Raw genomic sequence first — 144,179 nt, 5'->3', positions numbered from 1 at the left:
TTGATCAGTGATCATAGGAAGCCACTAGGCTTACTGCAAATGCTTTCTTTCTATGAAATCCTGCTTCAGAAAGACAAAAAGAAAGGCTTGGTTGCGGGAACCGAAGGCGACGAAGGTTACTGGGCCGATGCGCCGGTTACAGGGAACCGAATCATTTGATTTTGTTTCTTGCACTCCCTTAGAAGTGGGAAAGGAGTCTATCTATCTGCCTAGCTTTGGTAGATTTCCTCCAACAGTCACTACTGTGGGTACCGCTCCCTTAGCCATGTGATGATAGGGTCACCTGGGCCTTCTGGCTCTGGCTCTGAGTAACTAGTTATAAAACTAGGCAAGCCACCAATGTAAACCAAGGGAGTGACCATAGAGTCACAACTGTGGGTACCGCTCCCTTATCCATGTGACGATAAGGTCACATGGGCCTTCTGGTCCTGGCACTGAGTAACTAGTTATAGAACTAGACAAGCGCTTTTAGTTTTCATCGAACTTAGGGTCGGTCCGGCATTAATGCTCATAATGAGTCATTCAATGCAGATGTCGATTAGATCTAATCTTTTATCATCTCTACGTTCATGACATTTATGCCGCTCCTAACTCTTAGGTCAGTAACACACGACCAGTGCTCAAAACTACTGTCGAACTTGACTAGTAAGTCACAGCTTCACAGCTAGTTCTGACACCATTGTCGATTTTGACTAGTAAGTCAGTGCCACGCAAAAGTAAACAATGCTACCAGGCATATATCATATGTCAAATATCTGAATACAGGGCATTCAGCATGCTTACTTAACAATTGCTAGCATAATTAGGATCATGCACAAACACAGAGACTCAAGCTCTGATCAATCTCATATTTAACATTAATGGCATGCCCTAACCACATGTTTCTCGTGCATCACATGCATCACATTTAAACACTCGACGTGCCTCAATAATAACCATGCATGTCATATATATAGGGTGCAGCTTTTTTACCTTTGGTCCAAGCACAGGTTACCAATAAACAAGCCACAAGCACGATCCTAATTCTAAGCCCCTAGTGATAACCTAGTCACAACCATAATATAAAACCTCATCAAAATGAGTAAACAAATACTTCCAGACCAAGTCCTAGCCTCCGAGACGTTGAATCCTACCAAACCGAGTAGTAAGATCGATCCTAAGCCCTTAGATTTAAGTTCCCATGACTAAAAACCCATTTTGGCCATTTTTCCACTTTTGAGCTGTGGCCCCAAACATTAGAGCCGCAGCCCCACTTAAGTCAGGCCCAAAATCTTCTCTGACAGCATTAGAGCCGCAGCTCTCCCCAATGGAGCCGCAGCTCAAATAGCCCAGTAGCCCCAAACCACCAGCTTCTTCAAGCTTGAGCCGCAGCGCCCAAGAACAGAGCCACGGCTCAACCTCAAACCCAGCCAGAAAACCTCCATTTCTTCATTAAAACCTTCCAAAAACCTCCCCAAACATATCAAAATCCCAAAATCAAAGTTCCCAAACATCCCCATGATCCAAAACCAACAAAATACAAGCCTTTAATCAAATCAAAAACTCATCAAAACACAAAATCCAATTCAAGCTTAAAAACTTCGAATTTAAAACTTGAATTACCTCCAATTGAGTTGTTCCCAACTAAATCCTCTGGCTAATAAGCTTCTAATCTTCCCTAGGATCGTTATGCCTCAATCTTCGCTTGAATCTGAGTCCTAGAACTCAAGTTTCCTTTGAAAATGTGATCTGGAGACGAAAATGGAACTTTGAGGGAGAGAGAATGTTCTGAACGTTCTTTTTATTTCTTAACAGGTTACTTCAAGCTTAACGGATGGAAAGTAAAGTACATTCCCTCGGTTTTTTTTTTAATAAGCGTGAATATATGCTGGAAAAAAGGGTTAAGAACCCCTCCATTCCCTCTTCTTGATTTGGTTGATAGGGATAGGGGTCGGAGGGCCCGGCGCCCGGGGAACCCGCTGGATTCGCTGGCGCACAGCTCCTCAATAACCGACAGGATTATTTTAGGGATGAGGATTTGTCTGGGCTGGAGCGGCACCCATCCTGGGTTGCTCACCCAGGGACACTCGGGGTTTCGAAAATGTCCCTGGGGGCAAAATAGTCAACACCTCCATAATTTCCCCCTGGTCTTATTAACTCCCAATTTAACATCAAATACTTATTCCCATTACCCAATAACCCGGTAATGCTAAATACCCCTTGACTCACTCCGAGTCAAGTATAAATCCTGTTGTGACTTTCCCACTAGATTACCTCCTAGGATCGTCTTGTGTTGAGTAACCCTAGCATAACATAATAATAATGAAGCACCACACACATATCACATATACGCCAAATATGCCCGAAATGGCCAAAATATGAAAATCACCCAATTAATCATGAATGGGTTCACATGCATATTTAATACACCTAAACATGCATATAATCATTTAATAACATAATAAATCAATTATGGCCCTCCCGGCCTCCTAATCAAGGTCCTAAATCTTATTAGAAAATTTGGGGCATTACAATTATCCCCTCCTTACAGAAATTTTGTCCTCGAAATTTATCTGAACTGCCCAGAATATAAATTTCGCACAACTGATTCCAGTTTCCCAGGTCGTTCCCTCGACCTCACTATCTCTGTAGCATACTTTAATTCAAGGTATAGCTTTGTTCCTCATAACCTTATTCCTTCTATTAAAATCTGAACTAGTTACTCCTTACAGGATAACTTAGCCTCAAACCCCAGATTCTCATAACTCAACTCATGAGTTTCTTTTAACCCATGTCCTCAACATGAAGATATAGAATACACTGTATACAATTAACGGAGCCAATGATAAGGCCAATCCAAAGTCAACCTGACCAGTCCTATCTAGGACTCAAACAAACATATCAATCTAGGGCTTAACTTGCTCTTACCTCTTCACCCCTTTCCATGGTGATACTTTAAGGAAGATACAATCTTCTACCTGGAATTCCATGTTCCTGCATCCCAAATCACTATGACTTTTCCATTTACTCTGAGAAGCAAGCTTCCAAGCTCCAACCTTTTCAAAAACCTCAATGATCCCCTAAACTACCTCAGGATCCAAATATAATATCTCATTCATCTTATAAGATGCCCTTCCAATAATAATTGGATAACTTTATCTCTCTCTCTGATCTACCATCAGTCTGAGAGTAATAAACTATGTTAAATTCCAACTATATACTCATCGCCTTCCCTACTCCTTCCAAAACCTAGAAGTAAAAATAGAATCCTCATCTGATAAGATAGACCTTGAATTCCATGAAGGCGTACAATCTCTCTCACATATAGATCTATATACAGATCAGCTGTGTTATTCGTCCTTACTGATAGAAGTGAACTCACTTTAAATACTGGTCTATAATGGCCCAATCCAAATCACGCTGACCCACTATCCTGGGCAGCCCCACCGCGAAACCCATCGCGATGCTTTCTTATTTCCATTAGAAAATACTCAATGGCTATAATGGCCCCACTGATTTCTAATACTCTGTCTTGACATGCTAACAGGTTAAGAACTTTACCTTATATTCCATTATGTCCCTCTCCATTCCAGGCCACCAATATAAAATTGTCAAACTCTGGTACACTATCATAATGCATGAATGAAGAGAATAAGGGAGTAGCATGAGATTCATTCGGAATCTCCCATTTAATCTTAGTGTCCATCGGATTCCACATCTGACCTTTATACTTCAATAAATTCATACCTTACACTGCATAACTCTTAGCTAATCCAGCTAAGACTTTCCACTCAATCTTTCCTATCTGTGGTTCACTTAATCGTTTTCCTTTTGATCCTCTCTGAAATGATAATCTCAAGCATAAAACTGGCCATCTGGCCCACCAGAAACTCTACTCTAGTTCTGGTCAGATCCTTTAACCAACATGTTGCATAAGAAATACTTTTCCCTGTTACTGAGGTGTCATAACCACCTACTAACTGACTCTGATCTGCAAGAAGACTCAGAACTCATCAACCAAGTACATGTAATATCCTGCCCGTCCAAGGAAACTCCTGCCCTCAAAGGCGTTCCTTGACCTTGGCAACCTCCACAGAGAATATACCATAATACCATTGATCAAGACTTTCACAAATCCAATTCAAATAATCCTTGAATACTCTGTTCATCTGATTCATCAAAGCAATCTTGGCATTAACCAAATCCTCAAAATATACTCAGCACTCCTAGTGCATGTATCCGATATAAAAACAGTCTTCTGTATATCCTTTTCCCTAATCTCTAGCTGGTACTAACCAGATCAAAGATCCACTTATCCAATAACTGAGCCTTAAATTCCTACGACTTTGTTGAAGCCGTTCAAAACAGTGCCTTAGACCTGATTCCTTTCCTGGCACTAATCAAATCACCATTCTATCTCTTCACATAAAGGTAACCCTGGCAAGTCCCCTGGAAGCACGTTCAGAAACTCACAGACTAATCCAGTCTGTCCTGATCCCACTGGCACAATCTAAGTGGTATCCACCACACTAGCTAAGGGTTCTATGCATCCTCCTGCAACAGAACTCTAGCTCTCAATACAATGTCGTAAGCATACGAAGTCCATGCACAGTGCCAACTACTACAAGGCTTCCCCCCTCTCAAGCCTCAGAGTTACTATCCTTTCCTTGCAATCTAGCATTGCCCCATACTACTTAACCAATCCATATCCTGAATCATACCGAAGCCAGTCATAACCAGCTTTATCAAAATCACTGATGAGTCATTTTTATCATAACCCTACTCATCTCTTAAATCACCAATACAGTATCGCATTCTCATCACAACATAACCATGCAATCTACATATCATCTCTATGCTTCTCTATATGCAACAAATAAAGAAACAGCATGACACCAAAACCAGTCAGCATAATACAAAGATCAGAACTAGAAAGCTGACCTGCCACCCCTGAGGAACTAGTCTCAGTCTCTGAATGCATCAGAATGAACACTCAAGCTGGAGTCGAGCTATCCATCCCCTTTTTCTCATCCTTTCTTAGCCTTGGGCAATCCTTCTTGAAATGCCCAACCATGTCACATAAGAAACATGCTTTTGCTCGGCATTTTCCCAGATGACGCCTCTTACACCGAGTGCATACTGGATAAATCTTCCAATTTTCAGTTTTACTTGCTCCGAAAAAATGGAGGCACCACTGCTTGAACTCCGTGCTCTCTGCCACTCTTCTTCTTATTTCTTATGCTCTCAACAGCAAGAGCCTTCCCTACCACCTAAGCATAGGTAGAGATTTCATACACTGGGGCAACTCTAATGCCCTGAGCTATTTTGGAATTCAATCCCTAAATAAACCTTTCTTTCCAAGCTACATCTATGGGTACCATATCAAAAACAAACTCGGCCAACCCACCAAATCTGCCAACATACTCGGTTATTGTTGTATTACCCTGAACTAGGTTCATAAACTCATTCATTTTTGTCGTCTTGGCTACATCACAATAATATCTTTCATTAAACAGCTGCCTAAATTCTTTCCAATCCATCATAGTTGTGTCTCGTGTCTGGGATACTACTTCCCACCACGTCTGAGCATCATCCCGCAATACATATGTAGCACAGATCACCATATCGTGACCCATCAGCCCCATACTATCAAGAATGGAACTGATCATGCCCATCCATTTCTCAGCTCTGAATGGATCTAGCTCCCTCAAAGACTAAAGGGTAAAACTACTGGAATCTTCCACAGAGAAATTCCCACCTGCTCTCAACCCTAAGCTGAGCCAAAGCTGGTGCCACTCCTGGCCTAGCAAAGGAAGAGGTGCTCCCCAACAGATTATGTTGTTGCTTCAAACACCTAATCTCTTCCTCCTGTCTCTGCAATCTTAATTGCACATCTGTAAGCATCTGCTGGAAATTCATAAGAGCAAATGAAGAACTAAAACCCTAGTTGTAACTCCCAGCCTCTGTATAATCACCATCAGGCCTCATAATCTGCCTTGGATACATACCAGCTGATTGAATCTACAGTCAATAACTTAACCCATTAATCATGATGAGCATATTAAGAACTTTCCCCCACGGAAACAATCTTACCATACCACATTCACAAATAACTGCAGTGCTAAAAACATGCCCATTGCATTCATACATCAATCATAATCCCTGCTCTTCCAACATTCACACCATGCCTCCAACTCCAGCATGCAAATATCACAATTATATATGTTCATGGAGCAGGTAATCATATGATCACATTCATATATGTTCACGGAGCATGTAATCATATAGTCAAGAGTCAGGCTCTATCAGAATCTCATTCTCCCTAATACAAGGTGTAGGTCAACCATTTACATTCTATTTAAGCAGTTAAGCACATAACTACAGAAATAGTTACCATTCCCTGAGTGAAGCTATCTTCAGTGATGAGTGTACATGCTCAGCTTGTCTTTAGGAACCATTAACCTTGGCTCGCTCTGATACCAAGTTGTAACGCCCTAAACTCCAGGGACCGTTATGGTGTGCAATTTGAACAGTGCTAAACTCGCTAATTGAGTTATTTGGCCATAATCGTGCAACTAAGTATGATTAGTGATTTAGGATTAAAAATTTTGTTTAAGATATAATGTTTCACTAAAATGTATACTGTATACATTGGGATCCCAAAAATATAATTTAAAGGTTCATTACAAGAAAATGTTTACAACCACCGATCTAAGCTGCAAAATAGGGTTTAACCCTAGTTCCTCTTTCAACCCTCGGTTGTGGCCGCCGAGCAGCCGCATATGTACACATCGTCACCTAACCTCTCCAACTCAAGGATGGTCTAGCTTTTTTTTGCCTTCACCGGCACCACATAGCACCCATGAGCCTAAGCCTTGCAAGAAAACTCAATATGCTCATGATCAGCAATATCATGCCATCAAATCATAAAGTGCATGCCTACCAATAATAGCCTTAATCACGCATGCAAATAAGCTCTGATAATGATGGGTATCCAGGATAAGGAATCATGCCCTCCTGAATTGATGACTATCAAGTCAATCCTAATCAAATAAGTGATTTAAAACTGGTGGTTCCGGTAACCATGCTGGGCTTATAGCCCTAAATAGAAGAGTGACAGTTGTAAAAGTCACTAAGGTGGGTTCCATTCCCACTAACCCCGTGGTGATACAGTCACCTGGGCTTTACAAATAAGTGATCATGTCACTAGCTTCAGCAGAATAAGTGATTGATAAGCAAATCATCAATGCAAACCAACCGAGTAACCATAGAGTCACGACTGTGGGTACCGCTCCCTTAGCATGTGACGATAGGTTCACCTGGGCCTTCTGGCTCTAGCTCTGAGTAACTATTTATAGAACTAGGCAAGCCACCAATGTAAACCAAGGGAGTGACCATAGGGTCACAACTGTGGGTATCGCTCCCTTAGCCATGTGACGATAGGGTCACCTGGGCCTTCTAGCCCTGGCTCTGAGTAACTAGTTATAGAACTAGGCAAGCCACCAATGTAAACCAAGGGAGTGACCATAGAGTCACAACTGTGGGTTCCACTCCCTTAGCCATGTGACGATAGGGTCACCTGCGTGACAGTAAGAATCTCGTTATCCGTAAGGGGAAAGACCGAGTAAGTTGTGCAATCCCACACCGCCTGGGGAAGGTCAAGTGTGATGATTCTAAGACTATGTAGGTATGGGACTACACAGTTGAAGAGGGCTTAAATGGATTGATGGGTACTACCTATATCAGGAAGGTGCATCTTCTTTTCGGTAGCCCATCACTTGAGAACTCCATGGTTAAGCGTGTTTGGCCTGGAGTAATCTAGGGATGGGTGACCTCCTAGGAAGTTTTCCCAGGAAGTGTGCGAGTGAGGACAAAGCACGCTGGAAAGACTTGTCTTGGTTTGTAGGGCCAGTCATCATTCCAGAAAGTAGCCATAGTGATGTGGGGCGTCACAACCTGGGCCTTCTGGTCCCGGCTATGAGTAACTAGTTATAGAACTAGACAAGCGCTTTTAGTTTTCATCGAACTTAGGTTCGGTCCGGCATTAATGCTCATAATGAGTCATTCAATGCATATATCAATTAGATCTAATCTTTTATCGGCTCTACGTTCATGACGTTTATGTCGCTCCTAACTCTTAGGTCAGTAACACACGACCAGTGCTTAAAACTACTATTGAACTTGATTAGTAAGTCCCAACTAGTTCTGACACCATTGTCGATTCTGACTAGTAAGTCTGTGCCACGCACAAGTAAGCAATGCTACCAGGCATATATCATATGTCAAATATCCGAATACAGGGCATTCAGCATGCTTACTTAACAATTGCTAGCATAATTAAGATCATGGCAAACACAGAGACTCAAGCTCTGATCAATCTCATATTTAACATTCATGGCATGCCCTAACCACATGTTCCTCGTGCATCACATTTAAACACTCGACATGCCTCAATAATAACCGTGCATGTCATATATATAGGGTGCAGTTTTCTTACCTTTGGCCCAAGCACAGGTTACCAATAAACAAGCCACAAGCACGATCCTGATTCCAAGCCCCTAGTGATAACCTAGTCACAACCATAATATAAAACCTCATCAAAATGACTAAACAAATACTTCCGGACCAAGTCCTAGCCTCTAAGACGTCGAATCCTACCAAACTGGGTAGTAAGATTGATCCCGAGCCCTTAGGTTTAAGTTCCCATTACTAAAAACCCATTTTGGCCATTTTCCCATGTTAAGCCGCGGCCCCAAACATTAGAGCCGCAGCCCCACTCAAGTCAGGCCCAAAAATCTTCTCTGACAGCATTAGAGCTGTAACTCTCCCCAATGGAGTCGCAGCTCAAATAGCCCAGCAACCCCAAACCACCAGCTTCTTCAAGCTTGAGCCGCAATGCCCAAGAACAAAGCCGCGACTCAACCTCGAACCCAGCCAGAAAACCTCCATTTCTCCATTTAAAAACCTTCCAAAAACCTACCCAAACATATCCAAATCCCAAAATCAAAGTTCCCAAACATCCCCATGATCCAAAACCAACAAAACCCAAGCCTTAATCAAATCAAAAACTCATCAAAACACAAAATCCAATTCAAGCTTAAAAACTTTAAAAACTTCGAATTTAAAACTTGAATTACCTCCAATTGAGTTATTCCCAACTAAATCCTCTGGCTAATAAGCTTCTAATCTTCCCTAGGATCGCTATGCCTCAATCTTCGCTTGAATCCGAGTCCTAAAACTCAAGTTTCCTTTGAAAATACAATCAGAAGACGAAAACGGAACTTTGAGGGAGAGAGAACGTTCTTATTATTTCTTAACAGGTTACTTCAAGCTTAAGTAGCCTCATACAAATCCTAACGCTCGGGGTCCCGAAAACGTCCCCAGGGGAAAAATTATCAAAACCTCCAGACTTTCCCCCTAATCTTATTAACTCCCAATTTATCATCAAATACTTATTCCCATTACTCAATAACCTGGAAATGCTAAATACCCCTTGACTCACTCTGAGTCAAGTATAATTCTCGTTGTGACTTTCCCACTAGCTTACCTCCTAGGATCATCTCGTGTTGAGTAACCCTAGCATAACCAAATAATAATGAAGCACCACACACATATCACATATATGCCAAATATGCCCGAAATGGCCAAAATATGAAAATCACCCAATTAATCAGAAATGGGTTCACAAGGATATTTAATACACCTAAACATGCATATAATCATTTAATAACATAATAAATAAATTATGGCCCTCCTGGCCTCCTAATCAAGGTCTTAAACCTTATTAGGAAATTTGGGGCATTACAATATATGTGGCACAAGCCACCGTCTCATTACCAGACACCCTCATAAAGTCCAGGATGGTGGTAATCATGCTATCCATTGCTCTGCCTTAGCTGGATCTGCACTACTCTAAAAAATCAGAGGTTGTTATTTCCTGAACCTTTCATAAAGAGGTTCCCATTTACTTCCAGGCTCTGGCAGCTGTTCAACTATTGGCACCGTTATAGGTGGTGCCTCTGGTAAAATGTTCCCTACAGGAACCTGTTGTTGTCTCAGGAGGCAGATTTCTTCTTCCTGCCTCATAACTTTGGCTTGTAAATTAACTAACAGCTGCTGCCAGTTATCAGGAGCTAGCTGAGGAATTTGACTTTGGTCATTCTCTTGACCCTATCTAACATTCTGGCCCTGATCATCCTGGCCAGCTGATGAATCAATATTCCTTGGAAGGATATTATCAACTTAAACCTTGCTACAATAGTCAATGCGGCCAATTAGGCAATAATAACTAAACCTCTTGCCACCTCACGGTCCAAGATCAAGCAGCTATTCATCCATGTTCCACAATCATATAGATAAACACATTGATTCATGATTGTAACATTTAACATTTAGCATTTAGCAATTAACAATTGACAATGCAAATAAGCATGTTCTAGCAATATCAGTACTAATAAGCACGTTCTTGCTTATCATGCAGCATTCAAGGCCTCGTCTTATTAATGTATCTCATGTAGACAGGTAAAGCATTTATATTCTATTTAAGAAGTTAAACATATAACCACATAAATAGTTACCAAACCATGAGTCGAGCTTGTCTTCAGTGGCGAGTGTACATGTCCAGCCAGTCTATAGGAACCCTAAACGTCGGCACGCTCTGATACTAAGTTGTAACGCCCTGGTTACTCCAAGACCGTTACTGTGGACTTTAAACAGTGCTTAACTCTCTAAACAAGTCATTTAGTTATAAACATGCATCTAGGTGTTATTAATAGGCTAAGGTGAAAAATATCGATCAAAAGGAATGGATATATTTTATTTAAAATATAAAACTGTACACGGGCCCGTAAAAGTGTGTACAAAGTTATTTACAATCCAAAATGGTCATTACAGTATAAAAGTTACAACCCGCCGACCTAAGCGGCAAAAATAGGGTTAACCCCTAGTTCTTCTGAGAAACACCTTGGCTGTGGTGGTCAAGCGGCCGCATATGTATACATCACCACCTATGCTCTCCACTCTAGGCTGGGTGAGCTTTTCTTTCCCTTTACCTGCACCACATAGCACCCATGAGCCAAGGCTCGGCAAGAAAACTTATTACTGCATGTATGTAATATCAATAAATGATTCTGGTAATCATTCTGGGGCTTGCAACCCTAATCAAATAGGTGACTAATGAGTCACTCTCTGAATAGATGACTAATAAGTCTATCTCTAGGGCTCTCACCCTAAGCCATGTGACATTCAGCCAACTGAGCCTTTTGGCTCTGGCTCCATGTAACTAGCCTTTATACTAGACAAGCGCTTTTAGTTTTCATAGAACTTAGGGTCGGTCAAGCATTTCATGCTCATGGTGATTAGATCTAATCATTTCGGCATGTGTTAAACACATGAATGTCGTTCTTGACTTTTAAGCCAATACCACACGACCAGTGCTCAGTACCACCGCTGAACTTGACAGATAAATCATAGCTTCACGATCAATACTAAACACCAATGTTGTTCCCTGACTAATAAGTCATTTCCATACACAGATAAGCAAAACTGCTATGCATTTACTATGCAATCAATGCCAATATATAGAGCACTCAACATGCTTCATCAATAACCATGCATGTCACATACTGGGTGCAGTTTTCTTACCTCTGGTTCGAGCGTGAAATAATAAAAGAACGACCTTTGAGAACGATCGGTCCTTAAGTCCCTTAGTGGTCACCTAGTCATACCCAAATATGAAATCCCATCAATAAAAATGAATAAATAAAAGGTTCATGGTCTAAAACCTCGCTCCCGAGACCTCGAATCCTACTAAAACGGTTAGCAGATTTGATCCCGAGCCTTAGGAAATGAAAGCCTGTGCTTAAACCTTATGAAAAACCCCTCCTGGCACAAAACGAAGGGGTGGGCCGTGACTTGGCCTAGTGGGTCGCAGCGCGCCTGCTAAATAGAGCCCAGGAAGGCTCTGGCCTGGGTCTAGGTCATGACTTGCATGAACTCGGTCGTGACTTGACCCAGCGAACCCAGATCCCCTGCCCATTTTCTCAATTCAAACTAGCCCAAACCTTCATCAATTAAATTCCAAAGTCACACCCAAGCATCACCACAACACAAGCAACATTTAAACAGAAAAACCCAAGCTTTGAACCACTCAAAGATGGTCACCTTTGAGCCTGAAGGTGAGGATCCTTTTGTGTTTGTTGGTACTATGCATGGACCTTGCATACCTATGATTTCTGTTTTGAGGGCTAGAGATCTATTGGAAGGAGGTTGCATGGGATTCTTAGCCAGTGTGGTTGACACCACTCAGGTCATGCCAGTGAGACCAGAAGAGACCAGATTAGTCTGTGAATTCCTGGATGTGTTTCTAGAAGATTTACCAGGGTTGTCACCACAGAGAGAGATTGAATTTGTGATAGAACTAGCTTCAAGGATGGAGCCAGTGTCTAGAGCACCTTACAGAATGGCCCCAGCTAAGTTAAAAGAATTGAAAGTACAGTTGCAAGAGCAGTTAGATTTGTGTTTAATCAGACCTAGTTTTTCACCTTGGGGTGCGCCAGTTCTGTTTGTGAAGAAGAAAGATGGTTCTCTGAGGATGTGCATTGATTACAGAGAACCGAATAAGTTAACAATCAAGAATAAGTATCTTTTGCCAAGGATAGATGATCTGATTGACTAGTTGCAAGGTAAAAGAGTATTCTCAAAGATAGACCTTCGTTCTGGTTATCATTAGTTAAGGGTCAAGGAGGAAGACATACCAAAGACTGCTATGGACATTATGAGTTCTTAGTCATGTCTTTTGGATTGACTAATGCCACAGCTGCTTTTATGGATCTGATGAATAGAGTGTTCAAGGATTATCTGGACCAGTTTGTGATCGTCTTCATCGATGATATCCTGGTTTATTCTCAGTCAGAGTCAAAGCATGAGCAACATCTAACATTGGTTCTACAGAGACTGAGGCAACACAGATTGTTTGCAAAGTTCAAGAAATGTGAGTTCTGGTTAACCCTAATTTTGCCGCTTAGATCGACGGGTTGTAATTTTACATTGTAATGACCATTTTGGATTGTAAATAACTTGTAAATGTTTTTATGAGCCCATGAACAATTTGATGTTTTAAATAAAATATATCCTTTCCTTTTTTATTGGTTTTTCACCTTAGCCTGTTAATAACACCTAGATGCACGTTTATAACCAAAGAACTCGATTGGCGAGTTAAGCACGGTTCAAAGTTCACAGTAACGGTCTTGGAGTAACGAGGGCGTTACAATTCTCAAATAATAATTAAATCATAACCCATTACCCGTTCATTCCCGGTAATGTGCTAAGCATCAAATTACCCCCAGACTTACCCCAAGCCTAGAAATTTACCCCGTTATGATCAAACCGCCAACTTGCGTTCTACGATCATCTCATGCTGAATAGCTCGAACATATCCACATTATAATGTGGTCTCATCCATAAATCATAGATATGCACATAAATATACAGATATGCAATTATCATCATATAATCATGCATTTAATCATGTAATTGCATAATAAATCAATTATGTCCCTCCTGGCCCTCTAATCCAAGCATTAAGCCACATTAGGGAATTTGGGACATTACAGTTGGCAAGAAGGACAGTAGCTTGGAGGTCAATAATGAGTGGAAGCTAAGCCTAGACATCAAACCCTTTAGAGGTCTCTTGAACAAATGCCCGATCAGAGTAGGGCCGTCTTTGTGCTCGTGAATGACTTTGAGAAAATGGAGTTGGGACTTACGTTTCTCATACCATATGACGTAGGAAGGCCATTGAATTTCTGATAACAAATATAATAATAACAAGTTGAGAATCAAAGAAAGTTGATAATTGAAGAGCGCATGAAAATACAAATAAAAGGGAAAAGGAATAAGAGCAACAATGAACCTGATTGGAAAACCTAGGACAGACTAAAGATACCCTTGGGCACAAAAGAAGGATACCAGTCTCCACTAACCACAAATATAATAATAACAAGTTGAGAATCAAAGAAAGTTGATAATTGAAGAGCGCATGAAAATACAAATAAAAGGGAAAAGGAATAAGAGCAACAATGAACCTGATTGGAAAACCCAGGACAGACAAAAGATACCCTTGGGCACGAAAGAAGGATACCCTTGTTGCGAATTTTATATCTACGCAAGTATACGTAGTCGTGTCAAGTAGTAAATTCCGTAAGAACGGATATCGTCCCACAGAGACTATCTCCCAAGTACCACTAATTAGTTTTTTATTCTATTTGGCTAATCAAAATTTAAATGAACAATTAACTAGGAATCAAAATTAAAGAATTAGAACCAAAGCAATAAATTACCACTTAAAATTCAATAATAAAAACAATCTAGGAATTAATTTCATCAACTGATTTTTCTATTAATTTTAACGATGAACTCTAAATCTCTTCTTTCTATTCTAATAGCAGATTAATATAATCAAATCCTATTCTTTTTCAAGATATAAGATTTCAATTTATATGCAAGTCTTCTACATTTCTGTGATAAACATGAACATATAAAAGGCATTAAACATAGAAACCTAATTACTACACAAGTCATATAGGTACTGTAACGCCCCAACTCCAGGGACCGTTACAGTGTGCCTTGTAAACAGTGCTAAACTCGTTAATCGAGTCAGTTGGCCAAAATCGTGTAACTAAATATGATTAGCGGTTTAGGGATTAAAAACTTTGGATAAGATGTAACGTTTCATTAGAACGTTTAATATATACATTGGGATCCCAAAAATATAGTTTCAGAGTCTATTACAGAAAATATTTACAACAGGCCGTTCTAAGCGGCAAAACAGGGTTTAACCCTAGTTCCACTTTAAACCTCGGCTGTGGCGGACGAGCAGCTGCATATGTACACGTCATCACCTAAGCTCTCCAACTCAAGGATGGTCCAGCTTCCTCTTGCCTTTACCTACACCACATAGCACCCGTGAGCCGAAGCCCAGCAAGAAAACACAATATAACATGATATAATATCAACAGTAATCATAACAGCCATTCAGGAACAACGGTCCAAAACAAATAGGTGACAATAGCCAAAAGTCACAGAAGTGAGTACAGCTCCCTCTAGCCGTGTGACGATAGGGTCACCAGGGCTTAATTGATAAGTGGTTCCTTCATAAATTTGATCAGGATAGGTGCATGGTGATTAGTCACCAACATAACCATCCTCCCGACTCTAGAGTCGTAACTAAGGACAGCGTCCCCCAGCCATGTAACAAACAGTCACCGGGGTCATATACCTTGGCTGAAAACATCTGGTCTTAGACCAGGTAAGCGCTTATAGTTCTCATTGACCTTCCGGTCGATCCAGCATTAATACCCTATATGAGTCATTCAACGCCAACCTCGATTAGATCTAATCTTCATTTGGCCCGGCGTTCTCAACGCACTGCCACTTCTGACTCTTTGGTCGGTGAAACACGACCAGTGCTCAGCCCATGGTGAACTTAACTAATAAGTCACAGCTTCACAGACGGATCTAGCACCATTGCCGATTCTGACTAATAAGCCAGCGCCATACACATGTAAGCCATGCCACCAAACATATATCACATGTCCAATATCCATAAACAAGGCATTCAGCATGCTTACTTAACAGGTACTAGTACAATTAGGTCCATGCACAACACAGAGGCTCAAGCTCTAAACGATATCATACCCAGTATACAAAGCATGTCCTAATCACATGTCCCTCGTGCATCACATGCATCATACTTAACAATCCAACATGCATCAATAACCGCCATGCATGTCACATTCAATAATCAACCAACATGCATCAAGGATAACCATGCATGTCATACTTAATAACCAACCAACATGCATCAAGAATAACCATGCATGTCACATATACACAGGGTGCAGTTTTCTTACCTCAGATTCGAGCTAGAATGATTTAAAGAACGACCCTTGAGAACGATCAACTTTTAGTCCTTTAGCGGTCACCTAGTCATAACCAATTATAATCCATTAATAAAATAAACTAATAAATGGTTCACAATCTAAAACCACACTCCCGGGATCAATCCCCCACTCTCGGTAATCTTAATATACTCAAACGGGGCAAAGGAACCAAACCCCGAGCCTTAAGGATCATTCCGAGCCCTAAAATATGTTTGCTGAAAAATGGACTAACGATGTAGCCCTACCAAATGGCGCTGCAGCCCTATCAAGTGGCGCTGCAGCCCTAATAAATGGCGTTGCAGCCCTATTTCCAAGTCAGAGAGCCCAGCTCTCAGCCCTGCCTAGCGCTGATGCGCCCTGAATGGCGCTGCTGCGCCAATTACAGACCAGCAACTTTCTGGTTCATCTTCTTTGCGATTTCTCTTGAAAAACAAACCTCCAAACCAATCCCAAACATCATCAAAACATCAAACTCAACCCCCAAACCTCATCTACATCACACCCTCATCAAAACCCAAGCAACCAAACTCAAGAACTTCCATTAATTCTCAACTAATACATCAAGATCATCAACTGAAGGCTTAATAGAAAAACAGGGTATAGCTTAAGTTCTTGGATGAAACCTTACCTCAAGTTGGATTTAGACCCCCTTCAATGATTGAACCAAAGTCCTAAGCCCCCACCTTTGATCTCCTAGCATGATACCTCAAGTTGGCTCTCAAAAATTGAAATTAAGATGGAGGGAAGAACATGTACGGGAGGGAGAGAAAGAGATGAGGATGATGCTCTGTTTTACACTTTTCCACAGCCTTCTAAACTAAATGAGCTGATATAAATCCTTAAGGTCAAAAGACCATAATGCCCCTAGGCCAAATAAATCCCTCTAAAGGCTTCCGAGGGTAAAACCGACATTTCCCGCCTATCTTGTTAATTATAATTAACGCTCTCCAATTCCCGCTATTCTCAATATTCTCACATACCAATAAATCATATCCCATTACCCTTTTATTCCCGGCAATGTTCTAGTCATCAAGATGACCTCGAGACTCACCCCGAGCCCCGAACTTAAACCCGTTATGACTAGACCGAACACTTACATCTCATGATCGTCTCATGCTGAATATCTCGAACCAATCCACCTTATAATGTGGCTATATTAATTAATCACAACCATGCACCCAAAATACACAATTACGCCCACAGCGGCCAAATTACCAAAATACCCTTATAATAATAAATTCTCCCATATGCATGCATTCACCATCATATAATAATATAATCCATGTAATCATGCATATAATCATTAAATACCATAATAAATCAATTATGGCCCTCCCGGCCTCCTAATCAAGGTTCTAAACCTTATTAGGAAATTTGGGGCATTACAGGTACTTTTGTCCAATATGAATCCTATGTCTATATAATGATAGCATATTTAATCCTCATCTTTCGAATTTTGAATTAAAAAACATTAAATCAAGCAAATAGTGATCAAGTATTTACTAGCATTAAACACACATCATATAGATTAGAATAGAGAAGAAGTTTCAATAGAAATTCATAATAAAATTAAATAGAATCTCAGTGACTACATTAATTCCTAGATAAAAAGAATTAGTTCATAAACACCATGATAAAATTGAACTGTGAAAATTATTCATAAAAGTAACCTCCAAATCCAACTGAATAAAAATAAGAAGATCAATCTAGTAGCCTCTTGTTAATCTAGGGTTTTTGAAAATCTGAATCCACCTTAGATTCGCAACATCATGTATCTTAAATATCCCTCCAAAGTTCCAAGTGAAAAGACCAAATTGCCCTTCAAAAAGTGGTCAGAAATGTGAAAATCGCGTCACCAGGGCTATAGCGCTGTGTTCTTGGCGCTGCAGCGCTATAGTCAGAAACAACTCGATCATAAATCTGGGCACCAGCGCTATAGCGCTCGTATCGTAGCGCTATAGCGCTACTTCCAGAACCGACCTCCTGAAAAACTTCCTCCAAGCGCTGTAGCGCTGCTGTTGTGGTGCTGTAGCGCTAAAGTCAGGAGCATCACTTCTTCAAAAATCCTTCCTAGTGCTATGGCGCTCCCTTAGTAGCGTTGTAGCGCTCGTATCGTAGTGCTATAGCGTTACTTCCAGAACCGACCTCCTGAAAAACTTCCTCCAAGCGCTGCAGCGCTGCTGTTGTGGCGCTGTAGCGCTAAAGTCAGGAGCATCACTTCTTCAAAAATCCTTCCTAGTGCTACGGCGCTCCCTTAGTAGCACTGTAGCGCTACTTACAGTACCCAAAATTCCACAAATTCATCCCGATTTTGTTCCACTTTCACTCATTTTCACTATTTGTATCACTTTAGCATTAATCACCCTGAAACATGAACAAACGAACATAATTCCGAAATAAAATAATCCTAACTAACGAAAAATACCCTAAAAACTTAGACCATAAACGAGCCTAAAACTCATTTATCAATACCCTTGGGCACGAAAGAAGGATACCAGTCTCCACTAACCACAAAAGTAAGTTCATCCCATTACTTGTTGGACGGTACTCGATCTTTGAACATGAAGATCTTCCTCCTCAGAGTAAGATAATAAGTGTTATATTGACGATCGCCTAAGCTTTGAGGGTGAACGATGCATGAGAAGCAAGAAAAAACATCATGAACATTGATAGACGTTTTGTAAATGGGGCTGATCATAGCAGCACCGTATAATGATTGAATAGGGTTCGGTACAAGTTGCATCAAGTGGATTTTTGTAATCGCCAACAAATGAATTAGAAGGGGGAAGCGGAAGTAGAATCAATTCTAAATGTTTGGAACCTATGATGATTTCATCTAGGGCACAGATATCCTCAAAACTCCATTTCTTGATTTCCTCCTTAGAAAGACAACGAATTGAGATGGTGGGAGGAATAATGTGTTTGCATTTAAGTTTGGTGCATGCCTCATCGTATTTCTCTGCAAGAGTTTTAGGGCTTTTGATAGAATTAATGGTCGGAGATAAAGATGAAACGTTAGTCGAAGACCTGCTAGAATGTTTCAAAGCCATTCTGGAACGATTGCTATGAGGGAAAGAAGATTTGGAACAGAAAAAATATGGAAGCATAAAATGTCAAATCGATTTCGGAAGAAACAAAAAGAGAGAAAATCAAGCGATAATCAGAGAATGGAAATTTGGGGGAAAAATAGGAAATTGAAGAAGAACGAAAGAATGCGAAAAGACATGGCAGTTATAAGAGAGAGGAACTTTTCCTACGTGATTGACTTGTGATTTGAAAGATAAGACTGGTAATAAATGATGGCAGGAAGTTTGCGCACGCAGTAAATAGAGATTAAGCGTAAAAAGAAAAAAAACAGTCAGGACTGAAAAATTGCCTTCATCCATTATTGAGCATCTCAAATGGAAAAAGGCAAGGGGTAATTGTATAAGAGAAATTTTTCCATAGTTGACGGGCCATGATTCTGTAACCAAGAATGAAAAGATTGGATCGATGAGCTCCGAGCTCAATATGATTGAATAGATTAATGAGCTCTGAACTCAATATGATTGAATAGATCGATGAGCTCTACACTCAGTTGATTAAATAGTTAAATGAGCTATGCGCTCAGTTGATTTAATAGTTAGATGAGTTCTGCAATCAATTGATTTAATAGTCAGATGAGCTTTGCACTCAGCTGATTGAATAGTTAGATGAGCTCTGCGCTCAGTTGATTGAATAGTTAGATGAGATATGCACTCAATTAATTGAATAGTTCTGCGCTCAGTTGATTGGATAGTTAGATGAGCACCGCGCTCTGTTGATTAAATTGATGATGAGCCCCGCTCTCAACTGATCAAGTAGATAGATGAGCTCTACGCTCAATTGATTGGATAAATGAGCCTTGAGCTCAGTTGAAAGAATAATGTGATGAGTGCGTGTAACGCCCTGGTTACCCCTGAACAGTTATGGTGAACCGGAAATTTAACTCACTACCCGAGTTCTTTGGTTAAAAACGTGCTTCTATGTATTATTAACAGGCTAAGGTGGAAAACCAAACAAAAAGAAAGGATATATTTTATTTAATACATAAAATTGTTCATGGGCCCATCAAAACCATTTACAAGTTATTTACAACTCAAAATGGTCATTACTGTTTAAATTTACAACCCGCCGACCTATGCGACAAAAATAGGGTAAACCGCCTAGTTCCTCTAAGAACTCCTGGGCCGTGGTGGTCAAGTGGCCGCATATGTACACATCATCACCTAAGCTCTCCACTCAAGGCTAGGTGAGCTTTTCTTTCCCTTTACCTGCACCACATAGCACCCATGAGCCAGAGCCTAGCAAGAAAAACACAATATAGCATGAATATAATATCAACCATGATCATAATAATCATTCAGGACTTTCAGTCCAAAACAGAAGAGTGACAATTGAAAAGTGACTAACGTGGGTTCCGTTCCCATCAGCCATGTGACGATAAGGTCACCAGGGCTTTACAAATAAGTGATCCTTCCACTAGCTTTTCAAGATAGGTGCTCGATGAACTGGTCACCAATATAACCTATCGCATGACCATAGAGTCATAACCGTGGGATTCTGCTCCCTAGCCATGTGACAAGCAGTCACCTAGGCCTTAGGCCCTGGCTCTGAGTAACTAGTCCTAGACTAGTCAAGCGCTTATAATTTTCATCGACCTTAGGGTCGGTCCAGCATTAATGCTCCTAGAGTCATTCAACGCTGATATCGATTAGATCCAATCATTTATCGGCCCTGCGTTCACAACGCTTATGCCGTTTCTGACTCTCAGGTCAGTAATACGTGACCAGTGCCGATTCCGAATAATCAGTGCCATACACAAGTAAACAAACTCTGCTGGCATTTAATATGCAATCAATGTTCACATTTAGTAACCAACAGGCCTCAACAACAACCATGCATGTCATATACACAGGGTACAATTTTCTTACCTCTGGTTCGAGCGAGAAATAGAACAAGAACGACTCGTGATAATGATCGACCTTTTGATTCCTTAGCGGTTACCTAATTATAACTAATTACAACCTCCATTAATGAAAATCAACAATGAAAGGGTCTTGATCTAACCCCACTCTCGGGACCTCGAAACGTACCCACACGGTGAGTAGATTCGATCCCGGACCTTAAGGATTGAAACCCCGAGCCAAAAACCCTTAAAAACACTCAAAACGGGATTCTGAAGGAACAGAGTAGCACTACAGCACTGCTCACTAGCGCCCCAGCACTATTCTCAGAACCCCAAACCGCCCAATACAACACTGGTTAGCGCTATAGCACCCCCTAGTGGGCGCTGTAGCGCTACACCCTGCCAGATCCTCCCCTGAACCCTCTTCCTTTGACTCCTTCAATTCCAACTCGATTCCAATGCTTCCAAACCTCATTTTTGGTGCAAATGAACCCAAAAATTATCCCCACAAAACCTAAGCATCACAACCACAAGAACCCTAGCCAAAAACTCCCAACAAAACCAATCATCCAACCTAGAAATCTCAACTAAAAACCAAAGCTAAAACAGAGCAAACCAGGAATTTTAATGGCTAGAAACTTACCTCAAGTTCAGTTTATGATGCTCTTCAATGGTGGAACACACTCCCAAGCTCTCAATACTTACTTCCCAAGCTTGAATCCTATGTTTTGCTCAAAAATCCAAAGAGAAAATGAGGAAAAACAGGTACGGGAGAAGGCTTTGTTCTATGCTCTGTTTTCTCTTCCTTCTACAGCCTTCAATGGCTTAATACTATCCTAGGGGTGAAAAGACCGAAATACCCCTAGGTAAAATAAACATTTCTAAAGGCTCCCAAGGGCAAAATTGACATTTTTCACCTATTTCGTTAATCATAATTAACGCTCTCCAATTCCGCTATTATCAACATTCTCAAACACCAATAATTCATATCCCGTTACCTTTTAATTCCCGGCAAGGCTCTAATCATTAAAATCACCCCGAGACTCACCCCGAGCTCCGAGCTTAATCCAGATATGACTAAACCGCTAATTAATATTCAAAGATCATCTCATGCTGAATAGCCCAAAAAAATCCACATTATAATGTGGTCTTAACAATATGTCACCGACATGCATACAAATATACAATTACGCTCTCAACGGGCCAATTTACCAAAACACCCCTGAAATGAAATGTGGACCCACATGCATGCATTTAACATCATATTATAATATAATTCACATAAACATGCATATAATCATTTAATGGCATAATTAAACAATTATGGCCCTCCTGGCCTACTAATCCAGCCATTAAACCGCATTGGGGATTTTGGGGCATTATAACTATCCCCTCCTTACAGAAATTTCGTCCTCGAAATTTACCTAAACATCTCGGGATACTGACTCTGCATATCTGACTCCAACTCCCAGGTCGCTTCCTCGACCTTGCTATTCCTCCACAATACCTTAACCGAAGGTATCATCTTATTCCTGAGGACCTTATCATTTCTATCAAGTATCTAAACTGGCTACTCCTCAAAGGAGTGATCTGCTTCAAGCTCCAGATCTTCATAACTCAAAATATGATTAACGTCAGATACATACCTCCGAAGAGCTGAAACATGAATCACGTTATGCACGGCTAACAACGCCGGTGGCAAGGTCAATCTGTAAGCCACTTGACCAACCCTCTCCAGGATCTCAAATGGACCTACAAATCTAAGGCTTAGCTTGCCCTTTTTCCCAAACCTTCTCACCCCTTTCCATTGCGAGACTCTAAGGAAGACATAGTCTCCCACTTGGAACTCCACGTTCCTGCGCTAAGGATCTGCATAGCTCTTCTGCTTACTCTGAGAAGCGAGCATCCAAGCTCTAATCTTTTCAATGGCCTCATAGGTCCTCTGGATGGGAGATCTGCACTTCCTACCATACAGCATCTCATAAGGTGCAACTCCAATGGTAGACTGATAATTGTAGTAGGAAAACTCTATCAAAGGTAGATACTTGCTCCAAGATCCACCAAAGTCCAGCACACATGCTCGCAGCATGTCTTCCAATATCTGGATCATCCTCTCAGATTGCCCATCTGTCTGAGGATGATAAGCAGTACTGAACTTCAATTGTGTCCTCTGGCCTTCTGTAAACTCCCCCAAAACTTGGAAGTAAAAGTGGGGTCCCGATCTGACACGATCGACCTCGGTGCTCCATGGAGGCGCACGATCTCTCTCACATAGAGATCTGCATACGAATCAACTGTATATGTAGTCCTCACTGGCAAGAAGTGAGCTGACTTGGTGTAGCAATCCACTATCACCCATATAGAATCATGCTGACCAACAGTCCTGGGTAAGCCCACCACGAAATCCATCATGATGTCTTCCCACTTCCACTCTGGGATATCCAGAGGCTGCAATAACCTAATCGGCCTCTGATGCTCAGCCTTGACCTGCTGACATGTCAAGCACTTAGCCACATACTCCACTACATCTCTCTTCATCCCCGGCCACCGATACAACGATTTCACATCCTGATACATCTTCGTGGTGCCTGGATGCAAAGAGTAAGGTGTAGTATGAGATTCATCCAGAATCTCTCGCCTCAAAGCAATGTCTAACGGAACACATATCCGCCCCTTATACTGCAGCAACCCTAAATCTGACACTGCATAATCTCTAGATGCTCCAGCCAAAACATCCTCTCTGATCTTGATCAGCTATGAATCACTCAACTGACCCTCCTTGATTCTCTCCAACAATGTAGACTGTAGCGTAATATTGGCCAACTGGCCCACCAGCAACTCTATACCAGCTCTGGTCATGTCATCAACTAACTCTCTGGCTATCAGCCTCATACCATAAATCTGTCCCGGACCCTTCCGGCTTAAAGCATCAGCTACCACGTTGGCTTTTCCTGGATGATACAGAAGCTCACAGTCATAATCTTTTACTAACTCTAGCCAACGCATTTGTCTCATATTCAGGTCTTTCTGAGTGAAGAAGTATTTCAGGTTCTTGTGGCCTATATAGATTTCACACTTCTCTCCATAAAGATAATGCCTCCATATCTTTAAAGCAAAGACCATAGCCGCCCACTCTAGATCATGAGTGGGATATCTCTTTTCATACTCCTTCAACTGACGAGAAGCATAAGCAATTACTTTCTCTTATTGCATCAGAACACAGCCCAAGCCCTGATGAGAAGCATCACAATAAATCACAAACTTCTCCTGATCTGTCGGAAGACTCAGAATCGAAGGTGTAATCAATCTCTGCTTCAGTTCCTGGAAGATGTTCTCACATTTATCTGACCACACAAATTTCTGACTCTTGCGTGTCAGCTCAGTCAATGCAGTAGCAATCTTTGAGAACCCTTCCACGAAACATCTATAATAACCTGCCAATCCAAGGAAACTTCTAACCTCAAAAGCATTCTTTGGCCTTGGCCAATCTCTGACCGCTTCAATCTTCGCTAGATCTACCTTAATCCCCTCCTTACTGACAATATGCCCAAGAAAGGATATCTAAGATAACCAGAACTCACATTTCTTGAACTTTGCAAACAATCTGTGTTCCCTCAATCTCTGTAGAACCAACCTCAGATGCTGCTCATGGTCTGACTCAAACTGAGAATATACCAGAATATCATCAATGAAGACGATCACAAACTGGTCCAGATAATCCTTGAACACTCTGTTCATCAGATCCATAAAAGTAGCAGGGGCATTAGTCAATCCAAATGACATAACTAAGAACTCATAATGCCCATACCTGGTACGAAAAGCAGTCTTCGGTATATCTCCCTCCTTGACCCTCAACTTATGATAACCAGAACGAAGGTCGATCTTTGATAATACCTTCTTACCTTGCAACTGATCAAACAAATCATATATCCTTGGTAAAGGATACTTGTTCTTAATTGTTAGCTTATTCAGTTCTCTGTAATCAATGCACATCCTCAAAGAACCATCTTTTTTCTTTACAAACAGAACTGGTGCACCCCAAGGTGAGAAACTAGGTCTGATGAAACCCAAATCTAACAGCTCTTGCAACTGTACTTTTAATTCTTTTAACTCAGCTGGGGCCATTCTGTATGGTGCTCTAGACACTGGCTCCGTCCGTGGTGCCAATTCTGTCATGAACTCAATTTCTCTGTGCGATGGCAACCCTGGCAAATCTTCTGGAAACACATCTAGAAATTCACAAACAAGTCTGGTCTCAGTGGAACGACCTGAATGGTATCAACCACACTGGCCAAGAATCCAATGCAACCTCCTTACAATAGATCCCTTGCCCTCAATACATAAATAATAGGTATACGAGGTCCATGCACAGTACCAAAAAATACAAAAGGATCCTCACCTTTAGGCTCAAAGGTGACCATCTTCCTTCTGCAATCAATGGTTGCCCCATACTTTGCCAACCAATCCATACCCCATATCATATCGAAGTCAGTCATAACCAACTCTATCAAATCTAATGACAACTCTCTGCCCTCCACTGTCACTGGCAAAGATCTGACCCACCTCCTGGATACCACTAACTCCCCAGTGGGTAACAAAGTTCAAAACCCCACAGCATAAAAATCACAGGGTCTACACAGTCTATCAATAATACTACTAGCAACAATAGAATGTGTAGCACCAGAAGCAATCAAAACATTATAAGGGGTTCCAGCACTAAGAAGCTGACCTGTAACTACTGAGGGAGAAGCCTCATCTTTTGCTTGTGTCAATGTGAACACTTGAGCTGGGGCCGAGCTGTCCGCTTTCCTGGGTTCTTCTTTTCTTGCCTTAGGGCAATCCTTTCTAAGATGACCCACTGCTCCACATGAGAAGCAGGCCCTTGCCCTACACTCTCCCAAATGACGCCTCTTGCATCTAGGGCATTCAGGATAAGACTTCCAGACTTCACTACCACCTAGACGACCCATTAATACACCACAGGGCCGCCTATCAGAACCTGGAACTGGGAAGGTGTCAGGAACCTTCCTCTTCTGCTCACTGGGGCCTACACCCCTACCAGAACCCACAAATGGAGCACCTGTCCTCCTGAACTCCTTTCTGGCCGCACTGTCTCACCAGATCTTGTTCTCTGCACTCTCAGTTGTGAGTGCCTTCTCAACCACCTGTGCAGAGGTAGTAACCCCAGCCACAGTGGTAATGCGTACATCACGGGCTAATTTGGGCTGTAGCCCCTGAAGAAATCTCTCTCTTCTGGTCCCATCAATAGGCACCAGTTCCATGGAAAATGTAACGCCCTGGCTACCCCAGAACAGTTACGGTGAACGATGGACCGGAAATTTGATTCATTGCCTGAGTCCTTTGGTCAAAAACGTGCTCTAAGTGTAATTAACGGGTTAAGGCATAAAACCAATGAAAAGGAAATGGAGATTTTATTACAAACCGCTCTGCGGAGCTAAACAAAACATTTACAAGTGGTTCTCAGTACAAAATGGTCATTACAGTTTTAAATTTACAACCCCGCCGACCTAAGCGGCAAAAATAGGGTAAACCCCCTAGTTCCTCTGAGAACACCCTGACCGTGGCAGTCAAGCGGCCGCATATGTACACACCACCACATCAGCTCTCCACTCAAGGCTAGGTGAGCTTTTCTTTCCCTTTACCTGCACCACATAGCACCCATGAGCCAAGGCCCAGCAAGAAAACATAACACTTTATATAAACATTATCAAATGATTATCGTTATAATCACACTGAGCATAAAGCTTTCAACAAGCAAATGAATCATCACATGATTTTAGCGGGAGAGTGGCTGTTGAGTAAGCCACTAGCCTCCAAGCTCTCTTTGTTCATCGACCCTCAGGGTCGGTCAGGCATTAATGCTCCTTGAGTCATTCAATGCTAATAATCGATTAGATCCAATCTTACTAACTTGCGTGACACACGCCAAAGCCGTCCTGACTAATAAGTCAGCTCATCGTGACCAATGCCCAATACCACTGCCGAACCTGACTAATAAGTCACAGCTTCACAGTGATACTAGCACTCTTGTCAAACCTGACTAATAAGTCAGGGCCATGCACAAATGAGCAACATATGCTAAGCATTCCATATATAATCCATGTCCATATTCTCACATTCAACATGCCTCAGGAATATCCACGCATGTCACACTTGGGGTGCAGTTTTCTTACCTCTGGTCCGAGCAAGAACAAATAAAAGAATGACCCTGAGAACGATCAACCTTTTGGTCCTTTAGCGGTTACCTGGTCATAACCAAATCATGGGATTCCATCAATAAAATGAATAATAAAAGGTTCCCAAACCAAAACCTAACCTCCGGGACCTCAAACACTACTCAACTGGGTAGTAGGTTCAATCCCGAGGCCTTAGGCTTGCATCCCCGAGCCAAAACACTCTCTTTGGCCAAAAATGCCTTAAGGGTCGCAGCCCTCCTTGGCCATGCCACGGCCCGCCCCTCAAACAGAGGCGGCTAAACCCAGCAGCTCCCAAGGGCCGCGGCACACCCTGGCCATGCCGCGGCGCAACGCCCATTTCAGCCAAAACCCCTATTTTTCTTCTTTTGCGTTTTCCCTTGAAACCAACCTTTCAAACCCAATTTAAACACCACCCAAACCTCTCTCAAACACTCATTAACACCCCTAAACAACACTCAAAACTCTCCCTCATCATAACCCAAGGCAACCCCTTAAAACCTCCATCAATTCCAACAATCCTCCATAAAACACAAACTGAAACTTATATTTAAAACAGGGCAAAACCAGAAAAGTTATGATCAAAGCTTACCTTAAACTTAGTATTGAACCCTCTCCAATGGTTGAACCAAAACCACAACCTTAGCCCCTTGATTTCCTAGCTTAGCTCCACACTTAAGCTCAAAACTCCAAAGAAGAGAACTATGGAGAAGATTGTACGGGAAGAAGAAGATGAAGCAAACTCTGTTTTGGGTTCTATTTCATAGCCATCCATACATCATATATATCCATAACACAAAAGACCATTATACCCCTAGGTATAATAAAGCTCCTAAAGTCAACTCAAGGGCATTTTTGACATTTTCCACCTACACCGTTAATGATAATTAACGCTTCTCAATTCCCGCTAATCTCAAAATTCTCAAACACCAATATTTCACATCCTATTACCCTTTAATGCCCGGCAACACTCTAATCATTAAAAGCACCCCGAGACTCACCCCGAGCCCCGAGCTTAAGCCCGTTATGACCAAATCGATAATTAACATTCCTTGATCGTCTCATGCAAAATAGCTCGAACAAACCCACATTATAATGTGGTCTCAAATTATATCACCAACATGTGAAGAAATAATCAATTTACCCTCAACGGGTCAAATTACCATCACACCCCTATATAAAGAAATATGGACACATATGCATGCATTTCACGTCATATCATAATATAATCAACATATGCATACATTTAATCAATTAATAACATAATTAAGCAAGTACGACCCTCCCGGCCTACTGTTCACGCCGTTAAATACATCGGAGAATTCGGGGCATTACAGAAAATTTCTCCAACGATCAAACTTTAAGGCATACTCAGTGACTGACAAACTTCCCTGAAATAGCCTAATGAATTCCTCAGCCTTTGCCGCCCTGATGGCATCATTATAATATTTCTCATTGAATAGAGTCTGAAACTCTTCCCAACTCAGGGCATTAACATTTCTGGTATGGGTAATAACCTCCCACCAAATTCGGGCATCCTCCCGAATCATATAAGTGGCACAAGCCACCCTCTCATTACCAGTCACCCTCATGAAGTCCAGGATGGTGGTAATCATACTCATCCACTGCTCTACCTTGGCAGGATCTGCACTGCCTTTAAAAACTGGAGGTTGTTACTTCCTGAACCTTTCATAGAGAGGTTCCCATTTATTACCAACCTCAGGCAGCTGCTCTGATGCTGGCACCGACACAGGAGGTGCCTCTGATACACTGGCCACTGCAGATGCTTGCTGTTGTCTCAAGAGATGAAGTTCTTCTCCCTGTCTCAACACTATAGCATGCAGATCATTAAACAACTGCTGCCAATTTGCAGGAGCTAGCTATGGAATCTGTCCTTGGTTATTCTCTTGACCCTGACTGTTATTATTCTGGCCTTGATCACTCTGGCCAGCTGACATATCTGTCTGCCCTGGATTCATTCTTATCACTGATACCTTGTTGAAACAATGATCAATACGGCCAGTCAGGTAGTAATAACTAAACCTCTTACTGCCTTACGGTCCAAGAACAAGCAGACAATTATCCTATTCCACAGTCATACAATTATACAAGCAGATACATGTTTATAGCATTTAGCAATTAGCATGTATCACATAATAGTTCACAATCAACAATACTGATAAGTATGTTCCAGAAATTTTAGTACTATTTAGCACACGGTTGCTGAGAATGTATTATTCAGGGCACAGGTTTAACATGGTGTCTCATGTATACAGGTAAATCATATATACTATATTTAAGCAGTTATACATATAACTACATAAATAGTTACCAAACCATGAGTCGAGCTTAACTTCAGTGATCTGTGTACATGCCCAACCAGTCTACAGGAACCCTAACCTTGGCACGCTCTGATACCAAGTTGTAACGCCCTGGTAAACCCAGAACAGTTACGGTGAACCGGAAATTTAACTCGCTACCCGAGTTCTTTGGTTAAAAACGTGCTTGTAGGTATTATTAACAAGCTAAGGTGGAAAACCAAACAAAAAGAAAGGATATATTTTATTTAATACATAAAACTGTTCATGGGCCCATCAAAAATATTTACAAGTTATTTACAACTCAAAATGGTCAATACTGTTTAAATTTACAACCCGCCGACCTAAGCAGCAAAAATAGGATAAACCCCCTGGTTCCTCTGAGAACTCCTTGGTCGTGATGGTCAAGCGGTCGCATATGTACACAGCATCACCTAAGCTCTCCACTCAAGGCTGGGTGAGCTTTTCTTTCCCTTTACCTGCACCACATAACACCCATGAGCCAAAGCCTAGCAAGAAAAACACAATATAGCATGAATATAATATCAACCATGATCATAATAATCATTCAGGACTTTCAGTCCAAAACAGAAGTGTGACAATTGAAAAGTCACTAAGATGGGTTCCGTTCCCATCAACCATGTGACGATAGGGTCACCAGGGCTTTACAAATAAGTGATCCTTCCACTAGCTTATCAAGAGAGGTGCTCGATGAACTGGTCACCAATATAACCTATCGCATGACCATAGAGTCATAACTGTGGGATTCCGCTCCCTAGCCATGTGACAAGCAGTCACCTAGGCCTTAGGCCCTGGCTTTGAGTAACTAGTCCTAGACTAGTCAAGCGCTTATAATTCTCATCGACCTTAGGGTCGGTCCAGCATTAATGCTCCTAGAGTCATTCAACGCTGATATCGATTAGATCCAATCTTTTATCGACCCTGCGTTCACAACGCTTATGCCGTTTCTGACTCTCAGGTCACTAATACGCGACCAGTGCCGATTCTGAATAATCAGTGCCATACACAAGTAAACAAACTCTACTGGTATTTAATATGCAATCAATGTCCACATTTAGTAACCAACAGACCTCAACAACAACCACGCATGTCATATACACAGGGTACAGTTTTCTTACCTCTAGTTCAAGCGAGAAATAGAACAAGAACGACTCTTGAGAACAATCGACCTTTTGATTCCTTAACGGTTACCTAATTATAACTAATTATAACCTCCATTAATGAAAATCAACAATGAAAGGGTCTTGACCTAACCCCACTCTCGAGACCTCGAAACGTACCCACACAGTGAGTAGATTCGATCCCGGGCCTTAAGGATTGAAACCCCGAGCCAAAAACCCTTAAAAACACTCAAAACAGGATTCTGAAGGAACAGAGTAGCGCTACAGCACTGCTCACTAGCGCCCCAGCACTATTCTCATAACCCTAAACCGCCCAACACAACACTGGGTAGCGCTATAGCGCCCCCTAATGGGCGCTGTAGCGATACACCCAGCTAGATCCTCCCCTGAAACCTCTTCCTTTGACTCCTTCATTTCCAACTCGATTCCAATGCTTCCAAACCTCATTTTTGGTTCCAAATGAACCCAAAAATCATCCCCACAAAACCTAAGCATCACAACCAAAAGAACCCTAGCCAAAAACTCCCAACAAAACCAATCGTCCAACCTATAAATCTCAACTGAAAACCAAAGCTAAAACAGAGCAAACCAGGAATTTTAATGGCTAGAAACTTACCTCAAGTTCAGTTTATGATGCTCTTCAATGGTGGAACACACTCCCAAGCTCTCGAGACTTACTTCCCAAGCTTGAATCCTATGTTTGGCTCAAAAATCCAAAGAGAAAATGAGGAAAAACAGGTACGGGAGAAGGCTTTGTTCTATGCTCTGTTTTCTCTTCCTTCTACAGCCTTCAATGGCTTAATACTATCCTAGGGGTGAAAAGACCAAAATACCCCTAGGTAAAATAAACATTTCTAAAGGCTCCCAAGGGCAAAATCGACATTTTTCACCTATTTCGTTAATCATAATTAACGCTCTCCAATTCCCGCTATTATCAACATTCTCAAACACCAATAATTCATATCCCGTTACCTTTTAATTCCCGGCAAGGCTCTAATCATTAAAATCACCCCGAGACTCACCCCGACCTTCGAGCTTAATCCAGTTATGACTAAACCGCTAATTAATATTCAAAGATCGTCTCATGCTGAATAGCCCGAACAAATCCACATTATAATGTGGTCTCAACAATATGTCACCGACATGCATACAAATATACAATTACGCTCTCAACAGGCCAATTTACCAAAACACCCCTGAAATGAAATGTGGACCCACATGCATGCATTTAACATCATATTATAATATAATTCACATAAACATGCATATAATCATTTAATGGCATAATTAAACAATTATGGCCCTCCTGGCCTACTAATCCAGCCATTAAACCGCATTAAGGATTTTGGGGCATTACAGTGCGTAGCTCAGCAAATTAAATAATTAGACGACCATTAAGATCAGATAATTAAATTACAAAAGAGCTCTGAGAGTAAATGGTAGAGCATTTAAATGAATGTTAGAACTTTCGGAGCAAAAGAAGAAAGAGGAGAATGAAGGGTAAGTAGAGTTGGACACGTGGACCAATCAGGATAAGTGTGTTTACCTTACCCTTTATTATTTTTCTATAAATAGATAATGGAGAGACCACATTTGGGACCACCGGGCTTTAATCCAGTTAAAGTTTGTGAGGATTGAGGACTGAGAGTAGGAATTTTGTGCTGGTTTAAGCATCGGAGTGTCTTTTGCAGGTACACTTCTTATGTTTTTTCTACTCATTCCATGGAAAAACGCATTTAAGTCAATGAAATGCGTAAACTAAAAGTGATCAGCATCAACGATCAGTGATCTGAAGTTCATAAATGCAGAAGATTCATGTGGAAGATTTTGACCGAAACACTTAATGGATTTATTCTTGTTTTAGATAATTTTTAATTCTAATTCATAAAATTTGAAGTTGATTATGGAATTATTTATTGTTTTCTAAACGTTAAAATAGCTATTATCAAGGCCATTTCAATATCCCATTGAGACGTATGGGACGTTTACAGAGACAATATGTTACCAAATGAGTTCATTAATTCCAGAGAGGTTTTGGGAATCAAATATTGACGAGAAAAGGCTCGACACTTGGAGCTCGAATTGAAGGGTTCTCTTCACTTGATGCAATTAGCTTCTCTAAGCTTATATCTACTGATTTGGTTGGAAGTTGGAAGATGATACGAAGTTGATAAACCAGAGTTTGAATGGTCTCACATTTACAGGCTCAGCCTCCTCGTGCGATCACATATGATATTTTTTCCAGGTTTTGGCCATATCAATAATAATTAATTATTTGCTCAACTTGTAGACGTCATGTCATGTAACTATCTAACCATTTATCAAAGTTCTTTTTCTGGTAATAATATAGGTCCACAATTATGTGGTCATCCTAATCCGCCCGTGATTGGTGTCTCGCCTGACTTTTTGGAATAAATTTTTGTATCTCTCAACTTCAATAAAATAAAGAAGAAGGCATAAAAACAAATTTAGAAAGAAGAAAAGATGCGTACGTACTTCTTGTACCTTCGTTTCTACCTTTTGGAAACTGCTCCTTTCACACAATATAAATATATATATATATTCTTTTGAGATGGTATTTTTTTTTTATATTGGAGTTAGGTAAGGGGAGATTTCCTCTAGGTTATGTCCATTGCCTGCACAATCTATTGATTCGTAACTTTTATATCTCTCTAATTCAATAAAACAAAGTAGAGGCATATAAAAACAAATTTAGAAAAAAGAAAAGATGTGTACGTACTCCTTGTAGCTTCATTTCCACATGCGGCTATGTATTATAGAATGGAACAGAATAAGATTTAAAATTAATAAAAATAAATTGTTAGAAATTTATTCTTTTTTTTTTTTTTTTGTATTGAAATAACACATTTTTTTATGAAATAGTAATTTTACTAAAATGATGGAATCATTATATTGGAATGATATTCCTCCAAACAAACAAAAAAAAATCAATGAATACAATGAATTCTTTTCCTTTTCCACTAACCAAACGGACCGGCTCTGGAGATATTTTTTTTTAATTGGGGGTGGGAAAGGAGAGATTGTGATTATTTTGTTAAGATTTATGAAATTTAGATGTGCAAAAAATTTGGAATTAAATTCTATATATATATATATATATAAAGAGAGCATCAAGTAGATGATATGACACTCTAAAAACTTTTCAAATCATTCTATTTATTTTCTTTAATCTAATTTTTTTATTCATTTTATAGATTATAATAATAATAAATGTAATTTTTTTAAATTTAAATAAGATATTATTATTTAAATATAGATAAATTATCAAACTACTCTATTTATTTTCTCATTTAATCTAATTTTTTATTCATTTTATAAATTATAATAATAATAAATATAATTTTTGAAATTTAAATAAGATATTATTATTTAAACATAGATAAATATATATTTGTAAATCTATATATATTCTAATATATATATATAGATTCTTTATTAATCTCATATATTCCTCCACTCTAATTTCTTTTTCTTTTTTTCTCTTCTTCTCTCTAAATTCTTTCAATTTTAGTTTTTAATGAATTCCAATTTATATCTCTAAATTTGATTGATTTACATGTTAATGATAACACATTCCTACAATCTTCTCGGGTCTTGGGTATTTATTAAATTATTAACGTTTGTTAATTTGTAAAGTTTAGGTATTTATTCAATTATTAATGTTTGTTAATCTTTAAAGTTTTTATTTTAAATTATTGATCTTGATATTTTAACATCTTCATCTTATTTTTCTATCATCTTTTAGATGCTATCGGATGTTTATGTTGTGTGAGTGATATTGAGATTGTTGGAGGTGGTTGGGAAAAAATAGACATCAAAGTTTCAACAAATTCGTAAGTATAAGTTAATCAATAAATCTTCAAATAGATTTTGTAGCATCATTAATCGAAAGATTTTCCACTATCTCCAATGGTGTTGAAGCTATTGCGAGTTCTCACATATTTATATTTATATTTTATTTAATTACTATTACTATTTAAAATTAATAAAAAAAAATAGTGTGATAAGCCAATTGAAGCTTTATTTAGAAAAAACATAAATAATACATATAAAGTTCGTCGTCAAATATATTTTAAATGGCAATGTCAAAATTGGAAAATGTCACATGTTTTTTTTAAATAAAAGGAGAATTCAAGTCAAAATCTCTAATCTATTTCTAATTTTTCTACATTTTTTATTTTATTTGTGATTATTAAATAATTAAAACCAAAATATCTAAAATCATTAATAATGGCAATGCCTCTTCCGAAATTTTTTTAATATTTATTAATAACTAATTTTCTAATAATTATTATAATAAATCAACCATATATAAATTCATATTTATCTTGAAGATTTTTCAATTCATGATAATTTTTTTATTGTTTCATATTTCAAATTCAAAATAAATAATCATATATAATTGACATTTATTTAAAAAAAAATCATCTTTATTTATCTTTTTATTGTTTTGACATTTCAAATTTAAAATAAAAATATTTTTATTTATATTTAAATACAATATTTAGAAATAACTAATCTTTTAATAATTATAATAATAAATTAATCGTATATAAATTGACATTTATCTTCGAGATTTATTGTTTTAATATTTCAAATTTACAACCAAAATATCTTAACAATTAAAAATATCAACATGTATACACGTGATATTAAATTTGATTAAGAACATTATTAATTAAATTAATAAAAATATTTATTTTAAAAAATGAATAATTGTGCAAAAGGTCATGTTTTATAATTTTATACCTTAAAAATATAAAAATCTTAAAAAATTTATATAATAAACAAAAAAAACAATGCAAAGCGTATAAAATAATATTAATATTAAATAAAAGCACATGTACAACAAGTAGTTTGAATTTTATTTTTGGCACTTTAATTATTTAGAACTTCTCAAAAACTTATAGGAGGCTCGCTATATAATTAATATTATCATGAAGAAAAAAATTACGGTCAAGACGTCCTTACACATCAATATAAGGAGCATGTTGTACGGGTAGAGTGAAAAAAAATCTCTTACAATCTCCTAAAAAATATTTAAAAATATATATTTTTTAATCATTACAAAAAACTGTAATTTCTAATTATTTAAATAACTAAAAGAAATTATGGCAGAAAAAGTTTGTATGTTCCAAATATTTCCCTTCTAACACTTAGGTGGCGTTTGGTTACAAAATAAAAATAGAATGGTAATGGTAATGGTAATAGGAATGAATGGAATTTTTTTTATTTTGTTTGGTAGAGATTTTGGAATGAGTGACTAAATAATGATTAATATGTTTGATATACTATGGAATGGAATGAAATTAACATTATTTTCACCAAATTACCCTTACTCTTATAATAAATAATTTTTTTATCAAATTACTATTATTTTGTAAAGTAAGTTTTTATTATATACCAAAATACTATTTTTTATTTGAATTTAACTTTTATTTGACTAAATTACCCTTATATACAAATTAAACAAATAAATAATAATAAAATTCTAATTATTAATACTCAATATACAAAAAATTTATAGAAAGAAATAATGTTATTATTACTTAAAAAAATGTGCTTAATTGAATGGATTTCTTTTATTAATATAAATATGTTATAAATTTATTGAATTTTATTATATTTTGATTATTAAAAAAATAAAATTATACTTTCTTAATATAATAAAATAGCAAATAATCATTACACAAAAAATAACAATAAAAAATGTTAGTTGTCTAGTGTTTATAATTTTTTTTGTATGTAGATAACGAAAATTCTTAGTTTTATCGGTTTTTTATTTTTTAAAGGTTAACTTTAACTTAATATTCTTATATTTAACAGAATATATTCTTATATTTAACAGTAGTTTGTAAACCATTAAACTTAAATAAAATAAAATAAAATAAATAATTAAAAAAAATTAAAGTAGGATATATTTTTAGATATTTTATAATGATAATTATTTAAAAATAATATATAATTAAACAAATTAAAATAGGATATTTTTTAGATATTTTACAATGATAATTATTTTAAAATAATAAATAATTAAATAAATTAAAATATGATATTATTTAAAAATAATAAAATCATACATTTTATAACTTCAATAAAATTTAATTAAACTTAAACTCACTTATTATAATAATATTATATTAAACATATAATATAATCTATTGTGAATTAACAACAAATTTTTTTTTTTAAAATTAGTAAGAAACTTAAATTTAAAATTCATGTATAATATTTAATATTATATTAAATATATAATATAATTTATTGTTGTCACATCCAAATTCAATAACTAAAACAAACATAAACTTAAACAAAAATAAATAAATTATTTAATTAAAATAGATATTTATTTCAAATTTATATGACATTAATATAAATTTGATAAAAATAATTAATAAATTATATAAAAAAAACTAAACAAAGTGCTTATTACACGCTATTTGTATCTATATATGGTACAAATATATATTATAATATTTTTTTTATCAAACCATATATATATATATATGTGTGTGTGTATTAATGTACGTTTTGGAGAGAGGCATGTATGGTACAACAAAAATTGTGGTGGAAAGGAAACTTTTCAAGTCATTTAATTTAGTAAACCCAAATGACTAGTTTAATGGAATTAGAATTCATACTGGAAAAGTCATTCCAATGATAAAATCCAAACCAAACATTTGAACGGGTCATCTTTAGGAATAACAATTCAATTCCTATACTCATTCATGCAAACCAAAAATTCACTTACATATATGATGGGAACGAGTTGAAGAAATTAGAGAGTAGAGCTATAGCTGGAAAACATCAATATGGAGCTTGACACCTATGACTTCTTGAGTTACTTACTGTATCTCATTCTCATCATTTGGATATCAATTCAAGTCTTCGACTTATTATTTTCATACACCAAAACTAAGAAGAAGCATCTTCCACCAGGGCCAAGACCATTTCCTATAATTGGGAACCTCTTGGAACTTGGTCACAATCCCCATAAATCTTTAGCCAAGCTTTCCCACATTCATGGCCCAATCATGTGTTTGCAACTAGGCCGAATAACGACAGTAGTAGTTTCTTCGGCAGACATGGCCAAACAAGTCCTCCAAACTCACGACCACCTCTTCTCCAACCGAACCATCCCAGACTCACTCCGAGCCTGCGACCATCAAATGCACAGCATGGCATGGCTTCCGGTCTCTCCTAGCTGGAGAAACCTTAGAAAAATATGCAACAACCACTTGTTTTCGGTTAAAGCTCTCGACGCTAACCAGAATCTAAGGCACCAGAAGGTACAAGAGCTCTTAGCTGGTGTCCGTACAATGGCGGAAGCAGGAGAGGCAGTGGCTATTGGCACAGCTGGTTTTACAACTTCTCTGAACTTGTTATCGACCACTTTTTTCTCCTTCGACTGGGAGGGTCTCGCCCCTTCCGACACGGCCATAGATCTCAAGGAGACTGTTTGGAATATCTTTGAGGCTGCAGGTAAGCCTAACTTGGCTGACTATTTTCCGGTTCTTCAGAAGATTGACCCTCTCGGCATAAGGAGAAGCATGGCTTTTCATTTCCGGAAAATGATTGATTTTTTCGACTGTGTGATCAGTCAAAGACTAAAACTCAGAGAAACGAGTGGTAGTAGTAGTCCTGCAGAAGAAGAACAAGAGAATAATATGTTGGATACTCTTCTCAATTACATGGCCAGTAAAGAGAACAGAGAAAATCAGCTTCTTGACAAAACGACCATTGAACATCTCTTACTGGTGCGTATATTAATTGCTCTCTAGCTTCCTCTCTCTTCTATATGTTGTTATTGATATTAATTTTATTTGATTTGATTTATAAATATTTTCTTTCACAAAAGCTCAAACTAGAGCTTCATCATTAACTCATAATTAATACATGTTATTTAAATTTACAAACAATAAAATTCTCATTAATTTGAAGCTTTATTAAAAATATCACGATGAGTTAATATTTTTTTTTGGCTAAGATTATTTTATTTTATTTAAAATATAACGTACCTTGAATGACCCTCCATATAGTATTAATTTCTGATTACCAGTAATTTTAGAGATTTACATAAATTATATTACTATAATGCTATGCTAGAAATAGAAAACTTACAAATAAGTCAAAGTTTGAACGACTCCTAAGTTTTTTTTTTTTTTTTTTAAAAAAAAGTGTTTGAACATTAGAATAAATTAAATAAGAAATTACACTCTGCTTAGCTTAAATTAATTTTAAAATGAAATCATAATGATCGTTTCTAAAATAAAACATCTCCTTTTCAATTTGTAATGAGAGTCATTCAATGAGAAAAGTTAGTTATATTATACTAATTAACCAGTAATTGTACAAGGAAAGTTTTGAGAGATCATCATATATTTAATCGGCTAATTAATTAGATAAATATGAAACTAACTATATATTATTACTACAGGATCTATTTGCAGCGGGCACTGATACAACTTCGTCGACATTAGAGTGGTCAATGACTGAGCTACTCAAGAACCCAGAAGCCATGTCCAAAGCCCAAGTAGAGCTCAAACAAGTCATTGGGAAGGGAAACCAAGTGAAAGAATCCGACATAACAAGACTCCCTTACTTACAAGCCATTATCAAAGAGACCTTTCGTTTGCACCCACCAGTTCCATTACTGCTGCCCCGCAGAGCTGAAATCGATGTCGAGGTCTGCGGTTATGTAGTTCCGAAAGGAGCACAAGTCCTAGTCAACGTATGGGCCGTTTCCAGAGACCCCAATATATGGGACAATCCCAATGAGTTCATTCCAGAGAGATTTTTGGAGTCAAATATTGACGTGAAAGGCCGACACTTTGAGCTCACTCCGTTCGGCGGTGGACGAAGAATATGCCCGGGTTTGCCTTTGGCCATTCGAATGGTTCACTTGATGTTAGGTTCTCTAATCCACTCTTTTGATTGGAAGTTGGAAGATGGAGTTGACCTAGAGACTTTGAACATGGATGAAAAGTTTGGTCTCACTTTACAGAAGGCTCGGCCTTTGAGAGCTCTTCCTATACCAACTGTTTCCATGTAATTTTATCATCGTGATCACGGTGGCTACATATGAATATCAAATGGTATTTTACATTTTAAAGTGCTCACATCACACTATATGATTGATTAATAATAGTCTATAATACTTACTAAATTAAAATATGTGGTACATATTTAATTACACCAAGTCACTTTAATTATTTTTATTGTGGTGTTAGATATGACAGGTGTTCTTAACAATATATATGAGTATATAGTCCAGTTTGGCCTTATCAATAAATAATTATTTACTCACACCTCATTGTTAGATAGATGCATAACAATTCTAATGGGGAATAAACAGATTGTTACATAAAATTTAGATGATCGAATATGTGTACCTCAAACTATTGTTATTGACAATCTCGATCTATGAGCTTTAGATCTACAAAAGAAAAAAGAGAAATTAGAACGAGTACACGAGCTTTATAGCTCTCACTAACTCTTTTAGATGGAGTTACTGAAAGACTAAAAATGACCAGTGAGCTTGGGGACCGGTACCCTATATTTATAAAGTGAGACATTCCATTAGAGTCTCTGCCACAGATTCAGATATTCTCTCAATCATTTGGGTATGTGATATATGGGTGAGACCACATTATTATGTGGATATATTTGAGCTATTCGGCATGAGACGATCTTAGGAAGCAAGTTAGCGGTTTTGTCATAACGGGGTTAATTGCTGGGCTCGGGGTGTGCCTAGGGGTAATTTGATGCTTAGTACATTACCGAGGATGAGCGGGTAATGGGAAATGATTTGATAATTATTTTAGGATATTGGGAGTAACAGGAATTTGAGGATGTTAATTATGATTAACGGTGTAGGTGAAAATGACGAAATCACTCTTGGTGGCTTTGAGGGATTAGGATGGCCCTAGGGGCATTTTTGTCATTTAGGCCATTAGATAGACTTGACTAAGCCAAGGGAAACTGTAGAAGGAACCAAGGCAGCAATCAGAAACAGAGCTTCTCTCTCGATCACCTTCTCTTTCTCTCACTCGGTTTGGATTTTGAAGCTAAGTTAGAGAGTTCAAGCTTGAGGATTAAGACTTGGAGTCTAAGATTGAGTTTCAGCAAGTGAAAGGATTCAATTTATAGCTGAGGTGAGTTTTCACTTTTGTTTGTGACTAGTTTTACTCTGTTTTTAAGGTTACTTTTTAAGCTTGGAAGTTTGATTATGGAGTTGAGTATTTGATGGTGTTTTAGGTGTGATGAAGCTTGGGTTTTATTGCTAGATGGGTGGTTATGTTATGTTGGGATTTGGTTTTGATATTGGGATTGTTGGGTGGTGTTTTTGGCTAAGTTTGAATTAAGGAAAATGTAGGAGAGTTGGGTTCGCGTCCCCTATTTTTGGTTGAAGTAGTTGCGACTTTGGTCATAGTCAGTTCAAACACATAAACCCAGTCCACTTGCAACCATGTTGATCAAAATGACTAAGTTTCATGACTTGACACAGTTGACACGCAAGAACTTGAAGTTTGTTTGGTCTAACAGAAGTGAGAACAGATTTTTAGGAGTTGAAGCAGCGATTAATTACTGCTCTAGTGTTGAGTCTTCCTTCAAAGCAGGAAAAATGTGTGGTCTATTGTGATGCTTCAAGAAAGGGGTTAGTGTAATGCCCCAAAGTTCCTAATAAGGCTTAGTGAATTGGTTAGGGTGCAATGGGAGCATTATTAAAATATTATATGATTTAATTGAATATATATATGTGATAATGTGAATTGCATGAATTATATTATAATATGATTGGTTATGCATGCTTAAGTGTATTAGATGTGCGTAAATACCCGCTTTTAATTAAAGGGCCATATTTGTAATTTTGGCATGCTGAGTGCATAATTGTGATATGACTGAAACCACATTATTATGTGGATATATTTGTGATATTCGGCAGGATTCAATCCTTTTGAGCGAAGTAGCGATAAAGTCACAACGGGGATTAATACTCGGCTCGGGGTGAGCCAAAGGGTATTTTGGTAATTTAGTGAGTTACCAGGACTCATTGGAGTATGAGTCGTATTTGGGTAAATTGGTGGAATTAATTGGGAATTGTAAGTGTAATTGGAGGTTTAGTGGGGAATCGATGTCAAATGACCTTTTTGCCCATGAGGACTTTGAAGAAAGGCTTATTAGGCATGAGAATTGTGGTCTTTTGGCCTTATGTAGCTAAGACTCAGATGAGTCTCAAGCTTCCTTTGAAAATTCACGTTTCAACCTTTAGTTCTCTCTCTCTCTCTCTCTCTCTCTCTCTCTATTTTGTTTCAGGAGAAGAACTTGGAAGCTTTGAGCCCAAGGTGATATAGGTGGGGAAATCCAGGCTTGTGATTGGGGAATTAGAAGCTGTTAAGAGTAATAGCAACTAGGGGATTCGAATTTGTTTCAAGGAACCAAGAGGTAATCCAATTCATTAAATTTTAACTTTCTTTTTTATGCTTTTGGAGAATTCTTTGAATTTTGGTGTTGAGTGTGTTTTAGAGGTTCGGGGTTGTAGGTTTTTGTGTATCTGTGTTGCTAGGACCATTATAATGGTCACTTCTATGTAAAAATGTGTTTTGGGATGGATTTGGGGCAGTTGTAATTTTAGAAAATCGCTAGTTTTCTGGGTTTGCAGGGTAGCACCACGGCGCTTGGTTTGAGCACCGTGGCCCGCTGGAACATCTTCAAGGTTGGGGGTTGCCTCAGATCGCCTTAGCACCGCGGCTCAAAATGGGAGAAAAATCTTGGTGGGCTCTCTGCCTACTCAGGCGCCGCGGCCCTTAGTGGTGGCCGTCGCAACGCAAATTAACTAAGAATTTATGCAGGCCCCTCGACCTAGTGTGGGGTCGCAGCGCAGTTGGGAGGCACCGCAGCTCTAAATGGGAAATTTTCAATATGAGGTTTTGGGTCATGGGAACCCAACTCTAAGGGCTCGGGAATGGTTCTACTACCCGATTTAATAGAATTCAAGGTCACAGACTTGGTCCAAAAGCTTTTATTAGTTCGATTCTTGATGAATATTTCTCGTTATGGTTGTGACTAGGGTGTACCACAAGGCTCGGGAGGAAAGGATCGCACTCAGGGTCGTTATATTCGCGTGCTCGGGACTTGAGGTGAGAAAATTGCACCTGGTCTGAGATTAGGGCTTGAGCCCTGGTTATGGAACATGGTTATAACCATGCTTGAAATGTTTGATTAAACATGATTGAATTGCATGGTGTGTATCTGTATTAAGTGATAGACACTTATTTGTTTGTATCTAATATAAAAGCTCGGCTTATAAGCCATGGTCGGCAATAGTGTGCGGAACGCAGGCCATTGTGGCTGGGCCAATATAAAAGCTCGGCTTATAAGTCACGGTCAACAATAGCGTGTGGAATGCAGGCTGTTATGGCTGGGCCAACCCGGAAGCGTGATATACTCTTGCACAACTCTATAGCCGCTTGGAACATAGAGCATGGTCCATGCTTGATCGACTCTATAGTCGTTTCCAAAGGGAATAGTGTGATGGGAACCTGTTTGGCTCCATGGCCGCTTAAATTGATTGAATGCATGCCTAAGCATTGGTTATAACTACTAAGCATGCTATTTATGATATGTAGTCTGTTGAATAACTGTTTATGAGCATGATTATGTTTTCCTGCTGAGCCTTGGCTCACGGATGCTATGTGGTGCAGGTAAGGGCAAAGAGAAGTTGGACCAGCCATGAGTTGGAGAGCTTCAAGGGCGGAGTGTACATACGTGGCCTACTCGACCACCACGACCAAGATTACTAGCTGGAACTAGGGTTGAACCCTAATTTTTCCGCCTAGGCTGACATTTTGTATTCCTTTTGTATTTGTATCAGTTTATAAACTCTTTTTGGGATCCCATGTACAAACTTAAACCTTTTTAATGAAATGGTTACTGTTTGACCAAAAATTTTAATACATAATCCATGAGTTAGTTTTAATTACACTTTTAAGTCCAAATGACTCGTTTAGCGAGTAAAACACTATTTAGATACACAGAGTGTAACGGTCTTAGATTAGTAGGATGTTACAGTTAAGTTGTGTGCTGATGCAAGCCGGTAAAGTTATTGCTTATGCCTCAAGACAGTTAAAGGAGTATGAGCAGCGATACCCTTCTCATGACTTAGAGTTGGCAGCAGTGGTGTTCGCCTTGAAGGTGTGGTGACATTATCTATATAGGAAAAAGTGTGAGATCTACACCGACCATAAAAGTTTGAAGTATTTTTTCACACAGAAGGATTTAAATATGAGATAGAGGCGTTGGCTGGAGTTGGTGAAGGATTATGACTGTGAAATTCTTTTTCATCAAGGAAAGGCTAACATAGTGGCAGATGCCTTGAGTCGGAGGGGTCCGGGACAGTTATTCAGTTCAAAGAAGATATCAAGAGAGTTAGGAAAGGCTAACATAGTAGCAGATGCCTTGGTGGGCCAGTTAGCCAACATTACTTTACAGTCTACACTCCTAGAGAGGATAAAGGAGGGCCAGATGAGTGACTCTCAATTGATGAAGCAAAGAGAGGACGTCCTAGCTGGAGTGGCTAAGGACTTTACTGTTTCCAAGATGGGCCTGTTGAGATATAAGGATCGGATTTGTGTTCCAATGGATGTTGGTATTAGATGAGAGATTTTGGACAAGTATCATAGCACTCCATACTCGCTGCATCCAGATACCATGAAGATGTATCAAGGTCTGAAATCTTTGATTGGTGGCCTGGAATGAAGAATGGTGTTATTGAGTATGTGGCTAAGTGTCTAACTTGTCAGCAAGTGAAAGTTGAACACGAGAGGCAAGCATGGCTATTACAGCCTTTGGGTGTCCCTAAGTGGCTTATGTAGGAAATACATATTGCAGGATCTTTATTTATTTTCATGTAATTTACATATTATCAAACAAACATGTAAATTCTTATAACATTCTCCTATGAAATTGATACAAAACAAAGTTAAGTACATAAACTTACATATACGCAGCGGAAATGGAACAACTCATTCATTCAATCTCTCTAACCATTGATTCCTTTCTGTAGTAGAGTATTATCAAAAGATTGAACTAGATCAATAACACAGTCTTCCTCACCAAGCCTTTGATCAACCTAGCACTAGTGTGGGCTGGTTCTCAACACATGAGATAGAGATCTAGAAGAGAAGAAGAAATAGTGGCTAAGAAATGATTAAATTGTCTAGGTTTTCACTTACCCAATGAATCAACTAAGACTTCCTTTTGAAAACCATAGATATCATATTCCCTATATATGCAACTTAATGGACTTTATTTAAATTTAAATTTAAATTCATTAAAAATAATAAACAAAAAATAAAAGTCTTGGGCTCCCACAAATGGACTTGGGCCCAATCTTTTTGTTTTGAATTTAAATCCCAATTGAGCCTAATTCAAAACATTTTATTTTTTTAATTAATTCATTCATTCATTATTCAAATTAACTAATTATAATTTGAAACTTGATTTAATATTATTTATTTATATTGACACCAATTTATCAATATTAATAAATTTACCCCAAAGATTCTCTTTTATTCTCTAAATCTCATATCTTTGTAAATTTTCCAAAATTGACCTAGTCAACTCTAAAAAATCATAATTGATTATTAAATCAATTAATTGAGACATTCTAGATAATTTACTCAAAGGTGAAGCGGGGACCATGGATCCATGAAATCAAGCTCCAATAAGTTACCGTGAATTTATTTACGAATAATTTCACTACCTTATTAATTTCTCGTGACTCCACTATAGACTCAGAATTGAACTCTTAAATTCATAGAATGTATTTTCCAAACCATAAATATGTTATCCATTGTTATAACCATTACAGTCAGTCAATCCTCTACCTATGACTTACTAACGAGCTGGGTGAAAATTACCGTTTTACCCCTCATTAGTAATTTATCCTTAATTTCCACTAAATTCCTTATAAATGATATTTCTGTGACAGAAAAAATGAGATCTCAATCATTTAACCTTTTGAACAAAGCAATAAAGAAAATCATATTTTCACTTCTCATGCAGAATTTATAGATTTCATATATATGATTAATACTCCCACTCAATTACACTATTAAATCTCCAAGATGTAAGTATGGGCTAGACCGTAGGGTAAGCTAGTAACGAACAAGTCAAAATATTTAAATAATATAATTAGCAGAATATTATCACTCATAATTAAGATCGACTTAATCTATGGTCAACATTGTGACATTGATTAGATTCGATGACAACGATACTTATTAATCAATCAATAATCAATATCGGTCCTAGTCTGATGTAACCAAATACATCCGATCTTATCTACTTGATCAATGCCTTGGACAAGACATCACACCCCGAATGTGTAAGTAGATCATATTGTAGATTGCCCAATCAATGAAAATCCAATGCATTGATCAAATCTTAGGACTCATTCTTTTGAACATATAATTACAACTATAATCCACTATGACCTAGTCACTATAATTGTAACTATCCATATATTCGGGATTTTATAAATGTTTGTATTATTTCAATAATCATGTAATAAAACAAGCAAGCAACACGATTGTCAAACTAAATGATTTCTACTACTTTTATAGACAATATAAAATCATGCTACATGTCCGACATGGTTTTATAAGGGCATAAAACCCAACAACTTAATCATATGAATTTTTAAAAATATAAATTTTTCATAGTTAATATATAAAAATATGGATTAATCATATTCCTGACTATTAGGATTAATGCCCTAAAAGCATTTAAAGACATTTTATTGGTTCTAAATAAAAGTACAATTTTATTATATTTGAATGCTATAATTATTGTTTGAATTAATTATATAATAATATCAAGAAAATTCTCTATTCATTCATGAGAATGTGATCGTGTATTAGTACGAGAGAATTAAGATCATATATAATGAATAAAATAGTCAATTTCATATTAAAGTAAGGAATCTTTAATTAATGGTTACTAGTACGGTTTGCTAAGCATATAAGATGCAAGTAATCTAGATTTGGATTACTAATGTGGATAGACATCTTAGTAAAGGTGTTGTATATAATAGAGATTATATATGACAGGACCAATGAGAATTAATTATCTTTATAAACTTGATGTTTGATGTAAAGGTTTAATTCTTGTCATAATAGATGATCATTTGTATATCAGTCTAAATCATGAGTATTCATGAACTCCTATTTATGTTTATTGGATATTTTGATTCACTCGTTAAGGTCTCTTAGAATAATGAGGCTAATAACTTTTGTTTTGGAGATTCAATATCATGGATGGCTGGGAACATGAATTACAATATTGGAATCCATGCTTTCCTAACGAGTCGAATATTGGTTCCCTTAAGAGTTGATTCTGGAACTGAATAATTATTGAGCTCAAATTTATAATTAGATTATAGCTTAATTATTCACTAGTGAATTAATGGTACTTAAGGATCAAAAGGTAATTAGAAGGGTAAAACGATAATTTTGACCAGCTCTAATTAACAAACTAATAAATGGAGGACAAAACTATTATATCAATGGACTACTAGAGAAAACTCTGTAAATATAATTCTATAAATACTTAGAGTGCAATTCCATATTTATAGTAGAGTAATCATGGAATTAATAAATAAGATAATTAGATTAAATAGTTTAATTAATAATCTGGTTTATTGGAGCTTCGTATTACAGGTTCATGATCCACAAATCACCTCTGTCCTACACTGCCAAAGGTAAGGATGTCAAAATAAAGATTTGTTAAGAGAAATGACTAAATTGCAAAGGAATTAATTTTCTAGGGCAAAGAAATAATTATTTGATAATTATGGCTAATTGATTAATTATGAATTAATTAATTATTTAACTATATAGTTTTTACTTTGAAAAAATATAGGTTAAAATTAATATTAATTTTGTTTGGATTAATATAAAAAGTGAAAATAATAAATATCTTATTTATAATATAATATTAATTTATTTAATTTAAAACTGATATTTTAAGATAAAGTTAATTTTAAATTAACTTATATTTATGTTGGAATAAATATCTTGTCTTGAAAGTTGATTAAATAAACAAATGAGAAAATTAGGGCAACTCTAATAGCTCTTGGTGACACACACTGTACAGTACAATGTGTGGCGCCTAGCATCAGGGTTTGTATCCCTGGGATTTGAATTTTGAATTTCAAATAAATTTGTTTAATCAATTATTTAATTATTCTTTTAAACATGATTTAAATAGATAATTAAATGAAAATATCTAATCAGTTTTAATTTGAATTATATTTAATTAAATAAAGATTATTTAAATTAGATTAAATATCTTTATAAATCTTATATACGTGATATTCAGATAATGATTGATAATCAGACTCTCTCTCTAAAAAGCGATAGTTTTCTTTAAACTTGAAAAACTATTCTAAACGTTCTCTCTGTCAAAACTCTCTAGATCTCATGTGTTGAGTACATCTAGGGAGTCACATAAATCAACATTTTGAATCCTACGTGTCCACACACATCCTTGTGTGTTTGAGGATTGGGCTGGAAGATGAAGGTGTGAGATATCATAACACTGGATAGAAAGAACGTTAATTTATACAAAAAGACTCAAGGACACTTGATAGGCTACAAGAGGTAATCCCTGATCTATTTGTATGTGATTTAATATTTATATATATATATATGTATATGATCCTAGATGGTATTAATAATTATTAAAAAGCGTTTATATATTCCGCTGCGTACCTTTGATTTGATCATTTAATACCAACAATTGGTACCATAGTTGTAACGCCCTGGATAGTCAAGACCGTTATACTGTGTGTTTATAAAGTGCTAGACTTGTTAATCAAGTCAACCAATTGAAAGCGTGTTATCGAAACTATAAAAGAACTAAGGTTTAAAATGTTTTGGTCTCAAAAGCCACATTTTCATTAAGAAACATTATTTATTTACACGGGATCCCAAAAATATCAGTTTAAAGGCCATTTACAAAAGTTATAAGGTTCAGATACAATGACCAGCCATACTAAGGCAAAACAAGCAGTTAGGTAACCCATGTCCTGGTCCACTCCTCGACCATGGCGGTCGAACAGCTGGCTGTGTACATTCCACCTCGGAGCTCTCCACCTCAGGCTTGGTCCAGCTTGCCCTTGCCTTTACCTGCACCACGTAGCACCCGTGAGCCAAGGCCCAGCAAGAAAATACAACAACAACAGAGCATAAACAATTAGCAGACAAGTCAACACCTCACATTGCAGCACATAAACTCAGCCTTATCATCAATCAGTATAATTAAGTATTCCACATACTAGGCATATCAATTCATAACATGTACAGTTCACAAATGATAACTAGGGCTAGCGCCCTCAAGCTGCTCCCTCCGTTATCCCGTTGTCCTTGGCTACCAGTGGCCAATCCGCGCCCTGTGCGCTAATATCATGTATGGCACTCTTAGACCACTTTTACATGTCCCATGGCGTAATACCAACATTGACACGATACAATTCTCGGGAGCACTTAGTCTCATCACAATCATACAACCGGGTGCAGTTTTCTTACCTTTCAGTTCACTAGCTTCCGGTGCCCCAAAGCCGCGAGCACGGTCCTCTACCCCGAGCCTCTTTAAAGACCTAGTCACAACACAAATGAAACATCCTTTGTCACTAACCAATCCAAAACTACCTCCCGGAACTAATCCCACACTCTCGGAATCCCCCAAATCCCTAAAACAATGCACTGAAGACATCCCCCAAACCCCCAGAGCAAAGGCTCAAAATTGCAAAATCCATGCTCTGAAAAAGGCCTAGCGTCGCGGCGCTGCCCTAGAGGGCCGCGGCGCCCAACAAGTCAGAGAGCTTGCCCTGCCCAGAATTATCCTTGCGCCACGACGCCCAAGAACAGGGCCGCGACGCTCCTTTGCGAGCCCAGAAATCTAGGTTTTTTCCTGCGTTTTTCCCGAACTCAAACCACTCCAAATCATCCCAAACAAGTTCTTAAGCCCATAAATCAATTCAAAACCCCAAATGAACCCTTTAATAACCTATAAACATCATAAACAACCCCAATCACACAAACACACCCAAGATCCTATCTTGAGTTTCAAATTCCTAAAACTTAAACCATGGCTTCCAAAACTATAAATCATGCCTCTAGAGTCTTAAACCACACAAATTACAAAAATTAAACATGATAAGCTCTTACCTCAGTCAAGAACCCAGCTTGAATTCTCCTCAACTCTAGCTTCAAGTCACCTTCCCTTTTGATTATCCCAACTCTGAATTCATGCAAAACCAGCCACTATCTTCTTTCAATTCATGCTTATTCTCTAAAAACCAGACTTGAAACTTTTAACAAATTATAGACAAATTCTTACCTCTGGGTAATCTTGGCTTATGCTCAACTTAGTTGCCTTGAACCATCAAAACTCTCCTCTTAGGTCTCCCAACTTCAGCTTTCCTCTTCTTCTCTTTTCTTCTAGATTTTCCTTAAATTTCAGCATAAATCAATCTCCAACTAAGTGTTATACGTGACCACCTTTTCTTTCAGCTGAAGCTCATCTATCCTCAACCAATTGACCACTCTACCCTTCCTTAATATCCCTTTCCTAACTAAACCTCAAAGGCCCTTTTGTCATTTCCTATCCATTACAATTCTACCATTTCTCCAACTAAACATGTTACTCTCTATGGTTACTAACAGTTACATAAGTTACCAAATTACCAGTTACCATTATCTCTCAAGAACTAAATTACAAAATCCCCAAAATACCCCTAGGCTCCTCCCGAGCCGGGTATAAAATCCCGTTGTGACTTTTGAGTAATCTAGCTCTCTAGAATCGTCTCGGCACGTGCATCACATTGATATCACCACACCCACGTGGTACAAATCACATAACATAATTATCACGTTTATGACCTCAACGGGCTAAAATTATCACATAACATAACACACATAGTCACGCATCTCAAATACTCAAATAGTCATATAACATGCTTTAAATCATAATCATGCATCTTAATCATTAAATTCACACCTACTTCCCATTATGCCCTCCAGGCACACTAATCAAGGCCCTTAAGCCTTATTAGCAAATTTGGGTCGTTACAATAGTAGTTTATACATATATATATATATTAAATACTGTGTGGGTTTCTTGCATTTGTTATATGTATGTTGATATGCATATTGAATGGATGGATATATTTTTTGAATGATAGACCGTTAATTATATGGTGCTATTAGGTTAGGAATTTTATTGTTTTTCTAGATCTTGAATAAGCCATAAAGGGCATAGGATTTTTTATAATTTTATTTCTTGATTTTTAAATTGAAAAATATGTACACAAAGAAAAACAAGAGGAACCCGAGCCATGCACCACACGGCCCGAGCCCCTGCTCACCCTCGCGCGCGGTTAGGCACGAGCCTACACCTGCTGCCACGCGCGCCAGACGCACCCCATCCCCGCGGCTCCTAGAGTGCAGCCTTGCGGCTCCCAGCATGCAACCCCGTGGCTCCCAGCGCCCATGCGCGTAGGCACCCGCCTGCCTTCGCGTGTGCCAGGACCTTAGCCGAGCCATTGCATGCCCAGTCGCCCATTCCGAGCACTTGGCTCCTTGTTGTTATAAAATATCTTTTATTTAATTAATTTTTAAATTATTTGAATTTAAAAGTTTAATTATCTTATTTTATTTTATTAGAAAATAAAATATCTTTTAGTTGGTTAATATATTTTAATGCTTAAGTTTAAATAATTCATATATTTGATTCTTTAATTATTTAAATTCAACTAAATTAAAAAGATGACAAAAATAGTTATTTAATTAAAAGTCAATTTTAATTAAATAAATTAATTAGAAAATTTGTTTCTAATTAATAAGTTGGGCAAAACAAAGTTCCTAAAGATTAGCAAGAAAGCCTAAAGGAGATGGGGAGCATTCTTGGAGAGTCTTGAAATCTATATAGGCTTAGATTGTAATTTTATTTCTAATTTTTTCAAATGGTTGTAAATCTTAGAAATATCCATTAGTACTAGGTTCATCATTTATTGTTTATTTATTTATTGTATTTATTTAAATAAATGGTCATTGATGTTTGATTGATAGCATGATCATGCATTAGTCAATTAAATGTCATTCTTGAAACCCCACACAATTTCTCATTAATCATGCATCTTTTAGAAACATGATTATCTAGGATTGTCCTATTTGTTTATATGAATTGTTTTTTGTGAAATCAATTGCATGTAAACTACTAAGTATTAAATTAGTTAAAACTTGGTAAATCACACCATAATAAAGGCAATAGTTTTTTATAGGCCTTTAAGATAACCAACTTTATGTAAAAAGTGTTTTAGTAAAGTTAGATGAATGTAATGGGTAATTATTTAGATCACATTAATTATAGAAACAGTCTCTTTGATAATTATGTATTTTGTAAGTGATTGTATTCATAGGGTTCTTAACAAACTAGTAATTAATTTAGAATTAATTGATTAGTTTTATAAAACATATTTAATCTAAAATAGTAAGTGGGAGAAGGTGAACATCTCAATGTGACCTATGGTCTCTGATTAGTGCTCAAAAATGCAAATTCATTGGTTTTAAAGTGTAAAATAAATTAAGTTTTAATTAATATTTTCATGAATTTATTGTATTATATTTTATAATTGGAAATATTAATTTTAAATTTAATTTGTGTTTAATTTTCAGGAAATAAATTGCATTTGGACATTAATAAAAAGAGGGAACAAAGAAATAGTTAAAACTGAAAAAGAAAATGAAGAAAATGGCATTTTTGGAGGAATTTAGCCCAGTCTCGAAGGCCCAGCCCCTCTCCTCCTCTCTCTGTGCACCAGGTGGTGTGCCCACAGTGTGCCACGCGGCACCCAAGCCAGCCTCCTTGCTCCTCCTTGCGCCACCTATCCAAGCCATCCTCAAATTCCCTCCAGCGTCCAAGCACTTCCACACCAATCACCTTCAGCTGCCTTTCAGCTCTCCAAAGCACATCCAGCGGCCCAAGCTTCCAACTGCCTTTCAGCTCTCCAAAGCACCTCCAAGGCCCAAGCCAGCCTCTCACTTCCAGCAGCCCGCAGCTGAACCCATTTCCAGCAAGCCCAGCCCAATCTGAATCAGCCCAGCACCCCATCTACCTTTTCCTCTCCCAGCCAGTGCCACGTGGCACCTCCCCATTGGCTGAGAGTGGGTCAAAACCCTCTTGTACTATCAGCCACCTTCAACCCATATTTTGTGGGTGTTGGGCCTTGCAAAATTGTCATTTTGAGCTTTAAAGCTCATCTTTTTTGGTGTTTTTGAAAAAGAGCATATTGACCATGCCCCAAAATAAAGAGGTTAATATTTATAATAAGAATTGATTTTTCAAAATCATATTTTATTATTAATATTTCATATTTATTTTGTAAACCCCATTTTGTTGGTTAATTTCTTTTTAGTCATTTTCTCCTTCTATAAATAGAGACTTTTTCTTCACATTTTGTATGTAATTTTTAGAGTAAAGAAACTATAGCAAAATTTCTACTCACTTTCTTCTTAGAATTTTTTTAGAATCATGAGCATAATGGTCTAATCTTCCTAGGAAGGTTAAGGATGATTCCATATGCTAGTGATGTTATTTTGCTACTTTGATTCACTATGTTCTTAATGTAAAATATTTGAGTTATTTATATTCTTTCATCTCCATCACTATTTTGTTATCTTTATTTACTTATGCTAATAGTATATAGGATTAGTCATACTCTTTCTATGTGCTTCTAATTAGTAAAAGTAATATTGATACATAATTTTATATCTAATCTTCTATTGCATTATTGCCCTTGGATATTTTGTCATTTTTAGATTTTTCATAAGATTAACATTGTGCTTTTAAAATAAAGAACTTTATAACTCAAATGGACTTTTGTTAGAAAAGAATATGGACTTTAATGTTAGATTTTCCAAGTAAATGTTGGGATGTGAACTATTTACTTGTGTAATTTTGTAAATCAAGTAACCAAGTAACTAAGCAAGCATATGGATGATTCTTGAAACCTTTCCATTTCTCAAACTCTTGATTACATCTTACCTTTATTTCACTTATCTCATTTTATCATTTCATCAAAAAGACAACATCAAAATCTCAAATCTCTTTTCATTTCCATCTTTTTATTTATTTCTTGTTACTAATTTTTGTGTTATTTTCTACTAATCTTTTGAGTTTAGGTTACCTCCTTGTGGATCGACCGCCGATTATACTACAACTATCGCTTAGTGGTTGTCACAATTTGGGCATTAAACAGTCTCCATTATTAGTACAACACTGTGAGATATGAATAGGGCATCGAGGCGGCTTTGTTTCTGTCCCCCTAAGGAAGGTTTCTAAACATATCAATACCAAGGTTGGCTTCTTACGAAGATAGGAGGAAGTGATGTATTTTAGGCTTGACCGACCCTAAGGCGGCACTCTCTAAGTCATGAAATCCAAAATAATGGGTTTTGCGGTGGATAATTACATCTTGACCAAACCAGCGATACTTTATATTTAAAAGAGAAAATAAAGAGTTATTTTAATTTTTAAATTATAAATATAAGATTGTCTTATAAGCTATGTGAATTTAACTTGACCGACCCTAAGAGGACACTTTATTTGTTGGGTAGTTTTATCGTTAAAAAGTAAATGTTAATTTATGTGTTTTAATTGTTGCATTCATGCATCATGTTTACTTTCCAAAACATTGATATTTTTCCAAATGATAATATTATTGTGTTTTATTTTCAGTCATAAAATGTTGTCACCCAATTATTTTCCTATGACGTGCCCCGTAATGCATAAAAAGAATGATGATCATATAAAGAAAGTAAAAATTACTGAAGAGGATGAAGATGGATGGGCAAATTCAACTTTGTTCGTATTTCTGGCCAAAAATCTTAAACATATCTATAATGATAAGAGGCCTCCTCCTGTACCATCATGGGATGCAAGCAAAAAGGAACATGAGAAATATGTTGATTGGATGAGATCAAATCACATGGCAAGATTTTACTGTCTTAGTACCATGGAAGGGAAGCTAAGGAAAAAGTTCGAACACATTGAATATGCTCATGATTTGTGGGATGTTTCCTTTGAGGATTTACAAACAAGACCACAATCACAAAAAATGTATATATGATTTACCTTTACCTTAGGCTTAATAGTGGATTATGATACATAAAGTTCTAAATCTTTGATTTGAAAACCACTAATCATATTTTTTTTGTTATTTGTTCTTCTTTACAGACACTTGAGCGATCAAGAGGGACTTGCAAATGGAGACAAAAAAGTTGAAGAGGAAAAGAGGAAAAGTGTCTAGTTCAAGAAAGCATTAAAGAAAGTCCATTTATTTAAAATTCTTTATTTTTATTAAAAGAAAACTTTATTGTTGTTTGAACAATGTTTAGTTCAATTTTAGTTAATTTGGAATTTTATTGCATGTAATAACTTTAGAATATTTTTTTTATAATTTGATTATTCTTAAATTTTTTCTTTAGACATGCAATTGAATATTTGGACTTTATCGCTTTCATTAAAATTAACGAACGCTCAATAATTCAGGATTATTTAAAGTAGAAAAACCGCAAGGTAACAAAAGATAAAAAGTTTCAAACTAGGATGACACGTATCTTTGGCATCTTAGACTTGGTCATATAGGTCTAGATAGGATAAATCAGTTAACAAAAGATGGACCTTTGAGAGAACTAAGAGTTGAAACTCTTTCAGTTTGTAAATCTTGTTTAGAAGGTAAAATGATCAAATGTCCTTTCTCAACGAAAGGCAATAGAGCCAAAGAACCTTTGGAACTTGTACAAAGCGATGTTTGTGGTCCAATCAATGTACAAGCAAGAGGTAGGTATGAGTATTTTATCACTTTTATTGACGATTACTCAAGATATGGTCATACTTACCAAATGCTTAGGAAATCTGAAACCTTTGGTAAGTTTCAAGAATTCAAAGATGAGGCTGAGAAGCAGTTAGGTAAGACTCTAAAGACACTTCGATCTAATCGAGGTGAAGAATATTTGGATTTAAATTCAAAGATTTTTTCCTGGAGCATGGTATTCTATCCTAACTCATAGCACCAGGAACGCCACAACAAAATTGTGTTTCTGAAAGAAGAAACATGACCTTGTTGGACATGGTCAGATCTATGTTAAGCTACTTTTCACTTCCTCTCTCATTCTAGGGATATACACTTCAAACGACAACGTAAATTTTGAATGTAGTCTTATCTAAGGCCATTAGCAAAATGCCAGTGGAATTGTGGAATGGAAACAAACCTAGTTTGCACAATTTCCGCATTTGGGGCTGTCCTGCTCATGTTCTTAGACCTAAATCAGGGAAACTTGAATCAAGGTCGGAAGTGTGCATTTTTTTTTTGCTACACTCCAGAAACAAGAGGTGGTTATTTCTATAGTCCCAAGGATCAAAAGGTATTTGTTTCAACAAATGCGACCTTCCTTGAACATGACTATATGAATAACTATAAACCTCAAAGCAAGGTAGTACTGGAGGAACTCACAACTGATAAGATTCCATCACAATCATCTTCATCATTAAATGATAAACGACAAACTGAGGAAACCATGATTCTAGGAAAAGAAACCCTGGTGCAACATCGTAGTGGGAGGATTGTGAGACAACCTATTCACTATGAACATGAGGCACATGTCCTTGTTTCTAATACAAAAAAGGATGATCCATTAAACTTTAAAGAGGCAATGGATGATCCTGAAAATGAGAAATGGCAAGATTCCATGAACCGAGAAATGGAATCGATGTATTCCAATTTTTTCTGGGAACTTGTGGATCCACCTGAAAATGCCAGGCCCATAGGGTGTAAGTGGATAAACAAGAAGAAAAGAGGTGTAGATGGGAAAGTAGAGACTTTCAAAGCGAGGCTTGTAGCCAAAGGTTACACTCAGAGAGAAGGTGTTGATTATGAAGAAACATTTTCTCCTGTGGCCATGCTCAAATCCATTTGTATCCTCTTATCCATAGCGGCTGCCAATGATTATGAGATATGGAAAATGGACGTTAAGATAGTATTTCTGAATGACTATCTTGATGAAAGTATCTATATGGTACAACCAGAAGGGTTCATAAAGAAAGGGGAAAATAAAAAGGTGTGCAAGTTGCTGAAATCCATTTATGGATTAAAGCAAGCATCCAGATCTTGGAATATCACTTTTGATGAAACAATTAAAACATATGGCTTCAAACAGAGTGTCGACGAAGCATGTGTGTATAAATACATCAAAGGAAAAGTGGTGGTTTTCTTAGTGCTTTACGTGATGACATTTTGCTCATTGGGAACAATGTAGAGACATTGTCAAACATAAAGAAATTGTTAGCTGAAAAGTTCCAAATGAAAGATTTGGGCGATGCGAGCTATGTTCTAGGAATCAAAATCCTAAGGGATAGGAAGAACAAACTCTTAGCACTTTCTCAGGCTAATTATATAGATAGGGTGCTTGAAATATTCTCTATGGAGAATTCCAAGTAAGGCCAATTACCGACCAGACATGAAATTTCTCTTTCCAAGGAACAATGTCCCAAGATACCTCAGGAGGAAGAGGATATGAGAAAGTATCCCAATGCTTCAGCAGATGGGAGTCTGATGTATGCTATGTTGTGTACTAGGCCCGACATATGTTATGCAGTTGGAATTGTAAGTTGTTATCAATCAAACCCAGGTTTGAAACACTGGATTGCAGTAAAGCACATTCTCAAGTATATTAAGAGAACGAGAGACTATATGCTAGTATATTCAAGGGGTGAGCTAAACCCTACTGGGTTCACTAATTCTAATTTCCAATCAGACAAAGACAGTCGAAAATTGACATCTGGGTCAGTGTTCACTCTTTGTGGAGGAGTTGTGGTCTAGAGAAGCATGAAGCAATCCAGCATAGCTGATTCAACCATGGAAGCCAAATACATAGCGGCTTGTGAAGCAGCTAAGGAAGCGGTTTGGTTGAGGAAGTTCTACACTGATCTGGAAGTTGTTCCGGATATGGATAAGCCACTAATCATGCACTTTAACAACAGTGGAGCAGTAGCTAATTCCAAAGAACCTAGAAGCCAAAAGAGAGTGAAGCATATAGAGTTTCACTTTCATACTTTGGATTCTTTGGAGACCACTCCTCGATTGCCATGCATTGGGAAGACTCCCCTACCTCATGTCTTAGGGTCCTTGCATATCGCTCACAAGCATTGTTAATGTTACCTGCTATGTGGGGCCCCCACATATGGTATCCAATGTGAAGTGTATGGCCGTTGGCTCCAATGGTGGACTCTTATGCCTTCGGAATTCTGGATTCTTGCTCGAGGTTTCGGTCTTGACTTAGTACCTCGAGAGTTATCCTGATCGGAGAAGAAACTCTATCTCATCCTTCAATTGTTTGCACTCGTTTGTGTCATGCCCATAATCATTATGGAAACGACAAAACTTATTCTTGTCTATCTTTCCTTCTAAGCGCAAGGGTTGTGGCTTTCGGTATGGTACCTCTTGATATGTTGCCAAGTAAATCTCAGCCCTTGATGTAGTCAAGACGGTATAATTGGTGAACCTGGGCTGGTAGGGCTAATGCTTAGGTTGTTTGCCGGCTGGTGCTGACTTAGCTTTCTTTTCTCCACCTTGCTCGGCCCCTGAGGTATTCCTCTTCTTACCGTTGCCCCCATTTCCACCCTGAGGGTTTGCGCCATTCTTATCTACCTTGACAGTGGTCAGATGGTTTATGCCTTTTTCTTCCTTCATGATAGCGCCATCTAGCTTCATGTATTTGTTTGCTCGGTCCAGGAACTCCTGCAAGGTGTTGATGGGGTTCTTGTATATGCTATCCCACAAGGGACTACGATAAATTATTCCTGCCAAGATGGCAATGAACTTCCCTTCATCTCTTACTGTGGACGCTCAGTTTTCCTCTCTCGTGAATCTCTGGATGTAGTCCTTCAGGGATTCATCCTTCCCTTGCTTGATGTCAGCTAGTTGATTGGCATAAACTGGTTGAATCCGTCCAGCACTGAAAACCTTGCAAAATTCCTTCCTGAACTGCTCCTAGGAAGTGATGGATCCAGGTTTGAATTTCCATTACAATTCCTGAGCTGGGTCAAAGAGAGTGGTAGGGAATACTCTACACCTATAATCATGCTCCACATTGAGTAACTCCATCTGATCCTCAAACTTTCCAATGTGTCATATTGGGTCCTCCTTCCCAGTGTATGTTGGGAGTTTCAGGGTCTTGTATTTCGGTGGTGGTTAAGCAGCTTGGATATTAGCACTGAAAAGACTCCCACTTCTATGAGCCAGCTCGATATCGGAAGGTTTCTTTGTCAGACCCTAGACAGCCATGACGAGTGCATCTATTTGAGTCTGCACTACCGGTGGGATCACTGCTCCAGGTGGGGTAGACGTCCCTGGTAACCCCTCTTGAGCATTGGTCCTCCTGTTGATGACCTCCCTCAGATCCTGAGGTTGTGCATCTTTCCCGAGCCTATCAAATATGATATTGGTGTTGTTCATCGGTCTTTTCCCTTGTGAGACTGAGGGTGTAGGGGTGGTAGGTCTGCCTTCCCCTTGTCGGTGTGACCCTGCCCCCGAGCCTCTCCTCCTACATGACTTTGAGACTTTGAGCGGCCATTTCCATTCCTGTCACGCCTATTGGGTGTTTGACCCTCATCTCTTGCGTTGTTTCGTCTGTCCCCCTGGGAGGGAGCCTTTGGGTTGGTAACACTTTTACTCCGAGATGAAGTGTTATTCTTCTTAGTCATGGAGGAGGCAGTCTTGGACTGTGCCTCTTCATCCTGTCTCTGGGAAAGTGGCTCTGAGAGCGTCCTTGGGGTTCAACTCCTCCCCTGGGACTCCCTGTTACTGTTGTCTCGCATTCCTGCTGCTTTGGCCTAAGCCTCCCTCACCGCCTGAGCAGCAGCTTCAGTGTTATCTCGGGCTAACATAGTAGCCACCTCTAGGGCCACAGTAGCCTCCTAGTGTCTCCGATCAGCTTCCTGCTTCCCTCTGGATCATCCTCTGGATCTGCTCATCTATCTCTCGTCGTTGTCGTTCCATAGTTGCCCTCTGGAGGAAAATTTCTACATTAAAGGCCTCCTACCTCGCCAGAAATTGCGCCATCTCCTCCTGGTGAGCACCCTGTGGATCTTCTACATCAGGTTGGTCTCCAACCTCCACCTGAGGTTCGTTAATGGGATCGATGGGATCCTTAGTGGTGGAATCCCTGGGAGTCATCTTCTTTGTTTGGTTGGGTTTTGGAGGCATCGTAAAACTGATGAAAGTGTGTTTCTTGATTTCGTACTCTCAATGAAAGCACCAAAATGTTGACCTGTGAAATTGGCCAATGGTCGTATGTACAGTATACGACACCTTTTGAATGGAATGAATATAAAATACGACAGAGTACAAATATCTTAAACAAATACACAGGAATTTATAGTGGTTCAGCCATGTTCTGATGAACATTAATAACCTAATCCACTTAGTTTTTAGTATTGAATTACTCAATAAAAAATTACACTGATGAATAAAAGTATTCACTTGTTGCTAATTTGCCCAGAGTTTCTCCCAAAATATTCTTCAGATCATCGTCCAAAGATCGATCCAAAAAAAAGTCCCCTTTATGAAGCCCTGGGTCCTTTATTTATAGTTCCCAGGGGCTATTACATATTAGTAATATTGTAGATCATGGTTTGGTACATGATTACTAGGTAGTGGAGATACATGTCCACCTCCCCATGATTATGAGATTGTGGGTCTTCTCGTTGTTTCTCTGGATCGTGGTTGACAATGCACGATTGAAACCTTCAGGAAAATGCTAAGTCTTGGTTGGTCTATGAGACTTAGTTGCTAGGCCCGACGACCATTTAGAGCTTGGGTGCTAGGCTTGATGACCCTCTAGGTGCTAGGCCCACTGACTTTCTGGGTGCTAGGCTTGATGACCTTCTGAGTGCTAGGCTTGATGACCCTCTAGGTGCTAGGCCCACTGACTTTCTGGGTGCTAGGCTTGATGACCTTCTGGGTGCTAGGCCTGCTTATCTTTTGGGTGCTAGGCCTAATGATTTCAGCTTGAACGAGCGTGAACTTTATCCAGCAAAGTGTACTTGGGAATTTAGGTCGACCACCCTATGAAGAATAGGGTGGGCCAACCACCTATGTGGCTCTTGAGCATGTCAAGCCGACCACCCTTAAGGGTTAGGGTCGGTCGACCACCCTTAGGGGCTAGGGCCAAGCCGACCACCCCTCGGGGGTTTAGACCTAGTCAACTTCCCTATAGGTCCTGGACCTATCTTTTTTGCCCATCGGTATTTTTTCAGTACTTCGTCGTTTTTCCCTAATTTGTGATGCCACATGCTGCTTTCTCATTCGCCATATCATCCCTGGATTTTTGAGGGATAACAATACCCAAGGGCAATAATGCAATAGAAGATTAGACATAAAATTATGTATAAATATTACTTTTACTAATTAGAAACACATAGAAAAAGCATGACTAATCCTATATATTATTAGCACAAGTAAATGAAGATAACAAAATAAAGATGAGATTGAAAGAACATAAACAACACAAATGCATTATATTAAGAACATAGTAAATCAAAGTAGCAAAATAACATCACTAGCATATGGAATCATCCCTAACCTTCCTAGGAAGATTAGGCCATTATGCTCATCCTTCTCACAAAATTATAAGAAAACATGAGAAAAAAATGAGTAGAAATTTTGCTATAGTTTCTTTACTCTAAAAATTTACATACCAAGTGAAAAAATAATCTTTATTTATAGAAGAAGGAAATCATAGACATAAGTTTAAACTAAAGTTGCATTATTTGGTGCTTAGACCATAGTTTAAATTTAATTATTTTAAGCTATGGTTTTAATGCATTATTTTGGATAAAATGCAAAGAGGGTTTCGGCTGGGCATAGAGTCAAGATTAGTAAGAAGTTGAGTCCTTAAAAGGATGGGGATGGGGTACCCTTACATGTGACTTTTCAACACATATTTTTGAGTTTCTCATGTAAGTGTGCGGACACGCACTCACTTGGTGGGAAACATATTTTGAAATGGTCATGGGAAGTTATTAGGCGTTGGATGAGAGGAAGTTAGAGTCATTTCTCTCATTTACATCAGACCATATTCAAAATTTGAGAGAGAGACCGAGAGAGAGAATAAGAACACTTGGTGTTCTTGAAGTGCTCGTACAATACAGGTCCAAGGAAAAAGGAGCAAGGTGAGTGATTTCTTTGGGTTTCCATTGAGTTACAGACCTTGAACAATTTCTTAGATTCTCTCAATCTCTTGTAGAAGGAAGCAAAGGAAAGGGGAGTTGTTCTTGGAGGTTTCGGCAAGAGTAGTCCAAAAAAAAAAATGTGTCTAAGTGTCTACTTTGCCATTGTTTTTCTCTTAAATTTTGAGTAGGATACTCATGTGGAACATTTTAGTCGTGTTCATGGCATTGGGGACTAAAGGAAAGAGAAGAAGAAACCACAAGGAACCAGCCATAGTAAGAGGTACAAGCCCGTAGTTTTCCTTAGTAGTTTTTACGGTTTCGATTTTTGTTTTTGTCTCTTAAGAATGGTTATGAATTTTGGGATGTTATGCATGGTTTTAATCAGCATTTTGGGACTAGAAATACTCATTAAGGTGTCAGGGATGGTTTAATATGATAGATCTTGAGGTTTGGGATGTTTTTGTGGTGGTTAATGATTGATAGAGGCGGTTATGTAATGCAACACCATGGCTGGCGTTGGGTGGTGGAGGCCGGTGGTTGTAGTGGTGGTCGAAGTGGTGGTCATGGTGGTGTTGGGGTGACATCGTGGCTGCCATGGTGAGGAACCATAGGACCGAGCAAAGCTTGGGGGAGCCTAGGGAGGTCGAACGTGTGCTTAAGGGAGATCACCTTTGGTGGTCACGTGCATGTGTGTGCATACATCCAGTTTTTTACCAATGGTTACTGATTGGTAACCAAAGGGGGCGAAATGGTAGTTGGTCCTGAAACTTTAGAAATTTGTCACGAGGCTCGGGATTAGGAACCCCCAAAGCCTAAGATATGATCTTTGAGAGTCAGGGTCAGAAAAATCTCTAAGTAATATTTAAGTTTAATAATTTACGAGCTAGGCTCGGGAATTACTACTTAAGCTTTAAGAAAAGTTCTAGGTTCGGGAATTAGTTCAAAAGTTAGATTGGATGATTTGAAACCTATAAAATATTTTCAAGGACTAAGAAAATAATATATGAAGTACAATTTTACCCTCTAAGCCTTAAAAGTGGGCTCGGGGCTCAGGAATTGGACTCAAGTATCAGAAGATTGAATTTTAAGAAATAATTAAAGATTTGACTTGAAATTTCAGACATAGTTGTAGTGGCCAAAAATTGCACCAGGCCCAAATCAATTATGCCATCGGCCCAATCAGAAACTATAGCCCATTAAACACTAAAGAGACCATCAAGTTAAGTCTGTAAGAAATTACTCTGAACAACCAGGCCCAGTCTTTGCCCCAAACAAACCTTAGCCCACTCATCAAGAGTAGTGTTGGACTTTGACTACTCTGTAAGCCCAAAAAGCTTTATAGCAACAAAACAAGTCAAAAACATGGGCAAGGGAGTTGGGTCAATCTATAACTCACTCAAGAGAATAGGTCTTCCTCCTTTTCAGGAGGAAGATCGCTTCTCACGCTCACTCCTCAGTGGCTAAGCAACAGACTATTGAAAACTCTATAAAAGCAAGTTTTTGGACCTGAAAGTGGGGGAAGGCATTTTGATTCAAAAACACAATCTCTCTCAAATACTGTCAGACCGATCACTTAGATCATCCCTCACCACCACTTTACGGTGAATGTATTCACTTGTTGTTTACTTTCTTTACATTTTCTTTATTCTATACTTGAATTGCTTACTGACTTAACCGTCGGAGTCCCTTCGGCTGGCACCACCCCGGTGTCCCAAGGCTTTTGCGGTCTTTCTTCCTTTGTTTTACAGGTTGTCAGTGCCTGCGATCCATCATTTCCGATCATTATAGATTTCAGCCTCTACAATTTGGCGCCCACCGTGGGGCCCTGACAGACTGAATCAAGAGCAAGGGACACACATCCATCGCCATGGAAAACTTGGAAGAAGGAGAGATCAACGTCCAAGCTCAGCTAGCTGCCCTGATGGCCCAGATGAGGGATACTAACGAAAGCCTCAGAATGGTGCAGTAAGAGAACATAGCATTCAGGGGGGAGAACGCCTTATTGAAGTCAAAAATGGAGATGTTGGAATCTGCTCAACGCAGCGCAGCTGAATCCCAGATAAGGTTCTGCACTCCAATTCCACCCATGCAACCGTTCGATACTACCCCAGGAGCGGCGTCCATCCAAGCCTCAGGCCAACAATCGACGGTCACAGAAAGACCACAAGATCAGATAGCAGGCCAAAAGTCGACCCCAACAACTAATGGAACTAGTGGATCAATCCCAGGGGGATCAACCCAAACCCATGGACCCTCACCGATAGTCGACAATCCTATGGCAAACGAACAAGTTCCACCTGCTCCAATAGGAGACAACCCAGTGTCAAGTACTCCAGGGGGGCCACCCAGGACCTTTGATCCAACCCTTCCAACTACTCTACCATCTGACATTTATATTGTTCCATCTGCAGGACGAAGCACTACGCTAACACCCGAAGAGATGATTGAGCAGCTGGTGGCAAAGAAGCTTGAAGGCATGGAAGTCATGATCCATAGGATCCCAGGGGTCCCAGTGCCAATCTAGAAGAGCTTACCCAGTAGCTTTGCAGACTCTCCATTCGTGGATGCCATAGCACTCGTGGAGATGCCAAAAAGTTCGTCTTCCCACTAATGAAGATGTACGATGGAACGACATATCTGAATGATCACATAGCAAGCTACAAGCAATGAATGTTCATAGCTGCCATCCCTCGCGAACTACGCGAGGCTTGTATGTGTAAGGGGTTCGGATCCAGTTTGGTAGGGCCAACCCTCCAATGGTATACAAACCTACCTAATAACTCTATCTCTTCATTTGCTCAATTAACTGACATATTTGTAGAGCAATTTGCTAGTAGCAGGAAGCTGGAGAAGTTATCTGATGATCTTTATAGGATCAAACAAATGAGGGGCGAGTCACTTAAAAACTACGTTGCTAGGTTCAATATGGAGAAAGTATCCATCACGTCATGCAACGTTGATACAGCGATTACAGCATTTCGGAAAGGACTAATGGTAGATTCAGACCTTTATAAAGAACTAACCAAGTATCCATGCAGGAGAATGGAAGGCATGCTAGCCAAAGCTTGGGCTCAAATCAAATGGGAAGAAGATGAATCAAACAGACCTACATATTCACCCTACCCAAATACAAGAGAAAGCAGAAGCACAAGGAAAATAGAACGCAAGTATAGCCCATACCAAGAATTGCACCCAACTACCAGAACCAGCAGACCAGGAAGGAAGCCCAGGCACACACTACCATCCACAAGACCAAAAGAACAAGAGAAAACACCCATCCCAGAGTATAATCTAAATATAGACCCAGTGGAGATCGTAGCGATAATGAAAGGGATGGGAAACAAAGTCAAGTGGCCTGAAAAGATAAAAAAGCCAGCTGATAAACAAGATACCACCAAGTGGTGCAAATTCCACAATGATCATGGCCATACGACAACAGAATGCATCGCTCTACAATTTGAGGTCGCAGGACTTTTCCGTCGAGGTCAACTCGTAGACTTTTTGTCAGACAAAGGAAAAATCACCATGACCGGGGGAGATACCAGACCAACCACGCCACCAGAGCCACCCCAACACACACGGACATGCAACGTAATATCTAGAGGATCAGAAGTGAGTGGAGTGACATACTCAGCTGCCAAGAGACATGCAAGGGAAGTCTCGGGGATGGACAGAAGACCAAAGAGGCCACCAACAAACTATACCAAACAGACTATAAGCTTCATCGATGATGAAGCCTCAGATTTTCTTAATCCTCATCATGATGCTTTAGTCATTTCACTATTTATTTCAAACTACTTAACTAAACGAATATTAATTGACAATGGAAGTTCAGCTAACATCTTATTTTTACATGCTCTTAGGGGGATGGGGATTGACGAATCTACTGTCATCTGTAAGTCAACCGTACTTGTGGGATTCAGCAGTGAGCAAAAGCATTATGTTGGTGAAGTGACATTGTATGTGTATGCCGAAGGAGTCAATCTCCAAACCAGATTTTTGGTAGTCGACCCACCCTCAGCCTACAAGGCCATCCTTGGCCGTCCTTGGATTTACACAATGAAAGCAGTCCCATCTACATGCCATCAGGTCATCCATTTTCCAACTAAGTGGGGAGTGAAGGAGATCTGTGGAGCACAAAAGATGGCTCGAGATTGTTATCAGACTACATTGAAAGACAAACAAGCCTCAGCATAGCAACTACAGCACGCTACATCATCGAGTGCACCTGTAGAGCCTGAGATGGAGGATCTCGATGATGTGAGCATCAATGAAGACTTCCCAGAGCATACCATCAAAATAGGACCAAATTTGACACCTGAGTTTCGTGCTCGACTCATCGAGTTCCTGAAAAAGCACCATAACTGTTTCGCATGGCCTCACTGTTGGGGTTTTATGCCCTAATTAAAACCCAAATTATTTGTAATCTCATTTTATTATCAATAAAAGAATTGAAATCATTTTTTGACTTGGTCAATCATTTTGCTCACATGTTTTATTTTCATGATTATTTGTTTAATATAAACTTCTATTAAATCCCGAGCATATAGCTAATCTTATTTATAGTGAAGTAATCACAGTGGAATATAAATATGATTATATGTTCAAAATAATTTAGTCCTAAGATTAGTCAGTGCACCGGATTTACACTGACTTGCCAATCTACGATATGATCTACTTACACATTACAGTGTTATGTTCTTTCTAGAACATTAGCAAAGTAGATAAGATCGGATGTATATGTTACATCGGACAAGACCGATATTGACAGTTGATAAGATAAGTAAACATGTCGTTATTATCTATTCTAGTCATATCATATAGTTGACCATAGGTCAATTCAATCTCAATTCTGAGTGGTTAGTATTCTAACTGATTGTATTATTTGAGTTCTTTGACTTGTTCATTACCAGCTTACCCTACGGACTAGCCCATACTTACATCTTGGGAACTCGGTAGTATAATTGAGTGGGAGTGTTAATCATAGATATGAACATCTATAGCTTCTGATGAAGAAGTGAAACGATGGTTTCCTTTTAGTTTGGTTCAAGGTGTTAAATGATAGAGATCTCATTTCAGTAATTAAATTAGTTTACTGAAATATCATTTACAAGGAACTAAGTGTTTTAAGGATAAAATACAATGAGGGGTAAAACGGTATTTTAGTCCTGTCTCATTGTAGACCGTCTATAGAGGATTGAGTGACAATTATGGTTGTAACAATGGATAATTAATAGCGTATCTATATTTGTTATAGAGCGTTCTATGAATTCAAGAGTACAACTCCAAGTCTATAGTCGAGTCACGAGGAATTAATAAGTTAGTAAATTTATTTGTTAGATTTATGATAACTTATTGGAGCTTGATTTCATAGGCCCATGGTCCCCATTGTACCTTGGATAAAATCATCTAGATAGTCTCAATTAATTGATTTAATTATCAATTATAATTATCAAAGTTGACCGGGTCAATTTTGGATAGTTTCACAGAGTTGTGTAATTTTGAGAAGAAAAGAGAATTTATGGCATATTTATTAATTAAGATAAATTGGTATCGAAATTAATAAATAAATTTAAATCAAGGTTCAAATTATAAATAATTAATTTGATAAAGGATTTAAATAATTATTTAATTAATTAAATCAATAGAAAATAATACATGCCTTGATTTTAAGTCCAATGAGCTTATAATCAAATGGGAAATTTCACGGGCCTATAGCCCATGATAATTTAGACCTAGGGCTTCAAAATGGCTATTATTTTATTGATTTTTTAATTAAATTAAATGGCCTAATTGAGTCTATAAAAGGAGTGCTTATAGAGAAGTCAAAACAATAAGTTTGATAAGTCACAAGTCAGATATTCTGATAGTTTTAGATTCTCTCTAAACACAAGTCCTTTTCTAAGCCTCTTTGTTATTTTCTCTTCTTCTCTCTATATCTATCTCATGTGTTGAGAATTGCCCACACTAGTCTAAGTGGTTCTAAGGATACGTTGGAAGATTGTGAAGAAAATAGAAAATCGGTTCAGTTTCTTGATAATACTCTGCGACTGAAAGGATACAAGAGTTAAAGAAACTGAAGGAAGGACTCTTAATTCCGCTGCATATACTGTAAGTATTATATTATTTGTTTCTCTTTGAATTCAATTTTAGAAACATGTTTTAGGCTATCTTGTATTAATTTGTTTAATATTATATATACATGAAAATAAATAAAGATCATGTATAAGCTAATCCAACACTCACGAGGACATGACAGGTATTGACCCTAATATTATTGTTCATAAGTTGCAGGTAGACCCAGACTATCCTCCAATCAAGCAAAAAAGGAGAAAGTTTGCTCCATAACGCAACAAAGTAATCAATGAAGAGATCCAAAAGCTTATCGACATAGGGTCTGTTCGAGAAGTCGACTATCCTGACTGGCTAGCTAATGTTGTTGTGGTGAAGAAAAAGAATGGTAAGTGGCGAGATTGTATTGATTTTACAGATCTAAACAAGGCGTGCCCCAAAGATTCGTTCCCATTGCCACACATAGTTATGATGGTGGATGCAACAGCTGGACATGAGCTACTCAGCTTCATGGATGCCTTCTCAGGATACAACCAGATACTCATGCATCCAGAAGATCAAGAAAAAACAGCATTCATTACCGAACAAGGGACGTTTTGCTACAAAGTCATGCCCTTCGGACTCAAGAATGCGGGGGCAATGTACCAAATGCTAGTTAATCGGATGTTCGCAAAAATGCTAGGAAACTCAATGGAGGTCTACATAGATGATATGCTAGTCAAGTCGTTGGTTGCCCAAGACCACCTTGACCATCTCCAACAAGCGTTTAAGGTACTTGAAAAATATAACATGAAATTAAATCTTGCCAAATGTTCTTTTGCTGTATCATCAGGGAAATTCTTAGGTTACATGGTGACCAAGCGCAGAATAGAAGCAAATCCAGAGCAAATAAGGTCAATCGAAAACATCCAACCACCTAAGAACATCAAAGATATACAGTGTTTAAATGGGAGGATAGCAGCACTAAGCCGATTCATATCAAAGTCATCTGAACGATGCCATATCTTATTCTCAAAGCTTAGGAAGACCAAAGACTTCATCTGGATAGAAGAATGTCAGAAAGCACTCGACGAACTCAAGGCATATCTCTCGTCACCACCACTGATGGCCAAGCCTAAAGATGGAGAAACGCTCTACATTTACCTAGCAGTATCAAAAACAGTCGTCAGTGTCGTTCTCATAAAAGAAGAAAATGGTAAGCAACAACCTGTGTATTATATATCTAAAACTCTATTGGATGTAGAAACTAGATACAACCAGCTAGAGAAGCTTGCTCTGGCACTCGTCACAGCAGGACGGAAGCTCAGCCCCTATTTTAGGGGTCACCCTATAGTGGTACTCACGCAATATCCACTCCGTGCCATACTGCACAAACCAGAGCTCTCAGGAAGATTGACAAAATGGGCTATAGAGCTCAGTGAATATGATATCACATTTCAACCAAGGACCGCAATCAAATCTCAGGTATTAGCTGACTTTATTGCAGACTTCTCTAGTGATATGCAGATTCAAGCGGAGAAGAAATTGTTATGTCTGGAACAACAATCAAATACCAAATGGAGGTTTTCTATTAACAGGTCAAGCAACAGCAAAGGATGCGGACTTGGGATAGTGCTCACAACCCCAACTGGAGACATTATACAACGATCCATTAGGTGCAAATTCAAAGCTACGAACAATGAAGCAGAATATGAGGCATTGATAGCTGGACTCGACTTAGCAAGGGAATTGAATATAAAGAATATCGAAGTCATTTCAGACTCCAAGCTGGTGGTCAACCAACTCAATAGAACTTACCAAGAAAAATACTCAAAAATGACAGCATACTTGGAGGTAGTAAAAGAAAAGGTAAAACACTTCAGTGAATTTTCAATTGTTCAAGTTCCTAAATTGGATAATGACCATGCAGATGCACTCGCAAACTTGGGCTCGACAATCCAAATTAAGAATGGATTACAATCCCAGTAGTGTACATGCAATGGCCAGCCGTGTGGAAGCAACCAGAACAATCAACGAACACCATCGACACTCAATCTTGGATGACACCAATTATTGAGTACCTGCACCATGGTACTTTACCGGAGGACAAAAATGAGTCAAGAAAGCTAAGGACAAAGGCAGCCAGGTTCACCCTCAGCAGCGGTCAACTATACAAAAGATCGTTCACTGGTCCTTTACTCAGGTGTTTGAATCCAGCCGAGGCAAAGTATATACTGACGGAGCTACATGAAGGCGAATGCGGAAACCATTCTGGATCAAGGAGCATGTGTAACAAAGCCCTTACAACTGGGTACTATTGGCCAACAATGAGGAAAGATGCAGTTGATTTTGTTAAGAGGTGCGACAAGTGCCAGAGGTTTGCTCAGTGTCGCATATGCCACCTGAGAAACTCCATTCAACATTGACGCCATGGCCCTTCATGAAGTGGGGAATGGATATCGTAGGAAAGATGCCAATAGCGCCGGGATAAAGAGTATTTATGCTAGCAGTGACTGATTACTTCACCAAGTGGGTCGAGGCAGAAACATATGCGCAAGTCAGGGACCAAGAAGTCAAGAGTTTTATCTGGAGAAATGTCATATGCAGATTTGGGGTGCCAAGGGAGATAATGACGGACAACGATTCTCAATTCATAAGTATCAAGTTTCAAGATTTTTGTAAAACATGGGGAATACAACTCTCGTTCTCGACACCCAGATACCCACAATCAAATGGACAAGCGGAAGCGACAAACAAGATTGTGGTAGCCTCCCTAAAGAAAAGACTAGACAGAGCAAAAGGAAGGTGGGCAGATGAACTTCCAGGAGTACTATGGGCCTACCGAACAACAGCAAAGACTTCAACTGGAGAAACCCCATTCTCGCTAACCAATGGAATCAAGGAAGTCATTCTCGTAGAGACAGGACTCCCTTCTACAAGATTCGAGCACACGACAGATGCTAGAAACTGGCAAAACATGGGTCACAAGCTTGACGTATTAGATGAACGAAGGGAACAAGAATTAATAAGGATCGCAGCCTACCAACAAAAAGTGGCACAACACTTTAACAAGAATATCAGAGTTCGACAATGCCATGTTGGTGACTGGGTCTTGAGAATGGTCTTCCAGAATACAAAAGAAGCAGGAGCTGGAAAGTTGGGTCCGACATAGGAAGGGCCCTATAAGATTATCAAAATAGTAGGACAAGGTGCATACAGACTTCAAGCATATGATGGACGCAACATAAGTAACAGATGGAACGCTGTTCATTTAAAACTGTATCACTTCTAAACTCTTAACTCTAATGGAAGAAACAAGTACTTAACATTTATCATTATTTTAATCACAATACTGACTTAAGCATCGGAGGGTCGACGGCTTTGCCGTCGACCACATCCCCTGACATTCCAGGATTCGAAGACCAGCCAAGGAAAGCCAACCCATGACTACCCATTAAACAGGTAAGAAGTTTCAATTGTTTATTATGCTTTATTATAAGATTTCAATACTGACTTAAGCATCGGAGGGTCAACGGCTTTGCCGTCGACCGCACCCCCTGACATTAAACAGGATTCAAAGATAATAGTCAAGAGGCTAGTGTGTGATGATCCATGTATCAGAAGTTTGAAGTGAACCTGGACGAACACCTGATAATGCATAAGAATTCAGATTCGACACAAGTCCAAGCATCACCATATAACATACCAACACTTGGACTGGGGAGAAAGGAGAAGGTTGTAGAAATGCTTGAGAAGACCAAGACAATAATCATAGAGACAACTTATGATGATTCCAGGTTTGAATATCTTCTTTTGAAACTTTACTTTCCTTTTCTCAGCCGAACAAAAATATTGATTATGAATATTGTCATTTTACAATAAAATTTACACTTGGTCAAGTCTTACATACAAAATCAACCATTCCTCTATTGCCTGACCATTACCCTAAGTTGCCACTCCTTGTTATGTGACCATCCCTAGATGGATGGATTATCTTAGGTTGGCACTCCTTTTTATGTAACTATCCCCAGATGGATGGTTAGCCCAAGGTTGCCACTCCTTGTTACGTGACCATCCCTAAACGGATGACTTGCCCTAGGTTAGCACTTTTTGTCACGCAACCATCCCCAGACGGATGGATGGCCCTATATTGCCACTCCTTGATACGTGACCATCCCCAGACAGATGGATGACCCTAGGTTGCACCTCCTTGTTACACGACCATCCCTAGACGGATGGCTTGCCCTAGGTTGGCACTTTTTGTCACGCGATGGTCCCTGGACTGATGGACGGATCCCAGATGGATGGTGGACACCAGTCAGATGGATGGCCATAAATACGCATTGTTTGGCACTCGATGGTCCTCAGACCAATGAATGAATCTCTGACAGATGGATGATGAATAGTTATTGTTTGGCACCTAACGCCTGATATCATTGTAGAATACTAGCAATGGTGCCATATGAGATAATCACATACCTCATGTAGAGGACCATGATCACAATCACTTTATGCTTGGTCAATTTGTATGATATTCATTAAACATCAATCACAGTTGACTACCAACATTCAACTGTAGTGAAAAGCATGGTTTAACATAAAAAAAACCTCAACAATACAATAGAGAGCACAGTTCAACATTCAAAAGGCCCAACAAGAGCATCAAAAGGCTCAACAACCAATATCACAATGTTAAACCAACAAAAGAGCAAAGCGTAAAAACAAAAAAAACTAGGTGTGACAAACTAAACATTGTCCAACCGAGAAACAACACTCGCCATACTACTGAGTCACCTCAGAATCAACAATAGACTGATGCTCAACAATATCCCCAGCGGCATGTCCAACAATCTGGTTGCCCCCATCCTCATCTTGAGGAATACCCGTGCCAAACCTAGGACCAATAGACCCCCCGTCGGCAGGACCAGCCTCATCCTCAAACATACCAACGTAGAGTTCCAACTCTTCGTCTACCTTCCAATCCTTAGACTTGCCTTCTTTGAATTCTGTCAACAGTTCTTTACGAGCTCTCCACATGGCCTTCACCGCAATGTCCTCCAGCTGAGCACATAAATCATTCGAATTCTTCTTCTCCTTAACTAGTTCGCTATCTTTATCCTTTAATTGCCTCTTCAACTCTTCATTTAATTCTTTACTTGCTCTAAGCCTCTCGTCAACTTTCGTAAGACCTAACCGAAGCTCGGTGTTGGACTTTCTAAGATCACGGTTTTCCCTTCTGAGGCGTTGATGGTCTCGATGAATATGAATCGCATTAGAGAGCATCTGTAAAAATAAACGAGTTAGCGCAAACAAAACATATAAAAATGAAATAAGTGAAATAGGTTGCTTACCCGATAGTCTCCAGACACCAAATCATTGGATGACTCGACGGATCCCATTTCCTTCAAACGAGTCTCATCACGAGGACACAAGAGGGCTTCGACATATCCTTCAATAGACAAAGGGTTTGAATACACACAAGTATTCTTTGGAATAATGACAGAGATATTTTCTTCCTCCTCGCCAAAATCAACCCTAGGATTCTTGCTTGATCCTCCATCAATGGCCTTTGAAGGAGCAATACTCTTTGAGGGCACAGGGTTTATTGATGGCTTTACAGCCGGCGAATGACCTTTCTTCTTACTCGCCGCTTTCTTGGTTTTTGCCAAGGCATCAGGACCGAAAGGCATTTTGAATGACATCTTTTTCGAAAACTTATCTGCTAGATTACGTTCTTCTTCTGTCAGATGGTTAAGAAGAATAAACTTGATACCAATCAACTCTAAAGCTCGCTTCAACAAAAAAACAGGAATTCAACCATCCGGTCCAATAAGAAGATTACCTTCACTTTGCCCCTCAACTTTGCTCCAAAGAAAACTGGAAGTCAAATTTGATTCCTTTAGCAAGTTCTTCCAACTTCGTTGCTTTTTCAGGGATTGCTAAAATTTTCTTCAAATTCTGGTCACTATCGTACGACAAAGCAGGAAGTATGGTCAATTCTTTATCTACAAAAAGAAAAAGAAAAAGAAAGACACCAACATTAGGATTTCAATGGGTCACAAGAAAAATAGGTAAAATAATCTAGCATGCAACACCTACCTAATACCCACCAACTAGTAGGAAACCTATCGGCTCCAGACAAGAACATTTCTTTTCCATGGAAGAAACAATAGTATTCTTTCCACCCACGGTCATTGGATTTTATATTACAAACCAAGGACTCGTCTTCATTACGAGACACAAAACTATATCTTCCCTTCTCTTTATCATGTTCTCTCACTGTGTAATGAGCACGAAACTCTACTAACTTAACACTCATCCCGAACACCTCAGTAAACCTTTCAATGCCTAAGAGTACTCTCCATTCATTAGGCATTAGCTGACTAGGGGCTATCTGGTACCAGTTAAGTACTTTTGAAACAAAAGGAGGGAAGGGGAACGTGAAGCCTTGATGAAAGGTGTACTCATACATACCACACCAACCAGGTGTATCCCAATCGACCCATTCGACAAACCTGGGTAACCTCATCTTAATATTATGAGGAATACCAAAAGATAATCTCATATTAGCTAAAAAGGGAACTGTTAGTTGGGTTTCAAGATATGCCCGTAGAATACCTTGTGATCGACCAGAAAAGCTTGGCCCACCATCTTCACCCATCAGTTGCGCCAAGATATAACCCATCATAGGAGCTTCTTCGCCAGGTACTGCCAACCCGACGTCATCATGGTCTTCAATATCACCATAATAATCATCTACCACTGTAACAGGATTAATAGGCAAAGCATCTAGGACATCATCACCAAAGTCATCATCCATATTGATAACCTGCTGACCATTACTATCAGTATCGAAATCTACCTCTACAAATGCGGGGTAGAACGCACTCCCAACGTTCGACATAAACTTCTATTCATGACATAGGTTGTCAAAATCTTAAATATATATATATGATATTGCAACATAAAAAGCCTAATTGGTTATTTCACACAACACATTAAGGACATAGAACCTCAAAGGCTCTATTCTCACACAATGATTCCACTGGAGACACCAATTAAAGTGTCTCATTTTAGCGCATAACACTTGTTCACGATCCACCAAAGTATTACGACTCAGTTTCCTACGCTAGGGGCAGCCTAAGGGGTACTCCCTTTTTAATCACCCTACGTCAGGAAAAGAAGTTTTTTGATGGCACATCCCCGCGACCGTCCTTTTATTTACTAGGGACACCAACATGGAGGTGCCCCTCATCCGGCACGTAACAACCCCTAGATGGATGAACAACTTGGGAGTGACCCTCTTTGGTACCCTACGATCCCAAGACGGATACACAACTTGGGAGTGACCCTCTTTGGTACCCTACGATCCCTAGATGGATAAACAATTTAGGAGTGACCCACTTTAGCACACTACAATCCCAAGACAGATGGATAACATTGGGTCCACTAATTATAACTCTCTACAATCTCCAAATAAATATGTGATATCAAGACAAGCATTTTCTCATTCTACAATCCACCAAATTGTCTCAAACACTTAGTAAAAATTTGGGCAAAATATTTGCCAAATCAAAACCTAGAAAAAGCCCACAAACACCAAAGCCCATAAACACATTTAAGTTTTTCCCATCACCTATTTCAGATCAAAAAGCAAAGAAAATCAAGAACATCAAGAATCTCAACATGATTCTGAAAACCCTAAAAATACATTTGCAAAATGTGCCCAAAATCTCATCATAAACCCAAAGAAAAAACAAAAAAAAAGGGATAAATGCAAACTATAAAATACAAAAATATATATACATATATATATATATATATATAATAACTCACCTGAAAAGAAATGGTCTTCGCGTTTGAAGAAAGCTTCTCATCGACTTCACCATAGATCAACAAAAAAATAAATAAATAAAACCTCAATACTTTATATAAAAGGAGAAATACGAAGTGGTCTCCAAAAAGTCAAAGAGGGATGTCAAACCAATCCATATGTTAGACACAATGTCATGATTCAAAAAGAATCATCTATTGATAGTGTACGTAGCTATGTGTGTCTATATTCATGTGTTGAGTGCTCAGCATGTCAAAAAAAAAAAAAGGGAAAAGGAAGAAAGGACTGACAACAGTCCTTGAGGCATTAAAATATGAATCTTGAATTTGCAGACACGCAAGACACTTTGATTTTAAATATATTATTAATATATAAATATATAATGTCAAATATGCTTGTCTTTTCTTTTATGACATGTTGCCTCTTCTAAAAATTATATAATATGCATATCATATTAACTTCTTATAGATTCGTCATATAAAGAATGTCTTTCTTTTTACAAGGTCATGTCCTACATACTAAGGTATCCAAATATGCGTCAAGCAACCAAGTGGACACTTGAGCCCTTAAATTTATCTTTACTCAAAAAGACACATCTTGTGTAACGCCCTGGTTACCCCAGAACAGTTACGGTGAACAGTGAACCTGAAATTTGACTCGCTACCCGAGTCATTTGGTTAAAAACGTGATCTAAGTGTTATTATCAGGTTAAGGTGAAAAACCGGTAAAAAGGAAAGAATACATTTCATTAAGTAAACAAACTGCTCATGAGCCTTTTAAGCGTTTACAAGTTGTTCATAATACAAAAGGGTTGCTACTGCTTCAAATTTACAATCCTCGCCGGCCTAAGCGGCAAAAATAGGGTAAACCCCTAGTTCCTCTGAGAACTCCTTGACCGTGGCGGTCAAGCGGCCCAATATGTACACCACATCGCCCAAGCTCTCCACTCAGGGTTGGTTAAGCTTCTCCTTTCCTTTACCTGCACCACACAGCACCCATGAGCCAAGGCCCAGCAAGAAAACACAGTAAAGCATGACATAATATCAACAACGATCATAATAACCATTCAGGACTATCAGTCCAAAACAGATAGGTGACAGTAGCCAAAGTCACAAATGATGGGTACAGCTCCCTCTAGCCTTGTGACGATAGGGTCACCAAGGCTTAACTGATAAGTGGTTCTTTCATAAGTATAATCAGGATAGGTGCATGGTGATTGGTCACCAACATAACCTTCCTCCCGACCCTAGAGTCGTAACTATGGACAGCGTCCCTTAGCCATGTGCCCTGGCTATGAACATCTAGTCTTAGACCAGGCAAGTGCTTATAAGTTCTTTGACCTTAGGGTCGGTCCAGCATTAATGCCATAGAGCCATTCAATGCATGTTCATCGACTTTAGGGTCGGTCCCTGACTAGTCAGTACAATAGGCAAGTAATCTACATTCACTAGCATTTAATATGCAATCCATGTCCACATATATCAACCAACATGCTTCAATAACAAACCATGCATGTCATATACATATACAGGGTGCAACTGTATCCATACACTGTTTTCTTACCTCTGGCTCGAGTGAGAAACTCAACAAGGACGACCCCTGAGAACGATCAATCTTTTAGCTCCTTAGCGGTTACCTAGTCACAACCAAATATAACCTCCATTAATGAGAATCCACATAAATAGGGTCTTAACCTAAGCACCACTCTCGGGACCTCGAAACATGCCCACACGGTGAGTAGATTCGATCCCGGGCCTTAAGGATTGAAACCCCAAGTCAAAAACCCTTAAAAACATTCAAAACGGGACTTAGAAGGAACAAGGTAGCGCTACAGCGCTCAACCCCTAGCACCCCAGCGCTCTGCTCAGAACCACCCATATGCCTAAAAGCCTCCTGAGGAGCGCTGTAGCGCCCTAAGGTGGGCGCTATAGCGCTACCTCCAGACCCAAACTCCCCTGAACCGACCTTCTTCAACTCCTTCGATTCTAACTCAATTTCCAAGCTTCCAAATCCTATTCTTGATGCCAAATGAACCCAAAAACCATCCTAACACACCCCAAACATATCAAGCATGGGAACCCTAGCCAAAACTCCCAACAAAACCAAGAATTCACCCTAGAAATCTCAGCTGCAAAACAGAACCAGAACAAGGCAAACCAGAGAAAACCATGGTTAGAAACTTACCCAAAGTTCAGCTTATGACGCTCTTCAATGATGGAACACACTCCCAAACTCCCAAGGCTTGCTTCCTAAGCTTGAATCCTCAAAATTGGTTCAAAAACTACAAAGAAAAGTGAAGAGAATAAGGTACGGGAGAACTCTTAGGCATACTCTATTTTTCCACTATCTTCTTCAGCTATCAAAGGATATATCTATTCTAGGGGTGAAATGTCCATTTTACCCCTAGGTCAATTAATAGTTTCTAAAATCTCCCAAGGGCATATTTGATACTTCCCTCCTATCTCGTTAATCATAATTAACGCTCTCCAATTCCCGCTATTCTCAATAATCTCAAACACCAATAATTCACATCCTGTTACCCTATATCTCCCGGTAACGCTCTAATCATCAAAATCACCCCGGGACTCAACCCAAGTCTCGGCACTTAAACCTGTTGCGACTAAACCGCTAATCAATATTCTACGATCGTCTCATGCCGAATAGCTCGAACAAACCCACATTATAATGTGGTCTCACAATATATCATTGACATACAAACAAGTATACAATTATACCCTCAACGGGCCAAATTACCAAAACACCCCTGTAAAAAAATGTGGACTTATATGCATGCATTTAACATCATATTATAATATAATTCTCATAAACATGCATAAATACATTTAATGACATAATTAAACAGTTATGGCCCTCCCGGCCTACTAATCCAGCCATTAAACCATATTAGGGAGTCCGGGGCATTACATCTTGACATCTAGCACTACAATTCAAGACACACATAACTTCACGGTAAGGCCCATTCCATTTAGTAAATAAGTCTTATTATATATAATATATATAAAATAATTAAAATACAATTATATTTGTTTACCAGTATTACATTTATCCTTATGATTAATATATGATGTACAAATTCCTGACTTTACATAATTATATGTATATGTATATGTATTTATTATATCATAAAGATATTTATTATATAATAGTTACGTAAAATTATACTTATATCAATATATGTATATATGCTATACATATGTTTATTATATCACGGTAAATATTTTCTTTTAGTCTTATCTCATATATATATATATATATATATTGATTTTTGATTTGTTAGGATTATCCAAGTTCCACCCTAAGTTGCTCTCCACGTCGAACATCACACTTCAATACCACTCATCATTTTAGACCTTCTCCAGGTCGCTCCATAGAATTCTCAATAAAGAATGCATATTTCAAGTTTTTGCCAGTCGATGCTACTACTCTCCGAGCCAACTTAACTTAACTCAGAAAGTAAGGGACAAACTGTAGTGGCCAAAAATTGCACCAGGCCCAAATCAATTATGCCATCGGCCCAATCAGAAACTATAGCCCATTAAACACTAAAGAGACCATCAAGTTAAGTTCGTAAGAAACTACTCTGAACAACTAGACCCAGTCTTTGCCCCAAACAAACCTTAGCCCACTCATCAAGAGTAGTGTTGGACTTTGACTACTCTGTAAGCCGAAAAAGCTTTATAGCAACAAAACAAGTCAAAAACGTGGGCAAGGGAGTTGGGTCAATCTATAACTCACTCAAGAGAATAAGTCTTCCTTCTTTTCAGGAGGAAGATCGCTTCTCACGCTCACTCCTCAGTGGCTAAGCAACAGACTATTGAAAACTCTATAAAAGCAAGTTTCTGGACCTGAAGTGGGGGAAGGCATTTTGATTCAAAAACTCAATCTCTCTCAAATACTGTCAGACCGATCACTTAGATCATCCCTCACCACCACTTTACAGTGGATTTATTCACTTGTTGTTTACTTTCTTTACATTTTCTTTATTCTATACTTGAATTGCTTACTGACTTGACCATCGGAGTCCCTTCGGCTGGCACCACCCCGGTGTCCCAAGGCTTTTACGGTCTTTCTTCCTTTGTTCTACAGGTTGTCAGTGCCCGCGATCCATCCTTTCCGATCATTGTAGATTTCAGCCTCTACAATAGTCTAAGATAAAATTATTATTGGAAATAATAATTTTCTAAGTTGAGTTCGGGATTTTGAGAGTCTTATTATGGTCATTTTACCCCAAGGGCTCAAGTTTGGGCCAGGGTTGGGAATTTTAGATTTTGGTTTTTTTTTTCAAATTCCCTTATCTATATTTAAAATCTTGGTAAGGCATAAACTAAGACATATTGTCCCAATATGATATAGGGTCTAAACGAGATCGGAAATACTCACAAAGATATAATTCACGAAAGCTACGGACAAGAGGTAATTGATTAGTGCTCAAAAATGCAAATTTATCAGTTTTAAAGTGTAAAATAAATTAAGTTTTAATTAATATTTTCATGAATTTATTGTAATATATTTTATAATTGAAAATATTAATTTTAAATTTAATTTGTGTTTAATTTTCAATAAATAAATTGCATTTGGACATTAATAAAAAAAAGGAGAAGAAAGAAATAGTTAAAACTGAAAAAGAAAATGAAGGAAATGGCATTTTTGAAAGAATTTGGCCCAAACTGAAGCTCCAAGCCCAAGCCCAGCTTTTATTTCCTCTCCCCCAGCTGCCAGGTGTCATCCTCCCTTCGCGCCACGTGTCCAGGTTCCTTGCTCCTCCTTGTGCCACGTGTCCAGGCCATCATAATTTTTCTTCAGCATCAAGCCTCCAAGTCCAACGTCAAATACTCTTTCAGCTCCTTCACTCCATGTGCTTCAGCCTTTCCCAGCAGGCCCAATTGCCGAGCAAAGCCCAAACACATCTCCATAATCAACCTCCAATGACCCAATCCTCTCACGCCTCCTTCAGCATTCAGCAATTCCTCCAAGCCCAGCACCCCAATGAGGCCCAATTCAGCTCAGCAGCCCACCTACGTGTCACCCCTTCATTAGCTGGAAATGGGTCAAAACCCACCTCTGCCACCAACCACCATCAACCCATATTTTGTGGGTATTGGGCCTTGCAAAATTGTCATTTTGAGCTTTAAAGCTCATCTTTTTTAGTGTATTTGAAAAAGAGCATTTTGACCATACACCAAAATAGCAATGTTAATATTAATAATAAGATTTGATTTTTCAAAATCATATTTTATTATTAATATTTCAGATTTATTTTGTAAACCCCATTTTGTTGTTTAATTTCTTTTTAGTCCTTTTCTCCATCTATAAATAAGGACTCTTTCTTCATAATAGGTATGTAATTTGAGAGAAAAGAAACTATAGCAAAATTTCCACTCACTTTCTTCTCATATTTTCTTCTTATAATTTTGTGAGAATCGTGAGCATAATGGCCTAATCTTCCTAGGAAGGTTAGGGATGATTCCATATGCTAGTGATGTTATTTTGCTACTTTGATTTACTATGTTCTTAATGTAATATATTTGAGTTATTTATGTTCTTTCATCTCTATCTTTATTTACTTATGCTAATAGTATATAGGATTAGTCATGCTCTTTCTATGTACTTCTAATTAATAAAAGTAATATTGATACCTAATTTTATGTCTAATCTTTTATTGCATTATTGCCTTTGGGTATTTTGTCATTTTTAGATTTTTCATAAGATTAACATTGTGCTTTTAAAATAAATAACTTTATAACTCAAATGAACTTTTGTTAGAAAAGACTATGGACTTTAATGTTAGATTTTCCAAGTAAATGTTGGGAAGAGAACTATTTACTTGTGTATTTTTGTAAATTAAGTAACCAAGTAACTAAACAAGCATATGGATGATTCTTGAAACCTTTCATTTTCTCAACTCTTGATTACATCTTACCTTTATTTCACTTATCTCATTTTATCACTTTATCAAAAATACAATACCAAAATCTCAAACCTCTTTCCATTTACAATTTTATTTATTTCTTGTTACTAACTTTTTGTGTTATTTTCTACTAATCTTTTGATTTTAGGTTACCTCCTTGTGGATCGACCGCCTGATCTTACTACAACTACCGCTTAGTGGTAATCACATTTTGGGCGTTAAACATTAATGAAGTATACACCAAGAGTAACTTAGCTTGATTGTGATTGCAATTAATTGCTTGCAAGTTTGTGTGCTGCCAGTTAGATGTAGTTGTTATATATATGTGTGATTGTATGGCTAGATGTGCCTAATAGTACCCATCTGTCAGGGTTGAATGCACTTAGTTAAGTAAAGATATTGTAGGTGCAATATGTGAAATATTTGTGCTTTCCAAGGAAAACCTTGTGAGGGTGGGTCCCATATAGCCGTACAGTGGGGTTAGCCACTAAACATGTAAAGTCATCATGTTTTAGCGGAGTGTACCCCTTTGGTACAAGAGGTAAGTACTCTATAGGTTGTGGCGGCCACACGGGGATCATGACTATAACGCCCTACTTCTTTAGAGTCGTTACTAAGTGAGTTTAAAACGTGCAATTAACTCGCGAATTGAGATTTTAAGACAAAAGTGTAGTAAAACCGTAAACAGAGTCTTATACTTTGAAAATAATTCCATTTACTGAAAATCTTAAAGCATTTAACATTTGGGATCCCAAAATACTGTTTAGAAATATTTACAGCTCAAAAATATAACCATAGTCGGCTAAACAAAAAAATCTAGGTTTAGTACAATCATCTCCCAAAAATACCCCTGGTCGTGGCAGCCAGGCAGGCCAAACATGTACGCGTCACTTCACGCTCTCCGTACTCATGGTTGGTCGACTTTCCCCTTGCCCTTACATGCACCACAAAGCACCCGTGAGCTGAGGCCCAGCAAGAAAACCCTCACAAGCAGATAACATAAGCACATTTCACATTCAACATATAATTAAGCCATCATCAGGCTAAACACGTATGGCCATGCCGTCCCAGGCGCTTTACCAGGCTCTAGGTTCGCGGTCCACACCGTGAGGATATCCCAGGTATCCTTTAGGGTCTCGCCCTGGCAACTCGCACTCCGCGTGCTAAACGCTGCTCCCAGCCCCTTGCCGTTCTCAGCCTTCGCCGTTCCCGGCCCTCACCGTTTCTGGCTCTTTCCGTTCATTCACATATATGCACACTTAGCATAATTAAGCAGATACTTAAACACGTATAAACTCAATCAAAGGGCTACGCCCTACAACACAATGATATAGGGTCGTGCCCTGCAACACAAGCTCTATGGGTATAGCAGTTTTCTTACCTGTGTCTCGAGCTTTCCAAGCACCGATGTCCCAAGCACAGTCCCCTAGTCTGAGCCTCGCTGAAACCCTAGTCACAATGCACCAACAATATCCATCCATTAAATAACTTTGGGTCATAATTCTAGTCTCCGGGACCTTGAATTCTATCAATCCGGGTGATAAAATCCTTCCCGAGCCTTAACTTTTGGAATCCCAAGCCTAAAACCTCTTTAAAGCCCAAAAATGCACTAAGCGTCGCGGCCCCATGAGGCCATGCCGCGGCCCGCCCCCAACCAGAGACCTCCAACCCCAAAACAGAGCAAGCGCACCGTGGCCCAAGCAAGGGTATGCCGCGGCCCACCCTTCTTCCTGACCACCAAAATGCTCTAGAGGGTCGCGGCTCAGCAAGAATAATGTTGCGGCCCGACCCTTCGAACCCAGAAAAATCCTCCATTTTTACCACGAAACCCCAGCCAATTTACCCCAAAATCAACCTAACAATCCCACTCAATCATCACAACATTTCCAGAGCAATCCCAGCAGCAAAACCCAACAGAAACTAACCCAAAAACTCACCTAAATAATCAAGAGCAATTCCCAACTTAGCTTACATGTAACACTCTAAAATACCAGCAGCAATTCAACACAACTCAACACATTTAAAAGCTTACCTTGAGCAGAAATGAATCCCTGAATTAGGTCTTTAAGCTCCAAGCTTCTAGCTCCCAAAATCCAAGCTCAAAATCCTTAATCTTTGGTTAGTTTCCACCAAAACTCACTAAGCTTCCAAGAGAGAAAAGGAAACCGAGAAATAGATAGAGAAAGGGTCGATTTAGAGATTTCTCAATGTTTCTTATGTTTTGTTTTATTTAACTTAGTCTCTAAGGTTGTCTCAAGGCTCGGGGTACCAAAAACGTCCTCAAGGGCAACATGGTAAATTTCTCCAATTTTCCCTCCTAAACATTCTATCTTCAAATATATCTCCAAATATTTATTTCCATAACCCGATAACCCCATAAAATGTCTAATACCTGAAATACCCTTCGACTCGCTCCGAGTCAAGTTTTCGACCCCGTTGTGACTTTCTAGCTAACAGCTCCCTAGGACTGTCTCAGATTATGCAACGCAGATATATCACAAATATATCACAATTATTACAATTATCACATTTATGCCCTCAACGGGCTAAAATTACAAACATGCCCCTAACAACCAAACGGGGCCCACATGCATATTTAATTCACCTAAACATGCATCTCTAATCACATATTTATGCACACATATCCAAGGCTGCTGGCTCGTTTCCCTCTCTAACATGGCGAAGAGGAAGAAATCAGCAAGGAAGCCTATTACTATATCAGTTTCACAGAGCCTGCCTTCAATCCAAGAAGAAATTATGCTGGATCGAGATGTTGATGAGGAACTTTTGATGGACGGTCACAAACAGAAGGCTGATGTGCCCTATGTTGTTGAAGAGAAAATCTTGACGGAAGATGCTCCAAATACGATTGGTGATTACGTGAATGCGAGGAAGTCATTGTCTAGCTGGGCGGACTCCATGGATGCCAAAGATTTTCAAGCTTCAGCCCAGAGTCATTGGAAGAATTTTAATTCAGGTAATCTCTCATTTTCTGACCAAAAGCTTGAGTATACTGAACCATTGTTTAAGGATGGTAAGAAAATTTCCCAAATGGATGTTGAGGAAGTCAAAAGCCAGTCAGCGAATTGGAGCTCTGCTGTTATATGCATGGTGCTTGGAGCAAACCCACCCATGGCTGTGTTTGAAGGGTTTATCAAAAGGGTTTGGGGTCACTTAGGGATTGCTCAAATAGCTAGGATGACAATGGGTTTGACTATGGTTAAATTTAATGATGATGCCACAAGGGATCAGGTTTTGGAAACTGGAATTCTTCACTTTGATAGGAAACCAGTGATCATTCGGCCCTAGTCTTCAGATTTGAGTGCTTTTCGAATGATTCGGTCAGTTCCTCTTTGGATCCGACTTCAAGATCTTGGTCTCCAATATTGGGGAAGCAAATGCCTTAGTGCTCTTGTTAGTACTTTAGGTAAGCCGATCATGGTGGACAAGTTTACTCGGGAACGTTCTAGAGTTCAGTTTGCTAGAGTTATGGTGGAGATGGAAATTAATGATAACCCGCCTAGGACAATACAATTTTTGAACGAGCATGGCCAGTTAGTTGAACAAGGGGTAGAATATGAGTGGTTACCTGTGAAGTGCAAAACTTGTGCTGGATATGGCCACTCTATGGCTGACTGCCGTAAGGAACAAAAAGACCAAGGGATGCTGAAGGAATCTCATTCAAAGGGTTCTGATATGGCAGGGAGAGACAAGGGTAAGGAAGATACTGTTATCTCGACTTTGACAGGGAAAGATATGGGTAAGGAAGATGTTGTGATGCTTACTAGGACTTCTTCTGTGAAAAAGGTTTCATGTAATGAGGAAATGGTTGCTGGTAAATTACATCATAATAATGAGGTTTCACCAGATGAGAAGGGCCAGAGTGGGTCTAAAATAGTCTGGAAATCTCCTAAGAAGGTGGTTTATAAGCAGGGGAAAGTAGACAGAAGACAGCAGAGGGATAACTCAAGCTTAGCTGAATCAGGGAAGCCTCAGTCTAGTTACTTTTTGGTTCTGTAAGATCAGGTAGAGCGAGGGAAAGGGGGTTTAAGTGATACTTGCTCATCTCATGGATAATTGTAATGTTTTCAGCTGGAATTTAAGGGGTTTGAATGGTCCAAAAAAGCAGGTTGAAGTGTTGAATCTTTGTAGTAAGAATAAAATTGGAGTGGGTGCTCTTTTGGAAACTAAAATGAGGGGGTCAAAAGTTACTGAGATGATGGCTAATAGGTTTTTGAACTGGGAGTACTACTCTAGTTCGATTAATGAAGGCAGAATTCTTATAATTTGGAGGAGGGTCTTTGTTAAGGTTACTGTGATTGAAGAAAATAGTCAGTTTGTTCACTGTCAAGTTCGAATGGCTGGTTTGAAATTCCCTTTTAGTGTCACGTTTGTATATGGGCGTAACACGTTGGAGGAAAGGAAGAGCCTTTGGCATAAATTACCTATGAGTACAGCTGATGGTTGGATAGTGTTGGGAGACTTTAATGCAGTGTTTAAAGCTAATGAAAGGGACGGAGGGAAGCCTGTTTCCAAGGCTGAACTGGTTGATTCTTCTCAATGGTTAGCTAACTCTCAGCTTAATGTGATTACTCAAACAGGTTCATTTTATACTTGGATGAATAATCAAGAAGGCCAGGCTAGAATTTATTCAAAAATTGATCATGCTTTTGCTAATGAGAATTGACAGGATTTATTTCCTACTTCCACAGCAGTGTTCAAATGGGAAACAATTTCGGACCACTGTTCTTGCACTATATCTATCCAGACATTGGAATTTCTGGGTGTCAAACTCTTCAGGTTCTACAATTTCTGGGCAGACCATAGAAGGTTTAAAGATATGGTTATTGACAGCTGGAGTAAGTATTCTCAGGGGACTGGTTTAAAGGCTCTGTTCTTTAAAATGATGCGGCTGAAACATCAGTTGAAAAAGTTTAATAGGGATCAAATAGGAGATATTGGATCTCAATTTCAGAAGGATAAAATAGAGTTTCAGGATGCTCATTCTCTTGCTCAATAATTCCCTAGAGATTTAGCTATCCAAAATGCAGTCAAGATAGCTGCTGAAGTGTACAGCAGGCAAGAGAAGATGTATTATAGTTTTCTGACTCAGAGAAGATAGATTGGCTAAGGAAGGGAGACTCGAATACAGCCTATTTCCATGCTTACTTGAAGAAACGAAGAGCTGAAAATCGGATAGCTTCGTTTATTAATGAGCAGGGCAATTTGGTAGATAATTTTTCTGAGGTGGTTTCTCATTTTTTGAACCACTTCAGGAGTATTATGGGAAGACCCAGTTCAGTAAAGAAGAAGATTAATATTCACTGTGTAGAGCTGGGTCCCAAACTTAATGTTGACCAGCAACTTTCCTTGTTAAATCCGTTTTCTCATCAAGAAATTAGAGCAGCCTTATTCAGTATTCCTAGCATTAAATCCCCAGGCTCTGATGGTTTTGGTTCAGGGTTTTTCAAGGTTATGTGGCAGGAGGTTGGGAATGAAGTTTGTAGAGCTATTAGCCAGTTTTTTGATACAGGCAAAATCCCTGAGGAGTTCCTTGACACCATGTTATCTCTGGTTCCCAAGTGTGAGAATCCTTCAAAGGCTAGTGACTATAGACCGATTGCATGTTGTTCTACCATTTATAAGTGTATATCCAAGCTTATTTGTGTTCGATTAGCTAAGGTTCTTCCCATTTTGGTTCAATCAAATCAGGGGGTGTTTGTGAAAGGCAGATCTTATTTCAAGATCTTATTAAGAACTATGGGAGATCAGCTGCTTCCCCTAGGTGTGCTATTAAAATCGATATTAGCAAAGCCTATGACACTGTCGATTGGTGGTTTATTGGTGATCTATTATCTAAGTTATGTTTCCTTGAGAAATTTATCAAATGGATAATGGCCTGCCTGACAAACACCTCCTACTTATTACTTATGAATGGCAGGGTTCAAGGAAAATTTAAGGGTGAAAAGGGGCTTAGGCAAGGGGATCCTTTGTCTCCCCTCTTATTTGTTTTAATCATGGAATATCTAACTTGGAGGCTCCAAATGGCTGCTCTTGACTCATCTTTTAGACACCATCCGATGTGTAAAAGCTTGAATTTACTTAATCTTTGTTTTGCAGACAACTTACTCTTGTTCTACAAAGGCACAATGGCGTCTGTTCAAGTGCTGAAGAAAGCCCTTGAGGAGTTCAGCTCTGTTTCTGGGCTGGCAATTAACACCAGCAAGTCTCATGTGTATTTTGGAGGGATTCTAGTCGAGGACAGGAAGAGGCTTGCTACTGAGTTGCAGCTGACCGAAGGCACTTTTCCCCTTAAATATCTTGGGGTCCCTATGAGGCCAACAAAATGGAAGCATGAAGATTGTGACATCGTTATTCAAAAGTTTAGAGTGTGAATTCATAGCTGGGCTAGTCGGCACCTATCCTTTGCTGGTAGAATTCAGCTTATTCACTCTGTACTGTTTGGGTTAAGAAACTATTAGATGGGGATATTTACTCTTCCGCAGAGCATTATCAAGGAGATTGAGAAATTATGTCGAAGCTTTCTTTGGGGAGTTAATGGAAACAGAAATAAAATCCATTTAGCTTCTTGGAATAAGGTCTGTCTCCCAAAAGTTTACGGTGGTCTTGGGTTTAAGAATGCCTTAGCTTGGAACAAAGCAATCTTAGCTAAGTACATTTGAGCAATCACTGAGAAGCAGGACTTGCTGTGGGTTAAGTGGATAAATGCAGTTTATTTAAAAGGGGCAGAGTTCTAGTCATATCAGATTCCATAAGACACTAGCTGGTATTGGAGAAAACTTTGTAAACTCAGGGATATCTACAGCTATGGAGAGATAAAGGCTGCTGGTCATGCTGGGAAGTTTCACCCTTCTCAGTTGTATAACAGTTCTCTCTGCCAGCAGCAAGTAGGCTATCACAAAGTAGTTTGGTGCAGGCTGTCTTTACCTAAACACAGGTTTATGCTTTGGCAAACTGTCAATGCCTATCTTTTAACCTGTGATAACTTGGTCCGGTTCAAAGTGGTGCTCGATTCTCAACTTTGTCCAGTCTGTGGAGTGGTCAATGAGACCCATGGCCACTTGTTTTTTAATTGCTGTCTGTCTAGGCAAATTCTCATATCAATTTTCAGCTGGCTGGGGTTTCAAGCCTGGCCAATTGACTATCTAAGCTGGCTGGTTTGGCTATCTAACAAGAGGTCTGGAGTGATAGCAGACATCATCTTTTCGGTGCTAGCAGCTGTGGTGTATGGAATATGGAGGAACCGTAATCGTTGTGTATTTGACAGTTGTTCTTGGTCAGCAAACAACATAACTAATGATATAAAATTAAGGGTGAAGTATAGAATTTCCATTGTAAATAACAGGAAACTCTCAGCCCATGAGCCGAGGTTTTTAGATAGATTAACCATGTAATTCTTGTTTTTAAGGTTTTTGGCTGTTTCTTTTAGTTTGCGTTGGAGGGTTTTTTCCCTTTGTTTTTGGTTGTAAGTTTTGACTGTCTTGTTCTTTGTTTGATTTGCTAGTTGATTAATGAAGTAACCTTCTTCTTGATCAAAAAAAAATATTAAATCACTTATTGCCCTCCAGGCACACTAATCGAGGCCCTAAGCCTAATTAGCAAATTTGGGACGCTACAATGACCCCATAGATTATTTGATGGCTCAGTTATATATTCTCAGTATACTATGCAATACTTTGACTTATGTGAATGTTCTAGACGTGTTGTTCAATTTATAATTTCCAGTTGTGCATTACTGTTGTACAAAGTTGTTTTGATAAAAGACTTGTAAGTTGTAGCTAGCTTCTTTACTAAGTGTTGTAGCTCATAAGTTACTATGTGTGTGTAGGTAAGGGCAAAGCTTAAGAAGCAGTGCAACGAGCTAAAGGGGATTCTGTCTGAAGTATGCATACTGTGAAACAACCGACCTGTAGAGTTGTCAGGGTTCTCTTAAGCCTTCCGTTGAGTCCAGTAACAGTTTTATCAATTTCATGTCCACTAGTTTTATTTAACGAAGGCCCTATGGCCACGGACATTTTTGATTCTTTCTTCTTTTTTTTCTTTTTTTCCAAGTGCCAAAAATACCAATTAATTCCTACAAAATAAAATAAATTAAATCATAATCACATATTTTCATTTATAAAATAAAGGGATAATTGCGGCATAAGTACCCAATGTTTGGGTTTTGTACGCGGCATAGACCCAATGTTTATTTTTAGTGGCAAAAGTACCCAAAGTCAGTAAAACTGTAATTCCGTCAGTCTCCTCCGTTAGGCAGACACGTGTCAAGTTTTTATTGGTCCAAATCATAATTATTTTTAAAATATTATTGAGTTGGACCAATCACAAAGTGACACGTGTTGGTCCAGTCATCACAAAACGGAACCTAACGGAGGAGGCTGACGGAATTACAGTTTTACTGACATTGGGTACTTTTGCCACGAAAAATAAACATTGGGTCTATGCCGCGTACAAAACCTAAACATTGGGTACTTATGCCGCAAATATCCCTAAAACAAATCATATTAATTCCATGAAAATATTAATTAAAACTTAATTTATTTTGACTATAAAAATCAATAAATGTGTATTTTTCACTACTATCAAAGGGCCAGATCGTGTGTTGTTGACGACCCTACAGCGACGACATGTCGTCGCTGTAGCTTATTTTTTAATAAATTAAGAGAAAATAATTTTTTTGTGGATTTTGCCTACATACAGCGACGACTTTAGAGTCGTCGCAATAGATGTCGTCGCTGTAGAGTCTTTTTCTTGTAGTCTTTTGGGCGTTAAACAACGAACATGAGAACTTTCCTAGGTTTACAAGCTTCATTGTGATATCCATCGATTCCATTCCATAAATTAATAAATGCAAATAGGTTTCCAAGTAATGGTTTTATCACTGTTAACAACTTGAACAAGCTGTCGCCATAAGTGGATCTTTCCTTGAACCGTCGTGATTGCTTCACCTTGTAATTTGGAATCGCTAGGTTTTTTAATTCCAGCCTTATGCCCCAATTTGGATGCAATTAAGTGAAATTATTTTTCACATAGATCTGTGATTTGTCTTGACGAATATGGTATTTGCTTACAACTTACAACTTGCAATTGCACTGCAGATGGCCTAGGTAAAAACGAACTGGTGGACTGATCAGGCCCTTGGCGAAGTTGGGAGTTTTCTAGAGGTGATTTCATCAAAGTCTTTATTCATAGACTTCGTTAGATTGAATCTCTTTATCTTGAGTCTGCTCTCTCAATGAAAGCACCAAATTGTTAACACAGTTTTTCGTCAACTTGAAAACATAAGAGTATGGATTCAATAATAGAGATATGATAAAATAACAACACCATATTTTATAGTGATTCGGTCACACAAAGATGTTTTACGTCTACTTAGTCACTTTTATTAACATTTATGTGTGAAGGACCATAGTTTCCATGAAACCTTGCGTCGCCGGTTGTTCTATAGTCCTCCTTCGATTTTACATTACATGAGGACTATTTGTACAAGAATAGAGTATTGGCATTATGAATTGCCTCCCCAAATTTCTTTCACGTCTCCTCTTATTTATAGTGAGCAGTTTATGGTTTCAATTAGATCATGGACCTAAATTATTGGGCGTGGCCCGCAAATAATACATTACAACACAAATATAATTATATTTTGATAAATGACGTTAATTGATTTGTGCTTCATGATAACAAAAACTGCTTTGTGTTTTGTGAGAATAAAAAGGCTATAAGTTCTATTCATTATCCCTTTATAATTATTATTTTTTGAAATTTCATAAATGCCAAAAAAAATTGAGTATAAGAGATGTAATTATCAATCTTATAATACAATTGTGGCTTTGTAATAATGTCTAGAAAAAAAAATGTGTTCATTCTTATCGGTTAGTTAAATAAAAGAAACACAATATATTGAATTGTTTTGGCTTTATGTGATCTAACATTCAATACCTTCTTATCCTCTAATTTAGCATTTCCTACCACTTCAATAAAATAGCTGACATAATTAATTAATCAGCGTTTTTTTCTTCAATATATCTACAGGGCTGTCAATCTTATCTTTATCGTAGGAATGTCTTTATTTTTAGTAAGAAATTAAAAGCGACTTCTTTTTATATGAAAGTGTAAATTTTAGTTATAATATCTTAGTAGTTTTTTAAAAATTATGAATAATTTATAGTGCCGAAAATAGAATTTAAACTGTTAGTTGCACACATACTTATTTTTTTATATGGGTACAATTGACTATTTGAACTTTATTTTCGACACCATAAATTATTCAAAATTTCTAAAATACTGGTGGGATTGTTTACTATTACTACAATGTATAATATTATATATATATAAATTGGGTTATATATATTTAAGGAGTTTCTTATGTATGGACATCACTTTTGCCTCTACCTGTAAGGGCAATCTCTATTTTCGACACCTGAAGAAATTATAACATAATATTTTTATATGATGGTGTACATTATAGTTATAAAACACAACCCCCAATTTTTCGTGAAATTCTGAACAATTTATGATTCCAAAAACATAGTTCAAAATGTAAACTGCCCAAGTATCTTTTTTTTATAAGCATTCAAAACAGATTGTTTGAACCCTAATTTCGACATTGTATATTGATTAGTGCCCAAAAATACATATTTGTTGATTTTAATTATCAAAATAAATTAAGTTTTAATTAATATTTTCATGGAATTAATATGATTTATTTCATAAATGAAAATATTTGATTATGATTTAATTTATTGTTATTTTGTAGGAATTAAAGTTGTATTTTGTCACTTTGAAATGGAAGAGAAACAAAGAATTAAATTAGAAATAAATAAAAGAAAATTGGCAAAATTGAAAATGGCAAAGGCCCAAGAATCCAAAGGCCCCAGCCCAGGCCCATTTTCCTCCCCAACCCATTAACGCGAGCCGAGCCAAGCAAGCTGCTGACGCCTGCCATCTGCCACGCCTCCAGCCGACAACTATCCTCCAGCTCCTCCTTCAGCCTCTAGCTCCCAGCCTCCCAAGCCCAAATGCAGCCCAACTCGCCTCCTTCAACCTCTCAGCATCCACAAAGGCCCAACATAATACTCCAACACAGCCAGCCCGAAGGCCCATCTCCAGCAGCTGAAAGCCACTCACGCCCAACACAGCCAGCCCGTAGGCCCATCTCCAGCCAGCACCTATGTGGCGCCTCCCCATTGGCTGGGAATGGGTCAAAACCCTCATCTGCCACTAGTCACTTTCAACCTATGTTTTTTGGGTATTGAGACTTGCAAAATTGTTATTTTGAGCTTTAAAGTTCATACTTTGTGGTATTTAAGAAAAATGGCATTTTGATCATACACCAAAATAACTAGGTTAATATTTATAATAAGATTTGATTTTTCAAAATCATATTTTATTATTAATATTTCATATTTATTTTGTAAACCTTATTTTGTTGTTTAATTTCTTTTTAGTCATTTTCTCCCTCTATAAACTATAAATAGGGACTCTCATTTCACATTTTGTATGTAATTTTTAGGTAGCAAAACTCTACCAAATTTTAGTCTCATTTCTCATATTTTCTCTCTAGAATTTCATGAGAATGTCTAGCATAATAGGCAAACATTCTTAGGAAGGTTAGAATGATCATATATGCACTATGACTTTGTTTAGTATTTTTGATTCACCTTGTGCTTAAAGTTTATATATTTGAGTGATTTATTTTATTTCATCTCTATTCATTCATCTTGTTATCTATATTTATGTTTACTAATAGTATATAGATTTTGTCAAGTACTTTTTATGTATTATCAAATTAGTGAAAATAATATAGATAATACTTTTATCATTTTCTCCATCTCATTCATATATATTTACTTTTGCTAAAATCTATATAGAATTAGTCATGATCTTTCTATGTATTTTATAAATAGTAAAAGTAATATTTGTGTTAAGTTTTATGTCCAATCTTTTATTGCATTATTGTCAATGGTATAATATCATTTTTAGATTTCTCATAAGATTTATCACATCCTTCCATGGTAAATAATAGTAATCACTTGAATACATTTTTATAAAATATACTTGTGCTTCAATGTTAAATCTTCCAAATGAATAGTTGGGATGTGAACTATCCATTTGTATAATTTTTGTGAATTAAAGATCCAAATAAATAAGTATGCATATTGGTAACTCTTGATCCTTCCTACTTGTTACCTATTGTTACATCACACTTTATTCTATCTTTTTTTCTAATCTTTAAATCTCAAAAATAACAAAAATATCATTTGTTCTATTTTCCTCACATTATTTATCTCTTAACTTTATTTATTGATTAACTTTATTTTTTTGCCTCCTTGTGGAATCGACCATCTAATCTATACTACAACCACCGCTTAGTGGAAGCACGTTTTGGGCATTAAACATATATTATTCAAAATATTTTAACAACTGGTGAGATATTTGCTATAACTACAATTTATATCGTCATATAAAAAATTTGGTTAATAATGTCTCTACGTACCGAAAATAGATATGGCCCTCACATAGGAACGCCCATATCTAAGAAATTTCGTATATATGTATATATGTAATCCATCAAATGTAACCACAACATATGACACCTTTATTGGTGAAAATAAATATTAAATCTCATATATATATATGAATATAAATTAGTTTTAAATTGAAATATGAAGAATCCACTATTAAATTACACCAATGACAATATATTATGTCTTACAATATCTTGGAACAATGGTCATAGTTCTGAAAGTAGATTGATTGAGTGCATGATTCACACAATTTACCTTAAGGCTACCTTCACTTTCTTGATTCTATGGTTGAGGCGAACAACTTTCATTTAATTAATGTAATCCGTTTTTATTGATTTTGGTTTAAGTAACATAATTTAATTTAGATTCTAGCTTTATAACTGAACGGTCTCTTTAAGAATATTTCTGTCCTGCTGTGTAGTTCATTCGTTAATACTCAAATAGCAAATTTTTGTGTAACTTGTCCCACATCAAAGAATAAAGACAATTAAGAGGAGCAAGGTGTATAAATTGAGTATGTGATCAACTTTTCAACATACTTACCTGGACGAGGTCAATGGGCGATCAATAAGGCCCATGGCCTAGTTTGGTAACTTCCATTGCACTTAGGAAGGGTGCCGAGCTAAGGTATGCTCAAGTGGTGGAACCTACGTCATAATTTGTTACAGCGGGGGCCTGCGTTCGCGCGGCCCCTACTCAAGTATATTGAAAATTTTGTTAACGAATTCTTAAATTAGTGGTCAATTTTATTATTTGTTGTCGTTATCCATTGTATGAAATACAAAAGAAATATACAAATGTAAGATTCCTTTGCAACTATTGATATAGAAAATTACACAAAATATACGTGTATATATATATATGCACAAACAAAGAAAACTAAACTATTTTGGCCTGTCTTAATGGCGTATTCAGGATAGAGCCAGAAAATGAGCTTTCTTTTTTACTTTTCTTTAACGTCTCATTTGCCATCCTGACTCGAACAAGTCTAATATTGGATCATCCTTATTATGGTCTCCATCTTTTTTATCATCTTTTTTGTCAGCTGTTGCTTTCTTCCTTCCCCCCTTAGTAACATTAATTTCCTTCTTTCCATGTTCTTTGTCATCTTTTGTGGTATTCTTCTCTAAAACTTCTTTGTAAGTACTCTTCAAGTCATCTTCGTCAACTTTCACAGAAGCAATCTCAGTTTCAACTTTAGGTGGGGTTTCAGGTACATGAATAGGAAACTCACCCTTGATGGTATTATTCTCACTATCAACATGGACATGGGCTTTTGTTGTGTGGTCATAAACATTCATGGATACAAATTGGTTATTATCATGATTTTCGCAGTTTGTATCGACCATAATCTCCTTCTCCCTTGTACCTTGAGAGCCCCAGTAAGTCAATGTAGTGATCAGAAGTTTCAGTAAAGAGATACTATGTACCAATAGCCAATCTAGAAAAGGGACTTGGTGGATAATGGTAGGGAATGTAGTCACCGCTTTGTCATATTTCATGGGGAAAGTTTCTGTGACTTGAACAATATCATCAATCTTATTGAAAACATGTTTTGATGGAGGGAAAACTCTCTCTACCGTGTTCTCAGCTGCTAGGATAAAATCGTCAATGAAAGTGAGGAATACAAGCCATTGATACTGCAAGGCGTTGAGATATGGGATCGCAAATGAAGACATTTTGAGCACCCTTTTTGTTATTGAGCCTAATGGTTCACCTGCATCTTGGGAAACCTCGATGGTTCTATGAGCTATTGTTAAAATTGAAACACCACAGGTATGTAATGGACGCCTTCTAGAACTCATTCTGACAATGCTGGTGAATCCTGAAACGGTTGATACAAAACAATTTTCCAAGTTAGAGAGCAGTATAAGTTAATGTCATTAATCTTAGGAAAAACAAAGTTGGCAAAGGTAAATAGGAGAGTGGTTTTAATGTATTACCAAAGCAAAAGCAGAGACACCTGCAAAAAAAAAAGAGAAGAAAGAAAGCAAAGGTGCAATTTTTAGATTCTAGAAAGTAAAAAAGAGTGCATTATTGCTTGTAGGGTGAGAATTATATCTACCTTTGTCTAAAAAAGAAGATGCTAAAGAATCCAATACCACTAATATACCATAAAACAATTAGAACCGCACACTTCCAAGAAGAATTTTTCTTTTAAAAATAAATGGGAAATATTTTTAAGAACATCTAAATGTGGAAAATCAAATATAATTATGGTAAAAAGAAGAGAGTTTCATGAAAATCGTCCGGTCATCTGTCGTCAATTTTTATGCACTCGAAGTTAGAGTTTTGTATAGGTTCTGAATATTCTAACTTTCGTTTAAGGCTCGTCATGGGTTTTGATTAGATGTATGTAGCATTACAAATAGTGACAGTCTTAAGATCTTGACACGTGTACATTGAAAAAATATTTGTGCGTGTGAGAGAGAGTATTCTCTCAGGTTCAACTCTTGGCCCCTCGGAGTGCAGAAAAGGAAAAGTTTATGGAATTAGATTCTTTGGTCGTGTCACACCATAGACGAAGCAAAAGCTTTTCTGGGCACTTGTGGTCTTCATTCTCAAGTCTTTCAAGGTAATCTTTCATTCCCGGTTTCAAAATTAAATAATGAAGTACTGTAAATTTTTGTTTGTATTGATAAGCAATTATGTGCTTTTGAGTTTTCTCTGATTAAGATCATATTCATGGTTGTCTTCTCTGTTTTATTTTTCTAACAATGCCAAAACCAGATTCAACACTCGGTAACGACTCCGTCCGATTACCAAAAATCTTTAGTATGTCTTGTTTGCTCTCCTAGAATTCTCAAGTTGAACATGAAGAATCTTTAGATAGTACAATATAGTACATCATTTGATATGCTTTTCTTTTCCTTGAGAAATCAAAAGGCTGGTTATGCTTTATATGCTTTTATTCATGTTTGTAAGTTTCGTGTTTCGTTGATTGATTCTTACCTTTCAAGTAAGGCTTTGTACCTTTTGGCTCATCATTGCCTTGGGAGGCTTTAACTATATTTATGTTTTGTGGAACTTAAATCTTTCCATTAAAGGAAGTTTTGGTCATCGGTATGGATTATGGCTTAGGTTCGTTTGCTCCCTTCATCATTTTTATTTTCAAAAATTAATAATAATAGTAATAATCCACGCAACAGGATTAAGAGTCAAATCTATCTTTATGATGTGAACTTTATATGCCTTTTCTATAAATTATGTCAACTTTTGATAATGATGGAAATGGTGAGATAACCTATGTATTGTTGAGACAGGGATACCTGGTGATGGAAGATGTTTGTTTCGGTCTGTGGTTCATGGGGCTAGCATAAGAACAGGGAAGCCATCTCCAAGTGAGAGCCTTCAAAGAGAACTTGCAGATGAGCTTAGAGCTAAAGTATGAAAACAAGTCAAGTTTTAGCTAGGAAACTTGTATTTTTGACCTACTTCCACTTCTAAAATTTTATATTTCCGTTGAATTTTTTTTATTTCAAAGCGAGAGAATTTTATAACACCCTAAGCACAAATTGTTGTGTTAAATTGCTTTGTTTGTGTTTACCCCTTTCTTATGGTATTTATGTATTATGTTCTAAAGCTTTTAGAGAAACTTATGCATGGCTTGGACAGGTTGCAGACGAATTCGTTAAGAGGCGGGCAGACACTGAATGGTCAGTTAGTTCTCTTTAGCTTTCTATAATTAAGTTCTATGATTTTCTATCCTAAGTTTAAGAATCATTTTCTACACATTGTCAGGTTTCTTGAAGATGATTTTGAGACCTATATTGGACAGATGAGACAACCTCATAGTTGGGGAGGCGAGCCTGAGTTGCTCATGGCCTCACATGTTCTACAGTAAGGCTTCTCTCTTAACATTCTAGTTATCTGTATGTGTTTCATCATGTGGTCGGTTGGTGGAGATTACTATTGCTCACTGATTTCCTTTACCTTTCCTTCATCCTAAGTTTCATACTCTTATCCAGGATGCCAATCACTGTGTACATGCGAGACAGGACTGACAAGAATTCTAGTAACCTTAGGATCATAGCTGAATATGGTCAAGAATATGGTAAAGATAACCCTATACGTGTACTTTATAATGGTTGTGGACACTACGATGCTTTGCGGAGTCCTACTCATGGTGCACAATTCAAGCTGTAAGCTCTTGTAAATTTTCTATAGCACACAAGTCATCCTTACTTTTTGTTCCCTTGGTTAGACTTTCAAGTTTCACCCTCTAACTTATCTGTCGAATGTGGGTATTGACAGGTTCAAGCAAAGGTGACTGAATATTTAATACAGGATTCGGTCATATTCAGGTTATTGGAGTGTTTCCTATTGTGCCTCTCAAAATTGTACAACTAACAAAATTAATAAATGATCTTGGATCAGATTACTTCTCTCTATGCTTTCTATTTGTGTTTTTGGCTATGGCTCTCTCAACTTGTCCTTCTAACATTATTCGTAACTGACTGCAATTTGTTTTTTTTACCAATATTTAGGCCCTTTAATAACAGGAAGCAAGTCTAGATAAATAATGCTTCAAATCAAGTTACTTTATGTATGCTACAAATAAAAATATTAACATTTATAAACAGTTCAAAGGACTCAAGAAGTTCGACTATTCAGCCAATAAAAAAACCCAGATTTAAACTTGATATTCACAGCTTTGAACCAACTGACAATTGAAAAAATTGTGGTTCTATAAATACACAATTTGTATAAGAAACAGATTAACTGACCTCCCACAGTTGCGTGAAACACATGAATGATCTATGCGAGAAATGGCTATTATCATTCACTGTCTTTCCATACTTCTCGGAGTAGTTGATATCTGACTACTTGAACATCACCCTTTCTTTTTTCCTGGAAACTATCTTTCATGATAGAAGCAATGGGGGAATCCAACTCGTCAAGCTCATCATCACTAGTGTATGACTTTCTAAGCACTGATGATCCACTTCTCAGTAGAGTCTGATTTCCTATCTCGCCTATGATGCCTGTTTGTGAAGCAGCTGAAGGTGGAGAATAGAACGTAGGATTTGCAGTGAATGGGAAACTTGTAACAGATTCTTCCTCATTCTCGGAGTTATCCTAAATAAAAGAGCACAATAGATTAGTGCAGATGCATATGAGGTGTTTTGTAGTCAAATGCAACTTTAGAATAATTCAGGACAGTAAACAAGACAATTAGGAGGACTCACCTCTGAATCCAGAGCCTCAAAAACTGCTTCAGGAATGGGGTCAGGACAAAACTCATCTGGGACAAAATTGTAGAGGACCATCTTGATCAATGGTGCACCAAGTGTAGGGCATATCTTTAAACATTAATTGAACAGTGTTACATTAATAGGGAAATGATTAGATAACTTACTAAAATTAACTTTGAAATTAATATACAGAGCAAATTTGCGACCATACCTCTTTTCTAATTGACTTATCTGCTAGCATTTCAAATGGAATCATCATGAGGTCACTCAGAGAATTGAGAAGACGGAATGCCTTGAAGGATGTCTGAAACTCCGGTCTTTCTTCATTATCATGCACCTCCTTATCGTCTGAAGCATCATCAATGTCAAATGTATCAGTGAGGCACCTGGACCAACTCCCGATCTGGGGATAAAAATACATAAGAAATCAGTGCTACCAATGATAATAAAATTATCAAAATAACACACTGTCGAATTTTTCTTTCCTTCTTAGATTATATTTAGGGGGAAGAATTAGAGGAACATTGTGAAATGGACAAGATCTAGTCAAAATAATATTAAGAAGACAAAATAATATTACATTTTAAAAGACAATCCCAGGATCAAACATATAACTTCACAAAAAAAGGCACCTATACTCACTGCATTTTTTAGCTGTGCTCCAGCCCCAAAGCTTGATCTTCCAGCTGGAATGGGGAGAACCTTGGAATCACTTATTGGGTCAGATACAGGATCCGTTGGCATCTCTTCAGCATTTTCACGAAGAATAGCATTGAACATTGCCACATCTAGTCTATCCACCAACTGCTCCATAACCTGAAACGTAGGTAAAAAAAAAATATCTTAGTGCATTTCCAATGTGTGCAATGAAAACGTGAGGCAAATATCTAGATTTTGGTACATTCTGAAGTAATAGTATTCAGCTGACAAGTGCATGTTTTTCTTAGAGATGTCATTCCTTGTGATGTTTGTGTTGATTTTGAAGCGCAACACACTTTACTGAATCAGAAAATAATAATGCAATAAACATACCAAGCGAGGCAGTATGGGCAAGCAGCCACATTCATGTCCACCAGCTCGAGCAGGACAAAGTCTTTGGCAAGCGTCTTTGAAAGCCTTCTTCCAGAGGTCGATAGAGAAATTACCCTGCTCATGATTACTAGAACCATACTTTCTTCCATAAACTTTCTTTGAGCTGGAACCCTTAGTAGCTGCTGGATGCATATGTGGAGTCAAAGTCTGGAGAAAAGAGCCAAGAAATGGTATCAGCCTTGATGGGAAGACATAAATTTGGGCTAAATCTTCCTATCAATAACTAATACATAAATCAATTAATTTTAAGAAGGAAACGGCTTGACCTGCCACCACACAGACTCTACAATTCGGGAGAAGATCCAAGATTCAAACTTTTCCAAGGCAATCATAAATGTCTGTGGGTCATCCCAATTATCAGAACTTTCTTTGTTGTCATTCTGTTTCAGTGATTCCTTCACTGAGCTCTTTCCACCACCATTACTACTAATGCAAGGTCCACCAGAATGTTGTACTTTTACTACAGTCTGGCTTACAATAGCTCTTAAAACGATTGAATTTGATAACCAAAAAGTAAGCCTGTTTATGAACATTCAACAAAATGTCAAACAATATGGTGCATTTCACAACTACTGAATTTGATAACCAAAAACTCAACATGTTTATGAACATTTGACAAAATATGAAACAATATCATTTTCTTCAGAAACTTTTTTTTAATCCCAGTCAGCAGACTATTCACATGTTAAGAAGAGTAAATAATAACAATAAAAACTTAATGAGCCAGGAATATTAAGACCCATGTATGACGTATCCTAATCTGTATACAAGTGATTTTTATTTCAATTGAGTCTGTTCTTAAAGGTCTGAATTGCCAGGCCACCTGGTCGATGAACATAATAAGAAAGTTGTGTGGATTTTAATTTCTATCTCTAAATATGTTATATGTGTCATGTACAGATCTTGGCATACCTTGGAACATCATTTCCACATGCTTTAGAAACCAAAATAAATCCAGAAATAGCAGCTCTAGCTGCATTTTCCTTCCTACCCTGTAAACCCGCTTTGCAAGCATGAAGATAGAATCTAGAAAGTCGCCGAGCAGGTGCATGTATTTTATTTGTCGAGCTTCCATGCTCCGCGGCAACTGAATAAAGACCAACCTCAACTGCTGCGGCTTCCCTTAACTCTTCCTTGAGCATATTAATTTGGGACTCTAGTTCAGCTTTGTTATCAGAAAAGCCATTTGAAGCTTCTTTTTCTACACTTGTAGCATTAGTCATCCTACTATCTTGAGCACCTTTGATTATTTCGGTTCTGTTTGGCTTTTCAATAAAATCAGTATTTTCTAACGATCTGTTGTTCTTATCTGTGTCATAAGGTAACTGCACAGACTTAACATGCTTTAATTTATTATTTTTAACAGTATTATGAGGGACTCCGATATCTCTACTGCTGGTTGTAGAAGAATCAACTGTACTAACATCCTCTGAGAACCTAGAAATTTGTTTGACATCAAAAGAATGTTCTTTCACCTTAAAGACATAATCTTTCCGTCCATGTTCTTCCGTGTGCTCTTTGTTTCCATTGTTCCCTGAAGAACGAAGAAGAGAATCTGCAGGTGTAGTCTCCTCTTGGCCATTTTTCGTATGTCCCCAAACTTTTCTGTCACCCTCCTGAGTGGCTTGAGAATCAGTATAGTTTCCTTTCATTGCCTCCTTAATATACATACTTGATGATCCAACTTTACTTTTAAGGTTAGCAACAACATTGTCTCTTGTAGCCTCTTGAGAATCTTCTGGTGCTTGGCCTCTGCTGTCAACAGCCCTTCTATTATCAGACTTTATGGAAGAGGAAGAAGAAGGCCTCACACCATGAGTTACAGATTTTTTCAGAACTGGCATTGAAGATCTATCCTGTGGAATGTAGGGAAAAGCATCACCATCGTTTATAGAGTCGCTGACATTGGAGGAGTAGCCTATTGATGACAAAGTAGAAGAATTTTTTTTTGGGGGGTTGAAGTTTTTAGCTAGATTACTTGACACTAAGCTTGCAGACTCAGCTCTTGAAGCCCCCTCACCTAAATTCCTTTCAACATTATCCTTCAACATTTCTGGCTGAATCTGCAATTAAATGGCAGATAGCATTGTAAACACGTATGCATCTGAACTGTTCCAAGCATAATTTAAACACCAATTAGATTGGATACAATTCAGGTTTACCATTCTTCCAACATGATAACTGTCAAGTATTTCATTGGTACAAAAGTAACCTATAATTAAGTAAAAAAATGATTGGATTATTGCCACTGCATTATATGGTTCAATCAAAGTAAATGCATCCTAGTAACAGAAATGGTGGATTGTACTCAAGAAAGACTAAAGGCAGATTTCTAGGACAATCTTTAAGTGCAATGTCTTGAACTAAGATCAGAACCAACATTCAGTGTGAAAACGGAAATGCCTCATAATTTATCCCAATACCTTTACACTATATGTTGTTGAACTGACTGTTCTCTCAACACCAGAGGAGTTTAAAGTATGAGATGAGTGTAAAGAAGCATCATCATCGTCTTCGTCGGTAAAAGAGGCTATCTCAGCTTCTTCATCATTCTCTTCAACCATTGAGTCACTTTCAGCAATTTCTATCGAAGCTTCTTTTGACAAGCTGCTTTTTGGTGAAGAGCTGGAGCTATTATCACCAAATGGTTGAATATTAACATAAAGGAGTGGTTGACCCGAGTTTTTAAAACTCTTCTTGCAGTTTACTGGAGTGCTTAAAATTGTGGTTTCCCTGATAACTCCACAATCTGCAAGATTTATTATAGCCGATCCCAAGAGTTGACCTTTCATTGCCTTGTCCTTCCGAGATTCAAACAAGAAAAATTCTAAGTTATTCTTCTGGTAACTGTCATGGGCCTGGCCTTTCCTTGATGCTTCCTTACATAGCAAGACTGGAAGCCTGAAAGACTCATTGAACTCAATCTTCCCATCTCCAACTGCACAAGAGAAGGACCCAGAAGCCTGATCACCATTTTCCCAATGAAGCATCACGGATTGAATCGATTTCAGAGACAGAGACAAGGGCCATGGCTTAATCTCCTGGACATGGATGAGGTAATCAGCTTGGACTTGAACACTTTTCCGGTTCTTTGATCTTATGCCAAGAACCATGGTTTGACGACCCTTTTGGGAAAATACTTGGTATTGCTCTTACTGGGTATGGTCAATTACAATGCCTCTATCCATGAATCTAAATATTCAACAAAATGTAAGATTTAATCAGCAAATCAGATGGAAAATACTTTAGAATACAGAAGGGTACTGAAAATAAATAAATATCTTTTCCAAATGCAATCCATTGAGTTGAGTAGAACGTGAGGCGGTATTATACACATCCAAATTTGTAATAATTGAATTCTTTTTAGCTTTGGATGTGATGTGATCCACACCACCCACTAATTCCGCTCATTTTGTCTCCGCAAAATTCAAACCAATTACACACTAGAAGTAGAAGTCATCACAAGCGACAAGCTAATTATAAAATGAATAAATAAATAAATTATAGAAAAGAATCACCTCCTAACTCATTATTATATTCAAAATGAGAGAGATATTCAATCAAACTCACTAAGCATTAAAAAGCTGAGATTTAGATCTGTCACAGAGTTCAACCACAGTCAAAACATAAATAAAAAAGAAAAACAAGAAGAAACGGAAAACGACAATAAGCATTTGCATTTTGCAGAAGTCAATTCAAAAGATAAAAAAAGGAAAGAGGTAACAGTACATATATAGCTTTAAGATCCGAATCAGAAGAACGATGAACAACAAAATTGAACTAAAACATTGAACTTTGCAATTATTATCCAAAAAGCGAAGCAAAGCAATGATCAGAGCTCCACAGATAAGTGTACCTAATACCTATACTGAGAAAGAAGAAATCGCTTCCGTGAGAGATAACTTTCCACTTCTCGTGCATGAGTATGTATGTGTGTGTGTGTATGCATATATAAATAAATGGTAAGGAATAAGGATTTGCAGAAGATAACGAAGAAGGAGCTGTAGTTGTGTTTTAGCTTGCTTTTTCAGTTTATTGGTAGAACGAAGGTTCGTTTCTTGGTTGGGGTCAAAGATGTCGAAAAAGCGTGGGAAGCCAAGAAAAATAATAGTTGAAAATGAAAAGAATACTAACACACCTACCGAGGTTTTATTTACAAAAACAAAAATGCTAAATACCACTGTACACTGTAGAATTTAATCATGAGTCATATGGTATCCAAGACTTTTTCATTGGTTATTTTTTAATAATAAACAAATAAAAATAATTGTACAGTTCTATTCCACTTTCAATAACCTCCTTCTTTTTTTCTCTTTTACCTCTATCCTCTTTCTTTCATGATCTCTATCTTGAGTTGTCGAAGACGGATGGTATTGGTATTGTTTTTTCTTGTTGGGGATCAGGACATGCACGACACTGTCAGTCAAATATAGGGTACAAATAACATGAACAAAGAAGAACAAATAATAGACATCAAACAAATAAAACATAAAAAGAATACTAACATCCAAAGTTAGGTAGTAATGTCTAAGTCAAATATATGTAAAAATAAAATTATTCTCTAAATTCTCAAAATTACAACAATATTTGTACAACTTTTTTTGAAACACTTTCTCATTTGAGTATTATAACACAGTTTTTACGCTTAGTTAAAATTCTCAAAAAATTAAATTCTCTTAAATTGATTAAACCTAAAACTATATAGGGTTGAGATACAAAAGCTAAAGAATTAAACATTAACTAACAATAATTTATTATTCTATTATAAATTATCGATGTCTATACAAATACGACGAATGATACTTAAATACAGTTGAAAACTACAAACTAGTGAGCCGTCATTTTACTAACTTTTGATTGACGAGGAAAGTCACACTTCTCTTTAATTTTTTTTCTTTTTCATTCTAATAATACTAGTAAGCTAACTCAATTTAATATATATATATTTATATATATCATACGCTTATACAGAGCTGCTGGCTATCGTGGAGATATTGATATATGAAACTTGATTAAATTGAATAAAATTGTGAGTTAGGTTTTGCAAAATGAATGATGTGTATTGTAAAGATTTGGTTGAATATATATATACATTGATCATTATCGATAGTAAAAGTTTTCACAGATTTTTCTTTTGGGTTTTGAATGCCAATAAATTTGTGTTATTTTCAAAATAAAACAAAAGAGGGATAATTTGTTGCTTGATTGAAGTCTTGGGTTTGGTCCAATATGAGAAATGGGTAACTAAGGTGTATGCGGAAGCCTTCGCAAGTGATAAGAGTGGGACTGAGTTACTGATAGAAATTTGTTCACTGCACACAGTGTATGGCTATGAATTACATCCTCAAAGCCCCAATAAGAATTGGTTCCTGGCATTGTTTTTGGTTTTTAATTCTTTCAATTTTAAATTTGGTAGTTGCCATGGTAACTTCTGGCAAGGCTTATTAGGAGAAAGGATGATGAGTTTGATGGAATAAAATAAACATTTTATTGTTAAAAATAAATTAATAAGAACAAATATCAATAAAAGTTGGGAAATTTTAGACCGTATGTGTAATAACATACTTAATTTTTTTTAAATGCCACCATAACTTACTATCCCAAATATATGACAATTTCAATTTTTTAGACAAAAATACCCCTAACATCGAAATTGCATCGCAATTGCATCGAAAAAGTATCGTTTGAGATAATAATCAAGTTTTCATGATTGTATCGAAATAGCATCGATGTAGCATCGATTTGGCATCGATGTAGCATCGAAACACCATCGGCATCGATGTAGTATCGATGTAGCATCGAAATGGCATCGAAAAAGCATCGTTTGGGATAATAATCAAGTTTTCATGATTGCATCGATGTAGCATTGATTTGGCATCGAAGCACCATCGGCATCGATGTAGCATCGATGTAGCATCGAAATAGCATCGAAAAAGCATCGTTTGGGATAATAATCAAGTTTTCATGATTGCATCGAAATAGCATCGATGTAGCATTGATTTGGCATCAAAACACCATCGACATCGATGTAGCATCGATTTGGCATCGATGCCGATGGTGTTTCGATGCCAAATCGATGCTACATCGATGCTATCATGAAAACTTGATTATTATCTCAAACGATGTTTTTTTGATGCAATTTCGATTCAAAATCGATGACACATCGATGCTATTTCGATTCAATAATGAAAACTTGATTATTATCCCAAACCATACTTTTTCGATGCCATTTCGATGCTACATCGATGCCGATGGTGTTTCGATGCCAAATCGATGTTATATCGATGCTATTTCGATGCAATCATGAAAACTTGATTATTATTCCAAACGATGCTTTTTCGATGCCATTTCGATGCTACATCGATACTACATCGATGCCGATGGTGTTTCGATGCTACATCGATGCCAAATCGATGCTACATCGATGCTATTTCGATGCAATCATGAAAACTTGATTATTATCCCAAACGATGCTTTTTCGATGCAATTTCGATGCATTTCGATATTAGGGGTATTTTTGTCTAAAAATTTGAAATTGTCATATGTTTGGAATAGCAAATTATGGTGACATATTAAAAAAATTTACAAAGTTATTATGCATAAAATATGAAATTTCCCTAAAAGTTTTACATGTTTGACCAAAAACAAAAGAGAATAAAAAGGGATTTTAAGACTGTGATGTGTGGCAAAGTTTAAACTCACCATTTGTATCGTGTTGCTATTCATATGAATAGCAGTTCTCTTTACAAAAATACTGCCCTTCAAAATAATACCGAAAAAAATCATTAAAACAAAAATAATTACACAAATACTGAAAAAAAAATTAAAAAAAAGATGATTACAAAAAATGCTGAGAATACTTTTTAGTTGCTTTTATAAGTAGTTAAGATACTTAATGGTTTCTTTTTAAAACATAACTTGAGATGGCAAACTAGCATCAAAAAATTGTATTTTCATTTGGTTGCCTTAAAAACAATTTAAGATACTAGTTAGTTATCTTTTAAAAATATGACTTAAGTTTTAGGTTATAGCACAATTTTAAAACAACCAACTAAATAAGTTACCAAATATGTTATATTTAAAAGTTACCACATATTATCATATATACATGTTTTTTTTAAAAAAAAAAGTTATTAGATTTATAAAATAGCTTTTAAAGTTATTTATGATACAAATGGTAACTTTCAAATGTAAAATAAAAATACATTTTTTGGTAACTCATTGAATTTACATTTGAATTGTAGTTAATTTTTTGTTGACCAAATAAAAAGGTAACTAAAAAGTTACTTTTGAATAGCACAAAAACAATCCTTTCAAGCACAAAAACAATCCTTTCAAATCATTTTCTCCATCAATGACAAGAAATCTATGCTTATTATATATAAATATATATATATATATATATATATATCAAAATGATATCTCTTAGTAGGTCGAGCCCAAACAGTTGTTGGTGCCACCTAAAAAAGCCTACAAACTGACGAATATACTCATGAATTCACTGAAATACATCGACGATACAAGGAAAATGGATAGTTGGATTTTGTTCTTTTTGAACTGCTTGTTCTAATGGTACCGCTCCTAGCCTTGGAGTGGCCAACATTGGTCTGAAAATGCAATCAAAGTCATGCCTCTTTTGATTTTAATCAACATCGGTGTGTGTACCATTTCGGTGAGCAGTGGTCGACATCTAGATTTGATAGTAAACGACATGAAGATAAAGTGTGTAAAAGAACGTCTAATATTTTATTTGTAAAGACTTGAGAATCTGGTATATAAAAGTGCGATGTTTTTATAAATAAAGATTAGGTCATTATATATGTAAATAAAATCATAAGTGCAAGCCTATATGTAATTTTGATATAAGAGAAGTGTACATGGGAAAAATTAGGTTAGTTTCTATATTTGTGGACTAAAAAGATATGCCACAAAATATTGTAAGTTTTCCAAATAAAAAATAATCAAATGTAGTAATTCTATAAAATATAAAAATTTGATCACCATAAACAAAAATACAACACAAACAAAAAAACTCTCTCTCCCTCACGTACTCAGACCATCTCTTCGACTTTTCTCTCTAAGCAACGGTAGAGCTCCGGTCACCTAGGCGACATCTCTCAACAAAGTTATTCTTCTTCTTCTTCATCATCATCGCCGTCGTTGTCGTTGTCGTTGTCGTGGTCGTCGTCATCATCTTCTTCTTCTTCTTCTTCTTATGGTTTTAATGTTATTCTTTTTGTTCTTTTTCTTTTTCACATCTAATATTACACTTCATATCTTCTTCTTTTTTTCTTCTAACCCAACTGTAACCGGTTACCATCACGATTTGTTTAGGTTTTAATTTTTGTTCAAACATGTTTAAGTAACCAAGTACCATACGCGACTAATTCTTTTTATTCGCATATGATTATTTTCAGACCTAGCTGTAACCAATTACAATAATGATTAATTTATATATATATATTTAGATCTGATTTTCTTTGTACACTTGACTAAATAACCAAGTACCATAGTGACAGTTTTTTTTTCTTCAAACCTAATTGTAACTAATTATGATTATGATCAATTTAGTTTTTTTGTTTAGATCTTTTTTTTACAGGTCTAGATAAGTATCTGGTAATAATTGCAACTATTTTTTTTTTCAAATCTAATTGTAACCAGTTACCATCACGATCAATTTAGTTTATTTTTTATAGTGGTACTTTACTAAAAAAAATTAAAATTATTTTTATAGTTGTAACCAGTTACCTATACATCACTTAAAAAATAAAAATGATTTTGATAGTGATAACCGGTTACTACATATTACTAAAAAAAATTGACAATGGCATTCAATTCACAACCACATAAAAAAAAATCAAAATTGTTTTGATAGTGGTAACCGATTACTACGGAGAGAATATTGAAGAAAATAAAAAATGGAAGAAGCAGACAAAGAAGAAATGAGAATAAAAAACATGGTGAAGAAGGTCCCGATTTTTTTTCTTCAAAAATAATGTAAAAAAATGTTTTATAAAATATAAATGATAAAAAAATATTACAAATGGATTAAAATTATAAAAATAACCTCAAAACATATTAAAACTAGCTACTAAAATTATAGAAAAATAAAATATCACAAATACATGGAAAAAAACTTTCATAAAAATGTAAACAAAAAAAATATGTCATAAGAAACTTAAGAAAAAAAAAAACTATCATATTTTTCAAAATAAAAAAAAATCACATATTGTAATTTCATCTTGACATAAATCACGCTTTACTTTGAAACTCATGGCCATGGTCCTGATTTGACCCACACTTCCACTGTAAAATTTATTTATTATTTTACTTTTTTAGTTATAAATTTATTTAGCAGTTCTTTTTATTAAAAAAATTATTCAGTATTTTTCAGTTAGTGAAGCTATATTATTACTTTTGTTTTTCTCTTCTTATTTTTCTAGCAATTAAGTTTTAATCAAATTTATTATTAAAGTAAACTAAAATTTTGAAGAGGTTAAGCATTTGTTAAATCTCAACTACTTATAATAATTACTATACATGAAGATGTAACTTGACAAATAAATTATTATCTTGTACCCTTTATATACTTCAGATTTCCCTATGAAAATAATAACAATTAAAAAAAAAGTCAAGTGCCTATCTTAAAAATTATAGAAAATTACACAAAATATGAAATTTTTTCTTAAACTTTGAAAAATATGGCAGTTTTTTTTCTTTAAGTTTTTTATGACATATTTTTTTAGTTTACATTTTTATGGGAGTTTGTTTCCCATGTATTTGTAAAATTTTGTTTATATACCATATTTTATCTTTTATATATTTTTGGTAGCTAGTTTTGATATGTTTTGAGATTATTTTTATAATTTTAATTTATTTGTATTTTTTTTTTTATCATTCATATTTTATAAAATATTTTTTTTATATAATTTTTTGAAAAAAATTATTCCCATTTCTTCTTATTTTCTTTTATTTTTTATCTTCTTCAATCGACATTTTCTCTATAGTAACTGGTTACCACTATCAAAATAATTTTAGTTTCTTTTGTGATAGTAATTGTATGCCACTGTCAATTTTTTTTAGTTATGTGTGGTAATTGGTTACAACTATAAAAATCATTTTTATTTTTAAGTGGTGTTAAAGTAACAAGTTACAACTATAAAAATAATTTTGATTTTTTTGAGTAATGTATTATTATCAAAACATCAACTAAATTGTAACTAGTTACTTAGTGAGGTTTGGAAAAAAAACTGATATGAAAAAATAAACTAATAAATTGATCGTGAAGGAAACTAGTTACAACTTGGTCTGAAAAAAAAAAAACAGAACCAGTTGCGATGGTAACCGATTACTTAGCCATACCTAGAAAAAAATAAGATCCAAACACAAAATCTAAACTGATCATAATAGTAACTGGTTACAGCTAGGTTTGAGGAAAAAAAATCAGATCTAATAATAATAAAAAACCAGTCGTCATGCTACCTGATTACATACTCAGGTGTGAAAACAAAATTAAATCCAAACAAAAGAATCTAAATTAATCGTCAGCGTAACTGGTTGTAGCTAGGTCTAAAAAAAATCAGATATGAATAAAATGAATTAGGCGTCATAATATCTGATTATTTAAACAAATTTGAGAAAAAAAAACCTGAAAAATTAAATATAAATTGCATATAATCAGATTTGAAATGACAAAATCAGATGTGAAGAAGAATAAAATCATATTTAAAGAAAGAAGATGAAGAAAAAGAACCAGAGGGGCGAGGTGCGTCGCCGTCGGGGGCAGCGACGGAGGTGGCATTGGCGGCAGAGATCTGAGATGAGGGAACCGAATGACGAAGGAGAGAGGAAGAAAGGAGAAAAGAAAGAGAGATATAGTGAGGGAGAGTGAGAGAGAGTTGTGTAATTAGGTTTATGGTAATTTACTTTTTATATTTTATGAAATTACTATATTTAAAAAAAATTCAAAACTTATCATATTTTGTAAAATTATTATTTTTCTATAAATATAGAAATTATATTTATTTTTCACATATTTATGTAAACTTCTCTAAAAAAATAATTTAATAATAAATTAAATTGATTCAATAACGAATAGCTAAAATTAAAACTTATATTAAAAATAATTTAATATCCTTACCAAAAGTAATCCAAAATTCTTTTTGTTACTGTATTGTTCTCATATTTGCTTTGAATATTTAACTTTCATTTCACTCTTAAAAACCAAACTATTAACTTCTTTGAAATAAAGATTCCAGATAAAAGTTGAAATACAATAATTGTGTTTCATATTTATTCATACCTGTGTTTTTGTAGATAACAATACAATGAAACTTATATTTATTTGTTTTAGTGAGCAATTAATGATTTTATGACATGTCTTTAATTAACATTAATGTTTCAAATGTGCAATGATTTTCTTTAAAACTATTGAATAAAATTGTTAATTGTGTATCATTTTATTATTTATGTGTTATTTTCACATAAAAAAAAAAATACATCGATCAAATTTAAGATATATTACACAATTAATAAAACTTGGAAATTTAAAATATACACGACCTACAAAATGTAATACTTTATTTATGATACAAACAATGAATAAATGAGAAATATCAGAACAACCCTCTATTAATTATAATTTTTTTTAATATTGTACAATATTTTTAGTGGGGATCATGTAAAAATGAGATAGAAAATTGTAATAAAATAACATAAAACTAGACATTATTAGCAGTCCTTATTAATATAAATTAATATATAACAAACTCAATTATAGCCATTTAAAACTTTTTTTTAGTTATCTTATTTTCAGTAATTAATGTTCACTTAACAACATTTTGTGCAAATATATGCATACAAACGATTCTGATATGCTGGACAAACCGGTTAAGTAAAGTGATTATTATTTTTCGTTTTTTTTTTTAAAATGACAAATTTAAGTATATTATATTGTGTAAATTCTTGACAAATTTAAGTAGTAAAATAATTGAAATATTGCGACAAGTTTATCAATACCAAATTATTTATTTATTTTAAGTTTAAAATTTGGCAAATAATAACAAATATCACCCTCATGTTATAAATCCTTTGATTTAAGCTTATTTAAATTAGAGAAAATAAACTGACACCCATCATTTTATGTAAAAATTAAATAATCATACTCTTCTTCCAGCACAAATAGTTACATTAATAACCCAAGAAAATAGTTGGAAATTTATACAATACACGATCGTGTATATACTTTTCATTTAGTAAGAAGGGACTTTGAATTTGAATCAAAATTAATTATAGTAATTAATTATTTAAGTTACAAGATTAACAGATGTAATCAACCCCCTTAAAAAAGATTAACATAATCTTAATATTTAATTTTGTAAAAAAAGAAAAGAAAAACATATTACTCTTTTGGCAGCTTAAATAGAGATCCATGCATTATGATAAATATCCAAGAGAAGTAACTAAGGCAATTCTAGCTAGCTGAGTAGATATATAGTTAGTTAAAACAAGTGATTATTAGGCGGCAGGCCACCAAATTTTGCTACTTAATTACTTGTTTAATCTCCTTTTGTTTACAGATGGAGAAAGCAACCAACTAATTATATAAACAAATTTATTATTATTGTTATTATTATTATTATTATTAGGGGTATAACTTATATTAAATGATAATATCATCTTCTTCTATACATGTAATTCCTTTGTATTATTGTTATATATGCAGGCCAAGTCCGGTTGTGGCTATATTGATACTATACTACAACAAAATACAAAAGCATTGTCTTTCTCATACATATAATTAATATCAACCAATTCTTACCTTATCGTTAATAATTAGTTTGAATAAATATTAGAAATATTTGCGACGACAATATAACTAATTATTGCACTTCAGTATCAATTTTTTTTTTACTTTGATTGCAATAATACTAAATATTTGATATATAATACTTACACTTAAGTATGAATTCTTTTATATTCACAATAAATAATATTAAATCTTCGATAATAATTGAACATTAGTACTAATTCTTTTTTTCTTAATAATAATACTGATTCTTTATTAATTTTAAAGAATAATATATTACTGCAAATATTCCTTAAATAATTTTTAAAATGTATAAAATCTAAAAAAATTAAAAAATTAAAATTTATATTTAAGGGTATAACTGTTAGCACATAAAGATATAGTGTTTAAAAAACATATAAAATCAATGTTAATTACAACTATTAACAAAGATTTAGTGTTATTGCTCAAAAGAAAAAAAATTATATAAGTGTACGTATTAGTAAATATTTAATATTATTGTCGTCAAAATAAAATATTTAAAATTTTAAGTGCAATTATCTACAAAAATTTAGTATTACTGAAGCAAATATTCCTAAATATTACATAAAATGATGTTATGGCTTGATATATGAATGATGAATCTAATAATGCTGTAATTATTTGACAAAAATCTTGAGAGAGAAGAACTAACAAATAATCACGTCATTATTATTAATTCGTTCAATATGAAATATAACTAGACAATAATATTATTACTGAATGAGTATTAAAGTACGTATTAATATACTAATCCAAAATCTCTTGCCGATCAAATCAGCCTAATCACTTCAATAAAATGTTCATATTAATACATAAATATATATACAGATAAGATCTCAGACATAGATTCTAATGATTAAGTAATGTAATTACGAAACAGTACTTGTAGTTGGCTTGTTACAACTACCTAGACAAAACTCACAAACAATTCATTTTTCTTCTCGTTTTTCACAAACTTTAATATATTCTCATCTCATCAACGTCGACCCAGGTCAAAAAACACATCTTCCTTGCTCTTCTCTCCAAGTAAGCTTCTTTATCAAGCTAGAGAGAAAGAGAATACCAAGTAATTATATGTATGATGATGATGACGGTGTTCGGAAATTCCAACGCCGCCGCCGGCTACACGGCGGTGAGGGCTCAGGTGTTTCCCGTCGTCGACTACGAAACCGAAGTTTCACAGCGCCTCGTCGATGCGGCGCATCACCACAACAACGCCAAATCTGCTCATTACGATGAGTTAATAGGCGACCCTTTTGTGGATGTTAACTATGTGGGAACGGTCAGCTTCAAGTGTAAGAAGACTGAGATCGTCGTACGCGGCGAGTTGGCTCACCATGTCGTTGTCGAGTACGAAGAGTTCAACACCAACGTCACCGCCCTCTTTCTCGCTTCTCATTCCGGCAACTTGACCCTTGTTAGGAAGTTATTGGTAATCATTAAATTTTTTGTTATCTTCTCTTCTTCGTTCATTGTGGTCGTTATGTTGAGCTTGATTAGTTTCTTCTTATTATGATTACTTGACCAGAGCGTTGGAGCCGATGTGAACCAGAGAGTGTTTCGTGGGTACCCAACGACGGCAGCAGTGAGAGAAGGACATTTGAAAATAGTGGAAGTTCTTATCGGTTGTGGGGCATCTCAGCAGGCGTGCGAGGAGGCTTTGTTGGAAGCGAGCTACTTGGGACTTGCTAGGCCTGCCGAGATGCTCATGGCTTCTGAGATGATCCGCTATCGGGCTGCTGTTCATGCTCTTGTATCTGCCTCCTGCAGAGGCTTTGTTGATGTTGTATGCGCTCTTCTGAAGGTATTTCTTGTGACTTTCACTGGGATATATTTTGTTTTGTAATAGAGAAAATGTATATCTTTAAAGCAGTGATAGGGTCGTTGTGATTAAAAAGTTGATCATGAGCAAAACATCCTTGTGTTTATCTCTGTATATATATATATATATATATATATGTAGATAAGCTTGAACATACTATGAGTTTTGGTGATGATGACAGAGATGATCTTGATTGTTAGCAGTGTGGAGTGGATGCCAATGCTACTGACCGTTTGCTGCTTCAATCTTCCAAACCATTTTTACATGCCAATGTCAACTGTTGTGCCCTTGTTGCTGCCATCGTTAGCCGTCAAATAAACGTAGTCAGAGTCTTGTTACAGGTATTATATATATAAAAATATATAGTATTGACACTATTTACTATTAGGGGTGCCGGAAAAATAACTTTTGATGATATTGTCACTAATGATTCTTAGAGTAAAGATTCTAGACACACTCTACATTGTTATTTACTCACACCTTGCGAATTTATTTACATTTATTTAACACCCTGTCTAGAAAGATATTTAGTAAAATAAAAATATATAAAAAATATCATTTTGCAAAAAATGGTACATTTTCACTAATCACCAATCACTGTAATTACTATTAAGGAAAAGGGGGTTATTTTTTTTTTTATATATCACGTTTATGTGTGAATTTGATAACATGAATGCATGTCCATAAATAATGTTCTGTTCTATGTTGTTTTCTCACTTAATCAAATCATATAAAGCAACAAAAAAAGCGATACAAGTATATATGAAGCAAAATCATCATGCCATCTTAATTATTATCTTGTTTTTAACAAATTAAACAGGCTGGAGTCAGAACAGATATAGAAGTGAATCTTGGAGCATGGTCATGGGACGTGGATACAGGGGAGGATTTTCGAGTTGGGGCAGGACTAGCCGAGGCTTACAGTGTCACTTGGTGTGCCGTGGAGTACTACGAAGCCAGTGGTGCTATTCTAACCATGCTCCTCCAACACCTTTCTCCCAACACTCCTCACTTGGGGAGAACTCTGATCCACCACGCCATCTTATGTAACAATGCAAAAGCAGTAGATGTCCTCTTAAGCTGCGGTGCTGATGTAGAAGCTCCAACAAAGACGGCTTCGAAAATTGACTCACAACGCCCCATTCACTTGGCTGCTCGGCTAGGATCATCACAAATTCTTCGACATTTGATTAAAGCCGGCTGCAATGTCAACTCGGTAACAGGAGAGCATGGAGATAGTGCTCTAATGATCTGCACTCGTTATAAAAGCGAAAAATGTCTAAAGGTTTTGGCTGCAGCTGGTGCTGATTTTAGTCTTGTTAACTCTACTACAGGTGAGTCTGCTAGCTCAATTGCCGAGTCTAGTAAGTGGAGTCTCGGTTTTCAACAAGCTGTTTTGGATGTAATTCGAGATGGGGTTGTAGTTAAATCAACAAACGATGCAGTATTTTCTCCTTTGATGTTTGTGACTAGAGCAAACGACATTGAAGCGTTGAAGAAACTCATCGAAAGAGAGGGTGTCGATCTTGACAGACAAGACAAAAATGGCTTCTCAGCTGCTATGGTAGCTGCAAAAACCGGCCATTTAGAGGTCTTTAAATTGCTTCTTCATGCTGGAGCTGATATGAAGCTTCGTAACAAACATGGAGAAACTGCATTCAAACTATCAGAAGTGAATCAGAATAGTATTGAGTTTGAGAAACTAATGCTAAAACAGTCACTGGAAACGACAATAAAAAGTCCTTGTCGTTTCGATTCTCTACACCATGCTGCACAAAGGGGAGACTTTGACTATGTTCGTGTGTTAATAACAAGTAAAGGTTGTGATGTTAATGCTATTAATGATGATGGTTATACTCCATTGATGTTAGCTGCAAAAGGAGGCCATGCAAAGCTGTGTGAGCTTTTGATATGTTTAGGAGCTAAATGCGAGGTTGAGAATCACAAACACGAGACAGCACTCTCTCTTGCTAAGGACAAAAACGACGTCGTACAAGTGATAAAGGATGAGATGGCCAAAGGGCTTGTTCTTAAGGGTACTCGAGTGAAGAAGCATACGAGATGTGGTAAAGGGTCACCACATAGAAAAATGTTGAGGATGGTTGAAGCTGTTGGGGTGTTAAGGTGGGGAAAGTGGATGAACAAAAGGAGTGTGATATGTAAGGGAGCTGACGTGGGGCCGAGCGAGGCGTTCCGATGGAATCGACGGCGGAGATTCGACACTGATGAGCCAGGATTGTTCCACGTGGTGACCACCAAGAACAAAGAGGTTCATTTTGTTTGTGAAGGTGGGGTTGAAATGGCAGAGATGTGGGTTAGAGGGATCAGACTTGTGACTAGAGAAGCTATTTTCGGCAAAAATACTGTTTTAACACATTAATGTAAGTTAATTTAATGTTAATCTATCTTATGTTAGTATGTGTGCTCATCACGCCTTTTCAGTCTTAGCTTAATGCATAGTGAAAGCAATTCACTAGTTTTGGTATATATATATGTAAGGCTAGGCATTTAGATCTTGTAATCCAAAACAAGAACTATCTCAACTTGGCTATTCTTCTTATTTCTTTGTAATTTCTTACTCTATTTTAGAATTGACTAATATCTGACCAATGTTTTTATTTTCTAGATTATTTTAATAAATATGTTATTTAAAATGATTATGCTAATTTAATATATTATAGTTTGTTTCATTAGCTGTTTACAAAGTACCTTAAATCATCATTAAATTACACATAAAGTCTGATTTTAAACTAACTAAAACTTAAAATTGTATTAAGATCAGTGTTCTTTATTTAATTTTCAAATAAATAATAATAAAAAAAATTGCTTGCATAACTAGTACCATTTGATTACGAGTAATAGAAATATAATTTAATAGGAGTAAAATAAAAAACAAATTATTATACAATACAATGGTCTTTATATCTTAAATAAATAAAATAATCATTCTACCAAAATATAGAAAAAACTATTTTATCTAAAAGGATTATTTTATAAAAATTAATTATTTGTCAAACAAAAAAACAAAAAAAATAATTGTTGCTTAACTCTTAATTTTTTTTAATTTGTAACAACTGGAAATTTGAAAATATGAACAACGTGGATTAGCTACAAATTCCTAAAAGTTCTTTGTATTTTACATGTTTTTTTTTTAGAAAATACTATAAGTTTGTTGTCCAATTTTTTTAGGTGTCTTTATTCTATATTTGTTTTACACGTAGATTAGTTGCGCATGTTTTTAAGGTGAATGAAAAACTTGTATAACTAAAGAACTTTTTATGAATTAGTTATGTACAGTGGATGAAAAATTTGTATAGCTAAAACACTTTTTATATGATGGTTGTGCATGCTGTTGGGCAAACGAAAACTTGTATACTTAAAAGTACTTTTCATTTCTTGTTGTCAGGATATATTACACTATTATTATTACTTTTAATGAAATATTCGTAATGTAAACAAAAAAAAAATTAACGACATGCCGTTTTATTTCTAAACGACTAGAAGTTATAATCCGACATGACGTTTCGACATATTTGGGAAAAGCCAGAAGGGCGTGTCGTTTTATTATATTCCAAAACCAAGGTCCAACGGTGACTGAGCGCGCGGGTTCGGGCTTTCGTTTGGTTCACCAATGGCGAACCTTCCGATTGTCCAATTCGAAGAGAAGATCATAGAAACGGTGGAGCAGAATCCGGTGGTTGTAATAATAGGAGAGACCGGTTCAGGAAAAAGCACACAGCTATCTCAGATACTTCACAAACGTGGCTACAGTAAATCTGGAGCCATTGGCGTCACCCAACCTCGCCGAGTTGCCGCAGTCTCAGTTTCCAGGTATGCAGTTAAGAGAAGTATTCTATGCTATGCTATACTCCATCTTCGAACAGTGTACAAAATCGTGTAACTCTACATACTGTGACCGCAGACGTGTTGCTCAGGAGCTTGGTGTTCGTCTGGGAGAGGAGGTCGGATACGCTATAAGATTTGAAGATCGAACCTGTGATAGAACCTTCATTAAGTAAGTTGTTAAGGCTTTGTATTGAAATTTGATTTTGTTTTGCTTTGATTACTTCTTGTTACCCTCTTTGCTTAATGCTTGTTGGGAACACTCTTCTCAGATACCTAACTGATGGAGTTCTTCTCCGCGAAAGTTTGGCTAATCCTGAGCTTAATCAGTACTCAGTAATAATTCTCGATGAAGCTCACGAAAGGAGTCTAAATACGTAAGTTTCACAAGTCTACGGTCACTTTTACTAATCTGTAATCGAAGAAATTGTAAAGGGAAAGATTTGGTATATGTGTAGGGAGTATTGAAAAGAATCAATAAAGGATTTAGTTTGGAGATGAATTTGTAATCATTAAATGAATTATGCTTCCTAATTTAACTTATAATGCTTGAACATTAATGATTGTGTGATATAATATAAATATAATATGTATTTCAGTGACATATTGTTGGGATTGATGAAACGTTTGATTAAGAGGCGCGCATCAAATTTAAAAGTGCTGATAACTTCTGCAACTCTTGATGGTGAAAAAGTATCAAACTTTTTTTCTAATTGTCCAGTACTGACTGTTCCTGGAAAGCTATACCCTGTTGAAATATTGTACAGCAATGAGCGTCCTAAAAGCTATCTTGAGTCATGTTTGAAAACAGCTCTTGGTATGATCAGTGTTCTTATTTTACTCTTGGACTTGTAGTATACTTCTTTATAGCATTATTATGATGATTTAACTGATATATTTGTCAAAAAGAGTGATGATTGAGACAGTCAAATTTTATACTCAAACATTACACTAATATTTTAAAGTGGAATCCACTCATGTTTATTGGTGGGTAGAAATGCATGTCAAATTATTAGTGTAATGTTTGAGTATAAATTTTGTGTCCCTAATGAATTTAAGGAATACTGGGTACTTATACTAACCATAATATTTTTATTAGATTTACATGTTCGGGAACCAGAAGGTGATATCTTAGTATTCATGACTGGGCAGGTGTGACCTCTCTCTCTCTCTCTCTCTCTCTCTTGGTGTGGTTGGGTAGGGAGTTTCTTGGGGAGGGGTGTTACGCACTGTATCTGTTACAACTTTGTGTTCATACCCATTTTATTACTAACCATAAGGTATTGCTCATAGGATGATATAGATAAGTTGGTATCAAAATTGGAAGATAAAATAAGAAGCCTAGAGGAAGGATCTTGCATGGATGTGATAATACTTCCCCTTCACGGTTCTTTGCCACCTGAAATGCAGGTAAGTACCTAAGTACTCAGCTTTCTCCTTCTCAATGATATCGATGACTTTAAATTTTACATAAGTGTCCTTGTCTCTTATTTTTTCAGGTACGTGTATTTAGTCCTCCACCTCCAAACTGTAGGCGAATTATTGTTTCCACAAATATTGCAGAGACTTCTTTGACTGTGGATGGTGTTGTGTAAGAGTAACATTCTTACTTAGCATTTTTGTTGTATTTGTTCTGCCAATTTTTTTTTTATTTAATCTGACAGTTTACATATCTACGTATTATGCATGAATGATAGGTATGTTATTGATTCTGGTTATGTGAAGCAACGGCAATACAACTCAGCAACTGGCATGTATTCCCTTGATGTTGTCCAAATTAGCAAGTAAGAAATTTGTATTTTCATGGTGGGGTGTATTTCTTCTTGTATTTGTTGCTTTCCGGTACATCAGTAATTTTCATATTTTTCTCAATTTAGAAGATTTTATTTATGTAAAATTTTGATCATGATCCTAGTGAAAAATCAAAAGATGGCTTGGGAATTGAGTTGCTATGCCTGATAAGCTGTGATTTTATCATATTTGTCTAATAAAATTCTTATTTTTTGCATTTATTTATTTTAGTTGATTTTGGTTTTCTTTAATTGCAGAGTACAAGCTAATCAACGTGCAGGTCGAGCTGGAAGAACACGTCCTGGGAAGTGCTATCGATTGTATCCTTCCGCAGTTTACAATGATGAATTCCTGGATGTAACAATTCCTGAAATACAGCGATCTTCTCTTGCTGGAACTGTTCTTTATTTGAAATCATTGGACCTTCGAGATATTGATATTTTGAAATTTGATTTCCTTGATCCTCCTTCCTGTATGTACACATTCTTTTTGTATTTTATTATTATTCTTACTTGCCTCCTTTTTATTATTGGTTAGTTACAATATTAGCTTCCTGGATATGTTGATTTGATCTTGTTGTCTTTGTGGCAGCCGAGTCTTTAGAAGATGCTTTAAAGCAATTATATCTCATAGATGCTATTGATGAAAATGGCCTGATCACATCAATTGGGAGAACAATGGCAGGTGTGAAATCCTCAGCCATTTTTTAGAATTAATAGTAGCTTCATGTTGCCATCATTTGCATCGTGAATTAAATTTCAGCATTTTTGTTTTCATGAATGGATGATTATATTCTATTTAAGAGATCCCTAATTAACCAGGTCTTCGGATTTGTTTTTTTCCCTTCAAAATACAAGTATGACTTTTACTGTTGCAAAACTTGTGTGTTTGGCAAAATTGTATGAAAAGGACTAGTATTTAGTGATTGTGCTGAGTGACTTTAATGATTCTTTGCAGAGCTTCCTCTAGAACCTTCACTTTCAAGAACTTTGATTGAGGCAAATGAATATGGTTGCTTATCCCAAGCTTTGACCGTTGCTTCTATGTTATCTGCAGAAACCATGTTGCTTCCTGGTAGAAGGTAAAATATGAAATTTTATTAGGTAGTGAAGCTCGTTAGGAGGAACTTAGGATGCTACCAAGTATCGCAGTTTCTTCTTTTCTTTTCCCTGGTCCTTAAGTCCAGCTTTCTGCCTTTCCAAAATAACTATCAGCTCTCATGGCATTATTTCAGCGATCATTATGTGAAGTTTGCCTCCTCCCCCCTCTTCCTTTTTTTTTTTATTTTTGTATTCCTATGAGAAAATTATTTATCAGCTAAGCGTTTCTCATGCAGCAAGAATACTGAGAAGAAAAGGAAACAGGAGCGTTTGGATCTTCCTGATGGATCTGGCTGGGGTGATCACATCCAGTTGCTGCAAATCTATGAGTGCTGGCATCAAACTGACTATGATGTTGATTGGTTAAAGGACCATGGCTTGCAGGTAAAGAAAATTAAGATGAGTTTTATGACTGTTATCTAACAGTGTTAACTAAGCGATTAGGAGCTGTCACAGAGATTATCTGACAGCGTTATGATGAGCTTATTCACCTTGATTCCTTGGATTCTTTTCATGAGAAAAAAGGAACCCTACACTTATGCATCTGTTATTGTTGCAATTTCAGCAATGAATGTTGCAATTGTTTCCTGCACAAAAAACATACAATGCAGCAACACAAAGAACAAAAACAGATAACAAATATCAAAGAAAAACAGAAAAATAAAACACCACAGTTACAGAGGTTCGAACTTCCTTCACGAATGTGTGAAGAGCCTAATCCTCTCTCTGAACTCCTCAGTAGCTCAGTTCATCCATTAATCTTCTGAATCTTGGATACAAACTAATGACAACACAATTGTGTTTCAAACTTCTATACAACTCAGTTCTCTCTCAGCAACTTTCTCTGCCTCACGATTACAGCATCAAATTTGTACACTCTTTTCTCAAAATTGACTTGTACTTCTAAGTTACATTGAGTAAGGTATTTATAGGCAGTAGAATAAGTCACAAGAAAGGATTTCTAATTAACTGTCAGAACTAACTTTCAAGAATGCTGAGTTGGCATTAGTTGTCTTTGGTATTCTTGAATGAACTTGTAAAGTTAAGTTAGGATCTGACTCAACAAATTCCACCTCAGATCTTAACTTCACTTTTGAAGACTTACCAAGACTGTGAGGAGTTCAGGACATCTTGCTTCCGATTTATCCAATTCCAATTCTAAGCAAGTCCTTGCAATGATTAAACTTGCCTAGAGTCACAATTTTAGTTCCCATATCTGCAGGGTTTTCATCTGTATGCACCTTTTCAATTCTGACTACTTCCTGAGTTACCTTTTCTCTTATGAAAAAATACTTGATATCTATGTGCTTTGTTCTATCATGGTACATTGGATTCTTGCACAAATGAATTGCACTCTGACTATCCAGATTGATCACTGCAGTGTCATTAAACAGCCTTATTTCTTTTAGCAGTCCTTGAATCCAAATGCTTTCCTTTATTGCATCTGTTGCTGCCATGAATTCAGCTTCTGTAGTAGAAAGTGCTACTACAGATTGCAGCTGTGTCTTCCAGCTAACACAGTTGCCACATACTAGAAACTGGTATGCAGAAGTTGATCTTCTGGTGTCTTTGTCCCCTGCATAGTCTGAGTCACTAAAACCTTCAATACTGATTTCTTTATTCTGTCTTTTGTATATTAAGCCTTCTTTTGATGTTCCTACCAAGTATCTCATTAACCACTTCATTGCTTGCCAGTGTTCCTTTCCTGGATTGGCCATGTACCTGCTGAGGCAGCTTATACTGTGAGCTAGATCAGGTCTTGAGCAAACCATCAAATATATAATAGATCCTACTGCAGCATCATATGGTATTTTCTTCATCTCTTGTTTCTCCTTTAAAGTTTCTGGACACTGTTTGTTAGAAACTTGATATTGAGTAGTCATAGGCTGCTTAGTTTGTTTTGCTTCTTTCATAGCAAATCTGTTTAGAACTTTTTCGATGTACCCCTTTTGACTAATCACCATTGTTCCCTGACTTCTATTTCTCTTTAGTTCCATTCCCAAGATTTTCCTTGCATTCCCCAAATCCTTCATATCAAATTCTGACTTGAGTATCCTTTTAAGATTGTCAATCTTTGTTATGCTTTTACTTATTAACAACATATCATCTACATAGAGCAGGAGGTATTCACTGTCTTCAATCCTTGATCCTTTGTAGTATAAGCATGTGTCATGTAAACTCTTTTGAAAGCCTTGTTTTATCATGAAACTGTCAAATTTCTTGTTCCACTGTCTTGGGGCTTGCTTCAGTCCATACAGTGCTTTCTTAAGCTTGCATACTGTTCCTTCTGTTGATCCTTGCTCGTATCCCTTTGGTTGTTCCATGTAGATGACCTCTTCTAACTCACCATGTAAAAGTGCGGTTTTGACATCCATCTGTTCAAGTTCCATGTCAAACTGAACAACAATAGACAGCATAATTCTAATAGTTTTATATTTAACCACTGGAGAGAATATCTCATTGAAATCGACCCCTTCTTTCTGTGTAAAGCTTTTGGCAACTAGCCTGGCTTTGTACCTGACTTTTTCTCCATTTGCTTCTTCTTCTTTTAGCTTGTAGATCCATTTATTTGCTATCACAGAACTGTTCTTGGGTCTTGGAACCAACTCCCATGTTTTATTTTTTATCAGGGATGACATTTCTTCATTCATTGCAGTAGTCCATTTTTCTGCTTGACTGCTCTTTAATGCTTCTTCATAATTTTCTGGTTCTTTCCTGCATGTTTCCATTGCTGAATAGAATGCATAAGCTATGATGTCTTCCCAGATATTCAAACTCAGTTTGTTGACAGGTTTTGGCTCCCTTCTTGGTCTGTCTCTTGTCAACATGTAGTCCTCAAGTCTTGTTCTACCAGATTGTTCAGATTCCTCTTCTGATATTTCTTGTATTGGTTCCACCTGAGCCTGATCTTCTCTTTCAGTTGTGTACTTATCATGTTCTTCAATTATCTGTTCCACCTGAACAGATTCCCTTTCTAAACCTGCATCTTTAGTCATTTCATTTTGATTTCTGTGGCCTGCATCCATGTTAGTCTTACAAGGAAATCCATTTTCATTGAATATTACATCCCAACTGATAATAACCTTGAAACCACCTCTTGATTTATCCCACAGTCTATACCCTTTAACCCCATGAGGATATCCTAGAAAAACACATTTGTTTGATCTAGGTTCTAACTTACCTATGCTTTGATGTACAAATGCAGTACATCCAAAAACTTTCAAATGAGACAAGTTAGGAACTTTACCTGACCATTGTTCCTCAGGAGTTTTGAGGTTAATAGCTCGAGATGGACACCTATTTATCAAATAGGCTGCTGTCATAATGGCTTCTCCCCAGAAACCTTTTGGTAATCCTGAACTCAACAGCATACATCTTGCTTTTTCCAGTAGAGTCCTGTTCATTCTTTCAGCTACACCATTTTGCTGTGGTGTCATTCTAACTGTTTTGTGCCTATCTATTCCATGATCTAAACAAAACTAGTTAAATTCATCATTGCAAAATTCAAGTCCATTATCAGTTCTAAGTACTTTGACTCTATTTCCAGTTTCATTCTCAGTCAGGTTTTTCCAGTTTTTAAAAGCCTTAAATGCTTCATTTTTATGTTTCAACAAATAGACCCAAACTTTCCTGCTGTGATCATCAATAATAGATAAAAAATATGCACTTCCACCAAAGGTTTTAACCTTTTCTGGACCCCACAAATCAGCATGCACATATTCTAGATTGTATTTAGATGAATGTGTTCCAGTTTGAAATTTGACTCTATGTTGTTTTCCTAAAATGCAATGTTCACAAAATGATAGATGACTGATTTTGTCCTTACCAAAAGCACCCTTTGAATTCAGAATATGTATACCCTTTTCACTGATGTGGCCGAGTCTTTTATGCCACAATTCAGTTTTGTCTTCTCTTGTTGACATGGCTACAGCTGCATCTCCACATAGAGCCTCTCCTTTAAGATAATAAAGACCTCCTTGCTTTATTCCTTTTAGCACTACCAATGAGCCTTTGCATATTTTCATACAGCCAGCATTTCCTTTGAACTCATATCCTGCATCATCAAACATGCTTAGAGAAATCAAATTTCGAGCTAAGTTAGGAACATACCTGACATCCTTGATTTCTCTAAGTGTTCCATCATCCAATCTAAACATCACATTTCCAATTCCTTCGATTGCACATGTCTGTCCATTTCCAAAGATTACTTTACCAATCTTTTGTTGTCTTAGATCTCTGATCCAACTCTTGTTGTTGGTCATGTGAAAATTACAACCCGAGTCAATTATCCATTCATTTTTATGCTCTATTGTAGTTAAAGCTTCTGGTATCTCTGCTATAAGAACATCTCCATCTTCACACTGCTCACTATAATTTGCTGCATTATCTTGATCTTGGTTGTTCTGGTCTGATGTTCTTGAGTCTCTTTGCTTTCTTGTTAAGTCATAGCAATACTTCTTGATGTGGCCAATCTTACCACAGTGATAACACTTGCTGTTGGTTCTTGGACCTCTCGATTGTGATCTCCATCTGCCTCTTGCACTTTGACTCCTTCTTTTCTTTCCATGTTGTTCTTGATTATTGTTTCCCCTGAATGGTTGTCTTCCTCGAGAGTAATATGCTTCTGAGTTACTCTTGAGTGCTCTGCCAGTTTGCTTCAGAGATAACTCCTTCGAATAAATGGCTCCAATGATTTCATCAAGAACTAATGTATCCTTAGAGTAGATTATTGTATCTTTGAATTGCTCATATTGAGAGGGCAGTGAATTGAGTAGGTAGATTGCTTTGTCCTCCTCTTCAATTTGAACTTCTAAGCTGCTAAGATCAGAAACCAATTTATAAAAATCATTCATGTTATCATGAAGAGTTTTACCTTCATCCATTTTGAAACCATAAAATTTCTGCTTTAGGTACACACGACTTGGCAAGCTTTTTGTCATGAACATCTGCTCAAGTCTATTCCACATTTCATAAGCAGTAGCCTCCTTGACCATATTTCTCAAAATCTCATCTTCAAGACACAATATAATTGTGTTCCGAGCTTTCTTGAGCATATTCTCCCAGTCCTTTTGATCTGTCCCTTCTGGTTTTGTTGCATCCTTGGATAATGCATCATCTAATCCAAGATTCCCAAGATTGGCTCTCATCTTCTCACGCCATAGACAGAAGTCATTTTTGCCACTGAATTTTTCGATATCAACTTTAATGCTTGACATGATTCTTGAATCTGCACTCCTTTTCCAAATCTGTTTTTTCTTTTACTTCTTCTTCTTGTTCTTCAACTTTGATCTCTGACCTCTTCACAGGAGATCTATCTCCAGGAACCTGGCTCTGATACCACTGTTGCAATTTCAGCAATGAATGTTGCAATTGTTTCCTGCACAAAAAACATACAATGCAGCAACACAAAGAACAAAAACAGATAACAAATATCAAAGAAAAACAGAAAAATAAAACACCACAGTTATAGAGGTTCGAACTTCCTTCACGAATGTGTGAAGAGCCTAATCCTCTCTCTGAACTCCTCAGTAGCTCAGTTCATCCATTAATCTTCTGAATCTTGGATACAAACTAATGACAACACAATTGTGTTTCAAACTTCTATACAACTCAGTTCTCTCTCAGCAACTTTCTCTGCCTCACGATTACAGCATCAAATTTGTACACTCTTTTCTCAAAATTGACTTGTACTTCTAAGTTACATTGAGTAAGGTATTTATAGGCAGTAGAATAAGTCACAAGAAAGGATTTCTAATTAACTGTCAGAACTAACTTTCAAGAATGCTGAGTTGGCATTAGTTGTCTTTGGTATTCTTGAATGAACTTGTAAAGTTAAGTTAGGATCTGACTCAACAGTTATGATACATGATGAAGCATAACATACTTGAATCCTACTCGTAGGTGAGAGGGATGAAGTTCGTCAAGGATGTCCGGAGACAGTTGTGTCAGATTATGCAGAAAATTGCAAACGGTTAGTAAGCTAATGTTTTCACAGTCTATAATATAATTGGATCTGTTTTAAATTACCAATTGGAGTAGAAAGAAATTTTAGACCTACAAAAGAAAAGAAGTACCATACTTGTCTATATTTGTGTCCCAGATGTTTTCTGTTTCCAGTATTATATCCTCTTAGTTTCTATATCCCTCACATCTGTAGGTTCCATTTTGACATTTCTGTTTATCTTCCTTCTGGAAACCAGGTCCATTAGATGTACAGACAAACCGAAGACGGAGAGAAAGCCAACAGGATTATTACTATTTGCGGAAGGCGTTGTGTATAGGTTACGCAAATCAGCTTGCTGAGAGAATGGTATATCACAATGGATACCGAACATTAGGTTTTAAACCTCAAGTAGTACAGGTATTTATTTATTTTCACTATTATTTTTCTCAGTTTACTAGTTCATAATTTTTTAGTAATTGTTTAACAGAATCCTTGCCTTTTTGTGTGCACCATTAATGGAATTCTGGCTATTTATGTTATGCTAACTGTGTGGAGTTTACCTTTTGTTTTAGGTGCATCCTTCTTCCGTGATGAAGCCAGACGATGAAGGTAAACTACCAGACTACATTATATTTCATGAGCTCATTGCAACGTCACGCCCATATTTGCGTACAGTATGTTCGGTTGAAATAAAATGGGTGATGCCTATCAGAAACAAGTTTAGTAACCTTAATATCAGCAAACTAAGGTAAATGAGTTTTCCAAAAGCAATTTCAATTAAAAATTCATATTTTTCTTGGTCAAAGTTTATATGTGAACATCATGATGATCCTGAGAGCTTTGCCTTAATGCAGTGGTGGGAGTGGTCTTATTGAGGAGGATACAAATGGGAAGCTCGCAGACTCGCCGAAAAAAGAGGTTGTCACTGCCACTGCTGAGGTCTCTGAAGATCGTGATAGTAGGATACAGGCAGCTAGGGAACGATTTCTGGCCCGTAAAGGAAAGAAATGAGCTCATTGTTCATTGTTCAATTGGATAACCAGTGGTTTATTTCGGGCTCAGTTAGAATACGTTTGATAGTAGAGTGAGGAATATAGAAAGGAAGAAATAGAGCATTTTTTTTATTTGTGCCTTGTATGAGAGTGCTTTAGTTGTACTTTTACTATTTAGTTGTAATTACTTTCATCATCATAGGGTGAGCCTTATCCACAGCGTTTAGCACTCCAACAACTTGAAGTCTAAAGGCGAAAGATTGAGATGAGACGTCAATGTATTTGGCTGTGTCATACAGCGTCATATCATATCTCAATCCAGTGAGAAAACACGAAACCCAATGGGGCTACATGGCAAGATTCTGTTCAAATATTCATGCAAAATTTCTCACAGCACCCGGATGATAACGTGGATTTGGCTCACAAAACGAGTCCATGCGTATCGTGTTCTTTTTGGATTTTGCTTGGACCATAATCATTAGCCAGGAATACATGTTCCTCCTCAATGACATACATATAACATTAGTGAGTAGTGATCCTTTTAATGATAAAGTATTATTTCGTCAATCTTCTAAGTTAATGTCTTTATAACCTGAATTTAGCTTAATGTTAATAATATTAGTTAGTAGCACGTCTTTCTCTTCAAACTATAGATGACCTTATAGTCCATTCTTTATTTCCAAAGAGGCATTGCAAAAATAAGAACCAACAACAAATAATGAAACATCAAAGGTGCAATTAGTATGATTTTGCCCCGTCACTTTTCAGTATGTCTTCAAATGCCTTCTAAGTGGTCAAATTATTTCTTTTACCCACTAACTAGTTATTTTACTATGAATTTTCCCTTGTACTGTTATCTATCATCCAATTTCAGATAAATAATAAAGTTATTAGTTTGGATAGGAGAATTTAGAAGCAGTAGATCAATTAAGACTATCAAAATGAATTATTACACATTAGAATGATCTTTTGATATAAAAAACGCAGATAATAAGATTTACCCATGACAAAACTAGTAACTATTATTCCATTCATGGGAGAAGAACTATGTGAATGCTCTTCACCATTTTTCATGAGAAATCATAACCAACAAGTTCAAAATCAGCTGCCACTAATACATCTATGTCCTTCCTCTTTGGATTGATCTTCATAATCTTCGTAGCAGAGGCAGATGAATACAGAGATTAAACAAGTCAACAAAATAACAAAGACTCCTGCTTTGTGTTATTGTGTTCTATATTACTCAGGAAATGGTTTGGAAGTTTATAAAGCTGCTCCGGCAGAGGTAAGATCTGAATTATATTCACACAAGCATCTTCAATATTGTGGATGAAATCACCGGGAACGAGTCCTTAACAGAATTTTATTTACTTAATGTCCACAGATAAAACTACCGAAGATAAATATAATATCTTGAGAAATTGCATACCACAAACATGAGCAATCCTGCATGTGAGCAAATAATATGATGCAATGTTCATTGTTGAAAGGAACAGTAAGAAAAATGTCAGCAGAGGGATGATACGTTTGACAGAATAGCTCCCAATTGACTACACGGAACAGTTGAAAAACAAACAAAAAATAGGTTATTTATTATTTAACTCAAACAAGCATCTCTTTCAACCTCTACAAGAGTAATAAGATCTGATGGTTCTGATCGGCTGATTCCCTCATCATCTGGGCTGCCCTTGATTTGTTCAATTATCCTTGCCAACTGAGCAAATCTTTGACCTGTAAAATCAGCATGCATACTGATATGTTAAATGAATGATCAGTAAACTATAAAACTGCGCTTAATCTTTACGTTACCACTGATTAGTTAAAATAGTTCTTTAGATAACTCTATCCCATAGAATTCCCTAAAGGTGATACAAATGAGAGCTTTTCAGTCCAAATAGTGACATGAAGCAGTAATTACTTAGAGAAATCACTAAGTATGTTTACAAAGAGCTATAACCTTTTAGTAAGAGGAAAACATTTGCCAAGATTGAATTGCATCTGTACAACATGATCAAAAGAGCTATATTACAATAAAACAAACGAAAAATAAATAAAATCCCTACGATCATCCGAAATGCCATCAAACCGAAGCTAGCTAAAGTTTTAAATTACCTGAGTGTCAGGTTATATTAGGTGTGTAGTCATCTTTCTGGGGATCACTTGAGTCTTGAGGTAAATTCTTATACTAGCTTGAGAAAGGAAAGGAATACTTGTCACGTCTCTCAAATATCATCTTTGGCAGAAAACTAAAACTCTCTGCTTCAAACTTCGGTCCAATAGTAGAACTTCTCACACGAACATAAGTAGCAAAACTAAATCGAATATTGTTCTCCACCAAAGGTTGGGAGGAGTACCACTGTTTAAACAATATGAAATCAATGGAAGGGATGAAAGTATCACAATCAATACTTGTCTCAATTTTAGTAATATGGATGGCATCACATTCCGGAGCATTCAGAGCTTCACTGAATTAAAAAAAAAAAAGTCGACAAGTATCAATCTTTTACCAATATTTAAAAAACCCAGAAAATATAATAGAATAGAATCATCAAAGATTTGTTTACCTCAATACTTGGCCACCCCCAATGACAAAAACTTTCTCTATGGACTGAGAATAAGGAGGCTGAGCTAACGTTTTCAAAGCTGATGAAATGCTTTCAAATACGACCACTTTTCCTGTAATCGAATCATCAACAACACTTCCAGAACGAGTCAAAACGACATTAAGTCGAGAAGGTAGAGGGCGGAACTGAAGGGGAATACTTTCCCAAGTTTTCCTCCCCATTAATACGGCATTTTCCTTAGTCGGGTCTAGTGTTGTTGTGGTAAGCTCCTTGAAAAATTTGAGGTCCGAAGGCAACTTCCATGGTAGCTTTCCGTTCTTTCCAATGCCCATATCAGTAGTGGCAGCCACCACAACTTGATATGTCCTATTCCAATCTCCATCATCACCTTCTTGACCCGAAAAACTCGAACATACGCGGAATTTCAGAGCCCCTTTGAGCACACCAAACAATGGGGAAGAAGATGCATACACAGAATCGAAAATGTGGAAGTATTTTTGGGGATGAGGTCTTAACCATCGGTGTAGACTAAACGTAAACATAACTCTAGGCTATACAAACACTAGGAAAAGGAAGGATTAGGTTGGAAGCTGAATTGAATTGATTTAGGTCCGTTTTCCCTCATGGCCGTCGTTCAAGAGCTCCGCTCAAGGCTGGTTAAGGGAGCGTCGCTCGGTTCGTGGCCGTGGTTCATGGCTGGAGGTGGCCGTGGTTCATGGAGGTCGCTGTCCGTCCGAATCTGGTTCGTGGCTGCAATTAGAGAGAGAGTGTAAGGGAGATAGACAAAACATTTTTATTAATTTAAATATATTGTTTAATGAATTAATTATTAAAGGTATTTTTTTTTTGTCGCAATTATTGAAGGTATTTTGTACTTATTTGATTTTTTTTTTACCAATCTTAAATATTATAACCATATATATTCCAAAAAATAAATAAATAAAGATACTTGCCATATCCCTAATAGTAATAGGAGATCCTTGCATAATTTCAATTTATCATAAGGGAGTTTTTTGTATTATCCCTACAATACATCAATCTTTTGTATCTATTTTACATTTTTTAGGAGAAATTTAACTTTTTTTTTTCTAAAGAAAATTTGTGTTTTTCAACATTTATAAATTATTATTATCTTTTAACTTCTCAATATTTTATATTTTTTAAAAATAAATAATTTTTAAAAAAATAGAAAAAATTAATGTATGGTGTAATGTAAGATAAAAAAAATTGAAATCAAATGATAGAAAAGCCATTAAAAGAATTGTAACAACTATCAAGGTAGCTTAGTGGTTTTTGGGGGTGTCATTGTAGGGCAGTTTGAACAAACATGAAAATTAACTTTTAGATGTATAAAAATTGCTGATAATTGTTTCTGTTAAAATCAATTGTACCCACTATAATTAAAATAGTTATTATCACTTTAATTATGTAATCAAACTTAATAGTGGCAAAACTATAACTAATTTTAATCATTGTTTTTATTTGTTCATGGTTAAAAAATATATACTCTCATAATGTCATTACCATATATATATATATTATAAATGTGAGTTGAATGAAAATTGTTGGTTTCCGTTAAATTTAACACGTTTAGTTAATTATTTTCTTACACCGTTAGTTTTAAAGTCATATAAATAAGATAAATAGATTAAAAAAAATAATAAAATCATCTAAATAAGGTAAATAAATTAAAAATAAAAATAAAAAAGTAATAAATGAGTCATAATAATTTTTCATTACATATTTTAAAATTTTATATTAAAGTATTTAAATTACTTTATCAATTATGTTTTCAAAACTACTACAAAAAAATATTTATATTGATTAGTGCCCAAAAATACACATTTATTGATTTTAATAGTCAAAATAAATTAAATTTTAATTAATATTTTCATCGAATTAATATGATAAAATTTATAAATGAAAATATTTGATTTTAATTTAGTTTGTTTTATTTTGTAGGATTTAATTAGTATTTTTGGCACTTGGAAACAAAGGAAAAAAGAAATAAATAAAATTGGAGAAAGAAAATGAATTATGGCATTTTTGAAAGAGGGAAGCCCAAATAATAGCTCAGGCCTAGCCTCCTTTTCCCTCTCTCCCAGCGCCAGGTGTCGCCTCTCCATGCCCAGCCGCCAGCTGTTCGCGCCCCAGCGCGCCACCTGCCTGCATGCTTCAGCAAGCCCAGCCGAGCTCACCCATCCCAGCAAGCCCAATTCGGGTCCCCTTCTCCAAGCCCAACACAGCAAGCCACCTTTCCCCCAGCTGGCCCAATCTGCCAGCAGCCCAGTGTTGAGTCTAGTTTTGTGTTGTGTTTAGGTTGTATTTTAGGTAGCTTTTATTAATCTTTTTAGTTGTTTAGTGCATATTATGCTTTGTTTTTCCTTGTTTTCAGGTTTTTTCTTATAAATAAACGAAAAGAACAATTGGAGCAAGTTGGCAGAAAAATGAAGAAAAATTGGCTTTTTGGTGTTGATTCCGTGAGAAGATGAATCCTCAAGAAATTTTATGGCTTCGGTGAATTTTCAGGACCAAAAGCACAAAAATTGAAGAAATTGTTAAGCGTCGCGGCGCTATGATACCATGCCGCGGCCCGGTCCTAGGCAGAAAGCCTGTTTTTCATAAAATTGCCAAGGGCCGCAGCACAAGAATAGAGGGCCGCGGCGCGCCTAGTTTTGTCTGCCCAGAAAATTTACACGGCCCGCGCCCTTCTTACACCATGCCGCGGCCCGCATTGCCTCTGAAGAAAAAAAAAATAGGTTTTAAACCTAATTTCAAGAAAGGATAAATAGACTTTTGGAGAGGAGCATTTTGGGGGCGAAAAACACATCGTGGAGCATCTCCATTCGTTCTCAATAGTTCTTTTTCTTTTACTCTATTTTTCTTTATGTTTATCTTTGATTCTATGGTTGTTCTTGCCATGGGTATGAACTAATTTTATTTTCTATGGATTTTAATGTAATCACTTGGATCTTTGTTATTTTCTATGAGGATTTCATGATTCTTTCTTCACTTCTATTCTAAATTATTTGATATGTTCTTAATGCTTGTGAATGCTTGATCACCATTTGCATGATTTTATGATTTTGATTCGAAATCTTAAAAGTGAGAATTGCTTATGCTATGATTGAATAATCACAATTTTCATATTGGATGAAAATACCTATATGAATTGTGTAGTTTTAGGATTATTGTGTTCAATGCCTTTTATGTATTGGAATTTATCCCAAGAATGTAGAAAATTCACATATAAATTGAGTTCGTTGTTTCTTGAAAAAGAGCAAGAATTGTTTTTGTTAATCCACTATTAGTTTAGGAAGAAGAATTGTGAAATCTGATTAGCAAAATAATAAAGTGAATAGTTGATGAAATTAAAATCCCTAGTTCTTTATTTCGAAAGTTTTTACAATTATTTGCCTTCTTTCATAGTGTTATTTTATGTTTATTGCTTTTGTTATTTTAATAGTTTTGAAACCAATTTATTGTCGATAACCAAATAGAAACAAAAATTCAATTAATTGGTACTTAGCTATAGTCATTGTGGGAACGATCTCACTCCCGTGAGTTATTACTTGGGAAACGATACGTATACTTGCGTGTTGAATTTTTACAACACCCAGCTTCTGCCTTCCCTTCTCCAGTCGTTGACCCGGTCAACTCGCCTCCTTCATCTCCAGCGGCCCAACGTAAGCCCAACGCCAGTAGCCCAGTCCAACTCGCCTCAGCCCTTCTCCTCTCCCAGCCAGTGCCTACACGGCGCCTCCCCATTGGCTGGAATGGGTCAAAACCCTCATGTGCCACCAACCACTTTCAACCCATGTTTTGTGGGTATTGGGCCTTGCAAAATTGCTATTTTGAGCTTTAAAGTTCACACTTTGTGGTATTTTAGAAAAATGACATATTAACCATACACCAAAATAACTAGGTTAATATTTATAATAAGATTTGATTTTTCAAAATCATATTTTATTATTAATATTTCAGATTTATTTTGTAAACCCCATTTTGTTGTTTGATATTTCTTTTTAGTCATTTTCTCCCTCTATAAATAGAGACTCTCATTTCACATTTTGTATGTAATTTTTAGGTAGCAAAACTCTACCAAATTTTAGTCTCATTTCTCATATTTTCTCTTTAGAATTTCATGAGAATGTCTAGCATAATAGGCTAACCTTCTTAGGAATGTTAGGATGATCATATATGCACTATGACTTTGTTTGATATTTTTTATTCACTATGTGTTTAAAGTTTATATATTTGAGTGATTTATTTTCTTAGATCTCTATTTCTTCATCTTGTTATCTATATTTATGTTTACTAATAGTATATAGATTTTGTCAAGCACTGTCTATGTATTATCAAATTAGTGAAAATAATATAGATAATATCTTCATCATTTTCTCCATCTCATTCATATATATTTACTTTTGCTAAAATCTATATAGAATTAGTCATGCTCTTTTTATGTATTTTATAAATAGTAAAAGTAATATTTGTGTTAGGTTTTATGTCCAATCTTTTATTGCATTATTGTCAATGGTATAATGTCATTTTTAGATTTCTCATAAGATTTATCTCATCTTTTCATGGTAAAGAATAATAGTCACTTGAATACATTTTTTAAAAATATATTTATGCTTCAATGTTAAATCTTCAAAATGAATAGTTAGGATGTGAACGTCTCATTTGTGTAATTTTTGTGAATCAAATATCCAAATAAATAAGTATGCATATTGATGACTCTTGATCCTTCCTACTTGTTACCTATTGTTACATCACACTACTTTAGTCTATCTTTATTTCTAATCTATAAATCTCAAAAACAACAAAAATATCACTTGTTCTATTTTCCTCAAATTATTTATCTCTTAATTTTAGTTATTGATTAACTTTATTTCTTTGCCTCCTTGTGGAATCGACCGCCCGATTTATACTACAACCACCGCTTAGTGGATGCACGTTTTGGACGTTAAACATATATGTTTAAATTTATTCTTTTTTTATTAATTATTTATTGTAAAATCCTTTTTCGGCTAAACTTTAATTTAGACAAAATATTTTAAATTGTTTAAAAGAAAAATTAGTAGCATATCTCCATATTGATTTTCGGTTTTATTAGCAATATTTTCAGCTGATTTTGTAATGTGAAAAGATCTTTAAGTGTGAATATATTTGTTGCCTTATTTATCTCAAATAATCAATTTTTGGTAAAAATATATTGTGCAAATATATTAAGATTATTTTCAGGGATTATGTGGGATTATGTCTATTCTGGAATTAAGTTGATGACATGGTCAAAAGAAATGACCATGTTCGTTTTGCCGGATGAGACTGATTTCGTTGCTAACTCATCAGTTTCCTTTTCTGTCGACACAGAATGCATCTGGCTGGCTGATTTCCTAAATCAAAGGAATTCGCAAATTGATTTCAAAGATACCAGAAAATCATGGCCTTTGACGATTTCCCTACCTATAAATACCTTGCCAAGGCCTTTGGATTTTTCATCTCTTCCATTTTGAATATTTGTAAACATTAAGTTATTTTGAAGAGTGTGTTTATTTGTAGAGATTAAGTTTGTTCACCTTAATCTTTGTGAGAGTGCTGAGTATACTTATGGATATCTATCTAGTCCATTGTAATCAGATAGTGTCTATTGTGAACGTGTTCATAAGGATCTTCGGGAGAGGATTCTATCTAAGTCTCACTTCGGGAGGAAGTGTGCACTCGCTATTCTTTGAAGGGAGTTCAAGAGAATCAGCGTTTCATCAAACCAGATTCGTAGAGAAGAGTACAACAAGATTGTGGCAATAGTTTAAGAGAGAGTCTTACATTGTTTAAGTCAATGCTTTTGTACACTTTGTTTCTTTACTAATTGGTTTATTCTCTGGGCGTGGCCCCAAGGAGTAGGTTATCCGAAAGGGTTTCTGAACCTTGTAACAATTTATTGTGTTCTTTAATTTTTGCACTGTCTATTTATTGTGTTCAATTCTGTCGTGACAAATTCGGATTCTGTTCCGATAGATATGCTATCTGTGTAAACAATTAATTACCATTCCGCATTTTAACTAATTCATGGTTTAATTAATTTGGTAATTACTAAAAACAGAATTTCAATTGGTATCAGAGCGGGTCACTAAACTCTTAGTGCGATCTTGTATTTTTCCGTTTGTTTTGTGCCTTGTGAAATGTCTTTCTTTGCAGAAGGTGGATCTATAACCCATCCTCCTTTGTTGAATGATTCCAACTATCCTTATTGGAAGGTGAGGATGAGAGCCTTTATTAAATCTCAAGAAGAAAAGGCGTGGAGATTAATCTTAACTGGTTGGACACCTCCGTCTGAATCCGATGATGTCACAAAGGTAAAATCTGAAATTAACTGGACTGATGCTGAAGATAAATTATCCAGTTATAACAACAAAGCCTTGCATGCTATCTTTAATGGCGTTGGTGAAGGTTACATAAAATTAATATCTTCGTGTGAATCTGCCAAAGAAGCTTGGGAAATCCTTCAAACTCAATTTGAAGGAACTGCTGATGTAAAACGTTCTAGGCTTGTTATGTTAACTACTAGATTTGAAAATCTTAGAATGACAGAGACTGAGTCTCTCATAGAATTCTATGAGAGACTGTCTGATATAGCTAATGAATATTTTGCATTGGGAGAAAAATTGGAAAATAATGTGTTAGTTCGAAAAATTGTTAGAGTGCTTCCTGACAGGTTTCAAACAAAGCTCACAGCAATTGAAGAAGCCAAAGATCTCGACACAATGAAAGTAGAGGAATTGATGGGTTCATTGCGAACGTTTGAACTCAATCAACAAATTCGCCAAAAGGAAAATCCAAGTGCTCCCAAAGAAAAATCAAGTGCTCTCAAATCATCAAAAATAAAAGATTCTGAAGAAAATGATGGTGAAGACGAAATGGCCTTGTTGACCAAAAATTTTCAAAAATACATGAAAAAGATTGGTAACAAAAAATCCTCGTTCAAATCTTCCAAAGGTAATCAATTTTCTAGACCTTTTGACAATAACAATAAAAGAGGCGTGCAATGCAGGGAATATGAAAGATTTGGTCACATTCAATCAGAATGTGCCAACACACTGAAGAAAAATAAAAAGGTAATGGCAGCTACTTGGAGTGATCAGGACTCTGAAAGTAGTGATGAGGAAGATAATTTGAATCTTGCCTTAACCTCTGTTGTTTCTGGATTAACATTGAATTTGCAGGATAATAAAAGGGTTGTTTGTCTGAACAATGCTATACAGGAAGATAATTCTGATTGTGAATCTAGTGAGTCTGATCTAGACGAGGATTCCCTGAAAGAATCATACAAAGATATGTATGATCAATGGTTAAGGGTTTGTTCTGATAATCGCTTAATGGCAAGCAATAATAAATTCTTAGAGGAAAAGAATGATGATCTTGTAAACACTGTGAAGAATCTTGAAGAAAAAATTATTGCAAAAGATTGTGAAAATAAGAGATTAGCAAATGAAATTAATCACATGATTAAAGGTGTTAAAATGCTTAATCCAAATTCTAGGATTTTGGATGATGTTATTGATGCAGGTCAAAAAGCTGGTAATTTTTCTGGATTAGGATCTAATGGTTTTAAATCAAAAGAAAAAACCATTTTTGTGAAATCTGGAATACATTCTGTTGCATCCGCTAACGTTTCTGCAGGTACATCTCAAACAGTTGATTCGACAAAAAGCAAATCTGTTTCCACATCTGTTAAACAGACCAATTTTCTCAAAAGAACCAACACAGAACGGTTCATTCCAATATGTCATTTTTGTGGAGTGAAATGGCACATCCGGCCCAGATGTTTTACTATGATGAATTTTTTCAAAAATAATTATTTAAATCATTATAGTAAAACAAAACATGTTGTCAGAAAACCTTCAAAATGTGTTTGGGTTGAAAAAGCAAGAAAAACTTGTCTTGCTGCTTTTACTTGTCATAAATCTCGTGCCTCTAATTCTTGGTATTTTGATAGTGGATGCTTTAGACATATGACAGGTGATGCAAATATACTCACCAATTTCAAATCTATGAAATGTGGTAGAGTAACCTTTTGTGATGGTATGTCAGGTAATATTATTGGAAAAGGCACTCTAAGTCTTGATGGTTTACCAAAATTGAGAAATGCTTTACTTGTTGAAGGACTTAAGGCTAATTTAATTAGTATAAGTCAAATTTGTGATCAAGGCTTCACAATAAATTTCTACAAAAAAATGTTAGTAACCTTATTTGTATTTTTGTTGGTGTAAATATTGTGGTAGTATAGTTTTTGTTTTTATTATTATTGTTGACGGTGAAATCTCGTCAACGAAATTAGATCGGAAAACTCAAAGGTAAGTCAGGTGATGTTTATATAAGAACTGAGAATAAACTTTAAGGAAAAGTAAACACAGGTAAATGATGGAGCAAGTCTTGGTATATTTCTCAATAGCCTCTGCTTACAATGAATTTTCCAACCCCCTCCCATGTGGGAGAAGGGTCCTTTTTATAGTAGGCTCTGATGGCCTGGGATACATGGTGGTCCAGGAGACCAAGTGGTACATAAGTACTCTGGCAGGATAGTGGCTTCAGAGGTTGGGGTTGTACATCCAGCACTGGAGCAGGTGTCAGGAGAATGCCTCCACTACTTGTCTGTACCCATGTCTGATGAGTGGTGGCAGGCGTAGTGGCGCAGGAGGTAGCAGTGTCGGCTCTGACCTATGGCCGTAGACGTACGGACCATGACTCTGGTCCCAGCAGTCCCACTGGCACTGGTATCCGTACTTAGTACTTGGTCGTACAAATATGTCTCACTCGACTCGTAAGGGATCCCCTGAACATAGGGATCTCGAGGTGTAAGGAGTGGGACCCTTGGTGAGTATAATGGTCGTGGCGTGAGGTGGGGGTCTCAGGTCCTTGACATGAGATGCCTGAAACACCCCGAGGTCACCCATGAGCATAGGCCATAGGCATGTGGCCTTGACGGATGTCTAAGGATATGTGGCGAAAGGCCTTCCTTGCGACCCCCTTGGTGGGGCGGCTATTTTGATGCATGACTTCACTCGCGTGGCCACCAGGTGGCGTGGCTTCTACTCCCTCGTGAGAGCCCCTTGGAAGGCCTATTGACGACGCAGCTCCCTAGCTGCTGATGAGGCCCTCCCCCTCGTGGCTATGTGATGGTGTGACTCGCTCGGGGCACGGGGCCGAACGTCTGCTGAGGTGCGAGGCTACGAGGCCATGGGCGCGACGCCGAGGATGTTCCAGCGAGGCCATGTAGGCGCGGCGCCGAGGATGTTCTAGCGAGGCCACTGGTGCGACGCCGAGGACGCTCCAGCGAGGCCATGCGGGCGCGGAGCCGAGGACGCTCCAGCGAGGCCACGGGCGCGACGCCGAGGGCGCTTCAGCGAGGCCATGTGGGCGCGACGCCGAGGGCGCTCCAGCGAGGCCATGGGCGCGACGCCGAGGGCGCTTCAGCGAGGCCATGTGGGTGCGACGCCGAGGGCGCTCCAGCGAGGCCATGGGCAATATCAGTTTTTATCCTTTCAACTATACACTCAGCACTATAAGAAAAATGATTAAAATAACAAGAATTCCTATTAAACCAGATATAATACACTGATGCAGAAAAGGCAACAGCCACAATCATAGCAGTAACATCACTTCTCATATTCCCAATCCATTGAGACCAATCACTGAACCTCAAAGGCCAACAGCAACCCAGCCATCTATGCACCAGACGGGCAACCATCTGGGAAAAATTACAAACAAAAAACAGGTGCTCATGGTTTTCGGTAACAGACTCACAAACTGGGCAGAGAGTGCTCTCAAGCTGGCCAAGCACTCTGTTCAGGTGGTCCCGAGTTAACAACCTGCCATTCACCGCTTGCCAAGTGATAAATCTATGTTTTGGCCCACTAGTTCTGTTCCAGACAAACTTATGGTAGCTGATCGGATCCATCTGAATACATTTCAGATACAACAAACCAGCTTTAAACCTTCCCTGTCTAACAGCAGCTGCAATGTCAGATTGAGAAAAAACTTCCCTCAGCAAACAAATTTTCCTCCAATACCAGCTGGTATCAATCTTGAGTTTGTACTGCCAGAACTGTTGTCCCTTTAAATAAACAGAATTTATCCATTTTACCCAAAGCATATCAGGCTTGTTACTGATCTCCCAAACATACTTAGCTAGCATAGCTTTGTTCCACTTTGATCCCTCACCAAAACCCAACCCTCCAAGCCTTTTCGGCAGACAAACAGTAGTCCAAGAAGTAAGGTGGAAATTGCTTCTAGAACCATTATTGCCCCAAAGAAACCACATGCACAGCTTATCAATCTCTTTAACAATGCTTTGAGGAAGAATGAAAATATTCATCCAATAATTCCTCAGCCCCAACAAAACAGAAGTTATTAATTGAACTCTCCCTACATAAGACAGATGCCGGCTAGCCCAAGTATGAAGTCTTAACTTGATCTTTTTAAGGATTTCATCACAGTCAGCCATTCTCCACTTAGTAGGACGCATTGGAACCCCCAGGTACTTGAGAGGGAAAGTTCCCTCTTCCAGCTGCAATAAACTCAGAAGCTGGTGCCTGTCTGCCACCGAAACCCCTCCAAGAAACACCTGGGACTTACTCGAATTAGCCCTCAAACTAGTGCTGTTGCCAAACTCTTCGAATACCTGCTTAAGCACCTGGACCGAGCCACAATTAGCCTTGCAAAAAACAACTAAGTCGTCAGCAAAACAAAGATTAATAATCTTGAGGCTTTTACACAAAGGGTGATAACGAAACTCTTGATGATGATGAGCACCCAACTGAAGCAACCTCGTGAGATATTCCATGATCAAAACAAAAAGCAAAGGAGAAACAGGATCCCCCTGACGAAGGCCTTTAACACCCTTGAAACCTCCCTGTAATCTACCATTCATCACCAGAACATAAGAAGTACCCCGCAGACAGACCATAACCCATTGAATGAAGCGGATTGGAAAACGATACCCAATGAGTAAGTTCTCAAGGAAGCACCAGTCAACTGTATCATAAGCCTTGCTTAGATCTATTTTCAGAGCACACCTAGGAGAAGAGTTTTTCCTATTATAGTTCTTGATCAAGTCTTGAAAGATGAGTATATTATGAGCTAACGATCTCCCTCTAACAAAGGCACCTTGGTTTTGACTAATCAAATGAGGAAGAACCTCCGATAACCTGCTGCATATCATTTTGGAGATACATTTATATAGAGTGTTGCAGCAAGCTATAGGCCTGTAATCAACTGCTCGGCTGGGATTACCTGTTTTAGGAATCAGAGCAATCATAGTTTCATTAAGAGATTCAGGTATCCTCCCATCTCGAAAGAACTCCAAAACAGCTGTAGAGATTTCATCTCCAAAATCCATCCACATAGTTTTGAAAAACTCAGCCCCAAATCCATCTGGGCCTGGGCTTTTTACACTAGAAATGCTGAAGAGGGCCTTTTTTACATCAGATTTGCTAAAACTTCTAGTCAAGTTTAGCTGCTGTTCTATACTCAGATAAATCCATACTCCATACACTTAGCATTAAAAGAACCATCAGCTGAACTAGCACTGCCCATATAACCACGAAAATGACTCAAAAAATGCTGAACTACTGCCCCATAATCTTCAACTATTTCCCCTTGTTCGTTCATAAAGGAGACAATACGATTCTCCTCCCTTCGTTTTTTTAATGCAACCATGGAAATAAGCATTATTATCATCCCCTTTCTGTAACCAAGTAATTTTGCTCCTTTGTATTAAGAAACTACGGTACCTTTCAGCAAGCTCTTGATAATGAAAAGCTGCAGTTTTTTCAGCCTCCTGAGCAACTAAATCTGATGGAGTAGCTTGAGCTTTAGTGAGAGCCAACTGATAATCACTTTTAGCCAAGTGAAAACTTTGTTCAATATCACCAAATTCTCTCCTATTGAACACTTTCAGCACATGCTTTAATCTGAGAAGCTTCCTAGTCACACCCAACAAACCTCTCAAAGCGGTTACTTTTCTTGTTGCTTTAAGTTACTTTTCTTTATTTTATATTTTGTGTTTTTTTTATTTTGTTGCTTAGTTTAGGTTTTTATTTTCCTTTGCCTTAGTTTTCCTTAGAATTTAGGTTTAAAAAAAAAACATAAAATTGCATAAAATTGTTTATAAAATTTCAATCATAAAACGCTTAGTATTGGGAACAATTGTGTAATATTACAAATGGTAGAAACCGATATTGTTCTGTCTAGAAAGATTGGTTGTTAAATAAGGTTTGTGATAGCGTTACCCTCCACACTTACCTGGGAACCTCGGGGAGTTCTGTCTAGGCAAGTGTGGGTCTAAAGCGGTACCTTGGCAACCTTCCCAATCGGCCTGGGAACATTTCGAGCATCTACCTTTGCACTATTACATTGTTGAACTTATTACTATAAGAAAACCAAGCTTGTTTTGTCAAAATAAGCAATTTCACTTTGCTTAAAGGTTGTTTGGTCGAAAAGGTTGACTTGTGATCCACCATACTTACTCAGTAACCTCGGGGAGTTCTAGTAAGGCGTTGGAGATCGCCCGAAAACCTCCAAATCTACCTGGGAACAAGTTTAACAAAAAAAATCAAAAAAATAAATTAAAAAAAAAGGGGGAAACATAAAATAAATCTAATTCCGATTTCCGAGAGTGGATGAATCATCACGAAACTTCCAGTGACACTTCTTCCAATTCATCTGCCACTCCTACCGGAACTCCTTCCACCAATCCTGCTTCTCCATAAACTTTCGCTGATAATAACCCATTCGCAATGGCT

At 36.9% G+C, this 144,179-nt stretch overlaps 8 protein-coding genes and 1 non-coding gene across 16 annotated transcripts; 6 read left to right on the top strand and 3 right to left on the bottom strand.

Annotated features, from left to right (window-relative positions):
- Window positions 1-37,248: 37,248 nt before the first annotated feature.
- On the top strand, window positions 37,249-39,648 carry LOC133822346 (geraniol 8-hydroxylase-like). The gene is made up of 2 exons (XM_062254644.1): window positions 37,249-38,300; window positions 38,981-39,648. The coding sequence occupies exons 1-2, from the start codon at window positions 37,356-37,358 to the stop codon at window positions 39,593-39,595; spliced, it is 1,560 nt and encodes a 519-aa protein (XP_062110628.1). The 5' UTR covers window positions 37,249-37,355; the 3' UTR covers window positions 39,596-39,648.
- Window positions 39,649-84,986: 45,338 nt separating this feature from the next.
- Window positions 84,987-86,673, top strand: LOC133823801 (uncharacterized). The gene is made up of 3 exons (XM_062256650.1): window positions 84,987-85,669; window positions 85,746-86,238; window positions 86,344-86,673. The coding sequence occupies exons 1-3, from the start codon at window positions 84,987-84,989 to the stop codon at window positions 86,671-86,673; spliced, it is 1,506 nt and encodes a 501-aa protein (XP_062112634.1).
- An 8,063-nt stretch (window positions 86,674-94,736) lies between these two features.
- Window positions 94,737-94,897, top strand: LOC133827629 (U1 spliceosomal RNA). The gene has a single exon (XR_009890281.1). It is a non-coding gene; the product is annotated as a U1 spliceosomal RNA (small nuclear RNA).
- Window positions 94,898-94,926: 29 nt separating this feature from the next.
- LOC133822344 (uncharacterized) lies at window positions 94,927-99,067 on the bottom strand. 2 transcript variants are annotated; one of them, XM_062254637.1, is made up of 3 exons: window positions 98,929-99,053; window positions 96,145-96,164; window positions 94,927-96,026 (listed from the first exon to the last, which is right to left on the bottom strand). In XM_062254637.1, exons 1-3 carry the CDS (start codon window positions 98,982-98,984, stop codon window positions 95,155-95,157), a joined length of 948 nt encoding a protein of 315 aa, XP_062110621.1. In that variant the 5' UTR covers window positions 98,985-99,053; the 3' UTR covers window positions 94,927-95,154. The 2 variants fall into 2 exon arrangements, with proteins under 2 accessions (XP_062110621.1, XP_062110622.1); XM_062254638.1 differs by lacking the exon at window positions 96,145-96,164 and having other exon boundaries at window positions 98,929-99,067.
- On the top strand, window positions 96,792-98,592 carry LOC133822345 (OVARIAN TUMOR DOMAIN-containing deubiquitinating enzyme 4-like). 5 transcript variants are annotated; one of them, XM_062254643.1, is made up of 6 exons: window positions 96,792-96,943; window positions 97,465-97,586; window positions 97,817-97,857; window positions 97,943-98,041; window positions 98,170-98,343; window positions 98,456-98,592. In XM_062254643.1, the coding sequence occupies exons 1-6, from the start codon at window positions 96,919-96,921 to the stop codon at window positions 98,469-98,471; spliced, it is 477 nt and encodes a 158-aa protein (XP_062110627.1). In that variant the 5' UTR covers window positions 96,792-96,918; the 3' UTR covers window positions 98,472-98,592. The 5 variants fall into 5 exon arrangements, with proteins under 5 accessions (XP_062110627.1, XP_062110625.1, XP_062110624.1 ...); XM_062254641.1 differs by having other exon boundaries at window positions 98,152-98,343; XM_062254640.1 differs by having other exon boundaries at window positions 96,792-96,976.
- Window positions 98,722-104,591, bottom strand: LOC133822343 (uncharacterized). Of its 2 annotated transcripts, none has more exons than XM_062254636.1 (9): window positions 104,345-104,591; window positions 102,912-103,680; window positions 101,401-102,551; window positions 100,755-101,007; window positions 100,429-100,635; window positions 100,039-100,212; window positions 99,608-99,799; window positions 99,391-99,504; window positions 98,722-99,280 (listed from the first exon to the last, which is right to left on the bottom strand). In XM_062254636.1, the coding sequence occupies exons 2-9, from the start codon at window positions 103,599-103,601 to the stop codon at window positions 98,981-98,983; spliced, it is 3,081 nt and encodes a 1,026-aa protein (XP_062110620.1). In that variant the 5' UTR covers window positions 103,602-103,680; window positions 104,345-104,591; the 3' UTR covers window positions 98,722-98,980. The 2 variants fall into 2 exon arrangements, with proteins under 2 accessions (XP_062110620.1, XP_062110619.1); XM_062254635.1 differs by having other exon boundaries at window positions 104,352-104,591.
- A 9,737-nt stretch (window positions 104,592-114,328) lies between these two features.
- Window positions 114,329-117,740, top strand: LOC133821015 (uncharacterized). The gene is made up of 4 exons (XM_062253552.1): window positions 114,329-114,749; window positions 114,846-115,121; window positions 115,343-115,480; window positions 115,960-117,740. Exons 1-4 carry the CDS (start codon window positions 114,396-114,398, stop codon window positions 117,517-117,519), a joined length of 2,328 nt encoding a protein of 775 aa, XP_062109536.1. The 5' UTR covers window positions 114,329-114,395; the 3' UTR covers window positions 117,520-117,740.
- Window positions 117,741-118,717: 977 nt separating this feature from the next.
- Window positions 118,718-129,376, top strand: LOC133822342 (probable pre-mRNA-splicing factor ATP-dependent RNA helicase DEAH4). The gene is made up of 16 exons (XM_062254634.1): window positions 118,718-118,970; window positions 119,062-119,154; window positions 119,255-119,359; window positions 119,582-119,799; window positions 120,082-120,134; window positions 120,276-120,392; window positions 120,482-120,573; window positions 120,680-120,766; window positions 121,031-121,245; window positions 121,365-121,457; window positions 121,731-121,854; window positions 122,110-122,257; window positions 127,775-127,844; window positions 128,074-128,234; window positions 128,390-128,565; window positions 128,672-129,376. Exons 1-16 carry the CDS (start codon window positions 118,771-118,773, stop codon window positions 128,826-128,828), a joined length of 2,109 nt encoding a protein of 702 aa, XP_062110618.1. The 5' UTR covers window positions 118,718-118,770; the 3' UTR covers window positions 128,829-129,376.
- Window positions 129,377-130,156: 780 nt separating this feature from the next.
- Window positions 130,157-132,160, bottom strand: LOC133822341 (bifunctional dihydrofolate reductase-thymidylate synthase-like). Of its 2 annotated transcripts, XM_062254632.1 has the most exons (4): window positions 131,374-132,160; window positions 130,922-131,274; window positions 130,767-130,807; window positions 130,157-130,540 (listed from the first exon to the last, which is right to left on the bottom strand). In XM_062254632.1, the coding sequence occupies exons 1-2, from the start codon at window positions 131,913-131,915 to the stop codon at window positions 130,995-130,997; spliced, it is 822 nt and encodes a 273-aa protein (XP_062110616.1). In that variant the 5' UTR covers window positions 131,916-132,160; the 3' UTR covers window positions 130,157-130,540; window positions 130,767-130,807; window positions 130,922-130,994. The 2 variants fall into 2 exon arrangements, with proteins under 2 accessions (XP_062110616.1, XP_062110617.1); XM_062254633.1 differs by lacking the exon at window positions 130,767-130,807.
- Window positions 132,161-144,179: the final 12,019 nt, after the last annotated feature.

The sequence above is a fragment of the Humulus lupulus genome, chromosome 3 (assembly GCF_963169125.1).
Source record: "Humulus lupulus chromosome 3, drHumLupu1.1, whole genome shotgun sequence".
In the NCBI taxonomy this organism is placed as follows: Eukaryota; Viridiplantae; Streptophyta; class Magnoliopsida; order Rosales; family Cannabaceae; genus Humulus; species Humulus lupulus.
Note: the sequence above shows the minus strand (reverse complement) of the source record. Positions and strands in the feature narration are given on the sequence as shown.

What these genes read in the sequence shown, in the direction of transcription:
- LOC133822346 (XM_062254644.1), top strand. Translation starts at nt 37,356, where the DNA reads ATGGAGCTTGACACCTATGACTTCTTGAGTTACTTACTGTATCTCATT. An exon ending in CCATTGAACATCTCTTACTG is followed by an intron (nt 38,301 to 38,980) that starts GTGCGTATATTA and finishes TTATTACTACAG; the next exon opens with GATCTATTTGCAGCGGGCAC.
- LOC133823801 (XM_062256650.1), top strand. Translation starts at nt 84,987, where the DNA reads ATGATTCGGTCAGTTCCTCTTTGGATCCGACTTCAAGATCTTGGTCTC. An exon ending in TCTAGTTACTTTTTGGTTCT is followed by an intron (nt 85,670 to 85,745) that starts GTAAGATCAGGT and finishes TAATGTTTTCAG; the next exon opens with CTGGAATTTAAGGGGTTTGA. An exon ending in TAGCTAACTCTCAGCTTAAT is followed by an intron (nt 86,239 to 86,343) that starts GTGATTACTCAA and finishes GAGAATTGACAG; the next exon opens with GATTTATTTCCTACTTCCAC.
- LOC133822345 (XM_062254639.1), top strand. Translation starts at nt 96,919, where the DNA reads ATGCCAAAACCAGATTCAACACTCGGTAACGACTCCGTCCGATTACCA. An exon ending in CCGATTACCAAAAATCTTTA is followed by an intron (nt 96,977 to 97,464) that starts GTATGTCTTGTT and finishes TTGTTGAGACAG; the next exon opens with GGATACCTGGTGATGGAAGA. An exon ending in AGGCGGGCAGACACTGAATG is followed by an intron (nt 97,858 to 97,942) that starts GTCAGTTAGTTC and finishes ACACATTGTCAG; the next exon opens with GTTTCTTGAAGATGATTTTG.
- LOC133822344 (XM_062254637.1), bottom strand. Translation starts at nt 98,984, where the DNA reads ATGATAATAGCCATTTCTCGCATAGATCATTCATGTGTTTCACGCAAC. An exon ending in GTTTCACGCAACTGTGGGAG is followed by an intron (nt 96,165 to 98,928) that starts GTCAGTTAATCT and finishes TTTTTTTTGCAG; the next exon opens with GTGTCTCTGCTTTTGCTTTG. An exon ending in GTGTCTCTGCTTTTGCTTTG is followed by an intron (nt 96,027 to 96,144) that starts GTAATACATTAA and finishes CAACCGTTTCAG; the next exon opens with GATTCACCAGCATTGTCAGA.
- LOC133822343 (XM_062254636.1), bottom strand. Translation starts at nt 103,601, where the DNA reads ATGGTTCTTGGCATAAGATCAAAGAACCGGAAAAGTGTTCAAGTCCAA. An exon ending in TAGAGTCTGTGTGGTGGCAG is followed by an intron (nt 100,636 to 100,754) that starts GTCAAGCCGTTT and finishes TCTTTTCTCCAG; the next exon opens with ACTTTGACTCCACATATGCA. An exon ending in ATAAGTCAATTAGAAAAGAG is followed by an intron (nt 99,505 to 99,607) that starts GTATGGTCGCAA and finishes TAATGTTTAAAG; the next exon opens with ATATGCCCTACACTTGGTGC.
- LOC133821015 (XM_062253552.1), top strand. Translation starts at nt 114,396, where the DNA reads ATGATGATGATGACGGTGTTCGGAAATTCCAACGCCGCCGCCGGCTAC. An exon ending in CCCTTGTTAGGAAGTTATTG is followed by an intron (nt 114,750 to 114,845) that starts GTAATCATTAAA and finishes TTACTTGACCAG; the next exon opens with AGCGTTGGAGCCGATGTGAA. An exon ending in TAGTCAGAGTCTTGTTACAG is followed by an intron (nt 115,481 to 115,959) that starts GTATTATATATA and finishes CAAATTAAACAG; the next exon opens with GCTGGAGTCAGAACAGATAT.
- LOC133822342 (XM_062254634.1), top strand. Translation starts at nt 118,771, where the DNA reads ATGGCGAACCTTCCGATTGTCCAATTCGAAGAGAAGATCATAGAAACG. An exon ending in CTTTGCCACCTGAAATGCAG is followed by an intron (nt 120,393 to 120,481) that starts GTAAGTACCTAA and finishes TTATTTTTTCAG; the next exon opens with GTACGTGTATTTAGTCCTCC. An exon ending in TTAAACCTCAAGTAGTACAG is followed by an intron (nt 128,235 to 128,389) that starts GTATTTATTTAT and finishes CTTTTGTTTTAG; the next exon opens with GTGCATCCTTCTTCCGTGAT.
- LOC133822341 (XM_062254632.1), bottom strand. Translation starts at nt 131,915, where the DNA reads ATGTTTACGTTTAGTCTACACCGATGGTTAAGACCTCATCCCCAAAAA. An exon ending in GGGGGTGGCCAAGTATTGAG is followed by an intron (nt 131,275 to 131,373) that starts GTAAACAAATCT and finishes TTTTTAATTCAG; the next exon opens with TGAAGCTCTGAATGCTCCGG.